General features: G+C 42.6%; 1 protein-coding gene across 2 annotated transcripts; it reads left to right on the top strand.

Annotated features, from left to right (window-relative positions):
* Positions 1-38298: 38298 nt before the first annotated feature.
* LOC128694925 (spliceosome-associated protein CWC27 homolog) lies at positions 38299-141002 on the top strand (the record flags this gene model as incomplete). 2 transcript variants are annotated; one of them, XM_053785301.2, is given in 7 exon segments in its annotated part: positions 38299-38390; positions 40699-40740; positions 76835-77044; positions 97322-97522; positions 105437-105576; positions 126771-126944; positions 140935-141002. In XM_053785301.2, coding segments are annotated over 6 exon segments (835 nt in total), but the record flags the coding sequence as incomplete, so codon positions are not given.
* Positions 141003-144179: the final 3177 nt, after the last annotated feature.

Genomic DNA, 144179 nt, shown 5'->3' with positions numbered 1-144179 from the left:
CCTCTGGGTTATTATCCTCTGGGTTAACATCCTATGGGTTATTATCCTCTGGGATATTATCCTCTGGGTTATTATCCTCTGGGTTATTATCCTCTGGGTTATTATCCTCTGGGTTATTATTCTCTGGGTTATTATCCTCTGGGTTATTATTCTCTGGGTTATTATTCTCTGGGTTATTATCCTCTGGGCTATTATCCTCTGGGTTATTATTCTCTGGGTTATTATCCTCTGGGTTATTATCCTCTGGGTTAACATCCTATGGGTTATTATCCTCTGGGTTATTATCCTCTGGGTTATTATCCTCTGGGTTATTATCCTCTGGGTTATTATCCTCTGGGTTATTATCCTCTGGGTTATTATCCTCTGGGTTAATATTCTCTGGGTTAATATTCTCTGGGTTAATATTCTCTGGGTTATTATTCTCTGGGTTATTATTCTCTGGGTTATTATTCTCTGGGCTATTATCCTCTGGGTTATTATCCTCTGGGTTATTATTCTCTGGGTTATTATCCTCTGGGTTATTATCCTCTGGGTTATTATTCTCTGGGTTATTATCCTCTGGGTTATTATCCTCTGGGTTATTATCCTCTGGGTTAATATTCTCTGGGTTATTATCCTCTGGGTTAACATCCTATGGGTTATTATCCTCTGGGTTATTATCCTCTGGGTTATTATCCTGTGGGTTATTATCCTGTGGGTTATTATCCTCTGGGTTAATATCCTCTGGGTTATTATCCTCTGGGTTATTATCCTCTGGGTTAATATTCTCTGGGTTATTATCCTCTGGGTTATTATCCTCTGGGTTAATATTCTCTGGGTTATTATCCTCTGGGTTAACATCGTATGGGTTATTATCCTCTGGGTTATTATCCTCTGGGTTATTATCCTCTGGGTTATTATCCTCTGGGTTATTATCCTCTGGGTTAATATCCTCTGGGTTATTATCCTCTGGGTTATTATCCTCTGGGTTAATATTCTCTGGGTTATTATCCTCTGGGTTATTATCCTCTGGGTTATTATCCTCTGGGTTATTATCCTCTGGGTTAATGTCCTCTGGGTTAATATCCTCTGGGTTAATATTCTCTGGGTTATTATCCTCTGGGTTATTATCCTCTGGGTTATTATCCTCTGGGTTAACATCCTATGGGTTAATATTCTCTGGGTTATTATCCTCTGGGTTAATATCCTCTGGGTTAATATCCTCTGGGTTAATATCCTCTGGGTTATTATCCTCTGGGTTAATATCCTCTGGGTTATTATCCTCTGGGTTAATATTCTCTGGGTTATTATCCTCTGGGTTAATATTCTCTGGGTTATTATCCTCTGGGTTAATATCCTCTGGGTTATTATCCTCTGGGTTATTATCCTCTGGGTTAATATTCTCTGGGTTATTATCCTCTGGGTTAATATCCTCTGGGTTATTATCCTCTGGGTTATTATCCTCTGGGTTATTATCCTCTGGGTTATTATCCTCTGGGTTATTATCCTCTGGGTTATTATCCTCTGGGTTAATATTCTCTGGGTTATTATCCTCTGGGTTAATATTCTCTGGGTTATTATCCTCTGGGTTAATATTCTCTGGGTTATTATCCTCTGGGTTATTATCCTCTGGGTTATTATCCTCTGGGTTAATATCCTCTGGGTTATTATCCTCTGGGTTATTATCCTCTGGGTTATTATCCTCTGGGTTATTATCCTCTGGGTTATTATCCTCTGGGTTATTATCCTCTGGGTTAATATTCTCTGGGTTATTATCCTCTGGGTTAATATTCTCTGGGTTATTATCCTCTGGGTTAATATTCTCTGGGTTATTATCCTCTGGGTTATTATCCTCTGGGTTATTATCCTCTGGGTTAATATTCTCTGGGTTATTATCCTCTGGGTTATTATCCTCTGGGTTATTATCCTCTGGGTTATTATCCTCTGGGTTATTATCCTCTGGGTTATTATCCTCTGGGTTATTATCCTCTGGGTTATTATCCTCTGGGTTAATGTCCTCTGGGTTAATATCCTCTGGGTTAATATTCTCTGGGTTATTATCCTCTGGGTTATTATCCTCTGGGTTATTATCCTCTGGGTTAACATCCTATGGGTTAATATTCTCTGGGTTATTATCCTCTGGGTTAATATCCTCTGGGTTAATATCCTCTGGGTTAATATCCTCTGGGTTATTATCCTCTGGGTTAATATCCTCTGGGTTATTATCCTCTGGGTTAATATTCTCTGGGTTATTATCCTCTGGGTTAATATTCTCTGGGTTATTATCCTCTGGGTTAATATCCTCTGGGTTATTATCCTCTGGGTTATTATCCTCTGGGTTAATATTCTCTGGGTTATTATCCTCTGGGTTAATATCCTCTGGGTTATTATCCTCTGGGTTATTATCCTCTGGGTTATTATCCTCTGGGTTATTATCCTCTGGGTTATTATCCTCTGGGTTATTATCCTCTGGGTTAATATTCTCTGGGTTATTATCCTCTGGGTTAATATTCTCTGGGTTATTATCCTCTGGGTTAATATTCTCTGGGTTATTATCCTCTGGGTTATTATCCTCTGGGTTATTATCCTCTGGGTTAATATCCTCTGGGTTATTATCCTCTGGGTTATTATCCTCTGGGTTATTATCCTCTGGGTTATTATCCTCTGGGTTATTATCCTCTGGGTTATTATCCTCTGGGTTAATATTCTCTGGGTTATTATCCTCTGGGTTAATATTCTCTGGGTTATTATCCTCTGGGTTAATATTCTCTGGGTTATTATCCTCTGGGTTATTATCCTCTGGGTTATTATCCTCTGGGTTAATATTCTCTGGGTTATTATCCTCTGGGTTAATATTCTCTGGGTTATTATCCTCTGGGTTATTATCCTCTGGGTTATTATCCTCTGGGTTAATATTCTCTGGGTTATTATCCTCTGGGTTAATATTCTCTGGGTTATTATCCTCTGGGTTAATATTCTCTGGGTTATTATCCTCTGGGTTATTATCCTCTGGGTTATTATCCTCTGGGTTAATATTCTCTGGGTTATTATCCTCTGGGTTAATATTCTCTGGGTTATTATCCTCTGGGTTAATATTCTCTGGGTTATTATCCTCTGGGTTAATATTCTCTGGGTTATTATCCTCTGGGTTAATATTCTCTGGGTTATTATCCTCTGGGTTAATATCCTCTGGGTTATTATCCTCTCTGGGACTAATCTGAACACAATCTCTCATCTTGTGTGGTGCAGCTGTATAGTTCACACTGTCGAGGTTTTCCATTTGTGGTTACTTCACCTTAATTTAAGATATTGTATTATAATCACCTGTTTTATTAATAGTTTTCAGATACTGATAAACCATTCTTTGGTTTACTCACAATTTAATATTGTGTAATGTGTATGACATTTATATGTGTAGGTGGAGGTAGATGGTTATATTTTGTTTGTCAGGAAACAAGATCATGTTTCCTGATGAGAGTCTTTGTCAGATGATAACCCTCTCAGTGATTAATGAAATGTTGGTCTACCTGTGTTGGGTATCAGTCCTTCAACCACCACTGCTATACAATAGACAACTGTAAGTCATGTGACCTTAATTTACATTTTCAATATTCTGTGCTCTAAGTTTAGTTTTTCATTTCCTGTTCATTACCTTTGTAATTTGTGAGTTCATTACCTTTGTAAATTGTGAATTCATTACCTCTGTAACTTGCTCAGCTATCAAAACTTTGGAGTCCAGTCCCTGGACCAATTATGTACCTCTGTAATCTTTTGACTACCGCCCACGGGATGGGTATGGGGTGCATAATAAACATATTAAACTAAAAAACTTTCCAATAGAAGTAAGCCATTTCCATTACAATGCACTGGAACAAAATTCACCGTCATTGGTGTCATGCACTTGCATTAAGGAGCACTGCGGCAGGCAGGAGACCCCCACAACACATTATCTTAGCACTGTAGGGAATGCTGTGAGGGAGGGTGACGAGAGGGAAACAGCCTCCCACGTAGGTCAGTGTACCTTACAATTTTTGCTCGGTGCACGTCGCTCTGGATATTTATACCATCCAGACAAGGTACAGGTAACACTGGTGAAGCGAGGATGAAAACTAAGTGGAGAAACTACGCCTATTTAAAGTAAACTGGATATAATTGAGATTCTGAAGAGTGGCGCGCGCACGCACTGTAGAGATGGCACGAGTGTTTGGTGTTAGAGAATCAACCCGAGAGTGATAATGTCAGAGGATCTCACTTTCAGAGATCACAACAATGTATCTACCACACCTGCTAGATAAATAATAGGATGGATAATGAGAACCTTCGAAACTAAGGATGCCAAGCCCATGATGATTCTCTTCCAGTCACTTGTTCTCTCTAGGCTGGAATATTGCTGTACGCTAACGGCGCCTTTTAATGCAGGTGAAATTGCTGATCTGGAGAATGTACGAAGAACCTTCACGGCGCACATAAGTACGATACAACTAAATTACTGGGAACAGTTGAAGTTCCTGGACTTGTATTCCTTGGAATGTAGGTGAGAAAGATACATGATATACACCTGGAAAATCCTAGAGGCATTAGTACCAAATTTACACACGAAAATCACTCCCTGACCAGCCTGGTTGTGGCTCGTACGTTGGATTGCGTCCAGCCAGCAGTAACAGCCTGGTTGATCAGGCTCTGATCCACCAGGAGGCCTGGTCACAGACCGGGCCGTGGGGGCGTTGATCCCCGGAACTCTCTCCAGGTAAACTCCAGGTAAAAATTATTATTTCTCATAAATGTCTAACCTGTGACCCAATCAAACTTTATTTTTTAATTACATGACCTAACATAATACTCCATTCTACTGAATGTTCAGCAACACAGTAATGACCACATGACCTGTCTTTGTAATACTCATTTGTGCTAAATTGTTATCTGTTTACAACAATGTTTTTACCACTGAATATATCATTGCTTAGTTAATCTTAAGTTAATTTTAAGCTGCCCATAATGTTCTGCATACAAGTGGCTTTGGCATGTTGCACTGTAATAACTGTATTCCTTTGTACTTCACTGTATCATGTTCAAATTAATAAATAAATAAATAAATAAATTAATAAATAAATTTATTTAATGTCTTTGCAAACATTACATTGAGATTGTGTATAAACAATAGTGGGTTGTAATACAAAGAGAACCTCTGTTACGCCAGGCATTATGGCCGCCAACTTAACATTATTGACTTACAGTCTACTTAATACTAAGGAGTAGTATATCATAGTTGTACAGTAGGAAAGTAATTATTTCATAGTTGTACAGTAGAATATTAATTATAAATGAATCAAAATTTGTATGATTCAAAGATATATTTATATTCTAAAATGCTTTTGTGAAAAACAATGATTCAATTATATTCCTGTCAACAATGGATAAAAGGTTCAATGTGATTGTTGAAGTTATAATGTGGGAGTACATAGGTGAGTAAATGTGTACTGAGTATTTAGCGTTTAGTCTAGGATGATTAAGTGGCTTTTGAGAAGAGTCTTAAACTGGTTTTCAGACTGGGTTACTTTAATATCTTCTGGTAATGAATTCCATATTTTGGGGCCCTCTATGTGCATAGTGTTTTTACACAGTGTGATATGGACACGAGGTATATCAAAAAGAGATCTGTGTCTCGTGTTGTGGTCATGTGTCCTGTTTAGGTTGGTGAGGAGAAGTTTGAGTGGAGGGTTTATATTTGTGTGTATTGTTCTGTGTATGTAGTAGGCACATGAATAAGTATGGATGTTCTTAATGGTGAGCAGATTCAGACTTTTGAAAATTGGTTTAGTATACTGGCGGGAGTGGGGAATTTGTTATCATTCTTACTGCTGCCTTTTGCTGGGTTATTAGGGGTTTTAGGTGATTGGATGTTGTTGATCCCCATGCACAAATTCCATATGTAAGATAAGGGTATATGAGTGAATGGCACAGTGCCAGGAGAGCTGATTGTGGAACGTAGTATCTTATCTTTGATTGTATGCCTACAGTCTTGGAGATTTTCTTGGTGATTTGTTGTATGTGTGTCTGGAACTTAAGGCTACTGTCAAGGTGGATACCTAGGAATTTTCCCTCTGTGAGTCTTGTGACTGATGATCCATTTAGCGTAATGTTAATTGGATCATTTGCAGCTTTGTTTCCAAACTGAATGAAATAGGTTTTATCAGTGTTCAAGGTAAGTTTGTTAGTCATTATCCAGGCAGATATTTTCTGTAATTCAGCATTGACTATGTTTGCTAGTATGACTGTGTTTGGGTGGGAAAATACATATGTAGTGTCGTCTGCAAATAATATGGGCTTGAGTAGCTGTGATGCATTCGGTAGGTCATTGATGTAGATGAGAATATGGGCTCCTGGCAAACCTGAGAATAGCGTTCCGATACCATAATAAGGAATCGTTCAAGACACTGTACACTGTGAGCATCAGGCCCATACTGGTTGCAAAGGTTTGCAACAAGGCTAGTTCCGGAGCTCAGGAGTATGTCCTACGAAGTCGTCAGGAAGTGGAATAGCCTAACAAATGATGTAGTGGAGGCAGGAACCATACATAGCTTTAAGACGAGGTATGACAAAGCTCTGGAAGTAGAGAGAGAGAGGACCTAGTAGCGATCAGTGAAGAGGCGGTGCCAGGAGCTGTGTCTCGACCCCTGCAACCACAATCAGGTGAGTACACTCACACACACACACATCGTGTATGTCAGGCCCACACTGGAAACCCACACTGGGTCAAGCACGTCAAGAAATTAGAAAAAGTGCAAAGGTTTTCGATAAGGTTAGTTCCAGAACTAAAGGGAATGTCCTACGTAGAAAGGTTAGGGGAAATCTGCCTGACGACGCTGGAAGACAGGAGAGTTAGGGGATACATGATGACGACATACAAAATACTTCGTGGAACAGACAAGGGGAAACAGAAACAAGGGGTCACACTTGAAAGTTGAAGACTCAGACGAGTCAAAGGAATGTTAGGAAGCATTTCTTCAGTCATAAAGTAGCCAGGAAGTGGAACAGTCTAGCAAGTGATGTAGTGGAGGCAGGAACCGTACATAACTTTAAGACGAGGCATGATAAAGCTCATGGAGCAGGGAGAGAGAGGACCTAGTAGCATTCAGTGAAGAGGCTGGTCCAGGAGCTGAGTCTCGACCCCTGCAACCACAATTAGGTGAGTACAATTATGTGAGTACACACCACACACACATTCGAGAAGGGCAAAGCTGCTGATTTTGGGTAACTTTAACCAGAAAAAAATCCACTGGGAGAACCTGGAGCCACAAGGGGCCCAGAAACGTGAAGGACTAAGATGATGGAGGTGGTACTGGAAAACCTCATGTACCAGCACGTAAAGGACACTACCTGAGAGAGAGGAGAGGGTGAACCAGCATGACTGGACCCAGTATTCACCTTGAGTAGTGCAGACATTGAGGACATCACATATGAAAGATCCTTCGGGGCCAGTGATGTGGTTCTGAGCATCGAATACATAGTAACCTGGAGTTTACCTGGAGAGAGTTTCGGGGGTCAACGCCCCCGCGGCCCGGTCTGTGACCAGGCCTCCTGGTGGATCAGCGCCTGATCAACCAGGCTGTTGCTGCTGGCTGCACGCAAACCAACGTACGAGCCACAGCCCGGCTGATCAGGAACTGACTTTAGGTGCTTGTCCAGTGCCAGCTTGAAGACTGCCAGGGGTCTGTTGGCAATCCCCCTTATGTGTGCTGGGAGGCAGTTGAACAGTCTCGGGCCCCTGACACTTATTGTATGGTCTCTTAACGTGCTAGTGACACCCCTGCTTTTCATTGGGGGGATGGTGCATCGTCTGCCAAGTCTTTTGCTTTCGTAGTGAGTGATTTTCGTGTGCAAGTTCGGTACTAGTCCCTCTAGGATTTTCCAGGTGTATATAATCATGTATCTCTCCCTCCTGCGTTCCAGGGAATACAGGTTTAGAAACCTCAAGCGCTCTCAGTAATTGAGGTGTTTTATCTCCGTTATGCGCGCCGTGAAAGTTCTCTGTACATTTTCTAGGTCGGCAATTTCACCTGCCTTGAAAGGTGCTGTTAGAGTGCAGCAATATTCCAGCCTAGATAGAACAAGTGACCTGAAGAGTGTCATCATGGGCTTGGCCTCCCTAGTTTTGAAGGTTCTCATTATCCATCCTGTCATTTTTCTAGCAGATGCGATTGATACAATGTTATGGTCCTTGAAGGTGAGATCCTCCGACATTCGGATTTTTAACCCCTTAGGGTTAGCCACCCAGGATAACCCAAGAAAGTCAGTGTGTCATCGAGGACTGTCTAACTTATTTCCATTGGAGTCCTCAATCTTGTCCCCCAGGATGCGACCCACACCAGTCGACTAACACCCAGGTACCCATTTACTGCTAGGTGAACAGGACAACAGGTGCAAGGAAACGTGTCGAAATGTTTCCACCCGCTGGGAATCGAACCCGGGCCCTCCGTATGTGAAGCAGGAGCTTTAGCCACCAGGTCACTGGGCTACACAAGTGGAGAGGGAAGCAGGAAGAGCAGGACGAATGAAGCCAAACTACACGAGAGGGGACAACTCAGGCATGAAGAATTTCCTACACGGGGTTCAGTGGGACAGAGAACTGGCAGGAGAGTCAGGAAATGTGATGATGGAATATGTGACAATGATATGCATGGAAGCTGAGGAGAGGTTTATACCCAAGGGTAATAGAAATAACAAGAAAGCCAGGATGAGTCCTTGGTTCATCGAAAGGTGTCGAGAGGCCTAAACCAAGTGTGCTAGAGAATGGAAGAATTATAGAAGGCAAAGGACCCAGGAGAATAAGGAGAGAAGTCGTACAGCCAGGAATGAATATGAACAGGTAAAAAGGGAGGCCCAATGACAATATGAAAATGACACCGCAGCAAAAGCCAAATCTAACCTGAAGCTGCTGTACAGGCACATCAGGAGGAAAACAACAGTCAAGAACCAGGTAATCAGGCTGACAAAGAAAGGAGGAGAGATCACAAGAAACAGCTGCGAAGTATGTGAGGAACTCAACATGAGATTCAAAGAAGTGTTCACAGAGGAGACAGAAGGGACTCCAGAAAGACAGAGAGGTGGGGTACACCATCAAGTGCAAGACACAATACATACAATCGAAGAAGTGAAGAGGCTTCTAAACAGGCTAGATACCTCAAGGCGATGGGGCTGAATAACATCTCTCCATGGGTTCTGAGAGGGAACAGAGGCGCTGTGTGTACCCCTAACAACAATCTTCAGCACGTCTATAGAAACAGAGCGACTACCTGAGGTATGGAAGACAGCAAATATAGTCCCAATTTAAAAAAAAAAAAGAGACAGACACAAACCACTAAACCCCCAACATCTTGCTCCTGGAAGATTTCAACCTCAGGCACCTAAAATGGAGGAATATAGCAAATAATGTTGTAGCAGAGATAACACCAGGAGGCAACTCAGATGAAAACTCACACACACACGAACTTTTAAATCTCTGCACCAAATTCAACTTAAACTAACAAGTAATAAAGCCTACAAGATTGGAGAATACACTGGACTTCATCTTCACTAACAATGATGATCTGATACGTAATGTCACCATATCAAAAACAATATACTCAGATCACAATATAATAGAGGTTCAGACATGTATGCTCGGAGCCCCAGACCAACAAAATGTGATCAGTCACTAGGGAGCCTTCACCAAATTCAACTTCAATAACAAGAACATAAAGTAGGACCAAATAAACCAAGTCCTAAATGATATAAACTGGGAAGACAGCCTAAGCAACACAGATCCCAACCTATGTCTAGAACAGATTAACTCTGTGAAACTCAAGGTATGCTCAAGGCATATTCCTTTAAGAAAGAAGATGTAAACTAGAAAGTGAAAGGCACTCCCAATACAGGCGAAGGCAAAGAATAACAGAGCGGCTAAAAGAGGCCAATATATGTGCAATACGTAGGAAGTCACTCGTCAGAGAAATAGCAAACATCGAACTAAAGCTAAAGGAATCTTACAGGAGTCAAGCAACACGGGAAGAACTAAAAGTCGTAAATTAAATTGAAAGAAACTCAAAGTATTTCTTTTCCTATGCCAAATCTAAGTCGATAACAACATTCAGTATTGGGCCCCTACTTAAACAAGATGGGTCCTACACAGATGACGGCAAGGAAATGAGTGAGCTACTCAGACTGAGTAGAAGACCTAAATGAATTTTTCATTAAAGCCACAGAATTTGGTAGACACAAACTTACCTGATATTATCCTGACGCCAAATGACTTCGAAAAGGCTATAAATGACATGTCCATGCACTCTGCCCCAGACCCAGACTCATGGAACTTCGTGTTCATCAAGAACTGCAAGAAGCCCCTATCGTGTCCTTTTAACATCATATGGAGAGGAAGCATGGACACAGGGGTCTTTCCACAGCTACTAAACCAACAGACATAGCCCCACTCTACAAGGGGAGCAGGAAAGCAATAACAAAGAACTACAGACCAATAACACTAATGTCCATACCATAAAAATCTTTAAAAGGGTCCTAAGAAGCAAGATCGCCACCCACATAGATACTCATCAATTACACACCCCAGGGCAGCATGGGTTTAGAACATGTCGCTCCTGTCTGTCCCAACTACTGGACCACTATGACAAGGTCCTGGATGCTTTAGAAGACAAACAAAATGCAGATATAGTATACACAGATATTGCAAAAGCCTTTGACAAGTGACCATGGTGTAATAGCGCACAAAATGCGTGATAGAAGAATGACAGGAAAAGTTGGTAGATAGATCTATATTTTCCAGGCCCCGTGGCCTGGTGGGTGGCCCCGTGGCCTGGTGGGTGGCCCCGTGGCCTGGTGGGTGGCCCCGTGGCCTGGTGGGTGGCCCCGTGGCCTGGTGGCTAAAGCTCCCGCTTCACACACGGAGGGCCCGGGTTCGATTCCCGGCGGGTGGAAACATTTCGACACGTTTCCTTACACCTGTTGTCCTGTTCACCTAGCAGCAAATAGGTACCTGGGTGTTAGTCGACTGGTGTGGGTCGCATCCTGGGGGACAAGATTAAGGACCCCAATGGAAATAAGTTAGACAGTCCTCGATGACGCACTGACTTTCTTGGGTTATCCTGGGTGGCTAACCCTCCGGGGTTAAAAATCCGAACGAAATCTTATCTTAAATCTTACCTTATCTAATAAACAGAGTAAAGTCTGAGGCGGCTACAGTGAAAAGCTCTGCTTCACAAGGCACAGTACTCGCTCCCATCTTGCTCCTCATCCTCATATCTGACACAGACAGTGATATAAGCCACAGCACCGTGTCTTCCTTGGCAGATGACACCCGAATTTGCATGACAGTGTCTTCCATTGCAGACACTGCAAGACTCCAGGCGGACATCAACCAAATTTTTAAATGGGCTGCAAAAAACAATATGAAATTCAATGATGAGAAATTTCAAATACTCAGATATGGAAAACGGGAGGAAATTGAAACTGCATCGGATTATAAAACAAATTCCAACCACACAATAGAACGAAAAACAAATGCAAAAGACCTGGGAGTGATCATGTCAGAGGATCTCACTGTCAAGGACCATAATATTGTATCAATCGCATCTGCTAGAAAAATGACAGGATGGATAATGAGAACCTTCAAAACTAGAGAGGCCAAGCCCATGATGACACTCTTCAGGTCACTTGTTCTATCTAGGCTGGAATATTGCTGCACACTAACAGTACCTTTCAAGGCAGGTGAAATTGCTGACCTAGAAAATGTACAGAGAACTTTCACGGCGCGCATAACGGAGATAAAACACCTCAATTACTGGGAGCGCTTGAGGTTCCTAAACCTGTATTCCCTGGAATGCAGGCGGGAGAGATACATGATTATATACACCTGGAAGATCCTAGAGGGACTAGTACCGAACTTGCACACGAAAATCACTCACAACGAAAGCAAAAGACTTGGCAGACGATGCAACATCCCCCCAATGAAAAGCAGGGGTGTCACTAGCACGTTAAGAGACAATACAATAAGTGTCAGGGGCCCGAGACTGGTCAGCTGCCTCCCAGCATACATAAGGGGGATTACCAATAGACCCCTGGCAGTCTTCAAGCTGGCACTGGACAAACACCTAAAGTCGGTTCCTGACCAGCCGGGCTGTGGCTCGTACGTTGGATTGCGTGCAGCCAGCAGTAACAGCCTGGATGATCAGGCTCTGATCCACCATGAGGCCTGGTCACAGACCTGGCCGCGGGGACGTTGACCTCCGGAACTCTCCCCAGGTAAACTCCAGGTAAATTGTCTAAAAACATCGTATCTCCCAAACACACCCCGTCATCAGCTAACCAAATGAAATGAAAATCACCTCATTTTCTCTTTTGTATCATGAACACCAAAATACAAATACAAATATTTATTTCCTTGTAAGGCTTACAATGTGTGGCTTACATGTTATAAGATTTAAATTACAAAGATGGCCACTATCATGCCTAGGCGCTTAGGGCAGACTAATACTAATTCTTACGCTATTTTGATATAGGTCATATTTGAGAAGTACATTTGAACATATTATTAGGCACATAATTAGGAACATTGTCAATTAGGTACGTACACAATTAGGTTTAAGATAGTGAGGTAGTCAAATCATTTAATATTAGTACAAATGGCAGATTTAGTAAAGGGAATCGATTCGTCTAACCTATGATATTCTCATCTTGTGTTGGCACTGTATAATACCGGTTACATTGAGGGCGTTCTTCCTACTTCCTGGACCAATAGTCTCATTGTGCCTATCCCTAAGCCCCAACAGCCTGATACATTTAGGCCGATCTCCTTAACTAGTTGTCTTTGTAAAACTTTTGAAAGAATGATGCTTAACAGACTGTACTACAGAATCAGACATCAACTTTCCCCCTACTTCTATGGGTTCATGAAAGGTAAAAGTGTGCACAACTGTATTTCCACCTTTCTCACTGCACACACCTCTACTAGTTTTACCACTTTTCTTGATCTAAAATCTGCATTTGATATCGCGAACAGAACCGTTATACTACATGAACTAGCCAAAATGAATATTGGTGGTATCTTACTCTGCTGGATAATAGGATACCTGTCAAATAGAGTATCCTCTGTCCTTTACCAAGGCTTCAGAAGTGATTCTAAAGAAATGTCTTGAGGTACACCGCAGGGAGTTCTTAGTCTCATGCTATTTAATATTCTTATTAATGCTCTCCTAAATGCTCTACCTGCCTCACCTAAACATATAGCTATAAGCTATGCTGATGATATCATGATACATACAACAGGGCATAAGAAGATGAATACCATTCTTAATGAAGTTCAAGCAATTTGTAATCGACTAGGCCTCATAATATCTTCCTCTAAAACAAAGATATTAACAAGCAAACGACATTCCCCACCCATCTATTTGCAGGGTGAAAACATTAGCTATGTTAAAACTTACAGATATCTTGGTGTAGATGTACCCTTTAACAAATCCACTATACCACAACTAAACAAGAAATGTAAAGATAGGCTAAATGCTCTCAAGCTGTTGCTGGCTATAACCCTAGGCACAGTACTCGCTCCCATTCTATTCCTCATCCTCATTTATGACATAGACAGAGATGTAAGCTATAGCTCCGTGTCTTCCTTCGCGGATGATACCCGGATCACCATGACAATGGCCTCCATCGAAGACACTGCGAGACTCCTGGAGTTTACCTGGAGAGAGTTCCGGGGGTCAACGCCCCCGCGGCCCGGTCTGAGACCAGGCCTCCTGGTGGATCAGAGCCTGATCAACCAGGCTGTTGCTGCTGGCTGCACGCAAGTGAACATCAACCAAATCTTCGAATCAAATCAAATCAAATCAAATCAAAGTTTATTCTCTATAAGGATTACAATGCGGGGTTTACAGATTTTGGTTATTGTGTGGTTTACATGTAATAAAATACTAATTACAGAGGGGGCCTCTAGAACACCTAGCATGGCTAGGCATTTCGGGGAAACTTAGATTAATTCTAACCTTAAGTTGACTAAATACTAAGTGACTAAATACTAAGTTACTAAATACTAGTTTGTGAGTTTAGCAATGTGAATGCTTTTGTTTTGGCACAATACATAGTTTCTATATTGGAGTATCACAGGCCAACTTGTGACTAGTTAGGAATCATTATTTTAAGATTAAGATACGTATTTTTATGCTTATAGTCAAATGGGTGAGTGAGTTTTAGTGTGAACCACCAGGTGGTTTTTATGTAGTTAGTTGACGGGGTGTATCAGGGAGATAAGATGTTTTCTAATGGTAGTTTTGAAGGTGATGAATGTGTCTGCAGTTCTAAAGTTTTCATGTAGGGTGTTCCAGATTTTAGGGCCTTTGACATACATAGAATTTATGTATAGATTTAGTCGGACACGGGGAATGTCGTAGAGATGTTTGTGTCTGGTGTTATGCCTGTGGATCCTGTCACAACTATCAAGAAAGCATTTTAGTTCAAGGTTAATATTGGTATTTAAGGTCCTGTATATGTAGATTGCACAGTATTAAGTGTGGATGTTCTGAACAGGGAGTAAGTTTAGATCTATGAAGAGTGGGGGGGGGGTGTTGCCAGGGATGGGATTTAGTGATTATTCTTACTGCGGCTTTTTGTTGAGTTATTATTGGCTTTAGGTATATTGCTGCAGTTGATCCCCAAGCACAAATAGCATAGGTGAGGTATGGATAAATGAGTGAATGGATTAGATTTTAGATTTTGCCACCGAAGTGGCTAGTTTATTGTGCACCCCATATCCATCCTTTGGACGGTAGCACAAGAGCATATGGATACACAAAAGGCCCAGGAACTAGGCCCCAAAGGGTTAACAGGAATACATATGGATTTATATCTACATATCTATAGTTCACTTATCTGTTACAAGCAAATTTAGGAAATTTGCTTAGTATATCTGGTAAGTTATTTTCATTAAAAAGATATCTTGACATGTCACATAGGTTATTATACTGTCTGTCTCTGTATTCCTCAATAAGTGGACAATTAAGCACATAGTGTTCAAGACAGTGACCATATGCCTGATCACATAATTTACATTTAGTTTGATCATCATCTGTGTGTCTCCCAAACTGCCAGAAGTACTTGTAACCAAGCCTAAGTCTGGCCACTACAACATCAGTCAGTCTGTTCACATTGCAAGTTGCTCCATAAACATACTTATCTACGTTCATGTTATCATAGTGGGTTACAGATCTACTCAGGCTTCTAACTGCATTTCTATAACAATCATTTTCATTATTTACTTCTCTCCTAATATTATTCCTAATGCTAGACACAGTTATACCAAAGTTATATTCTACATTCTCCTTCTCGATACTCTTCTTGGCTAACATATCAACTTTATCATGAGGGAGTAATCCAATGTGTGATGGGATCCATAGCAATTGTACATTAATTCCTTTGTCCCTAATTTTTGAGTATCTATACCTGGCTTCCCCAATGAGCATGTTGTTGGAGTCATTATATGAGTCAAGAGCCTTCAATGATGACATAGAATCAGTAATGATGATAGAGTCAAGCTCAGTGTCATAGGTTAGCTTTAGCGCCATTAGGATTGCAAACAGTTCAGTTTGTAGTGTAGACGCCCAGTTGTTAATTCTTATGCCTAACTCAACAAATTTATTATCGTTCTTAACTAGGGAGGTGGCAACAAGAGCAGATGCAGCCCTGCCAGAAGACTCCTGTTTAGATCCATCAGTGTATATAACTTGTGATAACTTATTACTACCAGCTAGGTGAGAAATTTCTTCTTGAGCAGTTGCTCTAACAAGAGATTTAAGGAAGGGATTACTAGCAATGGGATGTTTGTGTGGGGTATCCGGTAAATGGCACCGATTGTTATAGGCGTCTTAAGTTTTTTTGAGTAAAATTAGCAAAAATGTATCCCCCATATTCATCACTAAAGCACGTGGTGCTAATACAAGATAGTTGGTTAGAGTAATAGACTGCAATACCACCCCCAACTTGGTATGGTCTGCAGTTGTGGATTGCTGTGTATCCTGGTAGAGGGTAGATATCTATTGTGTCCTGCTTAAGCCAGGTCTCAGTAAGAATAATGCAGGAGAAGGGTGTCTTTAGCGACTCAAGGAGTGCCACGAGGTCATCATAGTGTTTGCTTAAGGACCTGATGTTGTAGTTAAGAACTGATAGACTTTTAGCATTGTTTAGGATAGTGCTGGCTTGTGATGCTGTGTAATAAAGGCAGTTACTTTCCAATAGGTTTTGATTGGGTGTCAGATTATGGAGGTTTAGATCAGGGTCAACGTGATCAATCATCTTCTAGGTTTAAATTATGGTTATTTATATCCTGTATTGTGCGTTGAGTTCTAATACTGATATCTGTAGTAGTGGGAAGTTTGGACAAGTATATAGCTAAAGCACTTTGGTCATATAGAGTATAGTCAATAATAAACATAATGAAGTTGATATTGTCTATGTGTTGTGCTAGAATGAGCTAAAGTACAACCAAGTATAAACTAAAAATATAAAAATATAAATTAAAAATAGCACCAGACTCGCACTTGTAATTGCACTAAGGTCTAATATAATGAATTTGGTATTGATCTAGAATGAGCAAAAGTACAACTAGGTTTAATCTAATAATTTAAAAAATACGAGAACTAGAGTATAACTAAATTTAATTTGAATAGGCCACTCAAAACAATATGAAGTTCAACAAGGAGAAATTTCAACTACTCAGATATGGGAAACTTGAAGAGATTAAATATGTGTCAGGGTATACCACAAATTCTAACCATACAATAGAGCGGAAAAGTAATGTGAAGGACTTGGGAGTGATAATGTCAGAGGATCTCGCCTTCAAAGACCACAACAATGTATCTACCTCATCCACTAGGAAAATGATTGGATGGATACCTGGAGTTTACCTGGAGAGGGTTCCGGGGGGCAATGCCCCAGCGGCATTGGTGGATCAGAGCCTGATCAACCAGGCTGTTACTGCTGGCTGCACGGAATCCAACGTATGAGCCACAGCCCGGCTGGTCAGGTACCGACTTTAGGTGCTTGTCCAGTGCCTGCTTGAAGATAGCCAGGGGTATATTGGTAATCCCCCTTATGTATGCTGGGAGGCAGTTGAACAGTCTCGGGCCCCTGACACTTATTGTATTGTCTCTTAACGTGCTAGTGACACCCCTGCTTTTAATTGGGGGGATGTTGCATCGTCTGCCGAGTCTTTTGCTTTCGTTGTGAGTGATTTTCGTGTGCAAGTTCGGTACTAGTCCCTCTAGGATTTTCCAGGTGTGCAGGTTCAGGAACTTCAAGTACTTCCAGTAATTGAGGCGTTTTATCTTCGTTATGTGCACCGTGAAGGTTCTCTGTACATTTTCTAGGTCAGCAATTTCACCTGCCTTGAAAGGTGCTGTTAGTGTGCAGCAATATTCCAGCCTAGGTTGAACAAGTGACCTGAAGAGTGTCATCATGGGCTTGGCATCCCTAGTTTTGAAGGTTCTCATTATCCATCCTGTCATTTTTCTAGCAGATGCGATTGATACAACGTTATGGTCCTTGAGGGTGAGATCGTCCGACATGATCACTCCCAGGTCTTTGACGTTGTTTTTTCGCTCTATTTTGTGGCCGGAATTTGTTTTGTACTCTCATGAAGTTTTAATTTCCTCATGTTTACCATATCGGAGTAATTGAAATTTCTCATCATTGTGGCCCGGTGGCCTGGTGGATAAAGCTCCCGCTTCACACACGGAGGGCCCGGGTTCGATTCCCGGCGGGTGGAAACATTTCGACACGTTTCCTTACACCTGTTGTCCTGTTCACCTAGCAGCAAATAGGTACCTGGGTGTTAGTCGACTGGTGTGGGTCGCATCCTGGGGGACAAGATTAAGGACCCCAATGGAAATAAGTTAGACAGTCCTCGATGATGCACTGACTTTCTTGGGTTATCCTGGGTGGCTAACCCTCCGGGGTTAAAAATCCGAACGAAATCTTATCTTATCTTATCTTAAACTTCATATTGTTTTCTGCAGCCCATTGAAAGATTTGGTTGGTGTGCGCCTGGAGTCTTGCAGTGTCTGCAGTGGAAGACACTGTCATGCAGATTCTGGTGTCATCTGCAAAGGAAGACATGGTGCTGTGGCTGACATCCTTGTCTATGTCAGATATGAGGATAAGAAACAATATGGAAGCGAGTACTGTGCCTTGTGGAACAGAGCTTTTCATTGTAGCTGACTCGGACTTCACTCTGTTGACTACTAGTCTTTGTGTTCTCTTTGTGAGGAAAATATAGACCCATCTACCAACTTTTCTTGTTATTCCTTTAGCACGCATTTTGTGTGCTATTACGCCATGGTCACACTTGTCGAAGGCTTTTGCAAAGTCTGTATATATTACATCTGCATTCTTTTTGTCTTCTAGTGCATATAGGACCTTCTCGTAGTGATCCAGTAGTTGGGACAGACAGGAGCGACCTGCTCTAAACCCATGTTGCCCTGGGTTGTGTAACTGATGGGTATCTAGATGGGTAGCGATCCTGCTTCTTAGGACCCTTTCAAAGATTTTTATGATATGGGATGTTAGTGCTATCGGTCTGTAGTTCTTTGCTATTGCTTTACTGCCCCCTTTGTGGAGTGGGGCTATGTCTGTTGTTGTTAGTAACTGTGGGACGACCCCCGTGTCCATGCTCCCTCTCCATAGGATGGTAAAAGCACGTGACAGGGGCTTCTTGAAGTTCTTGATGAACACGGAGTTCCATGAGTCTGACCCTGGGGAAGAGTGCATGGGCATGTCATTTATCGCCTGTTCGAAGTCATTTTGCGTCAGGATAACATCAGATAGGCTTGTGTTAACCAAATTTTGTGGCTCTCATAAAGAATTCATTTAGATCTTCGACTCTCAGTCTGGTTAGTGGCTTGCTAAAAACTGAGTCATATTGGGACTTGAGTAGCTCACTCATTTCCTTGCTGTCATCTGTGTAGGACCCATTTTGTTTAGGATAATCACAGATAGCACTACAGACCACTACCCTACCTTCCTCTTGACAAACATTAGTAAACCACCACTTGAATACAACAAAGTTTCATTTAGACTCCATGATGAGGCCTCAATAAGGAAGTTCACAGCTGACCTAGAGACTGTTGACTGGCCTACAGAATTCTCCAAGGCCAATGGTATTGATGACTGGACAGACATTTTTCTTAACAAATTACTTAGACTATACAACAAACATTGTCCTATAAAAACGAAACAGATCACAAACAAACGGCTTGGTTGCCCATGGCTAACCAGCACCATTCTGAAATCCGTTGATAAGAAACACCAATATGAAAAGCAATATAGACAGGGCTTAATACACAAAGATATTCTTAAACACTATTCATCAGTTCTCACGAAAGTAATAAAGAAAGCCAAACAACTATACTACTCCAGTAGATTCACTGACACAAGAGGAGATATAAAAAAGAGCTGGAAAACACTCTCTCAGATTCTAGGGACCCATAAACTGAAAAAAACCAAGAATATTGCCCTAACTAAACCTAATGAAACACCACTACATCCCACTGACACAGCTAACAAGATAAACGACTTCTTCTCAACCATAGGTTCTAATCTCGCCAATAAAATCCCACGCACCCATGCTCATGCCGGGGACTACTTAGATGGGAATTTCCCAAATTCCTTCTATCTTGCTCCAACTGAGCCCATGGAAGTCACTTAAAAATAACTCAGGGAATCTGTTTCATGTCCCACCATTATTGTACAAGAGAGCGGCCCATGTCCTCTCGCATGCTATCTCATTACTTTTTAACAAGTCACTAGAAACTAGCACCTTCCCGAAACTACTCAAGATGGCAAGGGTTACACCAATACATAAAGGTGGTGACCCTACAGATTTAAACAACTATAGGCCAATATCAAACTTACCATTGCTATCCAAAATCTTTGAGAAACTCGTGCACAGGAGACTGTATTCATTTATAATGGCACAAAACATACTCAACCCCTGCCAATTTGGATTCAGGAAAAAATAAAAGCACTAACGATGCAATCATAGAAATACTAGATCTGCTTTTCACAGCATTGGAAAATAATGAATATCCACTAGGAATTTTTATTGACCTAAGAAAAGCTTTTGACACAGTAGACCATGGCATCCTTCTCCACAAACTTGACCATTATGGTATAAGAGGCCATGCGCTTGCATATTTCAAATCTTACCTTATTAATATGTATCAGTATGTCACCATTAAAGACACAGCATCAACAACACAGCCACTTGATACTGGAGTTCCGCAGGGAAGTGTCCTTGGTCCCCTGCTCTTCCTCATATACATCAATGATCTTCCAAACGTATCTCAACACCTGAACCCCATTCTCTTTGCTGACGACACGACTTATGTCATCTCTCACCCTAATCTTGCCACCCTCAACACCATTGTTAATGAGGAGCTGATCAAAATATCGACTTGGATGACAGCCAATAAACTTACGCTTAACACTGACAAAACCTACTACATTATGTTTGGTAGCAGAGCAGGAGATGCGCAAATTAACATTAAGATCGACAACACTCTAATTGCCATTCATAATGAGGGCAAATTCCTAGGCCTATACCTCGACAACAACCAGAATTTCAGCACCCATATCCAACACATAACCAAAAAAGTATCCAAAACGGTTGGGATCCTCTCCAAGATACGATACTACGTGCCGCAATTGCCCTTCTCACACTATACCATTCACTTATATATCCATACCTCACCTATGCTATCTGTGCTTGGGGCTCAACTGCAGCAACACACATAAAGCCAATAATAACCCAACAAAAAGCCGCAGTAAGAATAATCACTAAATCCCATCCTTGGCAACACACCCCCCCACTCTTCATAGATCTAAACTTACTCCCTGTTCAGTACATCCACACTTGCTACTGTGCAATCTACATCTACAGGACCTTAAATTCCAATATTAACCTTGACTTAAAACGCTTTCTTGATAGTTGCGACAGAACCCACAGGCACAACACCAGACACAAACATCTCTATGACATTCCCCGTGTCCGACTAAACCTTTACAAAAATTCAATGTATGTCAAAGGCCCTAAAATCTGGAACACCCTACCTGAAAATTCTAAAACTGCAGACACATTCATCACCTTCAAAACTACCATCAGAAAACATCTTATCTCCCTGATACACCCTGTCAACTAATTACACGAATACCACCTGGTGGTTAACACTTACACTCACTCACCCATTTGACCATAAACAGAAATATAAATCTCAATCTCAAAATAATGAATCTTAACTAGTCATAAGTTGGCCTGTGATACTCCAATACTGAAACTATGTATAGTGCGAAAACAAAAGCATTCACATTGTTAAACTCACAAACTAGTATTTAGTCACTTAGCCATAATACCAACTAACCTCATAATTTTGTAATATTTTAAACTTAAGATTTAATTTAAGTCAGCCCGAAATGCCTAGCCATGCTAGGTGTTCTAGTGGTACACTCTGTAATTATTATTTTACTACATGTAAACCACACAATAACCAAATTCTGTAAACTCAGCATTGTAATCCCTATAGAGAATAAATTTTGAATTTGAATTTGAATTGAATTTGAAGAAGGGGCCCAATACTGGATGTTGTTCTCGACTTTGATTTGGCATAAGGAAAGAAATACTTTGGATTTCTTTCGATTTCATTTATGGCTTTTAGTTCTTCTTGCGATTCCTGACACCTATAAGATTCCTTTAGCTTAAGTTTGATGTTTGCTATATCTCTGACCAGTGTCTCCCTACGCATTTCAGATATATTGGCCTCTTTTAGCTGCTCTGTTATTCTTTCCCGTCGCCTGTAAAGGGAGCGCCTATCTCTTTCTATTTTACATCTACTCCTCCTTTTTCTTTGAGGAATAAGCCTTGAGCATACATCGAGTGCCTCCGAGTTAATCTGTTCTAGGCATAAGTTGGGGTCTGTGTTGCTTAGTCTATCTTCGGAGTTTATATCATTTAGGACTTGGTTTACTTGGTCCCACTTTGTATTCTTGTTACTGAAGTTGAATTTGGTGAAGGTTTCCTCGTGACTAATCTTATTTTGTCGGTCTGGGGCTCCACGCATACATGTCTGAACCTCGATTATGTTGTGATCTGAGTATATTGTTTTTGATATGGTGACATTTCGTATCAGATCATCATTGTTAGTGAAGATGAGGTCTAGTTTATTCTCCAGTCTAGAAGGCTCTATTATTTGCTGGTTTAAGTTGAATTTTGTGCAGAGATTTAAAAGTTAGTTTAATATGTTTATTATGCACCCCATACCCATCCTGTGGGCGGTAGTCAAAAGATTACAGAAGTACATAATAGGTCCAGGGACTGGACTCCAAAGTTTTGATAGCTGAGCAAGTTACAGAGGTAATGAATTCACAATTTACAAAGGTAATGAACTCACAATTTACAAAGGTAATGAGCTCCAGGTAGGTCTAGTCACAATCATGACAAGTTACAAAGGTATTTACAGATTACAGAGGTATGTAATGGGTCCAGGGACTGGGCCCCAAAGTTTTGATTAAAAGCTCGTGTGTGTCTGAGTTCTCGTCTGAGCTGCCTCCTGGTGTTATCACTGCAACAACATTATTTGCTATATTCCTCCATTTTAGGTGCCTCATGTTGAAATCCCCCAGGAGCAACATGTTGGGGGCAGGAGCTGGAAGAATTTCCAGACAGTGGTCAATTTTTAACAGCTGTTCCTGGAATTGCTGGGACGTTGCGTCCGAAGGCTTGTAGACTACCACAATGACTAGGTTTTGGTTCTCGATCTTTATTGCTAAAACTTCCACTACATCATTTGAGGCATTAAGCAGTTCTGTGCAAACAAGTGACTGCGATATACAGGCCAACCTCCCCCTTTTGCCTGTTCACTCTGTCACATCTGTATAGGCTGTAACCTGGGATCCATATTTCGTTGTTCAAGTGATCCTTTATGTGGGTCTCAGTGAAAGCCGTGAATATTGCATTTGCCTCTGCAAGCAGTCCACGGATGAAACGTATTTTGTTGTTCGTTGCTGGCTTTAGACCCTGTATATTTGCAAAGAAGAATGTCATCGGACTGATGGTATTGTTGGTACTCGGGGGGGACTTTTTTCCGGCACTGGTATCTGTATCTGTATCTGACAATAAAACATCACTACTCGACAGTGGTTACATTTTAGCACATTTTCAACAATCAGTTTACAGTTTTTATAGCATTAGGGGTATACCTGTACTATACTTGGAGAGGGTTTCGAGGGTCAATGCCCCGAGCCTGATCAACCAGGCTGTTACTGCTGGCCGCACATAACACAGCCCGGCTGGTCAAATACTGACTTGAGATGCCTATCCAGCACCTTCTTGAAGACAGCCAGGCTGATTATATTGTAACATTCTCTTTCAGTGTGTACAAGAAGAATTTCACACTCTTTTGGTCACGAGTTAGTTAGTTTAATATGTTTATTATGCACCCCATACCCATCCTGTGGGCGGTAGTCAAAAGATTACAGAGGTACATAATTGGTCCAGGGACTAGACTCCAAAGTTTTGATAGCTAAGCAAGTTACAGAGGTAATGAATTCACAATTTACAAAGGTAATGAACTCACAATTTACAAAGGTAATAAACTCCAGGTAGGTCTAGTCACAATCATGACAAGTTACAAAGGTATTTACAGATTACAGAGGTACGTAATGGGTCCAGGGACTGGGCCCCAAAGTTTTGATGGCTGAACTAGGTACAATGTAATGAACTCACAAGTTACAAAGGTAATGAATACTGTAAGAATGGTTACTTACGTTTATACATGGCTACAATCATGAACAAATTATAGTGTAATGAGCAATTCACACTTCCACACCCGGTCACAACTGTAATGAGTTATTGGTGCAAATATTGATTGTTGTGTCACATACACACACACACACACATATACAAATTCACACACACACACACACACACACACACACACACACACACACACACACACACACACACACACAGGCCCATACTGGAGTATGCAGCACCAGTTTGGAATCCACACCTAGTCAAGCACGTCAAGAAATTAGAGAAAGTGCAAAGGTTTGCAACAAGACTAGTCCCAGAGCTACGGGGATTGTCCTATGAAGAAAGGTTGAGGGAAATCGGCCTGACGACACTGGAGGCCAGGAGGGTCAGGGGAGACATGATAACGACACATAAAATACTGCGCGGAATAGATGAGGTGGACAAAGACGGGATGTTCCAGAGATGGGACACAGACACAAGAGGTCACAATTGGAAGTTGAAGACTCAGATGAATCAAAGGGATGTTAGGAAGTATTTCTTCAGTCATAGAGTAGTCAGGCCATGGAATAGCCTAGAAGGTGATGTGGTAGAGGCAGGAACCATACATAGTTTTAAGGCGAGGTATGATAGAGCTCATGGGGCAGGGAGAGAGAGGACCTAGTAGCAATCAGCGAAGAGGCGGGGCCAGGAGCTGTGACTCGACCCCTGCAACCACAAATAGGTGAGTACAAATAGGTGAGTACACACACACACACACACACATAAACACACACACACAACACACAACACACGCGCGCTAGTCACGCCTTCCGTGCTCCGGGAATGTAAGTGTTTTTGAGGGCTACCTAAGTGTTCTGCAAGGGTTGCTAAGTGTGTCAGGGTACTGGGACTGGGCTGTAAGAATGTGTGTGTGTGTGTGTGAGTGTGTGTGTGACTCAACAATCAATATTTGCACCAATAACTCATTACAGTTGTGACCGGGTGTGGAAGTGTGAATTGCTCATGGACATAGAAGTGTAACTAAAGACTTTGAATTAGGAACCCCACAGGGAGGTGTGCTCAGTCCCACACTGTTCAATATTCTAATTAATGCATTACTTAATGCTATGCCTAGTCAGCCCCATAATTATGTGATTAGTTTTGCTGATGATATAATGATTCACACCACCGGATTCTCCAACACCCAAAACATTCTTAATCATGTACTAGACTCGTGTCAGGACCTGGGGTTGATAATCTCTACTGATAAAACAAAGATACTCAATAGGCGTCCTCCTCGACAGAGAGGCACAGTTCGTCAAATCCAATTGCATGATGGGTCTCTTCTAGAATATGTAAGCAGATACAGGTATCTAGGCTTTGAGGTTCCACTACTTGGACCTGTTGTAACAAGACTTTGTCGCCAATACAAAGAACGACTAAGAACACTTAGAGTTGTGGCAGGGCTTCACCCCAGGTATGGTGCTAATGTTAAAATTGTGAAAATGATGTATCTTGCTTATATTAGATCATTGGTTGATTATGCTGAGCCACTACTTGCTCTTGTGTCTGACTGGAAGCTTGGAGGGCTGGAAAAACTGCAGAACGAAGCAATGAGGATCATCCTAGGATGCCCTCGTACTGCCAAAATTTTAAATGTGCAAAAAGAACTTGATATTCCAAGCATCAGAGATCGTGTTACTGAAAGAAATATCCTAATTGGGGTTAATATGCTCAGGCAAGCTCATTCAAACCCCTGCACAGAAGCCCTCCAAACTTTCCTCAGCACTGGTGAACACTCCTCCAGATGGATCGAAAAGACTGGAACCGACCTCCGCATGAATCAGATACATGATCTATGTCAAGTAAGGCAACAGCGGCACTTCTCCGCTCCATGGAATATTACCCCATTCCAAACTACCATTCCTCCATTTCCCCCCAAACTACTTCTTAAATCACAAGGAGTATGTTTGCCATACTCCTTGCACTGAAATGCATCTATGTATCAAAGATTGACAGTTTAATTGTAACTGATTCTCTGTCATCCATAAATGCTCTCAACTCATTAAGCATAAATTGTGGCATGCTTGTGTCAGAAGCCAGACACAGGTATGGTAGGATTGTGGACAGTGGAGTCAGAGTGCACAAGCTGTGGATTCCATCTCACATTGGTCTTCAGATGCATGATAGAACTGATAAATTGGCTAAGCTGTATGCTTTCAAAGAGGGAGTAGATTACAATCTTGGCTTGTCAGGTAGTAGTTTGAGAACAATAATACGAAAAGAACTTCAGCTGAATTTTATGGACTTAAGGCTCAGGGAGATTGACACCAGTGAGTCCATCTATCATCATTCTATCATGCAGGAGGAGCCACATGTCTATGGTGCATCCAACAAAATAAGCAGACTCTTGGATGTCACTACCGCCCGGCTCCGGCTGGGTTACAAGTATCTTCGGCAGGTTAAATCACCACCACCAGATGTAGACCAAACGAAATATAAACTTTGCCAGATGGATTATTGTCACACCCGGCGTCATTATGTACTGGAGTGCGATAAAATTAATGAATTTAAAAACAACTCACTCAGAAGTGTTCAAGAAATGGCTAAGTATTTTATCCACAGTGGTATATTACAGACCATTCTGGAGAAATACCCTGACTTTGCTAGCTGTAAATAAAGCATTACCACATATGTGCATGTGTGTGTGTGTGTGTGTGTTTACCTGGAGTTTACCTGGAGAGAGTTCCGGGGGTCAACGCCCCCGCGGCCCGGTCTGTGACCAGGCCTCCTGGTGGATCAGAGCCTGATCAACCAGGCTGTTGCTGCTGGCTGCACACAAACCAACGTACGAGCCACAGCCCGGCTGATCCGGAACTGACTTTAGGTGTTTGTCTAGTGCCAGCTTGAAGACTGCCAGGGGTCTGTTGGTAATCCCCCTTATGTGTGCTGGGAGGCAGTTGAACAGTCTCGGGCCCCTGACACTTATTGTATGGTCTCTTAACGTGCTAGTGACACCCCTGCTTTTCATTGGGGGGATGGTGCATCGTCTGCCAAGTCTTTTGCTTTCGTAGTGAGTGATTTTCGTGTGCAAGTTCGGTACTAGTCCCTCTAGGATTTTCCAGGTGTATATAATCATGTATCTCTCCCTCCTGCGTTCCAAGGAATACAGGTTTAGGAACCTCAAGCGCTCCCAATAATTGAGGTGTTTTATCTCCGTTATGCGCGCCGTGAAAGTTCTCTGTACATTTTCTAGGTCGGCAATTTCACCTGCCTTGAAAGGTGCTGTTAGTGTGCAGCAATATTCCAGCCTAGATAGAACAAGTGACCTGAAGAGTGTCATCATGGGCTTGGCCTCCCTAGTTTTGAAGGTGTGTATGTGTATGAGTGTGTGTGTGTGTGTGTGTGTGTGTGTGTGTGTGTGTGTACTCACCTATTTGTACTCACCTATTTGTGGTTGCAGGGGTCGAGTCCTAGCTCCTGGCCCCGCCTCTTCACCGGTTGCTACTAGACCCTCTCTCTCCCCACTCCATGAGCTTTATCAAACCTCGTCTTAAAACTGTGTATGGTTCCTGCCTCCACTACGTCATTTTCTAGGCTATTCCACTGCCTTACAACTCTATGACTGAAGAAATACTTCCTACTATCTCTCTGACTCATTTGTGTCTTCAACTTCCAATTGTGGCCTCTTGTTTCTGTGTCCCCTCCCTGGAACATCCTGTCCTTGTCCACCTTGTCTATTCCACGCAGTATTTTATATGTCGTTATCATGTCTCCCCTGACCCTCCTGTCCTCCAGTGTCGTCAGGCCGATTTCCCTTAATCTTTCTTCATAGGACATTCCCCTTAGCTCTGGAACTAACCTTGTTGCAAACCTTTGTACTTTCTCTAGTTTCTTGACGTGCTTTATCAAGTGCGGGTTCCAAACAGGTGCTGCATACTCCAGTATGGGCCTGACATACACGGTGTACAGTGTCTTGAATGATTCCTTACTAAGGTGTCGGAATGCTGTTCTCAGGTTTGCCAGGCGCCCATATGCTGCAGCAGTTATCTGATTGATGTGTGCTTCCGGAGACATGCTCGGTGTTATACTCACCCCAAGATCTTTCTCCTTGAGTGAGGTTTGCAGTCTTTGGCCACCTAGCCTATACTCTGTCTGTGGTCTTCTGTGCCCTTCCCCTATCTTCATGACTTTGCATTTGGCAGGATTAAATTCGAGAAGCCATTTGCTGGACCAGGTGTCCAGTCTGTCCAGGTCTCTTTGAAGTCCTGCCTGGTCCTCATCAGATTTAATTCTCCTCATTAACTTCACATCGTCTGTGTGTGTGTGTGTGTGTGTGTGTGTGTGTGTGTGTGCGTGCGTGTGTGTGGGTGTGTGAGGGTGTGTGTGCAGGTGTGTGTGAGGGTGTGTGTGTGTGTGTGTGCGTGTGTGTGTGTGTGTGTGTGCGTGTGTGGGTGTGTGTGTGCGTGTGTGGGTGTGTGTGTGTGTGTGGGTGTGTGTGTGGGTGTGTGTGAGGGTGTGTGTGTGTGTGTGGGTGTGTGTGAGGGTGTGTGTGTGTGTGTGTGTGTGTGTGTGTGTGTGTGTGTGTGTGTGTGTGTGTGTGTGTGTGTGTGTGTGTGTGAGGGTGTGTGTGTGTGTGTGTGTGTGTGTGTGTGTGTGTGTGTGTGTGTGTGTGTGTGTGTACTCACCTATTTGTACTCACCTATTTGTGGTTGCAGGGGTCGAGTCCTAGCTCCTGGCCCCGCCTCTTCACCGGCTGCTACTAGACCCTCTCTCTCCCCGCTCCATGAGCTTTATCAAACCTCGTCTTAAAACTGTGTATGGTTCCTGCCTCCACTACGTCATTTTCTAGGCTATTCCACTGCCTTACAACTCTATGACTGAAGAAATACTTCCTACTATCTCTCTGACTCATTTGTGTCTTCAACTTCCAATTGTGGCCTCTTGTTTCTGTGTCCCCTCCCTGGAACATCCTGTCCTTGTCCACCTTGTCTATTCCACGCAGTATTTTATATGTCGTTATCATGTCTCCCCTGACCCTCCTGTCCTCCAGTGTCGTCAGGCCGATTTCCCTTAATCTTTCTTCATAGGACATTCCCCTTAGCTCTGGAACTAACCTTGTCGCAAACCTTTGTACTTTCTCTAGTTTCTTGACGTGCTTTATCAAGTGCGGGTTCCAAACAGGTGCTGCATACTCCAGTATGGGCCTGACATACACGGTGTACAGTGTCTTGAATGATTCCTTACTAAGGTGTGTGTGTGTGTGTGTGTGTGTGTGTGTGTGTGTGTGTGTGTGTGTGTGTGTGTGTGTGTGTGTGTGTGTGTGTGTGTGTGTGTGAGTATGAGTGTGTGTGCGTGTGTGTGTATGAGTGTGTGTGTGTGTGTGTATGAGTGTGTGTGCGTGTGTGTGTATGAGTTTGTGTATGTGTGTGTGTGTGTGTGTGTGTGTGTGTGTACTCACCTATTTGTACTCACCTATTTGTGGTTGCAGGGGTCGAGTCACAGCTCCTGGCCCCGCCTCTTCGCTGATTGCTACTAGGTCCTCACTCTCCCTGCCCCATGAGCTCTATCATACCTCGCCTTAAAACTATGTATGGTTCCTGCCTCCACCACATCACTTTCTAGGCTATTCCATGGCCTGACTACTCTATGACTGAAGAAATACTTCCTAACATCCCTTTGATTCATCTGAGTCTTCAACTTCCAATTGTGACCTCTTGTGTCTGTGTCCCATCTCTGGAACATCCTGTCTTTGTCCACCTCGTCTATTCCGCGCAGTATTTTATATGTCGTTATCATGTCTCCCCTGACCCTCCTGGCCTCCAGTGTCGTCAGGCCGATTTCCCTCAACCTTTCTTCATAGGACAATCCCCGTAGCTCTGGGACTAGTCTTGTTGCAAACCTTTGCACTTTCTCTAATTTCTTGACGTGCTTGACTAGGTGTGGATTCCAAACTGGTGCTGCATACTCCAGTATGGGCCTGACGTAGATGGTGTACAGAGTCTTAAACGAATCCTTACTGAGGTATCGGAACGCTATCCGTAGGTTTGCCAGGCGCCCGTATGCTGCAGCAGTTATCTGATTGATGTGCGCCTCAGGAGATATGCTCGGTGTTATACTCACCCCCAGATCTTTTTCCTTTAGTGAGGTTTGCAGTCTTTGGCCATCTAAACTATATTGTGTCTGCGGTCTTCTTTGCCCTTCCCCAATCTTCATGACTTTGCATTTGGCAGGGTTAAATTCTAGGAGCCAGTTGCTGGACCAGGCTTGTAGCCTGTCCAGATCTCTTTGTAGTCCTGCCTGATCCTCGTCCGATTCGAATCTTCTCATTAACTTCACATCGTCTGCAAACAAGGACACTTCTGAGTCTATCCCTTCCGTTATGTCGTTCACGTATACCAAGAACAGCACAGGTCCTAGGACTGACCCCTGTGCAGAGTCACTTGTTTGCACAGAACTGCTTAATGCCTCAAATGACGTAGTGGAAGTTTTAGCAGTAAAGGTCGAGAACCAAAACCTAGTCATTGTGGTAGTCTACAAGCCTCCGGATGCAACATCCCAGCAATTCCAGGAACAGCTGTTAAAAATTGACCACTGTCTGGAAAATCTTCCAGCTCCTGCACCCAACATCTTGCTCCTGGGGGATTTCAACTTAAGGCACCTAAAATGGAGGAATATAGCAAATAATATTGTTGCAGTAATAACACCAGGAGGCAGCTCTGATGAAAACTCACACTCACACGAGCTTTTAAATCTCTGCACAAAATTCAATTTAAACCAGCAAATAATAGAGCCTACTAGACTGGAGAATACACTAGACCTCATCTTCACTAACAATGATGATCTGATAAGAAATGTCACCATATCAAAAACAATATACTCAGATCACAACATAATTGAGGTTCAGACATGTATGCGTGGAGCCCCAGACCGACAAAATGAGACTAGTCACGAGGGAGCATTCACCAAATTCAACTTCAATAACAAAAACATAAAGTGGGACCAAGTAAACCAAGTCCTAACCGATATAAGCTGGGAAGATATACTAAGCAACACAGACCCAAACTTATGCCTAGAACAGATTAACTCGGTGGCACTCGATGTATGCACAAGGCTTATTCCTCTAAGAAAAAGGAGGAGTAGATGTAAAATAGAAAGAGACAGGCGCTCCCTTTACAGGCGACGGAAAAGAATAACAGAGCGGCTCAAAGAGGTCAATATATCAGAAATGCGCAGGGAGACACTGGTCAGAGAAATAGCAAGCATCGAACTTAAGCTAAAAGAATCCTTTAGGAGTCAGGAATCGCGGGAAGAACTAAAAGCCATAAATGAAATCGAAAGAAACCCAAAGTATTTCTTCTCCTATGCCAAATCAAAATCGAGAACAACGTCCAGTATTGGGCCCCTACTTAAACAAGATGGGTCCTACACAGATGACAGCAAGGAAATGAGTGAGCTACTCAAGTCCCAATATGACTCAGTTTTTAGCAAGCCGCTAACCAGACTGAGAGTCGAAGATCAAAATGAATTTTTTATGAGAGAGCCACAAAATTTGATTAACACAAGCCTATCCGATGTTATCCTGACGCCAAATGACTTCGAACAGGCGATAAATGACATGCCCATGCACTCTGCCCCAGGGCCAGACTCATGGAACTCTGTGTTCATCAAGAACTGCAAGAAGCCCCTATCACGAGCCTTTTCCATCCTATGGAGAGGGAGCATGGACACGGGGGTCGTCCCTCAGTTACTAAAAACAACAGACATAGCCCCACTCCACAAAGGGGGCAGTAAAGCAACAGCAAAGAACTACAGACCAATAGCACTAACATCCCATATCATAAAAATCTTTGAAAGGGTCCTAAGAAGCAAGATCACCACCCATCTAGAAACCCATCAGTTACACAACCCAGGGCAACATGGGTTTAGAACAGGTCGCTCCTGTCTGTCTCAACTACTGGATCACTACGACAAGGTCCTAAATGCACTAGAAGACAAAAAGAATGCAGATGTAATATATACAGACTTTGCAAAAGCCTTCGACAAGTGTGACCATGGCGTAATAGCGCACAAAATGCGCGCTAAAGGAATAACAGGAAAAGTTGGTCGATGGATCTATAATTTCCTCACTAACAGAACACAGAGAGTAGTCGTCAACAGAGTAAAGTCCGAGGCAGCTACGGTGAAAAGCTCTGTTCCACAAGGCACAGTACTAGCTCCCATCTTGTTCCTCATCCTCATATCCGACATAGACAAGGATGTCAGCCACAGCACCGTGTCTTCCTTTGCAGATGACACCCGAATCTGCATGACAGTGTCTTCCATTGCAGACACTGCAAGGCTCCAGGCGGACATCAACCAAATCTTTCAGTGGGCTGCAGAAAACAATATGAAGTTCAACGATGAGAAATTTCAATTACTCAGATATGGTAAACATGAGGAAATTAAATCTTCATCAGAGTACAAAACAAATTCTGGCCACAAAATAGAGCGAAACACCAACGTCAAAGACCTGGGAGTGATTATGTCGGAGGATCTCACCTTCAAGGACCATAACATTGTATCAATCGCATCTGCTAGAAAAATGACAGGATGGATAATGAGAACCTTCAAAACTAGGGAGGCCAAGCCCATGATGACACTCTTCAGGTCACTTGTTCTATCTAGGCTGGAATATTGCTGCACTCTAACAGCACCTTTCAAGGCAGGTGAAATTGCCGACCTAGAAAATGTACAGAGAACTTTCACGGCGCGCATAACGGAGATAAAACACCTCAATTACTGGGAGCGCTTGAGGTTTCTAAACCTGTATTCCCTGGAACGCAGGAGGGAGAGATACATGATTATATACACCTGGAAAATCCTAGAGGGACTAGTACCGAACTTGCACACGAAAATCACTCACTACGAAAGCAAAAGACTTGGCAGACGATGCACCATCCCCCCAATGAAAAGCAGGGGTGTCACTAGCACGTTAAGAGACCATACAATAAGTGTCAGGGGACCGAGACTGTTCAACTGCCTCCCAGCACACATAAGGGGGATTACCAACAGACCCCTGGCAGTCTTCAAGCTGGCACTGGACAAGCACCTAAAGTCAGTTCCTGATCAGCCGGGCTGTGGCTCGTACGTTGGTTTGCGTGCAGCCAGCAGCAACAGCCTGGTTGATCAGGCGCTGATCCACCAGGAGGCCTGGTCACAGACCGGGCCGCGGGGGGCGTTGACCCCCGAAACTCTCTCCAGGTAAACTCCAGGTGTGGAACCCCACTTGTCACAGGCGCCCACTCTGACACCTCGTCGCGTACCATGACTCGTTGTTTCCTCCCTGTCAGATATTCTCTGATCCATTGCAGTGCCTTTCCTGTTATGTGTGCCTGGTCCTCTAGCTTTTGCAGTAACCTCTTGTGAGGAACTGTGTCGAAAGCCTTCTTGCAGTCCAAAAATACGCAGTCGATCCACCCCTCTCTCTCTTGTCTTACTTCTATCACCTTGTCATAAAACTCTAGTAGGTTTGTGACACAGGATTTTCCTTCCCTGAAACCGTGCTGGTTGTCAATTATACACTTGTTTCTTTCCAGGTGCCCCACCACTCTCCTCCTGATGATCTTCTCCATGACCTTGCATACTATACACGTTATAGATACAGGTCTGTAGTTTAGTGCCTCATGTCTGTCTCCCTTTTTAAAAATTGGGACTACATTTGCCATTTTCCATACCTCAGGGAGTTGCCCAGTTTCAAATGATGTGTTGAAGATCTTTGTTAATGGCTCACACAATATCTCTGCTCCCTCTTTAAGGACCCATGGAGAGATGTTGTCTGGTCCCACCGCCTTTGAGGTGTCAAGTTCGCATAGCAGCTTCTTCACCTCCTCCTTGGTTATATGTACCTCATCCAGCACTTGCTGGTGTGCCCCCCTGTTCTGATTTCTTGGAGTCCTACTGGTTTCCACTGTAAATACCTCTTTAAATCTTGTGTTGAGCTCCTGACATACCTCTCGGTCGTTTCTTGTGAATTCCCCATCACCCTTCCTCAGTCTGATTACCTGGTCCTTGACTGTTGTTTTCCTCCTGATGTGGCTGTACAACGGCTTCGGGTCAGTCTTTACTTTTGATGCTATGTCATTTTCATATTGTCTCTGAGCCTCCCTTCTTATCTGTGCATATTCGTTTCTGGCTCTTCGGCTGATTTCTTTATTTTCCTGAGTACTCTGTCTTCTGTACCTTTTCCATTCTCTATTACACCTAGTTTTTGCCTCCCTACACCTTTGGGTGAACCAAGGACTCGTTCTGTTCTTCCCATTATTTCTGTTTCCCTTGGGAACAAACTTCTCCTCTGCCTCCTTGCATTTTGTTGCTACATAGTCCATCATTTCTTGTACTGGTTTTCCTGTCAGTTCCCTCTCCCACTGAATGTCTTGAAGGAAGTTCCTCATGCCTGAGTAGTTCCCCCTTTTGTAGTTTGGTTTTTCCCAGCCTATTCCTGCTACTCTCTCCACTTGGAGCTCAACTATGTAGTCGAAGCACAGAACCACGTGTGTGTGTATGAATTTGTATGTGTGTGTGTGTGTGTGTGTGAGAGAGAGAGAGAGACTCAGCAATCAACATTTGCACCAATAACTCACTACAGTTGTGACCGGGTGTGGAAGTGTGAATTGCTCATTACTCTAAAATTTGTTCATGATTGCAGCCATGTATAAACGTAAGTAACCATTCTTACAGTATTCATTACCTTTGTAACTTGTGAGTTCATTACCTTTGTAACTTGTGAGTTCATTACCTTGTACCTAGTTCAGCCATCAAAACTTTGGAGCCCAGTCCCTGGACCCATTGTGTACCTCTGTAATCTGTAAATACCCTTGTAACTTGTCATGATTGTGACTAGACCTACCTGGAGTTCATTACCTTTGTAAATTGTGAGTTCATTACCTTTGTAAATTGTGAATTCATTACCTCTGTAACTTGCTCAGCTATCAAAACTTTGAGGCCCAGTCCCTGGACCCATTATGTACCTCTGTAATCTTTTGACTACCGCCCACTGGATGGGTATGGGGTGCATAATAAACATATTAAACTAAACTAACACTATAATTTGTTCATGATTGTAGTCATGTATAAACGAAAGTAACCATTCTTACAGTATTCATTACCTTTGTAACTTGTGAGCTCATTACCTTTGTACCTAGTTCAGCTTTCAAAACTTTGGGGCCCAGTCCCTGGACCCATTACGTACCTCTGTAATCTGTAAATACCTTTGTAACTTGTCATGATTGTGACTAGACCTACCTGGAGTTCATTACCTTTGTAAATTGTGAGTTCATTACCTTTGTAAATTGTGAATTCATTACCTCTGTAACTTGCTCAGCTATCAAAACTTTGAAGTCCAGTCCCTGGACCTATTATGTACTTCTGTAATCTTTTAACTACCGCCCACAGGATGGGTATGGGGTGCATAATAAACATATTAAACTAAACTGCCCCCCAGGAACCCAGCCTGCCGCCCAGGGACCCTGCCGGCCGCCCAGGGACCATGTCTGCCCCCCAGGGGCCCTGCCTGCCTACCATCTTGTGTACATTTTTTTTTGTGTGTGTGTTAATTCATGTCTGCAAAAATAACAAATTCCTACTGTAGCAAGATATAAACATATAAGAAAAAGGAGGATTAGATTAGATTTTGCCACCACAAAAGGCCCAGTTGAAACTGATTAATTTTATGAGCCAAAATATTGATGAGAGTGATTGCCTCTTTACCGAGTATGAATTAGATAATGCATTAACCAAAGGTCGATCAACTGCTCCTGGAGAGGAGGGTATAACCTATGATATTCTCAGAACTCTAAGGCACGTGCCTGATAACCCTTTGTTGGCACTGTATAATCTCAGTTACATTGAGGGCGTTCTTCCTACTTCCTGGACCAATAGTCTCATTGTGCCTATCCCTAAGCCCCAACAGCCTGATACATTTAGGCCGATCTCCTTAACTAGTTGTCTTTGTAAAACTTTTGAAAGAATGATGCTTAACAGACTGTACTACAGAATCAGACATCAACTTTCCCCCTACCTCTATGGGTTCATGAAAGGTAAAAGTGTGCAGAACTGTATTTCCACCTTTCTCACTGCACACACCTCTACTAGTTTTACCACTTTTCTTGATCTAAAATCTGCACTTGATATTGCGAACAGAACCGTTATACTACATGAACTAGCCAAAATGAATATTGGTGGTAGCTTACTCTGCTGGATAATAGGATACCTGTCAAATAGAGTATCCTCTGTCCTTTACCAAGGCTTCAGAAGTGATTCTAAAGAAATGTCTTTAGGTACACCGCAGGGAGGAGTTCTTAGTCCCATGCTATTTAATATTCTGATTAATGCTCTCCTAAATGCTCTACCTGGCTCACCTAAACATATAGCTATAAGCTATGCTGATGATATCATGATCCATACAACAGGGCATAAGAAGATGAATACCATTCTTAATGAAGTTCAAGCAGTTTGTAATCGACTAGGCCTCATAATATCTTCCTCTAAAACAAAGATATTAACAAGCAAACGACATCTCCCACCCATCTATTTGCAGGGTGAAATCATTAGCTACGTTAAAACTTACAGATATCTTGGTGTAGATGTACCCTTTAACAAATCCACTATACCACAACTAAACAAGAAATGTAAAGCTAGGCTAAATGCTCTCAAAGCTGTTGCTGGCTACAATCCCAACTATGGTGCAAATGTGAGAATCGTGAGAATGATGTACATAGCCTATGTTAGGTCCTTAATTGATTATGCTGCTCCCATGTTGATATTAGCTAGAGAAAGTTCTCTCCGACCCTTGGAGTTAATGCAAAATGAAGCTCTCAGGATTATTCTTGGCTGTCCCAGATCTACAAAAGTTCTTAACATGAGGAAGGAGCTTGGTATTTCTAGTATCAGTGATAGGATTGTTGAAATTAACACTGTACTCGGTATTAGAATGTTGAGAAACGAACCAGACACTGTCACAGTGAATCTTACCAAGTGTCTAGAGGTAAATACACACAGATCTAAATGGATTGTGAAAACGTGCAATTGCATTAAGTTTTATAACCTGCATGAACTGTATCACTGTAGGCAACAAGAGCATTTCACCCCTCCATGGAAGATGTGTTCATTTAATATCACATACCTACAAGTCCCTCCCAAGAAGCTCATTGCTAGTAATCCCTTCCTTAAATCTCTTGTTAGAGCAACTGCTCAAGAAGAAATTTCTCACCTAGCTGGTAGTAATAAGTTATCACAAGTTATATACACTGATGGATCTAAACAGGAGTCTTCTGGCAGGGCTGCATCTGCTCTTGTTGCCACCTCCCTAGTTAAGAACGATAATAAATTTGTTGAGTTAGGCATAAGAATTAACAACTGGGCGTCTACACTACAAACTGAACTGTTTGCAATCCTAATGGCGCTAAAGCTAACCTATGACACTGAGCTTGACTCTATCATCATTACTGATTCTATGTCATCATTGAAGGCTCTTGACTCATATAATGACTCCAACAACATGCTCATTGGAGAAGCCAGGTATAGATACTCAAAAATTAGGGACAAAGGAATTAATGTACAATTGCTATGGATCCCATCACACATTGGATTACTCCTTCATGATAAAGTTGATATGTTAGCCAAGAAGAGTACCCAGAAGGAGAATGTAGAATATAACTTTGGTATAACTGTGTCTAGCATCAGGAATAATATTAGGAGAGAAGTAAATAATGAAAATGATTGTTATAGGAATGCAGTTAGAAGGCTGAGTAGATCTATAACCCACTATGATAACATGAACGTAGATAAGTATGTTTATGGAGCAACTTGCAATGTGAACAGACTGACTGATATTGTAGTGGCCAGGCTTAGGCTTGGTAACAAGTACTTCTGGCAGTTTGGGAGACACACAGATGATGATTAAACTAAATGTAAATTATGTGATCAGGCATATGGTCACTGTCTTTAACACTATGTGCTTAATTGTCCACTTATTGAGGAATACAGAGACAGACAGTATAATAACCTGTGTGACATGTCAAGATATCTTATTAATGAAAATAAGATACCAGATATACTAAGCAAATTTCCTAAATTTGCTTGTAACAGATAAGTGAACTATAGATATATAGATATAAATCCATATGTATTCCTGTTAACCCTTTGGGGCCTAGTTCCTAGGCCTTTTGTGTATCCATATGCTCTCGCGCTACCGTCCACAGGATGGATATGGGGTGCACAATAAACTAGCTACTAGCCACTTCGGTGGCAAAATCTAAAATCTAAATCTAAATCGTGACCATCAATGTTAAGTGTAATCATCAGTTGTATGCAGACGACAGTGCTAGTCTCAGACAAAGACCCACCATATATAACTAACGACATATCAGTGGAAGTGTATGTACTTGTACCTAAATAAACTTCCTTCCTATTCCCTTCCAAATTTGGGATACATAATTTTCTGGGACTTCCATGAGGCAGAGTTTAATAAGGGGTGGGGCCTGGTGGCCCTTAACAACCCCAGCAACAACAACAGTCGAGCAGCTACTGTAGCCGCTGCTGTAGTGTTGTATGTAGTGTAGACCAGGTTGAGTACACAACACTAGTGTAGACCAGGCTGAGCTGAGTACACAACACTAGTGTAGACCAGGCTGAGCTGAGTACACAACACTAGTGTAGACCAGGTTGAGTACACAACACTAGTGTAGACCAGGCTGAGCTGAGTACACAACACTAGTGTAGACCAGGTTGAGTACACAACACTAGTGTAGACCAGGCTGGGCTCAGTACACAACATGTAGTGTAGACCAGGCTGAGTACACAACACTAGTGTAGACCAGGCTGACTACATAACACTGTAGTGTAGACCAGGCTGAGTACACAACACTAGTGTAGACCAGGCTGACTACATAACACTGTAGTGTAGACCAGGCTGACTACATAACACTGTAGTGTAGACCAGGCTGAGTACACAACACTAGTGTAGACCAGGCTGAGTACACAACACTAGTGTAGACCAGGCTGAGTACACAACACTAGTGTAGACCAGGCTGAGTACACAACACTGTAGTGTAGACCAGGCTGACTACATAACACTAGTGTAGACCAGGCTTAGTACACAACACTAGTGTAGACCAGGCTGACTACATAACACTGTAGTGTAGACCAGGCTGAGTACACAACACTAGTGTAGACCAGGCTGAGTACACAACACTAGTGTAGACCAGGCTGAGTACACAACACTAGTGTAGACCAGGCTGAGTACACAACACTGTAGTGTAGACCAGGCTGACTACATAACACTAGTGTAGACCAGGCTGAGTACACAACACTAGTGTAGACCAGGCTGAGTACACAACACTAGTGTAGACCAGGCTGACTACATAACACTAGTGTAGACCAGGCTGAGTACACAACACTAGTGTAGACCAGGCTGAGTACACAACACTAGTGTAGACCAGGCTGAGTACACAACTAGTGTAGACCAGGCTGAGTACACAACACTAGTGTAGACCAGGCTGACTACATAACACTAGTGTAGACTAGGCTGAGTACAGAACAATTGTGTAGACAAGGTTAAGTGCACAACAGTGGTTTAGACCAGGTAGAGTATACAACAACACTATTGTGGACGAGGCTGAGTACACAACACCAGTGTAGACAAGGCTGAGTACACATCAACTTAGTGTAAACGAGGCTGAGTACACAACAATAGTGTAGTCCAGGCTGATTACACAACAGTTGTGTAGATCAGGGTGAGGACACAACAGTGCTAGTGTAGACCAGGCTGAGTACACAACACTAGACCAGGCTGAGTACACAACACTAGACCAGCCTGAGTACACAATACTAGACCAGGCTGAGTACACAACACTAGACCAGGCTGAGTACACAAAACTAGATCAGGCTGAGTACACAACACTAGATCAGGCTGAGTACACAACACTAGATCAGGCTGAGCACACAACTCTAGTGTAGACCAGGCTGAGTACACAACACTAGACCAGGCTGAGTACACAACACTAGACCAGGCTGAGTACACAAGACTAGATCAGGCTGAGTACACAACACTAGACCAGGCTGAGCACACAACTCTAGTGTAGACCAGGCTGAGTACACAACACTAGACCAGGCTGAGTACACAACACTAGACCAGGCTGAGTACACAACACTAGATCAGGCTGAGTACACAACACTAGACCAGGCTGAGTACACAACTCTAGTGTAGACCAGGTTGAGTACACAACACTTGACCAGGCTGAGTACATAACACTAGACCAGGCTGAGCGCACAACTCTAGTGTAGACCAGGCTGAGTACACAACACTAGAAGAGGCTGTGTACACAACGCTAGATCAGGCTGAGTACACAACACTAGACCAGGCTGAGTACACAACAGTAGTGTAGACCAGGCTGAGTACACAACAGTAGTGTAGACCAGGCTGAGTACACAACAGTAGTGTAGACAAGGCTGAGTACACAACAGTAGTGTAGACCAGGCTGAGTACACAACAGTAGTGTAGACCAATCTGAGTACACAACAGTAGTGTAGACCAGGCTGAGTGCACAACAGTAGTGTAGACCAGGCTGAGTACACAACAGTAGTGTAGACCAGGCTGAGTACACAACAGTAGTGTAGACCAGGCTGAGTACACAACAGTAGTGTAGACCAGGCTGAGTACACAACAGTAGTGTAGACCAGGCTGAGTACACAACACTAGACCAGGCTGAGTACACAACACTAGACCAGGCTGAGTACACAACAGTAGTGTAGACCAGGCTGAGTACACAACAGTAGTGTAGACCAGGCTGAGTACACAACACTAGACCAGGCTGAGTACACAATAACAGTGATAACTTAACCAGTGTCTACTACAGATGAGTAACATCTACATACAAGAACCATCCACTGAGGGGAAGGTAAGTATTGTTATTGTTTATGTTGTTTAATAAGAACCCCGGCACCTTACTGAGAACCCCAGCACCTTACTGAGAACCCCAGCACCTTACTGAGAACCCCAGCACCTTACTGAGAACCTCAGCACCTTACTGAGAACCCCAGCACCTTACTGAGAACCTCAGCACCTTACTGAGAACCCCAGCACCTTACTGAGAACCTCAGCACCTTACTGAGAACCTCAGCACCTTACTGAGAACCTCAGCACCTTACTGAGAACCCCAGCACCTTACTGAGAACCCCAGCACCTTACAGAGAACTTCAGCACCTTACTGAGAACCCCAGCACCTTACTGAGAACCCCAGCACCTTACTGAGAACCCCAGCACCTTACTGAGAACCTCATCACCTTACTGAAAACCTCAGCACCTTACTGAGAACCCCAGCATCTTACTGAGAACCTCAGCACCTTACTGAGAACCCCAGCACCTTACTGAGAACTTCAGCACCTTACTGAGAACCCCAGCACCTTACTGAGAACCCCAGCACCTTACTGAGAACCCCAGCACCTTACTGAGAACCCCAGCACCTTACTGAGAACCTCATCACCTTACTGAAAACCTCAGCACCTTACTGAGAACCCCAGCATCTTACTGAGAACCTCAGCACCTTACTGAGAACCCCAGCACCTTACTGAGAACTTCAGCACCTTACTGAGAACCCCAGCACCTTACTGAGAACCTCAGCACCTTACTGAGAACCTCAGCACCTTACTGAGAACCTCAGCACCTTACTGAGAACCCCAGCACCTTACTGAGAACTTCAGCACCTTACTGAGAACCCCAGCACCTTACTGAGAACCTCAGCACCTTACTGAGAACCTCAGCACCTTACTGAGAACCCCAGCACCTTACTGAGAACCCCAGCACCTTACTGAGAACCCCAGCACCTTACTGAGAACCCCAGCACCTTACTGAGAACCTCATCACCTTACTGAGAACCTCATCACCTTACTGAAAACCTCATCACCTTACTGAGAACCCCAGCACCTTACTGAGAACCCCAGCACCTTACTGAGAACCTCAGCACCTTACTGAGAACCCCAGCACCTTACTGAGAACCCCAGCACCTTACTGAGAACCTCAGCACCTAACTGAGAACCTCATCACCTTACTGAGAACCCCAGAACCTTACTGAGAACCTCATCACCTTACTGAGAACCTCATCACCTTACTGAGAACCCCAGCACCTTACTGAGAACCCCAGCACCTTACTGAGAACCTCAGCACCTTACTGAGAACCCCAGCACCTTACTGAGAACTTCAGCACCTTACTGAGAACCCCAGCACCTTACTGAGAACCCCAGCACCTTACTGAGAACCTCAGCACCTTACTGAGAACCCCAGCACCTTACTGAGAACCTCAGCACCTTACTGAGAACCTCATCACCTTACTGAGAACCCCAGCACCTTACTGAGAACCTCATCACCTTACTGAGAACCTCATCACCTTACTGAGAACCCCAGCACCTTACTGAGTACCCCAGCACCTTACTGAGAACCTCAGCACCTTACTGAGAACCCCAGCACCTTACTGAGAACTTCAGCACCTTACTGAGAACTCCAGCACCTTGCTGAGAACCCCAGCACCTTACTGAGAACCTCAGCACCTTACTGAGAACCCCAGCACCTTACTGAGAACCTCAGCACCTTACTGAGAACCCCAGCATCTTACTGAGAACCCCAGCACCTTACTGAGAACCCCAGCACCTTACTGAGAACCCCAGCACCTTAGTGAGAACCCCAGCACCTTACTGAGAACCCCAGCAACTTACTGAGAACCGCAGCACCTTACTGAGAACCCCAGCACCTTACTGAGAACCCCAGCATCTTACTGAGAACCCCAGCACCTTACTGAGAACTCCAGCACCTTACTGAGAACCCCAGCACCTTACTGAGAACCCCAGCACCTTACTGAGAACCCCAGCACCTTACTGAAAACCCCAGCACCTTACTGAGAACCCCAGCACCTTACTGAGAACCTCAGCACCTTACTGAGAACCCCAGCACCTTACTGAGAACCCCAGCACCTTACTGAAAACCCCAGCACCTTACTGATAACCCCAGCACCTTACTGAGAACCCCAGCACCTTACTGAGAACCCCAGCACCTTACTGAGAACCCCAGCACCTTATTGAGGACCCCAGCACCTTACTGAGAACCCCAGCACCTTACTGAGAACCCCAGCACCTTACTGAGAACCCCAGCACATTACTGAGAACCTCAGCACCTTACTGAGAACCCCAGCACCTTACTGAGAACCCCAGCACCTTACTGAGAACCCCAGCACCTTACTGAGAACCCCAGCATCTTACTGAGAACCCCAGCACCTTACTGAGAACCCCAGCACCTTACTGAGAACCCCAGCACGTTAGTGAGAACCCTAGCACCTTTTTGAGAACCCCAGCACCTTACTGAGAACCCCAGCACCTTACTGAGAAACCCAGCACCTTACTGAGAACCCCAGCACCTTACTGAGAACCTCAGCACCTTACTGAGAACCACAGCACCTGAGAACCCCAGCACCTTACTGAGAACCTCAGCACCTTACTGAGAACCCCAGCACCTTACTGACAACCCCAGCACCTTACTGAGAACCCCAGCACCTTGCTCAGAACCTCAGCACCTTACTGAGAACCCCAGCACCTTACTGAGAACCAAAGCACCTTACTGAGAACCCCAGCACCTTACTGAGAACCTCAGCACCTTACTGAGAACTCCAGCACCTTACTGAGAACCTCAGCACCTTACTGAGAACCCCAGCACCTTACTGAGAACCTCAGCACCTTACTGAGAACCCCAGCATCTTACTGAGAACCCAGGCACCTTGCTGAGAACCCCAGCACCTTACTGAGAACCCCAGCACCTTACTGAGAACCCCAGCACCTTACTCAGAACCCTAGCACCTTACTGAGAACCCCAGCACCTTACTGAGAACCCCAGCACCTTAATGAGAACCCCAGCACCTTACTGAGAGCCCCAACACCTTACTGAGAACCCCAGCACCTTACTGAGAACCCCAGCATCTTACTGAGAACCCCAGCACCTTACTGAGAACCCCAGCATCTTACTGAGAACCCCAGCACCTTACTGAGAACCCCAGCACCTTACTGAGAACCCCAGCACCTTACTGAGAACCCCAGCACCTTACTGAGAACACCAGCACCTTACTGAGAACCCCAGCATCATACTGAGAACTCCAGCACCTTACTGAGAACCCCAGCATCTTACTGAGAAGCCCAGCACCTTACTGAGAACCCCAGCATCTTACTGAGAACCCCAGCACCTTACTGAGAACCCCAGCACCTTACTACGAACCCCAGCATCATACTGAGAACCCCAGCACCTTACTGAGAACCCCAGCACCTTACTGAGAACCCCAGCACCTTACTGAGAACCCCAGCATCTTACCGAGAACCCCAGCACCTTACTGAGAACCCCAGCACCTTACTGAGAACCCCAGCATCTTACTGAGAACCCCAGCACCTTACTGAGAACCCCAGCACCTTACTGAGAACCCCAGCAATTTACTGAGAACCCCAGTATCTTACTGAGAACCCCAGCACCTTACTGAGAACCCCAGCACCTTACTGAGAACCCCAGCACCTTACTGATAACCCGAGCACCTTTCTGAGAACCCGAGCACCTTACTGAGAACCCCAGCGCCTTACTGAGAACCCCAGCGCCTTACTGAGAACCCCAGCACCTAACTGAGAACCGCAGCACCTTACTGAGAACCCCAGCATCTTTCTGAGAACCCCAGCATCTTTCTGAGAACCCCAGCATCTTTCTGAGAACCCCAGCACCTTACTGAGAACCCCAGCACCTTACTGAGAACCTCAGCACCTTACTGAGAACCCCAGCACCTTACTGAGAACCAAAGCACCTTACTGAGAACCCCAGCACCTTACTGAGAACCTCAGCACCTTACTGAGAACTCCAGCACCTTACTGAGAACCTGAGCACCTAACTGAGAACCCCAGCACCTTACTGAGAACCTCAGCACCTTACTGAGAACCCCAGCATCTTACTGAGAGCCCAGGCACCTTGCTGAGAACCGCAGCACCTTACTGAGAACCCCAGCACCTTACTGAGAACCCCAGCACCTTACTCAGAACCCTAGCACCTTACTGAAAACCCCAGCACCTTACTGAGAACCCCAGCACCTTAATGAGAACCCCAGCACCTTACTGAGAACCCCAGCACCTTACTGAGAACCCCAGCATCTTACTGAGAACCCCAGCACCTTACTGAGAACCCCAGCACCTTACTGAGAACCCCAGCACCGTACTGAGAACCCCAGCACCTTACTGAGAATCCCAGCACCTTACTGAGAACCCCAGCATCATACTGAGAACTCCAGCATCTTACTGAGAACCCCAGCATCTTACTGAGAAGCCCCACCTTACTGAGAACACATCTTACTGAGAACCCCAGCACCTTACTGAGAACCCCAGCACCTTACTACGAACCCCAGCATCATACTGAGAACCCCAGCACCTTACTGAGAACCCCAGCACCTTACTGAGAACCCCAGCACCTTACTGAGAACCCCAGCATCTTACTGAGAACCCCAGCACCTTACTGAGAACCCCAGCACCTTACTGAGAACCCCAGCACCTTACTGAGAACCCCAGCACCTTACTGAGAACCCCAGCATCTTACTGAGAACCCCAACACCTTACTGAGAACCCCATCACCTTACTGAGAACCCCAGCACCTTACTGAGAACCCCAGCACCTTACTGAGAACCCCAGCACCTTACTGAGAACCCCAGCACCTTACTGAGAACCCCAGCACCTTACTGATAACCCGAGCACCTTACTGAGAACCCGAGCACCTTACTGAGAACTCAAGCGCCTTACTGAGAACCCCAGCCCCTTACTGAGAACCCCAGCACCTTACTGAAAACCCCAGCACCTTGCTCAGAACCCCAGCATATTTCTGAGAACCCCAGCATCTTTCTGAGAACCCCAGCATCTTTCTGAGAACCCCAGCACCTTACTGAGAACCCCAGCACCTTACTGAGAACCCCAGCATCTTATTGAGAACCCCAGCATCTTACTGAGAACCCCAGCACCTTACTGAGAACCCCAGCACCTTACTGAGAACCCCAGCACCTTACTGAGAACCCTAGCATTTTCCTGAGAACTTCAGCACCTTACTGAGAACCCCAGCACCTTACTGAGAACCCCAGCACCTTACTGAGAACCCCAGCATCTTACTGAGAACCCCAGCACCTTACTGAGAACCCCAGCACCTTACTGAGAACCCCAGCACGTTACTGAGAACCCCAGCACCTTACTGAGAACCCCAGCAGCTTACTGAGAACCCCAGCACCTTACTGAGAACCCCAGAACCTTACTGAGAACCCCAGCTCCTTACTGAGAACCCCAGCACCTTACTGAGATCCCCAGCACCTTACTGAGAACCCCAGCACCTTATGGAGAACCCCAGCACCTTACTGAGAACCCCAGCACCTTGCTGAGAACTCCAGCACCTTACTGAGAACCACAGCACCTTACTGAGAACCCCAGCATCTTATTGAGAACCCCAGCATCTTATTGAGAACCCCAGCATCTTACTGATAACCACAGCACCTTACTGAGAACCCCAGCACCTTACTGAGAACCCCAGCACCTTACTGAGAACCTCAGAACCTTAATGAGAACCCCAGCACCTTACTGAGAACCCCAGCACCTTACTGAGAACCCCAGCATCGTACTGAGAACCCCAGCATCTTACTGAGAACCCCAACACCTTATTGAAATCCCCAGCATCTTATTGAGAACCCCAGCACCTTACTGATTACCCCAGCACCTTATTGAGAACCCCAGCACCTTAAGGAGAACCCCAGCATCTTACTGAGAACCCGAGCACCTTACTGAGAACCCGAGCACCTTACTGAGAACCCCAGCACCTTACTGAGAACCCCAGCACCTTACTGAGAACCCCAGCACCTTACTGAGAACCCCAGCACCTTACTGAGAACCCCAGCTCATTACTGAGAACCCCAACACCTTACTGAGAACCCCAGCACCTTACTGAGAATCCCAGCACATTACTGAGAAGCCCAGCATCGTACTGAGAGCCCCAGCATCTTACTTAGAACCCCAGCATCTTACTGATAACCCCAGCATCGTACTGAGAATTCCAGCATCTTACTGAGAACCCCAGCATCTTACTGACAACCCCTGCACGTTACTGAGAACCCCAACACCTTTCTGAGAACCCCAGCACCTTACTGAGAACCCCAGCACCTTACTGAGAACCCCAGCATCGTACTGAGAACCCCAGGATCTTACTGAGAACCCCAGCATCTTACTGAGAACCCCAGCATCGTACTGAGAACCCCGGCATCTTACTGAGAACCCCAGCACCTTACTGAGAACCCCAGCATCGTACTGAGAACCCCAGCATCGTACTGAGAACCCCAGCATCGTACTGAGAACCCCAGCATCTTACTGAGAATGCCAGCACCTTACTGAGAACCCCAGCATCTTACTGAGAATTCCAGCATCTGAGAACCCCAGCATCTTACTTAGAACCCCAGCACCTTACTGAGAACCACAGTATCTCACTAAGAACCCCAGCATCTTACTGAGAACCCCAGCACTTTACTGAGAACCCCAACATGTTACTGAGAACCCCAGTATCTTACTGAGAACCCCAGCTCTTTACTGAGAACCCCAGCACTTTACTGAGAAACCCAGCATCGTACTGAGAATTCCAGCATCGTACTGAGAACCCCAGCATCTTACTGAGAACCCCAGTATCTTACTGAGAACCCCAGCACTTTACTGAGAATCTCAGCATCGTACTGAGAACCCCAGCATCTTACTGAGAACCCCAGTATCTTACTGAGAACCCCAGCACCTTACTGAGAACCCCAGCATCTTACTGAGAACCCCAGCATCTTATTGAGAACTCCAGCACCTTACTGAGAACCCCATCACCTTAGTGAGAACCCCTGCACCTTACTGAGAACCCAAGCATCTTATTCAGAACCCCAGCACCTTACTGAGAACCTCATCATCTTACTGAGAACCCCAGCATCTTACTGATAACCCCAGCAGTTTACTGAGAACCCCAACATCTGAGAACCCCAGCACCTTACTGAGAACCCCAGCACCTTACTGAGATCCCCAGCACCTTACTGAAGACCCCACCACCTTACTGAGAACTCCAGCATTTCACTGAGAACCCCAGCATCGTGCTGAGAACCCCAGCATCTTACTGAGAACCCCAGCATCTCACTGAGAACCCCAGCATTGTACTGAGAACCCCAGCATCTTACTGAGAACCCCAGCATCTCACTGAGAACCCCAGCATCGTACTGAAAACCCCAGCATCTTACTGATAACCCCAGCATCGTACTGAGAACCCCAGCACCTTACTGAGAACCCCAGCATCTTACTGAGAACCCCAGCATCTTATTGAGAACCCCAGCAGCTTACTGAGAACCCCAGCATCGTACTGAGAACCCCAGCATCTTACTGAGAACCCCAGCACCTTACTGAGAACCCCAGCATCTTACTGAGAACCCCAGCATCTTATTGAGAACCCCAGCAGCTTACTGAGAACCCCAGCATCGTACTGAGAACCCCAGCATCTTACTGAGAACCCCAGAATCTTACTGAGAACCCCAGCATCTCACTGAGAACCCCAGCATCTTACCGACAACTCCAGAATCTTGCTGAGAACCCCAGCATCTCACTGAGAACCCCAGCATCTTTGTTAGAACCCCAGCATCGTACTGAGAACCCCAGCATCTTACTGAGAACCCCAGCATCTTACTGAGAACCCCAGCATCTTACTGAGATCCCCAGCATCTTACTGAGAACCCCAGCATCTTACTGAGAACCCCAGCATCTTACTGAGAAGCCCAGCGTCTTACTGAGAACAGAAGCATCTTACTGTGAACCCCAGCATCTTTCTGAGAACCCCAGCATCTTATTGAGAACCCCTGCATCTTACTGAGAACCCCAGCACCTTACTGAGAACCCCAGCATCTTACTGAGAACAGAAGCATCTTTCTGAGAACAGAAGCATCTTACTGAGAAAAGGATCTTACTGAGAACCCCAGCATCTTACTGAGAACCCCAGCATCGTACTGAGAATCCCAGCATCTTACCGAGAACCCCAGCATTGTACTGAGAACCCCAGCATCTTTCTGAGAACCCCATCATCTTACTGATAATTCCAGCATCTTACTAAGAACCCCAGCATCTTACTGAGAACCCCAGCATTGTACTGAGAACCCCAGGATCTTTCTGAGAACCTCGGCATCTTACTGAGAACAGAAGCATGTTACTGAGAACCCCAGTATCTTACTGAGAACCCCAGCATCTTACTGGGAACCCCAGCACCTTACTGAGAACCCCAGCATCTTTCTGAGAACCTCGGCATCTTACTGAGAACAGAAGCATCTTACTGAGAACCCCAGCATCTTACTGGGAACCCTAGCACCTTACTGAGAACCCCAGCATCTTACTGAGAACCCCAGCACCTTACCCAAAAGGGTTCTTTCAGGTGTACAATAGTAAGTTTATTGACAAGATTGGCCCACTTAAGAGTAACTCTGGTGAGATCACTAACAGTGATAAGGATATGTGTGAAATTCTAAATACCTGCTTCCTCTCGGTTTTCACCCAGGAAAATACTAGCGATGTTCCTGAAATAATAGATTATGTAGAACAGGATGATAATAAACTATGCACGATTGCAGTAACTAGTGACATGGTTCTCAGATGAATAGAGAAACTAAAATCTAACAAATCCCAGGCCCTGATGAACTGTTTGCAAGGGTGTTAAAGGAATGTATAGAGGAACTTAGCATACCTTTGGCTATTCTTTTTAACATATCACTACAAACTGGCATAGTGCCTGATAAGTGGAAAATGGCAAATGTAATACCTATTTATAAGGCAGGTACAGGTCCTTGGCTTCGAACTATAGACCAATAAGCCTTACCACCATAGTGGGAAAATTTATGGAATCAATAATTGCCAAAGCAATTCGTAGCCATCTTGATAGACACAGATTGATTAATGAATCTCAACATGGTTTTACAAAGGGGCGTTCCTGTCTTACGAATTTACTAACATTTTTCACTAAGGTGTTTGAGGAGGTTGATAATGGTAATGATTATGATATTGTGTATGTGGACTTCAGTAAGGCTTTTGAGAGAATTGCACATCAGAGACTTTTGAGGAAACTTAAGGCACACGTAATAGAAGGAGAAATTTTTTCCTGGGCAGAGGCATGGCTGACAAATAGTCAGCAGAGAGTTTCCATAAATGTGAAGAAACCAGAATGGGGGCACGTCACAAGCGGTGTTCCTCAGGGGTCAGTGTTGGGCCCGTTGTTGTTCACAATTTACATAAACGACATAGATGAGGGAATAAATAGCGACATAAGCAAATTTGCTGATGACACCAAAATAAGCTGTCCAATTCATTCTAATGAGGACACTAGAGCACTCCAGGATGATTTGAATAGACTGATGCAGTGGTCGGAGAAGTGGCAGATGCAGTTTAATATAGACAAATGCAAAGTTCTAAATGTTGGACAGGAAAATAACCATGTGACATATAAACTAAACAATGTAGATCTTAATACTACTGATTGCAAAAAGGATTTAGGAGTTCTGGTAGTAATCTAAAACCAAGACAACAGTGCATTAGTGCTCGCATTAAAGCTAACAGAATTCTTGGCTTCATATCTAGAAGTATAAATAATAGAAGTCTTCAGGTTATTCTTCAACTCTATATATCCTTGGTTAGGCCTCATTTAGATTATGGATATAAATGCTCTGGAAAACATACAGAGGAGGATGACAAAGATGATCCCATGTATCAGAAATCTTCCCTATGAGGATACCTGGAGTTTACCTGGAGAGAGTTCCAGGGGTCAAGGCCCGGTGGCCCGGTCTGTGACCAGGCCTCCTGGTGGATCAGAGCCTGATCAACCAGACTATTGCTGCTGGCTGCACACAAACCAACGTACGAGCCACAGCCCGGCTGGTCAGGAACCAACTTTCGGTGCTTGTCCAGTGCCAGCTTGAAGACTGCCAGGGGTCTGTTGGTAATCCCCCTTATGTATGCTGGGAAGCAGTTGAACAGTCTTGGGCCCCTGACACTTACTGTATTGTCTCTTAACGTGCTAGTGACACCGCTGCTTTTCATTGGGGGGATGTTGCATCGTCTGCCAAGTCTTTTGCTTTCGTTGTGAGTGATTTTCGTTTGCAAGTTCGGTACTAGTCCCTCTAGGATTTTCCAGGTGTGTATAATTATGTGTATCTCCCGCCTGCGTTCCAGGGAATACAGGTTCAGGAACTTCAAGCGCTCCCAGTAATTGAGGTGTTTTATCTCTGTTATGCGTGCTGTGAAGGTTCTCTGTACATTTTCTAGGTCAGCAATTTCACCTGCCTTGAAAGGTGCTGTTAGTGTGCAGCAATATTCCAGCCTAGATAGAACAAGTGACCTGAAGAGTGTCATCATTGGCTTGGCATCCCTAGTTTTGAAGGTTCTCATTATCCATCCTGTCATTTTTCTAGCAGCTGCGATTGATACAATGTTATGGTCCTTGAAGGTGAGATCCTCTGACATGATCACTCTTTGACGTTGGTTTTTCGCTCTACAGTGGACCCCCGCATAACGATTACCTCCGAATGCGACCAATTATGTAAGTGTATTTATGTAAGTGCGTTTGTACGTGTATGTTTGGGGGTCTGAAATGGACTAATCTACTTCACAATATTTCTTATGGGAACAAATTCGGTTAGTACTGGCACCTGAACATACTTCTAGAGTGAAAAAATATCGTTAACCGGGGGTCCACTGTATTTTGTGGCTGGAATTTGTTTTGTACTCTGATGAAGTTTTAATTTCCTCCTGTTTACCATATCTGAGTAATTGAAATTTTTCATCATTGAACTTCATATTGTTTTCTGCAGCCCACTGAAAGATTTGGTTGATGTCCGCCTGGAGCCTTGCAGTGTCTGCAATGGAAGACACTGTCATGCAGATTCGGGTGTCATCTGCAAAGGAAGACATGGTGCTGTGGCTGACATTGTTGTCTATGTCAGATATGAGGATAAGAAACATGATGGGAGCAAGTACTGTGCCTTGTGGAACAGAGCTTTTCACCGTAGCTGCCTTGGACTTTACTCTGTTGACTTCTATAGACTGAGGGCCCTGAATCTACACTCTCTCAAAAGGCGTATAATTATGGGGGATATGATCAAGGTGTATAAATGGAAAACGGGAATAAATAAAGGGGATGTAAATAGCGTGCTGAAAATTTCCTGCCAAGACAAGACTCGCAGCAATGGTTTCAAGTTGGAAAAATTCAGATTCAGGAAGGATATAGGAAAGCACTTTTTATTTATTTATTTATTTATTTATTAATTTGAACATGATACAGAGAAGTACAAAGAATACAATTTTTAAAGTGCAACATGCCAAAATCCCTTGTATGCAGAGCATTATGTGCAGGCTTAAAAATTAACTTAAGATTAACTAAGCAATGATGTATTCAGTGGTACAAAAATTATTGTAAAACAGATAACAATTTAGTACAAATGAGTATTACAAAGACAGGTCATATGGTCATTTACTGTGTTGCTGTGTATTCAGTAGAATGGAGTATTCTGTTAGGTAATGAAGTTAAATAGTAACAAAGTTTGGTTGGGTCACAGGTTGACATTTATGAGATACATATATGAGATACAATTTATGAGATACAATTATTCAGTATTTATTTAGTTGTGGGTGAGTAAGTGATTTTTGAGAAGAGACTTGAATTTATAAACAGACAGTGTTTCTTTTATATTCACAGGTAATGAATTCCAGATTTTAGGGCCTTTTATGTGCATTGAGTTTTTGCATAGCGTGCGATGGACACGAGAAACATCAAAGAGTGATCTGTGCCTTGTGTTATGGTTATGTGTTCTGTTGAGGTTGGTAAGGAGATGTTTGAGGGGAGGGTTTATGTCAGAGTTAAGTGTTCTATGTATGTAGTAGGTGCAGTAATAAGTATGGATGTTTTGTATTGTGAGTAGGTTTAGAGTTTTGAATATTGGTGGAGTGTGCTGTCTGTAGTGGGAATTTGTATCATTCTGACTGCAGCCTTTTGTTGGGTGATTAGTGGTCTGAGATAGTTTATTGTTGTTGAGCCTCATGCACAAATTCCATAGGTGAGATAGGGGTAAATAAGTGAGTGATATAGGGCCAGGAGGGCTGACTGTGGAACATAGTACCATATCTTCGATAGTATGCCTACGGTCTTGGAAATTTTTTGGGAAATTTGTTGTATATGTGTTTGAAATTTGAGTCTATTATCAAGGTGGATTCCTAGGAATTTTCCCTCTGTGAGATTTGTGATAGGTGATCCATTTATCATTATGTTAAGAGACACATCTGCAGCTCTGTTACCAAACTGAATGTAGTAGGTTTTGTCAGTGTTTAGAGTAAGTTTGTTGGTCCTCATCCAGGTTGATATTTTCTGTAATTCGGTATTTACAGTATTGGCTTGCATGACTGGGCTCGGGTGAGAGTAGACGTATGTAGTGTCATCTGCAAATAGTGTGGGTTTGAGTAGTTGTGATGCATTTGGTAGGTCATTTATGTATATGAGAAAGAGAAGAGGGCCTAGGACACTTCCCTGTGGGACACCAACTGTAATTGGCTGTGCGGAAGAGTTTGCCCCATTTGTGTACACATATTGGCTTCTGTTGCTGAGGTATGACTTTAGGTAGTTGAGGGAGTGCCCTCTTATACCATAGTGCGACAATTTTATGTGGAGCAAGTCGTGGTCAACTGTATCGAAAGCTTTACGTAAATCAGTGAAGATCCCCAGTGGGACTTCTTTTTTCTCTATTGCTGTATAAATATGTTCTAGCATGTGGATAATAGCATCATTAGTATTTTTATTAGGCCTGAACCCAAATTGACAGGGGTTGAGTATGTTGTGGGAGATGAGGTAGGAATAGATACGCTTATGGATTAATTTTTCAAAGATTTTAGAGAGAGGGTGTAAGTTAGATATTGGCCTATAGTTATTCAAGTCTGTGTGGTCTCCTCATTTATGGATCAGGGTGACCCTTGCTATTTTGAGAACTGTAGGAAAGGTAGAGGATTCAATGGATTTATTAAAGAGTGTTGCAATGATTGGTGATAGCACCTGTGACACTTTTTTGTATATAATGGGTGGTAAGGTATTTAAATCTCCTGTCTTGTTTTTTAGTTTGTTGATAATAAGGGGGACTTCAGTTGGGTTAGTCGGAGCTAGGAACAGTGTGTTCGGGTAGCTGCCAGTGAGGTAGTCATTGGGTGGGGTATCTGAGCTTGGGATTTTATTGGCAAGGTTTTTTCCTATAGTGGAGAAGAAATCATTGAGTCTGTTTGCTGTTTCAGTAGGTGGGAATTGGGGTTCATCTGGTTTTGTTAATTCAATTTCGCTATTTCGTGTTATCTTTTTTGTTCCTAGTATTTCTGATAGGGTTTTCCAGGTCTTTTTTTTATATCACATCGTAAGTTGGATAATCTGTTCTCATAATACAAGTTTTTAGCCCTTCTTATTAGGCTGGTTAGGATTGACGAGTAACGTTTTGTTTGGTCTCTGGTTATGTGGCTCATTCTGTACTGTTTTTCGTATAGGTGCTTTGTATTTATGGATTTGAGGATACTGGGTGTTAGCCAGGGACTGTTCAGTCTCTTTGCAATCATCTGAACTTCAGCACCCATATCCAACACATAACCAAAAAAGTATCCAAAACGGTTGGGATCCTCTCCAAGATACGATACTACGTGCCGCAAACTGCCCTTCTCACACTATACCATTCACTTATATCCATACCTCACCTATGCTATCTGTGCTTGGGGTTCAACTGCAGCAACACACCTAAAGCCAATAATAACCCAACAAAAAGCCGCAGTAAGAATAATCACTAAATCCCATCCCTGGCAACACACCCCCCACTCTTCATAGATCTAAACTTACTCCCTGTTCAGTACATCCACACTTACTACTGTGCAATCTACATCTACAGGACCTTAAATTCCAATATTAACCTTGACCTAAAACACTTTCTTGATAGTTGTGACAGAACCCACAGGCACAACACCAGACACAAACATCTCTGACATTCCCCGTGTCCGACTAAACCTTTACAAAAATTCAATGTATGTCAAAGGCCCTAAAATCTGGAACACCCTATCTGAAAATTCCAAAACTGCAGACACATTCATCACCTTCAAAACTACCATCAGAAAACATCTTATCTCCCTGATACACCCTGTCAACTAATAATACGAATACCACCTGGTGGTTCACACTTACACTCACTCACCCATTTGACCATAAACAGAAATATCAATCTCAATCTCAAAATAATGAATCTTAACTAGTCATCAGTTGGCCTGTGATACTCCAATACTGAAACTATGTATAGTGCCAAAACAAAAGCATTCACATTGCTAAACTCACAACTAGTATTTAGCCACTTAGCCATAATACCAACTTACCTCATAATTTTGTAACATTTTAAACCTAAGATTTAATTTAAGTCTGCCCGAAATGCCTAGCCATGCTAGGCATTCTAGTGGTACACTCTGTAATTATTATTTTACTACATGTAAACCACACAATAACCAAATTCTGTAAACTCAGCATTGTAATACTTATAGAGAATAAACTTTGAATTTGAATTTGAATTTGAATCTGTTTAGTTTTTTAGGCCAGTGCTTGTTATAGAGGTATTGGGTCTTTTTTAGAAAATTATTAATACATTTGTCAATATCTGTATAGATTTCTAGCTCAGTGTGCCAGTCAATGTTTGTCACTGCTGCTGTGAAGTTATTGATAGCTGACTCATTGTGAAGTCTGAAAGTGACTTTAGTAGTGTCTAGGGGTAATTTGCCAAGGTTTGTTATGAGGAAGGTAGGGTAATGGTCTGTGGTATTATCTGTGATTATGCCTGATCTTAAGGGGGATATGGTGTTGGTCCAAATGTGGTCTGGTAAGGAAACACTAGTCTCTGTAACTCTTGTAGGTTTTGTTACTGTTGGTAGCAACATGCAGTTACTCATAGTGTTTGTGAATTCAGTAACATGTGGGTCTTGATCTTGTAGGAGATTTATGTTGAAGTCAACTGAGAGTAGTAAGTGATCTTTGTTCATGCGTGCATCAGTTATCATACTTCCTAGGTTTTCACTAAAGCGGGTAATGTTTGACTGTGGTACTCTGTAGATTTTTATCATTGTGAGAGGTTTTTGTAGGTATTTGGATTTGAGTTTAGCTATTATATATTCCCCATGTTCATCCCTTGTGCAAGTATTAGTGATACATTCTAGTTGGTCTGAGTAGTATATAGCTGTGCCACCCCCTACAGTTGTGTATGGCTGTGTAACCAGGAATGGCCTAGACATCTGTAGTATCAATCTTTAGCCAGGTTTTGGTGAGAGTAATGATGGACATACTGGCATGCAGGGAATTTAGTAATGCTATGAGGTCATCGTAATGTTTACTTAACCCTTTCAGGGTCCGTCCCATAGATCTACGGCTTTACGTTCACGGTCCAAACCGTAGATCTACGCCATGAGCTCAGCTCACTCTGATAAACTGTGTGGTACATTTGGGCCTAGATATGAGAGAATACATCTATGTGGTATGTGTGCACCACATAAAACAAATCCTGCAGCACACTGTGTATAATGAGAGAGAAAAAACTGAGACCATGATTTTCGATTAAAACAGCAACTTTGCAGTATTTTTTCATGTTTTTTATAGTTGTATTTGCGATTTCTTGGTCTCATTTGATAGAATGGAAGACATATTACAGAAATAGAGATGATTTTGATTGGTTTTAGCAGAGGAAATGGCTTGAAACTGAGCTCAAAGCAGCGGAAATGTTAAATTTTTGCAGATGTTCAAGAGTAAACAAACGACCTCACACGTCTAATACACGTCAGCTGGTGGGTCTAATATACATTCACAAATGTGGTGATGATATTTATACAATTATTACAATATTGCATAACAGTAAATCTTCTATTTTTTGGTGTGAATAAAAATTCATTATGTGAATAAAAAATCAAAATGGAATTTATTTGTAAAGCCTCAAAACATAACTAATGAACAGAGGAAATGTTAGTTTAGTGCCAGGAATGCCTACATTGTTCATTCTGGACCCTATTTTGAAATTGGAATATTTTGAACTTTATGTTAAATTGGCCAAATTACCAATTTCCGATCACTTTATTTTGTAGTTGAAACAGTTGACTTGGCGATTTCTTGTGCTCACTCGATAGAATAGAAGTAATACTAGTGAAATAGCTAAGAATTTGGTCGACTGGAATAATGTAATTGGCCTAAAATGGGAGTCAAAGTCGGCAAAATCGCCGATTCATAAATATCGCTGACACATCAAAATTCACGAGAGCATAATTTCGTCAAATTTCCATCAAATTTCGTACTTTTTGTTTTATTACCTTCAGAAAAAGATTCTCTACCATTTCATAAGAAAAATAACACATTTTTTTTTTTTAAATTCTTGGACACTGGGGCACCACTACAGATTTTGGCCTTGGACCCTGAAGGGGTTAAAAATCTGATATTGTAGTTAAAGACAGTTATGTTGTTGTGGGCTCTGAGAAGTGCCTTTGATTGTTGATTGTTTTGCTGTGTAGTAATTACAGCTACTGTTTGATTCATTTAAGTCATTAGATAAGAGGTTGGTATCAGGATCAATGCTTGTTATCATAAGATTTATAGTGAATCTATAGTTAGAATTAAGTATAAGACAAAGTAAATATTCTAAAGCTGAAAAATAGCACCTGAATTATTTTAACAAATGTAAAAAATATGAGCTAAGGTAGTTCTTTAAAGCTAAAATAAATGAGGCAATATAAAAGGGACTAAAATAATTTGTGGTGAACAAAAAAGTGGTAATCAAATAAATGAATATAATGGCAAAATAATGAGCTTATTACACTTTAGCACCTGAGAATAGCACCTTGATTATTTTAACAATTGTGAATATATGAACTAAGGTTGTTATATAAAGCTAAAATAAAGAAGAAAAAATATAAGGGACTAAATTAAGTAATGGTAAACAAAGTTAAAATGACAGATAGTCTCTATGATATAATATTGATTTGGGAGTAAGATCTGATTTGTTATATATAATAAATTGAGCAATATATTGTACTATAAAAAGTAAAAAAAAAAATAATATGAGGTAGTTGGTACTAGTTAGCAAAAGATAGTTAAGGAAGGGCCTTGAACAATGATATAATTGAAATATACACTAATTGCACACACAATGTAGTCACTAAGAAATGAAAATAATCTTTAAGTAGGACTTATAATATAAACTTATAATACAAACTTATAATATAAAAATACAAATTAAAATTGTACTTGCAATTGCACTAGGGTCTGATATAGGTTGTTAACAAGATCAGGAGTATAACTAGATTTAAATTGACAAAATAAAATTCACAAATTAAAGTACCAAAAGAACACTGGTTTGGTAATAGAGTCGTGGATGAGTGGAACAAACTCCTGAGTACAGTTATTGAGGCTAAAACGTTGTGTAGTTTTAAAAATAGGTTAGATAAATACAGTGGACTCCTGGTTAACGATATTTTTTCATTCCAGAAGTATGTTCAGGTGCCAGTACTGACCGAATTTTTTCCCATAAGGAATACTGTGAAGTAGATTAGTCAATTTCAGACCCCCAAACATACACGTACAAACGCACTTACATAAATACACTTACATAATTGGTCGCATTGGGAGGTGATCGTAAAGCGGGGGTCCACTGTACATGAGTGGGTGTGGGTGGGTGTGAGTTGGACCTGACTAGCTTGTGCTTCTGGGTCTGGTGCTGTGCTCCATCCTTGAGTGAAGATGACCAGAATGGGCAGGTCTTTGAGCTAATCCGGGGGGGAGGGGGACATGGACCTGCTCCGCATTGGTCAGTAGGCCTGTTGCAGTGTTTCTTCTTTCTTATGTTCTTACTGAGAACCCCAGCGTCTTACTGATAACACTAGTATCTTACTGAGAACCCCAGCATCTTACTGAGAACCCCAGCATAATACTGAGAACCCCAGCATCTTACTGAGAACCCCAGCATCATACTGAGAACCCTAGCATCTTACTGAGAACCCCAGCATCTTACTGAGAACCCCAGCATTTTACTGAGAACTCTGGCACCTTACTTAGAACCCCAGCGTCTTACTGAGAACACCAGCATGTTACTGAGAACCCCAGCACTTTTCTGAGAACCCCAGTATCTTACTGAGAACCCCAGCATTTTACTGAGAACTCTGGCACCTTACTTAGAACCCCAGCATCTTACTGAGAACCCCAGCATCTTACTAAGAACCCCAGCATTTTACTGAGAACTCTGGCACCTTACTTAGAACACCAGCATCTTACTGAGAACCCCAGCATCTTACTGAGAACCCCAGCATCTTACTGAGAACTCCAGCATCGTACTGAGAACCCCAGCATCTTACTGAGAACCCCAGAACCTCACCTTACTGAGAACCCCAGCACTGACCTTACTGAGAACCTCAGCACCTCACTGAGAACCCCAGCACCTCACATTACTTAGAACCTCAACACCTGACCCTACTGAGAACCCCAGCACAGACCTTACTGAGAACCTCAGCATTTGACCTTACTGAGAACCCCAGCACTTCACCTTACTAAGAACCCCAGCACCTCACCTTACTGAGAACCCCAGCACTGACCTTACTGAGAACCCCAGCACCTCACCTTACTGAGAATCCCAGCACTGACCTTACTGAGAACCCCAGCACCTCACCTTATTGAGAACCCCAGCACCTCACCTTACTGAGAACCCCAGCACTGACCTTACTGAGAACCCCAGCACCTCACCTTACTGAGAACCCCAGCACCTCTCCTTTCTAAGAACCCCAGCACCTCACCTTACTGAGAACCCCAGCACTGACCTTACTGAGAACCCCTGGTCACAGACTGGGCCGTGGGGGCGTTGACCTCCGGAACTCTCTCCAGGTAAACTCCAGGTAAATATCACTGAGAACCCCAGCACTGACCTTACTGAGAACCCCAGCATCTTACTGAGAACCCCAGCACTGACCTTACCGAGAACCCCAGCACCTCACCTTACTGAGAATCCCAGCACTGACCTTACTGAGAACCCCTACACCTCACCTTACTGAGAACCCCAGCACTGACCTTACTGAGAACCCCAGCACCTCACCTTACTGAGAACCCCAGCACCTCACCTTACTGAGAATCCCAGCACTGACCTTACTGAGAACCCCAGCACCTCACCTTACTGAGAACCCCAGCACTGACCTTATTGAGAACCCCAGCACCTCACCTTACTGAGAAACCCAGCACTGACCTTACTGAGAACGCCAGCACCTCACCTTACTGAGAACCCCAGCACCTCATCATACTGAGAACCCCAGCACCTCACCTTACTGAGAACCCCAGCACTGACCTTACTGAGAACCCCAGCACCTCACCTTACTGAGAACCCCAGCACTGACCTTACTGAGAACCCCAGCACCTCACCTTATGGAGAACCCCAGCACCTCACCTTACTGAGAACCCCAGCACTGACCTTACTGAGAACCCCAGCACCTCCCTGAGAACCCCAGCACCTCACATTACTTAGAACCTCAACACCTGACCCTACTGAGAACCCCAGCACAGACCTTACTGGGAACCTCAGCACCTGACCTTACTGAGAACCCCAGCACTTCACCTTAAGTACCCCAGCACTGACCTTACTGAGAACCCCAGCATCTTACTGAGAACCCCAGCATCTTACTGAGAACCCCAGCACTGAACATTAAAATGGTATAAAATACCGACAGGTTGTTAGGTAAGACACATATGCAACAGTTAGGTATCTTTATTTCGAAACGTTTCACCTACACAGTAGGCTTCTTCAGTCGAGTACAGAAAAGTTGATAGAAGCAGAAGAGACTTGAAGACGATGTAATCAGTCCATCACCCTTGAAGTTTTGAGGTGGTCAGTCCCTCAGTCTGGAGAAGAGCATTGTTTCATAGTCTGTCAGACACTGCAACACAAGGGTATCTTTGTACAGACCTGCAATCAACTTCGACAACCTCTACTAGTGAGAACGGCTGGATTTGAGAGGGACCTGACCTCCCAACATCTGCGTTCTTACTTCTACTAGTGACCTACGTCTCACCTCCTGGCGCTATATAAGGCTCCATCCTGTCACTTCAACTCCATATTGTTTCAGACTATGAAACAATGCTCTTCTCCAGACTGAGGGACTGATCACCTCAAAACTTCAAGGGTGATGGACTGATTACATTGTCTTCAAGTCTCTTCTGCTTGTATCAACTTTTCTGTACTCGACTGAAGAAGCCTACTGTGTAGGCGAAACGTTTCGAAATAAAGATACCTAACTGTTGCATATGTGTCTTACCTAACAACCCCAGCACTGACCTTACTGAGAACCCCAGCACCTCACCTTACTGAGAATCCCAGCACTGACCTTACTGAGAACCCCAGCACCTCACCTTACTGAGAAACCCAGCACCTCATCTTACTGAGAACCACAGCACCTCACCTTACTGAGAATCCCAGCACTGACCTTACTGAGAACCCCAGCATCTTACTGAGAACCCCAGCACCTCACCTTACTGAGAACCCCAGCACTGACCTTACTGAGAACCCCCAGCACCTCACTGAGAACCCCAGCACCTCACATTACTTAGTACCTCAACACCTGACCCTACTGAGAACCCCAGCACAGGCCTTACTGAGAACCTCAGCACTTGACCTTACTGAGAACCCCAGCACTTCACCTTACTAAGAACCCCACCACTGACCTTACTTAGAACCCCAGCATCTTACTGAGAACCCCAGCACTGACCTTACTGAGAACCCCAGCACCTCACCTTACTGAGAAACCCAGCACCTCATCTTACTGAGAACCCCAGCACCTCACCTTACTGAGAACCCCAGCACTGACCTTACTGAGAACCCCAGCATCTTACTGAGAACCCCAGCACCTCACCTTATGGAGAACCCCAGCACCTCACCTTACTGAGAACCCCAGCACCTCACCTTACTGAGAACCCCAGCTCCTCACCTTACTGAGAACCCCAGCACTGACCTTGCTGAGAACCTCAGCATCTCACTGAGAACCCCAGCACCTCACATTACTTAGAACCTCAACACCTGACCCTACTGAGAACCCCAGCACAGACCTTACTGAGAACCTCAGCACCTGACCTTACTGAGAACCCCAGCACCTCACCTTACTGAGAACCCCAGCACAGACCTTACTGAGAACCCCAGCATCTTACTGAGAACCCCAGCACCTCACCTTTCTGAGAACCCCACCATTGACCTTACTGAGAAACCCAGCACCTCACCTTACTGAGAACCCCAGCACCTCACCTTACTGAGAACCCCAGCACTGACCTTACTGAGAACCCCAGCATCTTACTGAGAACCCCAGCACCTCACCTTACTGAGAACCCCAGCATTGACCTTCCTGAGAACCCCAGCACCTCACCTTACTGAGAACCCCAGCATTGACCTTACTGAGAACCCTGGCATTGACCTTACTGAGAACCCCAGCATCTTACTGAGAACCCCAGCATCTCACCTTACTGAGAACCCCAGCACTGGCATTACTGAGAACCCCAGCACCTCACCTTACTAAGAACCCCAGCACTGACCTTACTGAGAACCCCAGCATCTTACTGAGAACCCCAGCACCTCACCTTACTAAGAACCCCAGCACCTCATCTTACTGAGAACCCCAGCATTGACCTTACTGAGAACCCCAGCATCTTACTGAGAACCTCAGCATCTCACTTAGAACCCCAGCACTGACATTACTGAGAACCGCAGCACCTCACCTTACTAAGAACCCCAGCACTGACCTTACTGAGAACCCCAGCATCTTACTGAGAACCCCAGCACCTCACCTTACTGAGAACCCCAGCACTGACCTTACTGAGAGTCCCAGCACCTTACCTTATGGAGAACCCCAGTACCCCACCTTACTGAGAACCCCAGCACTGACCTTACTGAGAACCCCAGCACCTCACATTACTTAGAACCTCAACACCTGACCCTACTGAGAACCCCAGCACAGACCTTACCGAGAACCTCAGCACCTGACCTTATCGTAGGGGTTCTTAAATGGAGATATTGAGGGTTGAAGGTAGACACACTTGTTGGATGGTAACGATATACAGTGGACCCCCGCATAATGATTACCTCCGAATGTGACCAATTATGTAAGTGTATTTATGTAAGTGCGTGTGTACGTGTATGTTTGGGGGTCTGAAATGGACTAATCTACTTCACAATATTTCTTATGGGAACAAATTCGGTCAGTACTGGCACCTGAACATACTTCTGGAGTGAAAAATTATCGTTAACCGGGGGTCCACTGTATTGTCAGACTGTAATGATGGGAGATGGAGCCCGGCCTTGCCTTGTCCTAGCCTGTGTCAAACGCCGACTGAGGCCGAGGTAGCTCGCCTCACACTCACGCTGCATCCCGTGACGTCATACAGTCACAGGCCTAAGGGGTCTTCTATATAAACACATGGATGATACTAATATTCTATACAACACAGGGATCAGCAACTATGCTGACAGCTCGGTCATGTTACGTATGTCGTCTCGACATACTCTACTATCTTATAGGCTGAACAGGCAGGCGGTTCTGGGCTGATTCTATACAATAACAAATTCATATATAACTTAGAACTAATGGATGGTATCATAATGGATGTTAACAAAATGAGTTTTACATAATGGGTGTTAACGTAATCACTTTTAACGTAATGATTTTTAACGTAATGCATTACAAACTATAAGAACAAATCATTGTACAATATGGATGGAATTGATCGATCGATCTGTATTCATGTACTCTATGGATTCTGAGGAAGAATAAATATATATATACAAGGTGAAATTAACAGCAAAGGTATCTGGTGCACTCAGACTATTACTGTCAAATTCTCAGAATACGGAGGGAACGTGAATACGAAAAAAAAAAAAAAAATTGTGAAAAACTAATCAGTTAATAACAAACGGTTGACAATTTACTTCATCTCTGACATATAGTTATACAGACTATGTACATTTAAACCCAATTCTGCGAGGGTGAGGTTTTCATATGCAGAAATGTTATCATCTCTGGGAGGATCGAATTCCTCTGCAATGGCTAACACATGTCTTGACTGAGGGAGATCTGAACGAGTATCTACAAAAGATACTTGTGGGTTTCTCATTACTTGTCGAGTACGCAAGGAGTAACGACATTCAGGTTGGTTATCTGACTGAGTATTTGAGGTAGAGGATACAGAGTCAAGAGGATTTTCAGCATCTGTCACATTAGTCTGAGTAGCAATATCATCATCATCGCATACTAATTTCATATGATCTAAATGCGATTCTTTGTACTTACCAGTATAGTGGACCCCCGCATAACGATATTAATCCATGCATGAGAGCTCATTGTTATGCGAAATTATCGTTATGCGAATGAATTTTCCCCATAAGAAATAATGGAAATCAAATTAATCCGTGCAAGACACCCCAAAGTATGAAAAAAAAACATTTTTACCACATGAAACATTAATTTTAATAAACACAAACTGAAAAAGGCATGCACAATTACATGACACTTACTTTTATTGAAGATCTGGTGATGATTGATGGGATGGGAGGAGGAGAGAGTCTTAGTGTTTAGAAGGGGAATCCCCTTCCATTAAGACTTGAGGTGTCAAGTCCTTTTCTGGGGTTACTTCCCTTCTTCTTTTAATGCCACTAGGACCAGCTTCAGAGTCACTGGACTTCTGTCGCACAACATATCTGTCCATAGTGGCCTGTACCTCTCATTCCTTTATGACTTCCCTAAAGTGTTTCACAACATTGTCAGTGTAATAGTCACCAGCACGGCTTGCAATAGCTGTGTGAGGGTGATTTTCATCCATAAAGGTTTGCACTTTCAGCCACATTGCACAGATTTCCTGAATCTTTGTAGTAGGCAATTTCTTCAATTTCTCTTTCCCCTCCTCCGAACCAGTTTCCTCAGGTCTGGCCTCTTGCTGTTGAAGTTGATCTAGCAGCTCATCAGTGGTTAGTTCTTCATTGTCCTCCTCCACCAACTCTTCCACATCATCCCCACTAACCTCCAACCCCAAGGACTTTCCCAATGCCATAATGGATTCCTCAACTGGCATACTCCTCTCAGGGTTAGCCTCAAACCCTTCAAAATCCCTTTTGTCTACACATTCTGGCCACAGTTTCTTCCAAGCAGAGTTCAAGGTCCTCTTAGTCACTCCCTCCCAAGCCTTACCTATAAGGTTTACACAATTGAGGATATTAAAGTGATCTCTCCAAAAGTCTCTTAGAGTCAGTTGAGTTTCTGAGGTCACTACAAAGCACCTTTCAAACAGAGCTTTTGTGTACAGTTTTTTGAAGTTTGCAATAACCTGCTGGTCCATGGGCTGCAGGAGAGGAGTGGTATTAGGAGGCAAAAACTTCACCTTAATGAATCTCATGTCCGCATAAAGTCGCTCTGCCACGTCTGTAGGATGACCAGGGGCATTGTCTAACACCAGGAGGCACTTAAGTTCTAATTTCTTTTCAGTTAGGTAATCTTTCACATTGGGGGCAAATGCATGGTGTAACCAGTCATAGAAAAAGTCCCTAGTGACCCATGCCTTACTATTTGCCCTCCACAGCACACACAAATTAGCCTTGAGGATATTCTTTTGCCTGAATGCTCTGGGAGTTTCTGAGTGATACACTAATAAAGGCTTCACTTTGCAATCACCACTAGCATTGGAACACATCAACAGAGTAAGCCTGTCTTTCATAGGCTTATGTCCTGGGAGTGCCTTTTCCTCCTGAGTAATGTAGGTCCTGCTTGGCATTTTCTTCCAAAACAGGCCTGTTTCATCACAATTAAACACTTGTTCAGGTTTCAGTCCTTCACTGTCTATGTACTCCTTGAATTCCTGCACATATTTTTCAGCTGCTTTGTGGTCCGAACTGGCAGCCTCACCATGCCTTATCACACTATGTATGCCACTACGCTTCTTAAATATCTCAAACCAACCTTTGCTGGCCTTAAATTCACTCACATCATCACTAGTTGCAGGCATTTTTTTAATTAAATCCTCATGCAACTTCCTAGCCTTTTCACTTATGATCACTTGAGAGATGCTATCTCCTGCTATCTGTTTTTCATTTATCCACACCAATAAGAGTTTCTCAACATCTTCCATCACTTGCGATCTCTGTTTCGAAAACACAGTTAAACCTTTGGCAAGAACAGCTTCCTTGATTGCCTTTTTGTTGCCCACAATAGTAGCGATGGTTGGTTGGGGTTTACTATACAACCTGGCCAGCTCGGAGACACGCACTCCACTTTCATACTTATCAATGATCTCTTTCTTCATCTCTATAGTAATTCTCACCCTTATTCCTGTAGGGTTGGCACTAGAAGCTTTCTTGGGGCCCATGGTCACTTATTTTGCAGATAAAATCACCAAAAACACTGTAATAATACGAAATGTTCCGATTGTATGCTTGGATGTTACCGTGGAGGCTGGCTGGTAAACAATGCCACCGGCGGAACATGTGAGGCTGGCTAAGGCCGCACATTAGACGCGTCTCGGACGAACAGCGTTGAGCGGGTTTTTTAGCGGTATGCGAGGCAAAATCTTAGCGATAAAATGTATCGGTATGCGGATTTAACATTATGTAAGGCCAACGGTATGCGGGGGTCCACTGTACTATTTTCTCTAACCTTATACTTATTACCAGAGATATGTTCTACAACTCGATAAGGTCCGACAAACTTTTGATCGAGCTTAGGCATTGCGGATGTTTTGTTGAAATTTGTCAGCATTACTCTCGAACCTACTTTGACTTTTGATGGCTTAGCACAGCTATTAGTTACTCTAGTAAATTCTGCTGTTGATTTATGAAGACTTTCACGGATTCTTCTAAAAACATTCTGAGCCATGCTGGTACGAGTTGCTACGAAATCATCAGGGTTGTAATTTGGTTTCGGAGTGGAATATAACAACTCATAGGGTAAACGCTTGTCTACACCATACAATGCATAATGTGGAGTATCACCTATGGAAGCATTGTAAGCAGAATTTATGGCACATTGAACATCTGGTATGACTTCATCCCAAGTTTCACTATCGGGGTTGATAGTGGCTCTCAGGACATCAAGTACTTTCTTATTGGTTCGTTCGGCTAACCCATTGCTGGCAGGATGATGAGGAACAATGGTGGATTTAGAGATCTTGTACAAAGTACACAAATTTTCAAGAATCTCATTACAGAATTCACCTCCATTATCTGTTACTAAGGACTTAGGGATGGTATGCCTGCAGATAATGCATTCTTTAAACGCTTTAGCTACTGTCTCTGCAGTCTTATCTGCAATAGGAACTAACTCACAATATCTGGTGAAATGGTCTACCATAACACACAGATGTTTGTTGCCTTGGAGGGAACATTTAAAATTGGTTAACAAGTCAAGGGCAACTCTTTCCCATGGTTCGCTAGTGGTTGGGTACACTTGGATTGGATTAGGACCATTGACATTTCCTTTATGTTGCATACAAACACAACATTTCTTAACATACTCTGAAATGTCAGTTGCCATACGTGGCCAAAAGTATTTCATTCTGGCTTGTTTCACAGAACGATCCATACCAGGGTGTGCAACACCTGGTGCATCATGAACTAGCTGTAGAGCTACGTTCACTAGTGACTGTGGAATTACTAACTGGTAAACTCTTCTACTTGGAGTACCCAACTCAGCTGTTCGATACAGTAATTCTTGGCTCATTACAAAGTCACTAATGGGTGCTGGTGGCTTCACAGTAAGAATAAGATCTTCCTGGAGCAGGAATCGAATCACACCAGACCACATGGGATCTGTTCTTTGGGCATTTTTGACATCCTCAACAGTAAATGGAGGATCTGCAGTAACTACACTAACGTGCCGCGATAAAGCATCTGCGACTACATTTGACTTGCCAGGTAAATGTTCAAAAGTGGGATTAAACTCTTGGATAGTCAAGGTCCATCTGGCTAACCTTCCAGTGGGCTGTTTGTTCTGGAATAAAGGTATCAGTGGTGCATGGTCTGTCAAGACATGAACAGGGTACTGGTAAATAATGTCTCAGAAGTGCTTTAAAGACCATACTATTGCTAAAGCTTCTTGCTCCATTACTGTATAATTACGTTCAGCCTTCGTAAGGACTCGGCTAGCAAATGCAACTGCGTTGTACTTGCCATCAGTCTTCTGAGTTAGTACGGCACCTATGCCAATTGAACTAGCATCAGTTGTCAGATAGAAGGGCTTAGAAAAATCTGGGAATTTCAAAATTGGAGCAGATGTTAGCTTTTCTTTTAGAGTTTGGAATGCTCTTTCTTGACGGAAGGTCCAAACGAAATGAGCATCCTTCTTAAGCAATTCAGTTAGCGGAGCTGCTATTGAAGAAAAATTTGCAATGAAAGATCTGTAGAAACCTGCTAGACCCACAAAGGATCTTACAGCATCAGCAGTTTTGGGAGTTGGAAAATTTAGTACTGCCGTTACTTTACTTTGATCAGTCGTAACCCCTCTAGGAGTGACTACGTAACCAAGAAACTTAATTTCTGATCTGAAAAATTGACATTTGGACAGTTTGATCTTTAAATTGGCTTCTTCAAGCTTGCCAAGTACTATATCAAGTCTTTTTAGGTGTGTATCCACATCTTCGGACATGACGATTACGTCGTCTAAGTACACCATAAGTGCTTTACCTATAAGACCTCTAAAGATGTTGGTCATGAGTCTAGAGAACGTGATAGGTGAGGATCGTAATCCAAAAGCCATTCATAGGAAATGATAATGACCTGTGGGAGTGGAGAATGCAGTTAACTCTTGGCTGTCCTCGTGAAGAGGGACTTGCCAAAACCCTTGTAACAAGTCCAGGGTCGAGAAGACTTTGTTATCTCCGATATTGCGTAAAATGTCACCTAGTACAGGAAGTGGGAAGTGATCTGGAATGGCTTACGCATTTAACTTCCTAAAGTCAATCACCGGGCGCCAAGTGCCGTCCTTCTTAGGCACTAGGATCAAGGGCGCATTCCAGGGTGAATTGCTATGTGCAATAACTCCATCATTGAGCATCTGATTGATCAGTTCCTCTGCGACAGCAACTTGGGAATGAGGCATTCTGTACGCAGGTATATAGATAGGTCTAGTACCAGGTTCAAGTGGAATACGATGGGACAATAAGTTTGTTATACCCATCTTCTCACCTGGTAAGGCAATGGCTTTACGACGTATGTTCAACGGCGTCAACAAGCGCTGGACTTCGTCTGGGAAATCAGTGGGAGCTAAGTCTTTCTCCTGAACTGGTGGGATGGATTGATCCAGTGGAGTGGATGAGGTCTCCACTGTTGAAATAGCACCGACCCACTGGTCAGGTGGCACGTCATCCTGTACTTGAACAGGGTAAGGATAGTGAACTAGGTCAATGAGGTTGGTATTTGCTCTGAGACAAACACTGTGACCCGAAGTGTTAGCAAGGAATAAATGGATCTTACTGTCTCTTACAACGTGTAAGGAAGGTTCAACAAATAAACCCTTGACCTTGCAGGAATCACTGTCAACTAGGACGTTATCACCATCTGGAACATTAGGAACAACAACAGACACTCTAGTGAGAGCACTCGCCACAACAGAGACATCTTTCTGCAGACGGCATGTGACATCAACAAGAGATGGCATTACTAGTTTCAAGTAATTATTTTCCGACAAGGCGTCCCCTGTGGAGAAACTACTACTTGGACTAGCAGACATTGCAGGGATAGGCAGAGCACTCAAAGCAGTCTGAGCGTCCTCGGACACTTGAGGCAATACACTATCTTGCATATCTGAAGGTGTAGGTGGAACACAGATGGGAGTGACAGAGTTACCAGTGCCTGACCGCTTGGGTACGCTACTGGAGAATGCATTGGCTTGTAAGGACTTAATCCGTACATCATACTCTGCAGCAGTATGACAGATTTCTGATCCAAGCTGGTAACCCCAGAATGGAATGATCAAGTCGTCAATTTGGGCATGCCATCGGTACGGGTTGAGCACAATGCGTAAGTCTCGCATGGAAGCAAATCCCAGTAGAAGGTCTCCAGGGAAAGTAATCTGGTCGACAAGAAAAGCAGCAGTAAAGTCTCTGCCTTGGATAGTAAAGGTGAGCGAAGTCTGCCCTCGGACTCGCAGAAGAGAACCAGCTACTCCACTAAGGGAGGTTACAGTAGTTGGTTCAACGAGGAGGACACGTCGTAGCTGCTTCTCTTTAAACAAGCTAGACCTGATGATATTAACTTGCGCACCAGAGTCCATGAACACATGAACGGGCGCATTATGGAAAGAAGCTTGTACTAAAGGACCAATCGTTTCATTAGGAGTTATATGCAAACAGAAAGGTGGGTTGTCATCGGAGAAGGCATTTTCTACCTACTTCATCCCCAAATTCCTCTACGTCAGAGACTTGTGAAGCAGCATCAGCAGCAGGGTTGTCATTCTCAAGGCTGGCTAAGGCTTCATAGGAATTTTGGACTGGGATGGTGTACTTGTTATCACCTACTACTGTCACAACTGGACGAGTAGACTTGGGCGCTCGGATTCCCCGAATTGGAAGAATGAGCCTGGTTCTGGTTAGTTTGTAAACCACGGCGTCTGTTTCCTCTCCTGGCTCTGCGGTTGGAACGGCCACGGAAAGATCTAGAGTACTGCAGGTTGTAGAGAGCATTGCACTCAGATGTGTCATGTCCATGAATTCTATGATAAGTACAGTAGGGAAGATCTGACTGGTACTCATCATCAGTACGACACTTCTTAGGGTGACTGTCATGACAATTAATAGCAATATGGCCACGGTAACCACAATTGTAGCAAGTTCTTTGACTGTGGGTACTGTACATACTACGGGTGCTACGGGAATGATGGCTCTTAACACTAGCTTTGGATGATGGACACGAGTGATTAAAGAGAGAACCCCAGCACTTCACCTTACTAAGAACCCCAGCACTGACCTTACTGAGAACCCCAGCATCTTACTGAGAACCCCAGCACTGACCTTACTGAGAACCCCAGCACCTCACCTTACTGAGAATCCCAGCACTGACCTTACTGAGAACCCCAGCACCTCACCTTACTGAGAAACCCAGCACCTCATCTTACTGAGAACCCCAGCACCTCACCTTACTGAGAACCCCTGCACTGACCTTACTGAGAACCCCTGCATCTTACTGAGAACCCCAGCACCTCACCTTATGGAGAACCCCAGCACCTCACCTTACTGAGAACCCCAGCACTGACCTTGCTGAGAACCTCAGCATCTTATTGAGAACCCCAGCACCTCACTTTACTGAGAACCCCAGCACTGACCTTACTGAGAACCCCAGCACCTCACCTTATGGAGAACCCCAGCACCTCACCTTACTGAGAACCCCAGCACTGACCTTACTGAGAACCCCAGCACCTCACTGAGAACCCCAGCACCTCACTGAGAACCCCAGCACCCCACATTACTTAGAACCTCAACACCTGACCCTACTGAGAACCTCAGCACCTGACCTTACTGAGAACCCCAGCACCTCACCTTACTGAGAACCCCAGCACCTCACCTTACTGAGAACCCCAGCACCTCACCTTACTGAGAACCCCAGCACCTCACCTTACTGAGAACCTCAGCATTGACCTTACTGAGAACCCCAGCACCTCACCTTACTGAGAACCCCAGCACTGACCTTACTGAAAGCCCCAGCATCTTAATGAGAACCCCAGCACCTCACCTTACTGAGAACCCCAGCATTGACCTTACTGAGAACCCCAGCACCTCATCTTACTGAGAACCCCAGCACTGACATTACTGAGAACCCCAGTATCTTACTGAGAACCCCAGCATCTTACTGAGAACCCCAGCACCTCACCTTACTGAGAACCCCAGCACTGACCTTACTGAGAACCCCAGCACCTCACCTTATGGAGAACCCCAGCACCTCACCTTACTGAGAACCCCAGCACTGACCTTACTGAGAGCCCCAGCACCTCACCTTATGGAGAACCCCAGCACCTCACCTTACTGAGAACCCCAGCACTGACCTTGCTGAGAACCTCAGCATCTTACTGAGAACCCCAGCACCTCACCTTACTTAGAACCCCAGCACTGACCTTACTGAGAACCCAAGCACTATAAAATGTATTTTTTGTGAATATTTTTGTGTTTCTCGAATGGATTAATTGTATTTCCATTATTTCTTATGGGAAATATTGCTTCAAATTTCAGACTTTTTGAATTTAGAACTAGCTCCTGGAATGGATTAATTTCGATTTTTGAGGTTCCACTGTAGCTTGTCATTGGGCTCTTCTTCTAGAGTAAACTTGATAGGCGGTTCAGCTTTGTTGAGACTTCCCTGAAGATTCCACACATCAAAATGTTTGGGAGTTATTATGAGGACGTCGTCCACATAACGTAACCAGTTGATGCTGGTGGGGTGATGTTGATGAAGTGTTCAGCTTCCAGGTGCTCCATATACAAGTTAGCTAAGATGGCATAGATAGGGGACCCCATTCCCATACCATAGGATTGTTTGTAGAGCCTTTTATTGAAAAAAAAACCAATCAAAATTAATGCAGAGATCAATCAAATCAACAAAATCTCTGGGAGGTAGAGGAAGGTTAAGGTCCTGATTAATCGACTTTATGTTCTAGAACGTCAATGGCTTGTGTGGTGGGTACTTTAGTGAAGAGAGAAGTCACGTCCAAACTACTTAGTTTCTTGTTTCGGATGGAGAGGTTTTTGATATGGTTGAGAAGGTTGCCTGAATGCTTAAGATGAGTGGGGCTGATGGTCCCTAGAAGGCAGGAAAGATGTTTGGCAAGAACTCCGGCTAGTTTGTGTGGTGCACTGCCTATATCTGATGTGACTGATCTGGGAGGAATATTGTGTTTATGGGTCTTGGGTAAAACCATATATATGTGCTGGTTTAGGGTTGCTGGGTATCAAGTACAGAAGTTTCTTTCCTTCACTAGTGCGTTTAAGTATTTGTTTGGTTTTGTATAGGAAATCTTTGGTTACTACTACTACTACCACTAGTATTACACCTCATTCTAAGCCTATATATACCCTCTGTGTCCATGTATTGTTTGTAATGGCTTGAGAAAGCTCCAGGAGAGCAAAATATTGCCACAATTAAATGTCACATTAGTTTCATTTGTATCCTTTTACTTAACATATTGTAGATGAATGGTTCAGAGAACCGACATGTTGATAAATTAGACACATGTGCAACTCTTGGGTATCTTTATTGAGGAAACGTTTTGCCACACAGTGGCTTCATCAGTCTATACAAAGGAGAATCGTGAAGAACAGGAGGAGAATGAGGTAATCAGTCCCTCAACCTTGAGTCGATGTGGTTAGTCCATCAAGATTTAACATTTTCGCTACTTTGAGCTCAATTTCAAAGTACTTGTCATTGTGAAACCAATCAAAATCATCACTATTTCTGTAATATATCTTCCATTCTATCAAATGAGACCAGGAAATCAAGAATACAACCATAAATATTTTTTTTTATTATTAACACATCGGCCGATTCCCATCAAGACAGGGTGGCCCGAAAAAGAAAAACTTTCACAATCATTCACTCCATCACTGTCTTGCCAGTGCTTTACACTGCAGTTATAAAATTGCAACATTAACACCCCTCCTTCAGAGTGTAGACACTGTACATGTACTTCCCATCTCCAGGACTCAAGTCCGGCCTGCCGGTTTCCCTGAATTTCTTCATAAATGTTACTTTGGTCGCACTCCAACAGCACATCAAGTATTAGAAACCATTTGTCTCCATTCACTCCTATCAAAAACGTTCATGCACGCTTGCTGGAAATCCAAGCCCCTTGCACACAAAACCTCCTTTACCCTCTCCCTCCGACCCTTCGTAGGTGGACCCCTATCCCGCCTTCCTTCCACTACAGATTTATACGCTCTCGAAGTCTTTGTTTTGTTCCATTCTCTCTACATGTCTGAACCACCTCAACAACCCCTCCTCAGCCCTCTGGATAATAGTTTTGGTAATCCCACACCTTCTCCTAATTTCCAAACTACGAATTCTCTGCATTATATTCACACCACACATTGCCCTCAGACACGACATCTCCAATGCCTCCAGCCTTCTCCCTGTTGCAACATTCATCACCCATGCTTCACACCTATACAATAGTGTTGGTACAACTATACTCTCATACATTCCCCTCTTTGCTTCCATTGACAAAGTTCTTTGTCTCTACAGACTCCTAAGTGCACCACTCACCCTTTTTCCCTCATCAATTCTGTGATTCACCTCATCCTTCATAGACCCATCTGCTGACACGTCCACTCCTAAATATCTGAATGCATTCACCTCCTCCATACTCTCTCCCTCCAATCTGATATCCAATCTTTCGTCACTTAATCTTTTTGTTATCCTCATAACCTTACTCTTTCCTATATTCACTTTTAATTTTCTTCTTTTACATACCCTACTGAATTCATCCACCAACCTCTGTAACTTCTCTTCAGAATCTCCCGAAAGCACAGTGCCATCAGCAAAGAGCAACTGTGACAATTCCCACTTTGTGTTTGATTCTTTATCTTTTAACTCCACACCTCTTGCCAAGACCCTCGAATTCACTTCTCTTACAACCCCATCTATAAATATATTGAACAACCACGGTGACATCACACATCTTTGTCTAAGGCCTACTTTTACTGGGAAATAATCTCTCTTTCTCCTACATACTCTACCCTGAGCCTCACTATCCTTGTAAAATCTCTTCACTGCTTCCAGTAACCTATCCACCCTATCGTATGCCTTTCCCAAATCCATAAATGCCACAAAAACCTCTTTACCCTTATCTAAATACTGTTCTCCTATATGTTTCACTGTAAACACCTGGTCTACACACCCCCTACCTTTCCTAAAGCCACCTTGTTCATCTGCTGTCCTACTGTCCATCTCACTCTTAATTCTTTCACTAATAACTCTACCATATACTTTACCAGGTATACTCAACAGACTTATTCCCCTTTAATTTTTGCACTCTCTTTTATCCCCTTTGCCTTTATACTAAGGTGCTATGCATGCTCTCTCCCAATCCCTAGGTTTACCTGGAGTTTACCTGGAGAGAGTTCCGGGGGTCAACGCCCCCACGGCCCGGTCTGTGACCAGGCCTCCTGGTGGATCAGAGCCTGATCAACCAGGCTGTTGCTGCTGGCTGCATGCAAACCAACGTACGAGCCACAGCCCGGCTGATCAGGAACTGACTTTAGGTGCTTGTCCAGTGCCAGCTTGAACACTGCCAGGGGTCTGTTGGTAATCCCCCTTATGTGTGCTGGGAGGCAGTTGAACAGTCTCGGGCCCCTGACACTTATTGTATGGTCTCTTAACGTGCTAGTGACACCCCTGCTTTTCATTGGGGGGATGGTGCATCGTCTGCCAAGTCTTTTGCTTTCGTAGTGAGTGATTTTCGTGTGCAAGTTCGGTACTAGTCCCTCTAGGATTTTCCAGGTGTATATAATCATGTATCTCTCCCTCCTGCGTTCCAGGGAATACAGGTTTAGGAACCTCAAGCGCTCCCAATAATTGAGGTGTTTTATCTCCGTTATGCGCGCCGTGAAAGTTCTCTGTACATTTTCTAGGTCGGCAATTTCACCTGCCTTGAAAGGTGCTGTTAGTGTGCAGCAATATTCCAGCCTAGATTGAACAAGTGACCTGAAAAGTGTCATCATGGGCTTGGCCTCCCTAGTTTTGAAGGTTCTCATTATCCATCCTGTCATTTTTCTAGCAGATGCGATTGATACAATGTTATGGTCCTTGAAGGTGAGATCCTCCGACATGATCCTTACCCTCTTCCATACATTTATTAAATAATAGCACTGACCACTCCAAAACTATATCCCCACCTGCTTTTAACATTTCTATCTTTATCCCATAAATACCATTCGAAAATACATTCAAAAGTCACTGTTTTAAACCAAAAACACAGTCAGAGTTTTTTTTCTCATTATGTACTGTGTGCTTCAGGATATTTTTTATACTGTGCACACTGACCATGCAGACCCATTCTTTCATATGTAGGCCTGCCAGCTTTCTTCCACCAGATTTGAAGGCGCTAGAATTTACATGTATAAGTATGTGACTGACCCTGGTTGCAATGACATACAAGTATGTGACCGACCCTCAGAGGGTTGAGAACCATTGGAGTGTACACACTAACTGTACCCTGGGTTAAAATCCACTGGAGTGTAACACACTAACTGTACCCTGGGTTAGGAACCATTGAATAAATACATGAGTGAGAGGGGTTGGATTTGAGTGGGACGTGCAAATTTTTTGTTGGTGGGATGGATTGTGAAGGACCTGCCAGGTATGGGCCAACAGGCCTGCTGCAGTGCTCCTTCTTTCTCATGTTCTTATCAACTGCACCCTGGGTTAAGAACCACCAGAGTGTAACACGCCAACAGTGAACTAAGAGTGTAATGTAACTTGCTGATCTATCATTTCATTATTGTAATTTTTTCTGCAGCCTCCAGAATGCTTGGTATAGTTAACATCAACACATTATTCTCTTAGTAAGAAATTAACTCTTTTGTTGTGTTGTTATGGTTGTATTTATTTTGAATGTCTGGTAGGAGTCATTATTTCAAATTGAACTGCACTATCATACACATTACTTGATCATGTTACCTCTTAATGATGTAGGCATCAATGCATTATTATTATTATTATTATTATTATTATTATTATTAAAACAAGTAATAATCTCAGTAGTGCCACAACACAGCACTTGAAGATTACTTTATTGCTACCTTAGGGTAGTGGACTTTCAATAAACCTAACTTTATTGTTCTTTATTCACAGAATGTAAATCTGCTGACTAGTTGAGGTTGCATTTTGTGTTTTGTTTCAGGTTCTTCTCGTCACTAGTGCTGGAGACTTGGACGTGGAACTATGGTCCAGAGAGGCACCCAAGGCATGCCGAAATTTTGTGCAGTTGTGTTTGGAAGGCTACTACAATGGCACAATTTTTCACCGAGTCATCCCTGGCTTCATTGTTCAGGGAGGTGATCCATCTGGAACTGGAGAGGGAGGAGAGTCCATATATGGCAAACCATTCCGAGTAAGTGTCTTAAAGTTGCCTCCATTCTTGGCATAGTTATCTGTTGTGCACTGCAGTGAAGGCTTCTTATTCATGCATGGATATCCTAATAAAATTGATTTCATAATATGGTAGGGCCCCGCTTTACGGCGTTTCGCTTTGCGGCATTCCGCTAATATGGTCATTTCAAATTATGACCAAAACTTTCTATATGGCTCCCCCCATCTGACTTTCTAATATGGTCACTGTGCCCCACCCGGTTTGTTTACATTCTGTGCAAGATCCGTAAGCATTATGTCTCTCCATTATGTCTGGAAACTCCAAAATTTCAAGTGCTTTTAAAAGTTATTTCATATTTTATATATACTCTGATAAATACCTGTATATACCCGTACCTAAATAAACTTACACACTGTGCTGGCGTACTGGTAAACATTAAAATCAGTAAGCATGTCTTATGCCTCGAGACATCATATTAGTAATGATAATGATCATCGAGTCTCATTAACCCTTAAACGGTCCAAACGTATATATACGTTCACTTGCGTAGCGCCCCAAATTTTTTAAGAAAAAAAAATCGTTTTTTTTTATAGGAAAAAAGAGCATATGGTTTCCAGGCATCCCCAATTATTTTAATATGGCGCACAGTGAGTGCTCACACCCATTCTCTCATGTCTGGGTGACTCAGGGTTATCGTGGCAATGTTGAATGAATGACAAAGAAAACGTATATATACGTTTGGACCATTTAGGGGTTAAATGTCATATATTATGTTAACCCTTTCAGGGTCCGTCCCGTAGATCTACGGCTTTATGGTGAGTGTCCAAACCGTAGATCTACGCCATGAGCTCAGCTCACTCTGATAAACTGTGAGTGGTACATTTGGGCCTAGATATGAGAGAATACATCTATGTGGTATGTGTGCACCACATGAAACAGATCCTGCAGCACACTGTGTATAATGAGAGAAAAAAACTGAAATCATGATTTTTCGATTAAAACAGCAACTTTGCAGTGTTTTTTCGTATGTTTTTTATAGTTGTATTTGCGATTTCTTGGTCTCATTTGATAGAATGGAAGACATATTACAGAAATAGAGATGATTTTGATTGGTTTTAGCACTGGAAATGGCTTGAAACTGAGCTCAAAGTAGCGGAAATGTTAAATTTTTGCCGATATTCAAGAGTAAACAAACGACCTCACACGTCTAATACACGTCAGCTGGTGGGTCTAATATACATTCACAAATATGGTGATGATATTTATACAATTATTACAGTATTGCATAGCAGTAAATCTTCTATTTTTTGGTGTGAATAAAAATTCATTATGTGAATAAAAAATCAAAATGGAATTTATTTGTAAAGCCTCAAAACATGACTAATGAACAGAGGAAATGTTAGTTTAGTGCCAGGAATGCCTACATTGTTTATTCTGGACCCTATTTTGAAATTGGAATATTTTGAACTTTGTGTTAAATTGGCCAAATTAACAATTTCCGATCACTTTTTTTTTGTAGTTGAAACAGTTGACTTGGCGATTTCTTGTGCTCAATCGATAGAATAGAAGTAATACTAGTGAAATAGCTAAGAATTTGGTTGATTGGAATAATGTAATTGGCCTAAAATGGGAGTCAAAGTCGGCAAAATCGCCGATTCGTAAATATCGCTGACACATCAAAATTCGCGAGAGCATAATTTCGTCAATTTTCCACCAAATTTCGCACTTTTTGTTTTATTACCTTCACAAAAAGATTCTCTACGATTTCATAAGAAAAAATAACAAATTTTTTTTTTGAAAATTCTTGGACACTGGTGCGTGACTCCAGATTTGGGCCTTGGACCCTGAAAGGGTTAATATACATATTTTCATTAATCCATCTATGATAGTTTTTAACTTTCACCATCATTCACTGTCTTGCCAGAAGGGTGCTTTACACTACAATTTTTAAACTGCAACCATAACACCCCTCCTTCAGAGTGCAGGCACTGTACTTCCCATCTCCAGGACTCAAGTCCGGCCTGCCGGTTTCCCTGAATCCCTTCATAAATGTTACTTTGCTTACACTCCAACAGCACATCAAGTATTAAAAACCATTTGTCTCCATTCACTCCTATCAAACACGCTCAAGCATGCCCGCTGGAAGTCCAAGCCCCTCGCACACAAAACCTCCTTTACCCCCTCCCTCCAACCTTTCCTAGGCCGACCCCTACCCCGCCTTCCTTCCACTACAGACTGATACACTCTTGAAGTCATTCTGTTTCGCTCCATTCTCTCTACATGTCCGAACCACCTCAACAACCCTTCCTCAGCCCTGTGGACAACAGTTTTGGCAATCCCGCACCTCCTCCTAACTTACAAACTATGAATTCTCTGCATTATATTCACACCACACATTGCCCTCAGACATGACATCTCCACTGACTCCAGCCTTCTCCTCGCTGCAACATTCATCACCCATGCTTCACACCCATACAGGAGCATTGGTAAAACCATACTCTCATACATTCCCCTCTTTGCTTCCAAGGACAAAGTTCTTGGTCTCCACAGACTCCTAAGTGCAACGCTCACCCTTTTCCCCTCATCAATTCTATGATTCATCTCATCTTTCATAGACCCATCCGCTGACACGTCCACTCCCAAATATCTGAATACATTCACCTCCTCCATACTCTCTCCCTCCAATCTGATATCCAATCTTTCATCACCTAATCTTTTTGTTATCCTCATAACCTTACTCTTTCCTGTATTCACTTTCAATTTTCTTCTTTCACATACCCTACCAAATTCATCCACCAACCTCTGCAACTTCTCTTCAGAATCACCCAAGAGCACAGTGTCATCAGCAAAGAGCAACTGTGACAATGCCCACTTCATGTGTGATTCTTTATCTTTTAACTCCACACCTCTCGCCAAGACCCTCGCGTTTACTTCTCTTACAACCGCATCTATAAATACAGAGGACCCCCGGTTAACGATATTTTTTCATTCCAGAAGTATGTTTAGGTGCCAGTACTGACCGAATTTGTTCCCATAAGGAATATTGTGAAGTAGATTAGTCCATTTCAGACCCCCAAACATACACGTACAAACGCACTTACATCAATACACTTATATAATTGGTCGCATTTGGAGGTGATCGTTAAGCGGGGATCCACTGTATATTGAACAACCACGGTGACATCACACGTCCTTGTCTAAGGCCTAGTTTTACTGGGAAATAATCTCCCTCTTTCCTACATACTCTAACTTGAGCCTCACTATCCTTGTAAAAACTCTTCACTGCTTTCAGTAACCTACCTCCTATACCATACATCTGCAACATCTGCCACATTGCCCCCCTAACCACCCTGTCATACTCCTTTTCCAAATCCATAAATGCCACAAAAACCTCCTTAGCCTTATCTAAATACTGTTCACTTATATGTTTCACTGTAAACACCTGGTCCATACACCCCCTACCTTTCCTAAAGCCTCCTTGTTCATCTGCTATCCTGTTCTCCGTCTTACTCTTAATTCTTTCAATAATAACTCTACCATACACTTTACCAGGTATACTCAACAGACTTATCCTCCTATAATTTTTGCACTCTCTTTTGTCCCCTTTGCCTTTATACAAAGGAACTATGCATGCTCTCTGCCAATCCCTAGGTACCTTACCCACTTCCATACATTTATTAAATAATAGCACCAACCACTCCAGAACTATATCCCCACCTGCTTTTAACATTTCTATCTTTATCCCATCAATCCCAGCTGCCTTACCTCCTTTCATTTTACCTACTGCCTCCCGAACTTCCCCCACACTCACAACTGGCTCTTCCTCACTCCTACAAGATGTCATTCCTCCTTTCCCTATACATGAAATCACAGCTTCCCTATCTTCATCAACATTCAACAATTCCTCAAAATATTCCCTCCATCTTCCCAATACCTCTATCTCTCCATTTAATAACTCTCCTCTCCTATTTTTAACTGACAAATCCATTTGTTCTCTAGGCTTCCTTAACTTGTTAATCTCACTCCAAAACTTTTTCTTATTTTCAACAAAATTTGTTGATAACAACTCACCCACTCTCTCATTTGCTCTCTTTTTACATTGCTTCACCACTCTCTTAACCTCTCACTTTTTCTCCATATACTCTTCCCTCCTTGCATCACTTCTGCTTTGTAAAAACTTCTCATATGCTAACTTTTTCTCCCTTACTACTCTCTTTACATCATCATTCCACCAATTGCTCCTCTTCCCTCCTGCACCCACTTTCCTGGGAAATAATCTCATAAAGACCATATAAAGACCATAAATGCACCCCACAGTAGAATAAACAAACATAAATATGAGATGTGGTAGCCAGACGACTTGCACGAGTGACGCCATATTAGTAATAATAATAATAATAATAATAATAATAATAATCACCGAGTTTCATTAAATGTCGTATATTACGTTAATATACACATTTTCTTTAATCCATCTATGATTTTTTTTTCAAAATTCTATAATAAACACGATACATAACCTTTAAAGATGATAAATACACCCCACAGTAGAATAAATAAACATAAATATGAGATGTGGTAGCCAGACAACTTGTACAAGTGACGGCAAGAATAACACTGTCTCTAGTCCAACATTAGAGAAAATTTGTTACTGGGGGTAACTGTACAAAATTATTCCTTTCGTATGTAAGTAAGTTTATTCAGGTATACACAAATACAGTTACATAGATTATCATTCATAGCAGCATATGTGTAAAGTACCTGGGATAACCCAAAAAAGTCAGAGAGTGACTTATTTCCATTGCCTTCACTCAGAGCATCATTTCTAAAAATGGTGTTACATGAGAATGGGCGTGTTCCTCTTTATTTATTCTACCATATCAGTGTAGAGACAACTTGTACACAATGTAAGTTGTACACAAACCAGGCGTGTACACCTGGTTTGTTTACAAATCTTACGTTTGCCTGGTTTGTTTACAAATCTTACGTTTGCCTGGTTTGTTTACAAATCTTACGTTTGCCTGGTTTGTTTACAAATCTTACGTTTGCCTGGTTTGTTTACAAATCTTACGTTTGCCTGGTTTGTTTACAAATCTTACGTTTGCCTGGTTTGTTTACAAATCTTACGTTTGCCTGGTTTGTTTACAAATCTTACGTTTGCCTGGTTTGTTTACAAATCTTACGTTTGCCTGGTTTGTTTACAAATCTTACGTTTGCCTGGTTTGTTTACAAATCTTACGTTTGCCTGGTTTGTTTACAAATCTTACGTTTGCCTGGTTTGTTTACAAATCTCTCTCTCTCTCTCTCTCTCTCTCTCTCTCTCTCTCTCTCTCTCTCTCTCTCTCTCTATCTCTATCTCTATCTCTATCTCTATCTCTATCTCTATCTCTCTCTATCTCTCTCTATCTCTCTCTATCTCTCTCTATCTCTCTCTATCTCTCTCTCTCTCTCTCTCTCTCTCTCTCTCTCTCTCTCTCTCTCTCTCTCTCTCTCTCTCTCTCTCTATCTCTATCTCTCTCTATCTCTCTCTATCTCTCTCTATCTCTATCTCTCTCTATCTCTCTCTATCTCTCTCTATCTCTCTCTATCTCTCTCTATATCTCTCTATCTCTCTCTCTCTCTCTCTCTCTCTCTCTCTCTCTCTCTCTCTCTCTCTCTCTCTCTCTCTCTCTCTCTCTCTCTCTCTCTCTCTCTCTCTCTCTCTCTCTCTCTCTCTCACACACACACACACACACACACACACACACACACACACATTTTATCTGATTTACTCACCTCTGATTCTACATTAAGAGTACAAATATTTTAAGGTAAGTAATGAGTGAACTGTATATGCATTTTATTGCTCTGGGATGCTTAAATGTCATGGAATACTATGTGTGGGTGGAATGGCCTGGTATGGTAGCCCGGCTGGCTGCCATACATACCACACTTGATTTCTTTCAATAAATACTACATGTCTCACCCTAGATTAAGACTACAAATATTTTAAGGTAAGTTATGAGTGTACTATATGTGTATTTTAGTTTTTTGTTGTTTTTTAATACTTAGTTCTATTGCTAACTTAATATATGTTAGTGTAAACATGTTATCTAGTATTTGTATGAATTTTTTTTTTTTTTCAACAAGTCGGCCGTCTCCCACCAAGGCAGGGTGACCCAAAAAAGAAAGAATATCCCCAAAAAAGAAAATACTTTCATCATCATTCAACACTTTCACGTCACTCGCACATTATCACTGTTTTTGCAGAGGTGCTCAGAATACAACAGTTTAGAAGCATATACGTATAAAGATACACAACATATCCCTCCAAACTGCCAATATCCCAAACCCCTCCTTTAAAGTGCAGGCATTTATAAGTGGAAAAAAAGGGTGTTGCACTTTACAGCCATTTCCGTTTTACAGCGGTAGCCTGGAACCTAACCTGCCATATAAGTGGGGCCCTACTCTTCAGTAAACAACAGCAACAATAATAGCAACAGTTATAGCAATAATAATAATAATAATAATAATAATAATAATAATAATAATAATAATTTTTATTTAGCATGATACATGTTTGTAGAAAGGAGTATAACAATTCGGTATACATGCCGAAAGCCCCATTATATGTAGAGCATTTTGAGAAAACTTAAGACCAATGTAAGATTAATAAGGCAATATCAGTGTAATAACTGTACATATGGTCATTGGGTGAGTTACAATAATTACAAGAAAATTGAATATTCTATTAATTCATGCTATATGGCTTTATTAAGTTTGAAAATGTAAATGAAAATGTTTATTTCCTTGCAAAGTTTACAATATGTGGTTTACATATTATAAAATACAGTGGACCCCCGGTTTACGATCAGCTCCCAATGCGACCAATTATGTAAGTGCGTTTGTATGTGTATGTTTGGGGGTCTGAAATGGACTAATCTAATTCACAATATTCCTTATGGGAACAAATTCGGTCAGTACTGGCACCTGAACATACTTCTGGAATGAAATAATATCGTAAACCAGGGGTCCACTGTAATTACAAAGAAGGCCTCTAGCATGCCTAAGCATTTCGGGCAGACTAATCTTAATTCTTACTCTATATTAACACAGGTTATGGTGCAGTACATTTTAACGTACCTTATTGCATACTAGACAACTAAAGTGATTAATTAGATTTATAATAATCATGTAGTACAAAACATATAGCAATATTACAATTAGTAAATTTAGCAATGGGAATAGTTAATTCTTGGCATGATACACTGTTTCTATTAACCCCTTGACTGTCACAACCCCCAATCCAGAGGTGTCTCCTGGTGTCGCAAAATTTAAAAAAAAAAAAAAAAAAAATTTCTTATGAAATGATAGAGAATCTTTTCCTGATTGTAATGACACCCAAAAAAACGAAATTTGATGGAAAACTGACGGAATTATGCTCTCGCAAAGTTAGCGACCTCGGCGATATTTACAAATCGGCGATTTCGCCCACTTTGAGCCCTATTTTCGGCTAATTCCGTTGTTCCAGTCGACCAAACTCATAGCTATTTCTTTAGAACTCCATTTTTTCGATCGATTGAGTACAAGAAACTGCCCATTTACCGATTTCAACTACCCAATAATGTGGTCAGAAATTTGCAATTTGGCCAATTTCACGAAAATTAAAAAATACGACAATTTCAAAATAAGGTCCAGAATGAACAATGTAGACATTCCTGGCTCTAAAATAACATTTTCTTTGTTCATCAGTCACGTCTCCAGGCTCCTCTGATATTACTCTTGCTTTCTATTTTGAATTTTTATTCAAACAAAAAATAGAAGACTTACTATTATGCAGACTACTGCAATACTGTAATAATTGTATAAATAACATCAACCCATTCATGACTGCATATTAGAATGGCTAGTTGGACATTTATTGGACAATGACATCATTTGTTTACTTTTGAACATCGGCAAAAATCAAACATTTCCCCTATTTTGAGCTCCATTTCCAGGTTCTTTTTATAGTAAAATCAATCAAAATCACCTCTATTTCTATAATATGTTTTCCATTTTATCAAATGAGACCAAGAAAACGAGAATACAACCATAAATACTGTATGAAAATAGACCACAAAGTTGGCATTTTAATAAAAAAAAACAGTTGGAGTTTTTTTTTTCTCATTATGCACTGCGTGTTCCAAGATTTTTTTATATGGTGCACACTGGCCACACAGACCCATTCTCTCACATGTGGGCCTACCAGCTTTCTCCTTCTTGATTTGAAGCCGCTAGAATTTATGAGTATATATACGTCAAACACGGTACCTCGTAAGATGTATATATACTGCCGCGACAGTCAAAGGGTTAAAGCTCCTATATTGGGAGAGTGTCTTATGCAAACTTAGGGCTAACTTGAGATTTATTAGGCAATAGCTATACAGTGGACCCCTGGCTTACGATATTATTTCATTCCAGAAGTATGTTCAGGTGCCATTACTGAACAAATTTGTTCCCATAAGGAATATTGTGAATTAGATTAGTCCATTTCAGACCCCCAAACATACACGTACAAACGCACTTACATAAATACACTTACATAATTGGTCGCATTGGGAGCTGATCGTAAACTGGGGGTCCACTGTATTAGGAATTTTATGTTTACGGTCATTTGGGCGAATGTAAGTGTAAATTAGGGGGGGATAACAGATTTTTTTTTTTTTAACAAGTCAGCCATCTCCCACTGAGGCAGGGTGACCCAAAAAGAAAGAAAATCCCCAAAAAGAAAATACTTTCATCATCATTCAACTCTTTCACTTCACTCACACATAATCACTGTTTTTGCAGAGGTGTTCAGAACACAACAGCTTAGAAGCATATACATATAAAGATACACAACATATCCCTCCAAACTGCCAATATCCCGAACCCTTTCTTTAGAGCGCAGGCATTGTACTTCCCATTCCAAGGACTCAAGTCTGGCTATATAAAAATAACCGGTTTCCCTGAATCCCTTCACTAAATATTACCCTACTCACACTCCAACAGATCGTCAGGTCCCAAATAACATTCATCTCCATTCACTCCTATCGAATACGCTCACGCACGCCTGCTGGAAGTCCAAGCCCCTCACCCACAAAACCTTCCTTACCCCTTTCTTCCAACCTTTTCGAGGATGACCCCTACCCCGTCTTCCTTCCCCTACAGATTTAAATGCTCTCCATATCATTCTACTTTGATCCATTCTCTCTAAGTGACCAAACCACCTCAATAACCCCTCTTCAGCCCACTGACTAATACTTTTATTAACTCCGCACCTTCTCCTAATTTCCTCACTCCGAATTTTCTGCATAATATTTACACCACACATTGCCCTTAGACAGGACATCTCCACTGCCTCCAACTGCCTCCTCACTGCTGCATTCACAACCCAAGCTTCACACCCATATAAGAGTGTTGGTACTACTATACTTTCATACATTCCCTTCTTTGCCTCCATAGATAATGTTTTTTGTCTCCACATATACCTCAATGCACCACTCACCTTTTTTCCCTCATCAATTCTATGATTAACCTCATCCTTCATAAATCCATCCACTGACATGTCAACTCCCAAGTATATCTGGAAACATTCACTTCTTCCATACTCCTCCTTCCCAATTTGATATCCAGTTTTTCTTTAGCTAAATCATTTGATACCCTCATCACCTTACTCTTTTCTATGTTCACTTTCAACTTTCTACCTTTACACACACTCCCAAACTTGTCCACTAACCTTTGCAATTTTTCTTTAGAATCTCCCATAAGCACAGTATCATCAGCAAAAAGTAACTGTGTCAATTCCTATTTTGTATTTGATTCCCCATAATTTAATCCCACCCCTCTCCCGAACACCCTAGCATTTACTTCTTTTACAACCCCATCTATAAATATATTAAACAACCATGGTGACATTACACATCCCTATCTAAGACCTACTTTTATCAGGAAGTAGTCTCCCTCTCTTCTACACACCCTAACCTGAGCCTCACTATCCTCATAAAAACTCTTTACAGCATTTAGTAACCTATTCCATATGCTTGCAACATCTGCCACATTGCTTGCCTATCCACTCTATCATATGCCTTTTCTAAATCCATAAATGCAATAAAAACTTCCCTACCTTCATCTAAATACTGTTCACATATATGCTTCAATGTAAACACTTGATCTACACATCCCCTGCCCACTCTGAAACCTCCCTGCTCATCCACAATCCTACATTCTGTCTTACCTTTAATTCTTTCAATTATAACCCTACCATACACTTTTCCTGGTATACTCAGTAAACTTATTCCTCTATAATTTTTACAGTCTCTTTTGTACCCCTTCCCTTTATATAAAGGGACTATACATGCTCTCCGCCAATCTCTAGGTACCTTCCCCTCTTTCATACAATTATTAAACAAAAATACCAACCACTCCAACACTATATCCCCCCCTGCTTTTAACATTTCTGTCATGATCCCATCAGTTCCAGCTGCTTTACCCCCTTTCATTCTACGTACTGCCTCACGCACCTCCCCCACACTCACATCCTCCTCTTCTTCACTCCTAAAAGATGGTATACCTCCCTGTCCAGTGCATGAAATTACCGCCTTCCTTTCTTCTTCAACATTTAAAAGTTCCTCAAAATATTCTCGCCATCTACCCAAAACCTCCCTCTCCCCATCTACTAACTCCCCTACTCTGTTTTTAACTGAGAAATCCATTTGTTCCCTAGGCTTTCTTAACTTATTTAACTCACTCCAAAATTTTTTCTTATTTTCATTAAAATTTCTTGACAGTGCCTCTCCCACTCTATCATCTGCTCTCCTTTTGCACTCTCTCACCACTCTCTTCACCTTTCTTTTACTCTCCATTTACTCTACTCTTCTTATAACACTTCTGCTTTGTAAAAACCTCTCATAAGCTAACTTTTTCTCTTTTATCACACCCTTTACTTCATCATTCCACCAGTCACTCCTCTTTCCTCCTGCACCCACCCTCCTATAACCACAAACTTCTGCCCCACATTCTAATACTGCATTTTTAAAACTATTCCAACGCTCTTCAACCCCCCTCCCCCCCACTGCTCATACTTGCACCAGTTCACCTTTCTGCCAATAGTTGCTTATATCTCACCCTAACTTCCACCTCCCTTAGTTTATACACTTTCACCTCGAGAGTAAATCTATTTTGTTTTTTAATGGTAGTTTTGAAAATGGTGGTTGAGTCTACAGTTTTAGAGTTTTCAGTCAGGGAGTTCCAGATTTTAGGCCCTTTTATGTACATTGAATGTTTGTAGAGATTTAGCCGGACATGGGAATGTCATGGAGATTTTTGTGTCTGATATTGTGTCTATGGGTCCTGTTGCAACTATCAAGAAAGTGTTTTAGTTCAGGGTTAATATTAGAATTTATGGTTCTGTAAATGTAGGTTGCACAGTAGTAGCTGTGAAATAAATAAATAAATAAATAACTAAATGTTCTGTACAGTAAGTTTAGGTCTTTGAAGAGTGCGAGGTGTGTTGTCTAGCATTGGATTGTGATAATTCTTACTGCAGCTTTTTGTTGGGTTATTGTTGGCTTTAGGTGTGTTGATGCTTTTGATTCCCCGGCACAAATAGCATAGGTGAGGTAGGGATAGATGAGTGAATAGTATAGTGCGAGTTGGGCTGATTGTGGTACGTAGTGACTTATCTTTGAGATGATCCCAGCTGTTTTGGATACTTTTTTTTGTTATGTGTTGGATATAGGTGTTGAATTTCAGGTTGCTGTCAAGGTGCAGACCCAGGAATTTGCTCTCATTATGTTTAGCAAAACGAGTGTTGTCAATCATAATGTTCAGCTGGGCATCACCTGTTCTGCTCCCAAACATAATGTAGAAGGTTTGTTAGTATTAAGTGTAAGTTTATTGGCAGTCATCCAGGTCGATAATTTTACTAGCTCTTCTTCAACAATAAATAGTGTTGAGTGAGGGAAGATTAGGGTGGGAGATGACATAAGTCATGTCATCAGCAAAGAGAACAGTTTTATGTTGTTGTGATACATTATGAAGATCATTAATGTATAAGAGGAAGAGCAGGGGACCAAGGACCCTTTCCTGTGGTACTCCAGTATCCAGTGGTCTTGTTGATGAGGTTGTGTCATTTATAGAGATGTACTGATATCTGTTAGTAAGGTAGGATTTGAAATATATAATGGTCAAGTTTGTGGTCTACTGTATCAAGAGCTTTCCTTAGGGTGATAAAGAGTCTTAATGGATATTCTGCTGTGTAAAGCAGGTCTAGCATTTATAAAATTGTGTCATTTATATGCTTTTCCTGAAGCCAAATTGGTAGGGGTTGAAAATGCTGTGTGCTGTTATAAAGGAGTACAATCTCTTGTGCACGAGCTTCTCGAAGATTTTGGATAGCAACGGTAAGTTTGATATTAGCCTGTAGTTGTTTACTTCTGTGGGGTCACCACCTTTTTGTATTGGTGTAACCCTTGTTAGCTTGAGTAATGTTGGGAAAGTGCTGTTTCTAGTGATTTGTTAAAGAGTAATGAAGTTGTGGGCGAAAGAACATGAGCTGCTCGTTTGTACAATAATGGCGGGACATGAGCCAGATTTCCTGATTTATTTTTAAGTAACTTAATAATCGTGGTGACTTCTGTGGGCTCAGTTGGTGCAAAAAAGGAGAAGGTTTGGAAATTCTCATCTAAGTACAGTGGACCCCCGCTTAACGATCACCTCCAAATGCGACCAATTATGTAAGTGTATTTATGTAAGTGCGTTTGTACGTGTATGTTTGGGGGTCTGAAATGGACTAATCTACTTCACAATATTCCTTATGGGAAAAAATTCAGTCAGTACTGGCACCTGAACATACTACTGGAATGAAAAAAGTTCGTTAACCGGAGGTCCACTGTAATCACTTGGTCGGGCATTGGTACCTGGGATTTGCCGGTGAGATTTGATCCTATGGTTGTGAAAAAGTCATATATCTTGTTAACTGTATCAAAAGGATGTAGTTGTGTTTCATTTGGTTTAGTTAGGACAATATCCCTAGTTTTTTCAGTTTGTGGTGCCCAGAATCTAAGAGTGTCTTCCAGGTCTTTTTTATATCTCTTGTTTTGGTGAATCTATTGGAGTAATACAATTGCTTAACCTTTCTTATTAGTTAGGCGATTACTGATGCATATTGTTTAATAATATCTTTGTTTATTAAGCCCTGTCTACAGTATATTGCTTTTCATTTTGATGTTTCTTATCAATGGATCTTAGTATGCTGTTAGTTAGCCATGGGCAGCCTAGCCATTTATTCATAATCTGTTTCATTTTTATGGGACAATGTTATATAGTCCAGTCATCAATACCATTGGCACTGGAGATTTCTGTAGGCAAGTCAACCATTCCTAGCTCTGTTGTAGAGTTACTTATTGATGCCTCGTCAAAGAGTCTAGAGAGAACTTGTTGTATTCCAGTGGTTATTTACTAATGTTTGTTACAAGGAAGGTCGGGTAGGGGTCAGTTGTGCTGTCTGTGATTATCCCTGATTTAAGAGAAGCTAGTATATTAGTCCATATATGGTCAATTATGGTTGCACTTGTCTCAGCCTGGTTATTGCTGGTATGAGGAGTGTGTTGTTCATATTGTTGATGAAATCAGTTACTGGCTGGTCACATGTTAGGCCAAGGTTAATGTTGAAGTCTCCCGCTAGGAGAAGGTGGTGCCTGTTCATTTGGTTGCTTGTTATTAGTGTCTTTAATTTATCTCTAAAATTTGGGATTTTTGTATGAGGCATTTGGTAAATGGCACCGATTGTTATAGGAGTGTTAAGGTTTTTTACAGTAAAATTTGCAAAAATATATTCATATTCATCACTAAAGCAAGTGATGTTACAGCATAATAGTTCATTAGAGTAATAGATGGCAGTACCACCCCAACTTGGTATGGTCTGCAGTTGTGGATTGCTGTGTATCCTGGCAGTGAGTAGATATCTATTGTGTCCTGCTTAACCCTTTGACTGTTTCGGACGTATATATACGTCATGCGAGCCACCATGTTTGACTTATATATACTCAAAAATTCTAGTGGCTTCAAATCAAGCAGGAGAAAGCTGGTAGGCCCACATGTGAGAGAATGGGTTTGTGTGGTCAGTGTGTACCATATAAAAAAAATCCTGCAGCACGCAGTGCATAATGAGAAAGAAAAAAACTGACCGTGTTTTTGGATTAAAATGCCGAATTTGAGGTGTATTTTCGTATAGTTTTTATGGTTATATTCTCGTTTTCGTAGTCACATTTGGTAGAATGGAAAACATATTATAGAAATAGAAGTCATTTTGATTGGTTTTACTATGAAAAGGACCTTGAAATGGAGCTCAAAGTAGGGGAAATGTTTGATTTTTGCCAGTGTTCTAGAGTAAACTAATGATGTCATTGTCCAATAAATGTCCAACTAGCCATTCTGATATGCAACCATGAATGGGTTGATGTTATTTATACAATTATTACAATATTGCAGTAGTCTGCATAACAGTAAATCTTAATTTTTTGTTTGAATAAAAATTCAAAATAGAAAGCAAGAGTAATTCAGAGGGGCTTGGAGACATGACTGATGGACAAAGAAAATGTTATTTTAGAACAGGAATGTCTGCATTGTTCATTATGGACCCTATTTTGAAATTGGCATATTTTTTTAATTTGCATGAAATTGGCCAAATTGCCAATTTCTGACCACTTTATTGGGTATTTGAAATCGGTAAATGGGCAGTTTCTTGTACTCAATCGATAGAACAAATGGAGTTTTAAAGAAATAGTTATGAGTTTGGTTGATTGGAACAATGGAATTAGCTGAAAATAGGGCTCAAAGTGGGCGAAATCGCTGATTCGTAAATATTGCTGAGGTCGCTAACTTCGTGAGAGCATACTTCTGTAAGTTTTCCATCAAATTTCGTACTTTTGGTGTCATTATCATTGGGAAAAGATTCTCTATCATTTCATAAGAAAAAATAATTTTTTTTTTTTCAAATATTTTGCGACACCAGGAGACACCTCAGGATTTGGGGTTTCGACAGCCAAAGGGTTAAGCCAGGTTTCAGTGAGAATAATACAGGAGAAGGTTGTCTTTAAGGAATCAAGGAGTGCCAGGATGTCATCATAATGTTTACTTAGGGACCTAATATTGTAATTGAGAACTAGTATTATGTTTCTGGCATTACTTAGGACAGTACCGGCTTGTGATGCTGTGTAATAGTATCAATAGGCTGGAGTTTTGGTTTGTTTTGTTTAGTTAGTACTAATTATTACTAGCTCTGTTTGGTTTGTGGTGCCCAGGATCTGAGAGAGTGTCTTCCAGGTCTTTTTTATATCTCCTCTCATTTTGGTAAATCTGTTAGAATAGTATAGTTCCTTGGACCTTTTGACTAATTTGGTGAGGACTAACGTATAGTGTTTGATAAATTCTTTAGTTATTAAGCCCCTTCTATATTGTTTCTCATATTGATGTTTCATATTGATGGATCTTAAGATGTTGTTAGTAAGTCATGGCCAACTTAGTCTTTTATTAGTAATCTGTTTAGTTTTTATTGGACAATGTTTGTTATATAGTTTATGAGTTTTGTTTAGAAATATCTCTAATCTCAATCTTAAAATAATGAATCCTGTGATACTCCAATACTGAAACTATGTATTGTGCCAAAACAAAAGCATTCACATTGCTAAACTCACAAACTAGTATTTAGTCACTTACCCATAATACCCACTTACCTCATAATTTGTAATATTTTAAAATTAAGAATTAAACTGAGTCTGCCCGAAATGCCTAGCCATGCTAGGTGATCTAGTGGTACACTCTGTAATTATTATTTTACTACATGTAAACCACACAATAACCAAATTCTGTAAACTCAGCATTGTAATCCTTATAGAGAATAAATTTTGAATTGATACCATTGGCATTGGAAAATTCTGTAGGCCAGTATTAAATTTGGACTGAATAAGTCATCTTTGTGCCACTTCCACACACTATTGGTAGTGAAGCTGGTGGTTGAACAACAGCTCCTGGTTCATTGTTTACTTATGCTAGTTAAGTGTATTAGTACATCAGACACACAGTCATCACCTGCATAGTGAACCATGATACATTGTGTGCATCCTCGGGGCCTTAGATTTTTTTCAAATGTATGAATAGATTGTAGAAGCCCAACAGAGTTGTGCTGAGGTCAAAAATATTGGCAGGTGGCAGATTTGATGATATGAAAAATTGTGCGCACTGATACATCGGACACAGTTTAAGCGTTAATAACGATTGATGGACTGACCACATCGACTCAAGGTTGAGGGACTGATTACCTCATTCTCCTCCTGTTCTTCAAGTTTCTCCTTTGTATGGACTGATGAAGCCACTGTGTGGCAAAACGTTTCCTCAATAAAGATACCCAAGAGTTGCACATGTGTCTAATTTAACATGTCGGTTCTCAGAACCATTCATCTACAACCGAAATAAAATCAGTTATGATAATAAGGACTGTGTACAGTGTAAAAGTCAGTGATTAAATAACTTATAATGCAAAATAAAGTAAAGAATTAGTTAAGGAAATATAAACATTAGGGCTTGATCAACCAGGCTGTTATTGCTGATTGCACACAAACTGACATATAAACCACAGTAAATATAAACAGTGCAGTGTAAAAAAATCACAATAAAGTAGCTAATGGGATATAAAAAATATAAGAATTTTTCTATAACAATCAGAATGTAAAGATCCAAAGAAACGATAAATAACAAAGAAAGTGAATGATTGGTGATATTAAGTGTACAGTAGTGAGGTAGGAGGAACATTGCACTGTACTTGTAGGAGGAACATTGCACTGTACTTGTAGGAGGAACATTGCACTGTACTTGTAGGAGGAACATTGCACTGTACTTGTAGGAGGAACATTGCACTGTACTTGTAGGAGGAACATTGCACTGTACTTGTAGGAGGAACATTGCACTGTACTTGCATTATATTAGGTAGATACTGTGTAGTATTTGGTATCAGTCAGGTTCATGTCACTAAGGAAGTCTGCTAGCTCACGTTAATCACTTGTTTCATATGTACAATCTGTGCCTGATTTTTTAACTATGATATTGCCACCTTGGTTGAAACCTTGATAAATGTTGACCTCATGTTCACATTTTAGTTTTCAGTAAGAATAATAGAAGACATGGCAGCATTTAAAGAATCAAGGAGTGCTGCTAAGAGGTCATCATAATGCTTACTCAGGGATCTTTAAATTGTAACTGAATACTGCTGTATACTTGGTGGTGCTGAGACCAATTTTTTGTCTGACCTACTGTAGGAGGAATGTCTGTGAACCTAAAACAATACATCACTGAGGGTAATTACTCATGCCAATGGAATGATGCTATCAACACCTACAACACACACAGTGTAACACCTACAATCATTTTAAGAAGTTGGAATCAAGCTTATCATCATGGAATCAAACATAAGCAAATGATGAGGCTTCAAAGTCAGAATTTATTTCCACAATGTAAAAAGAGAGCAAATGAGAGAGTGGGTGAGATGTTATCAACAAATTTTGTTGAAAATAAGAAAAAGTTTTGGAGTGAGATTAACAAGTTAAGGAAGCCTAGAGAACAAATGGATTTGTCAGTTAAAAATAGGAGAGGAGAGTTATTAAATGGAGAGTTAGAGGTATTGGGAAGATGGAGGGAATATTTTGAGGAATTGTTAAATGTTGATGAAGATAGGGAAGCTGTGATTTCGTGTATAGGGCAAGGAGGAATAACATCTTGTAGGAGTGAGGAAGAGCCAGTTGTGAGTGTGGGGGAAGTTCATGAGGCAGTAGGTAAAATGAAAGGGGGTAAGGCAGCTGGGATTGATGGGATAAAGATAGAAATGTTAAAAACAGGTGGGGATATAGTTTTGGAGTGGTTGGTGCAGAGAGAATGCATAGTTCCTTTGTATAAAGGCAAAGGGGACAAAAGAGAGTGCAAAAATTATAGGGGGATAAGTCTGTTGAGTATACCTGGTAAAGTGTATGGTAGAGTTATTATTGAAAGAATTAAGAGTAAGACGGAGAATAGGATAGCAGATGAACAAGGAGGCTTTAGGAAAGGTAGGGGGTGTGTGGACCAGGTGTTTACAGTGAAACATATAAATGAACAGTATTTAGATAAGGCTAAAGAGGTCTTTGTGGCATTTATGGATTTGGAAAAGGCATATGACAGGGTGGATAGGGGGCCAATGTGGCAGATGTTGCAGGTGTATGGTGTAGGAGGTAGGTTACTGACAGCAGTGAAGAGTTTTTACGAGGATAGTGAGGCTCAAGTTAGAGTATGTAGGAAAGAGGGAAATTATTTCTCAGTAAAAGTAGGCCTTAGACAAGGATGTGTGATGTCACCGTGGTTGTTTAATATATTTATAGATGGGGTTGTAAGAGAAGTAAATGCGAGGGTCTTGGCAAGAGGCGTGGAGTTAAAAGATAAAGAATCACACATAAAGTGGGAGTTGTCACAGTTGCTCTTTGCTGATGACACTGTGCTCTTGGGAGATTCTGAAGAGAAGTTGCAGAGATTGGTGGATGAATTTGGTAGGGTATGCAAAAGAAGAAAATTAAAAGTGAATACAGGAAAGAGTAAGGTTATGAGGATAACAGAAAGATTAGGTGATGATAGATTGGATATCAGATTGGAGGGAGAGAGTATGGAGGAGGTGAATGTATTCAGATATTTGGGAGTGGACGTGTCAGCGGATGGGTCTATGAAAGATGAGGTGAATCATAGAATTGATGAGGGGAAAAGGGTGAGTGGTGCACTTAGGAGTCTGTGGAGACAAAGAACTTTGTCCTTGGAGGCAAAGAGGGGAATGTATGAGAGTATAGTTTTACCAACACTCTTATATGGGTGTGAAGCATGGGTGATGAATGTTGCAGCTAGGAGAAGGCTGGAGGCAGTGGAGATGTCATGTCTGAGGGCAATGTGTTGTGTGAATATAATGCAGAGAATTCATAGTTTGGAAGTTAGGAGGAGGTGCGGGATTACCAAAACTGTTGTCCAGAGAGCTCAGGAAGGGTTGTTGAGGTGGTTCAGACATGTAGAGAGAATGGAGCGAAACAGAGTGACTTCAAGAGTGTATCAGTCTGTAGTGGAAGGAAGGCGGGGTAGGGGTCGGCCTAGGAAAGGTTGGGGGGAGGGGGTAAAGGAGGTTTTGTGTGCGAGGGGCTTGGACTTCCAGCAGGCATGCATGAGCGTGTTTGATAGGAGTGAATGGAGACAAATGGTTTTTAATACTTGATGTGCTGTTGGAGTGTGAGCAAAGTAACATTTATGAAGGGATTCAGGGAAACCGGCAGTCCAGACTTGAGTCCTGGAGATGGGAAGTACAGTGCCTGCACTCTGAAGGAGGGGTGTTAATGTTGCAGTTTAAAAACTGTAGTGTAAAGCACCCTTCTGGCAAGACAGTGATGGAGTGAATGATGGTGAAAGTTTTTCCTTTTCGGGCCACTCTGCCTTGGTGGGAATCGGCCAGTGTGATAATAAAAAAAAAAAATAATGATACAATGTTTATACAGAGATGGATGACAGTTGATGGCATACAGAAAGCCCATAGTTATGTAGAACATTTTGGACAAGCTTAGGCCTAACTTAAGACTACAAGGGCAAAAAACATTAGATAAACATGTATTTAAGATCATTAAATATACACAATTATGTATTGATGAATGTAAATGTAAGTTGATTAAATATATTGTACACTACCACTAACACCTTCACTCAAAACATCAAAACACTGGCAGCTTCATAATCTCAAAAATACTGGTCAGACACATTCTTCTTAAGCAGAACACTGCCATTACCTACACTGGTACAGTCCGTGCAACACATAACTCAACCCACTATGTATATGTACTGTGTTTCCTGTTCTCTGTTTTGGATTAATAAAGTTCTTGTTGGGAGAAATGTTTTCTTCTGTAACCTCATTTAAGCTGAATGAAAAATATTTATGCTTCCCATTATTCTTTTGTATTCTTGTTCGTTATACAGTGGACCCCCGGTTAACGATATTTTTTCACTCCAGAAGTGTGTTCAGGTGCCAGTACTGACCGAATTTGTTCCCATAAGAAATATTGTGAAGTAGATTAGTCCATTTCAGACCCCTAAACATACACGTACAAACGCACTTACATAAATACACTTACATAATTGGTCGCATTCGGAGGTAATCGTTATGCGGGGGTCCACTGTATATCATGTACTATAGTACATAATATATTACAAACCAGTTTTCCTAACAGTAGCTTTCTTGCCGCCTCACAGGATGAATTCCATACACGTCTGCGGTTTGTTCGGAGAGGTCTGGTTGCCATGGCAAATGCAACACCACATGATAATGGTTCGCAGTTCTTTTTTACTCTTGGTCCGACCCCAGAGCTACAAAACAAGCACACCATCTTTGGTAAAATCACTGGGAATACGCTTTATAACTTGTCACGGTTTGAAGAAGGAGTTATAGGAAAGGTAAGTCCTCAACTAAATGAAGTTATCATCGTGGTTATTAACCTTAAACTGTCCAAACATAGATCTACATTTGCTCGCGTAGCACTCCGAACATAGATCAATGTTTTATTTTTCATTCCTTCAAATTTGGCACAATAGGCTTGAGTCGCCTAGACATGAAAGAATGGGTCTGTGCACTCCGTGTGTGCGGTATTAGAAAAATCTGGGAGCACTTAGTACCTTGTGGGAGCACCAGTTCAATTGAGCGCCAGCTAGAGCAAAGAGCGTGGCAGATATCAGGGATTCACTGATGCCATGACGCATTAACACTCCCATTTTAAGAGGAAAGTAAAAACATGTTAGATAAATACATGAGTGAATGTGGGTGGGTGTGAGTTGGACCTGACTAGCTTGTGCTACTAGGTCTGATGTCATGCTCCTTCCTTCAGTGGATGTGACCTGACTAGGTGGGTCATTGGTCTAAACTGAGGGAGGGGACATGGACCTGCCTTGCATGGGCCAGCAGGCCTGCTGCAGTGTTCCTTCTTTCTTATGTTCTTATGTATTTGGCAGGCTGGCCGGCTGGCTGTCTTGCTGGCTTGTTTTGGCTGTCTCTCTGTCTATATCTCTATCTATGTATATCTCTGTCTATCTATATCTCTGTCTCACATGTACACATAAGTACAGTTATTATAACTGACTTAAGAAATAGTAATGACACGATTGCAAATAAACCATACCCCCGGCCGGGATTGAACCCGCGGTCATAGAGTCTGGTTTACAGTTATTATACATTGTGTAAATTACCTAAGATAACCCAAAAATTCCAGGCAAAGATAGATAGACAGATAGATAGATAGACAAGTAGATAGAGAGATGGACAAACATGTTTGTGCGTATCAGTGAAAACAAATAAAGCCTGGGTTTCCCAAGCGTCCATTTATCAGATGTCACCTGGCTGTCAACAGTTGTCATAACACCATACTTCAAGCAGTTTCATATACATGTACTCCAGGCAGACAGACAGATAAGCAGAGATAAATAGACAGGCAGACAGACACAGACAGATACATAGACATATAGACAGGCAGGTAGACAGACAGGTAGACACACAGACAGATAGACAGAGAGGTAAGACATGTTTGTGTGTAACAGTGATAACAAATACAGCGAGGGTTAGCTGGAGCAGTCAACAGTATAGGGATGCCTTTCTTAACACCATGCTTCAAGGTATATGCCAGGATATCTAAAACTTTGCTGGGACCTATGACCTATAAATACTTTGTATATATTTCTAGACAATAGTAAATAACCCAGGCAGGTGTAAATGTTCACCTGTCAATGTGATTGTGACTATTTGAGCACTATTTCAGTACCTAATATTAGTGTCAGAACAAAGATTGGCTATGAAATTACAAGAGCTATTATAAATTGTAATTATCAGAACATAAAAAATATTATTTTTTTTTTTATTATCGCACTGGCCAATTCCCACTAAGGCAGGGTGGCCCGAAAAAGAAAAACTTTCACCATCATTCACTCCATCACTGTCTTGCCAGAAGGGTGCTTTACACTACAATTTTTAAACTGCAACATTAACACCCCTCCTTCAGAGTGCAGGCACTGTACTTCCCATCTCCAGGACTCAAGTCCGGCCTGACGGTTCCCTGAATCCCTTCATAAATGTTACTTTGCTCACACTCCAACAGCACGTCAAGTATTAAAAACCATTTGTCTCCATTCACTCCTATCAAACATGCTCACGCATGCCTGCTGGAAGTCCAAGCCCCTCGCACACAAAACCTCCTTTACCCCCTCCCTCCAACCTTTCCTAGGCCTACCCCTACCCCGCCTTCCTTCCACTACAGACTGATACACTCTTGAAGTCATTCTGTTTCGCTCCATTCTCTCTACATGTCCGAACCACCTCAACAACCCTTCCTCAGCCCTCTGGACAACAGTTTTGGTAATCCCGCACCTCCTCCTAACTTCCAAACTACGAATTCTCTGCATTATATTCACACCACACATTGCCCTCAGACATGACATCTCCACTGCCTCCAGCCTCCTCCTCGCTGCAACATTCATCACCCATGCTTCACACCCATATAAGAGCGTTGGTAAAACTATACTCTCATACATTCCCCTCTTTGCCTCCAAGGACAAAGTTCTTTGTCTCCACAGACTCCTAAGTGCACCACTCACCCTTTTCCCCTCATCAATTCTATGATTCACTTCATCTTTCATAGACCCATCCGCTGACACGTCCACTCCCAAATATCTGAATACATTCACCTCCTCCATACTCTCTCCCTCCAATCTGATATCCAATCTTTCATCACCTAATCTTTTTGTTATCCTCATAACCTTACTCAACAGACTTATCCCCCTATAATTTTTGCACTTTCTTTTGTCCCCTTTGCCTTTATACAAAGGAACTATGCATGCTCTCTGCCAATCCCCAGGTACCTTACCCTCTTCCATATATTTATTAAATAATAGCACCAACCACTCCAAAACTATATCCCCACCTGCTTTTAACATTTCTATCTTTATCCCATCAATCCCAGCTGCCTTACCCCCTTTCATTTTACCTACTGCCTCATGAACTTCCCCCACACTCACAACTGGCTCTTCCTCACTCCTACAAGATGTTATTCCTCCTTGCCCTATACACGAAATCACAGCTTCCCTATCTTCATCAACATTCAACAATTCCTCAAAATATTCCCTCCATCTTCCCAATACCTCTAACTCTCCATTTAATAACTCTCCTCTCCTATTTTTAACTGACAAATCCATTTGTTCTCTAGGCTTCCTTAACTTGTTAATCTCACTCCAAAACTTTTTCTTATTTTCAACAAAATTTGTTGATAACATCTCGCCCACTCTCTCATTTGCTCTCTTTTTACATTGCTTCACCACTCTCTTAACCTCTCTTTTTTTCTCGATATTCTCTTCCCTCCTTGCATCACTTCTACTTTGTAACAACTTCTCATATGCTAACTTTTTCTCCCTTACTACTCTCTCTACATCATCATTCCACCAATCGCTCCTCTTCCCTCCCGCACCCACTTTCCTGTAACCACAAACTTCTGCTGAATACTCTAACACTACATTTTTAAACCTACCCCATACCTCTTCGACCCCATTGCCTATGCTCTCATTAGCCCATCTATCCTCCAATAGTTGTTTATATCTTACCCTAACTGCCTCCTCTTTTAGTTTATAAACCTTCACCTCTCTCTTACCTGATGCTTCTATTCTCCTTGTATCCCATCTACCTTTTACTCTCAGTGTAGCTACAACTAAAAAGTGATCTGATATATCTGTGGCCCCTCTATAAACATGTACATCCTGAAGTCTACTAAACAGTCTTTTATCTACCAATACATAATCCAACAAACTACTGTCATTTTGCCGTACATCATATCTTGTATACTTATTTATCCTCTTTTTTTTAAAATATGTATTACCTATAACTAAACCCCTTTCTATACAAAGTTCAATCAAAGGGCTCCCATTATCATTTACACCTGGCACCCCAAACTTACCTACCACACCCTCTCTAAAAGTTTCTCCTACTTTAGCATTCAGGTCCCCTACCACAATTACTCTCTCACTTGGTTGAAAGGTTCCTATACATTCACTTAACATCTCCCAAAATCTCTCTCTCTCTTCTACATTTCTCTCTTCTCCAGGTGCATACATGCTTATTATGACCCACTTTTTGCATCCAACCTTTACTTTTATGCACATAATCCTTGAATTTACACATTCATATTCTCTTTTCTCCTTCCATAACTGATCCTTCAACATTATTACCTACCCCTTAGCTCTAACTCTCTCAGATACTCCAGATTGAATCCCATTTATTTCTTCCCACCGAAACTCCCCTACCCCCTTCAGCTATGTTTCGCTTAGGGCCAGGACATCCAACTTCTTTTCATTCATAACATCAGCAATCATCTGTTTCTTGTCATCCGCACTACATCCACGCACATTCAAACATCCCAGTTTTATAAAGTTTTTCTTCTCTTTTTTAGTAAATGTCTACAGGAGAAGGGGTTACTAGTCCATTGCTTCCGGCATTTTAGTCGCCTCATACGACACGCATGGCTTACGGAGGAAAGATTCTTTTCCACTTCCCCATGGACAATAGAATAATTAAAGAAGAACAAGAACTATCTGTCCAAATGCAGATATACGCTTGCTCGCGTAGCGCTCCATTTTATTTTTCTTTCCATCAGAATTGGGGCGATAGGCCTGAGTCGCCTAGACGTGAGAGAATGGGTCTGTGCACTCACTGTGCACAGTATTAAAAAATCTGGTACCATTTAGTATCTTGTGGGAGCAGCAGTTCAACTGAGCACCAGCTAGAGCAAATAGCATGGTAAACACCAGGGATTCACTGATGTTATGTCGCATTAACACTCCCCTTGTAAGAGGAAAGTAAAAATAAGTTAGATAAATACATTAGTGGGTGTGGGTGGGTGTGTGTGAGTTGGACCTGACTAGCTTGTGCTACTAGGTCTGATGCTGTGCTCCTTCCTTCAGTGGATGTGACCTGACTAGGTGGGTCATTGGTCTAAGCTGGGGGGGTGACATGGACCTGCCTTGCATGGGCCATTAGGCCTGCTGCAGTGTTCTTTATTTCTTATGTTTTTTATGTATTTGGCTGGCTGGCTGGCTGGCTGGCTGGCTGGCTGGCTGGCTGGCTGGCTGGCTGGCTGGGCTGGGCTGGGCTGGGCTGGGCTGGGCTGGGCTGGGCTGGGCTGGGCTGGGCTGGGCTGGGCTGGGCTGGGCTGGGCTGGGCTGGGCTGGGCTTGGCTGGGCTGGGCTTGGCTTGGCTTGGCTTGGCTCTCTTTGTCTACATCTCTGTCTATCTGTCCATATCTCTGTGTCTCTCTCACATGCACACATAAGTACAGTTATTATACACAGTGTAAATTACCTAAGATAACCCAAAAATTCCAGGCAAAGTGCTATCTGTGTTTGTAGATATAAGACATAAATAACCATGATGTAATATGCATTTTTACTTGCTCAGGAATCAGTGAGCGGCTCGTAAACCAACAGTTTTACAGCTGCTCCCTGAGATATAGACAGCAGACAGAAAGACAGACACACACAGGCAGACAGAAAGACAGATAAGTAGAGCTAGACACATATAAGCAGAGCTAGACAGACAGATGGACAGACAGACAGACATGTTTGTGTGTAACAGTGAAAACAAATAAAGCGTCTGTTCCCTGGAGCAGTGCCCATTTATCAAGTATCACTGGGCTGTCAACAGTTTACGGACACTTGTTATAACACCATTCTTCAAGGAGATTCATATATACTCCAGGCAGACAGAAAGGCAGATAAGCAGAGCTAGATAGACAGATAAGCAGAGACAGACAGACAGATAGACAGACAGACAGACAGACAGACAGACAGATAGATTGACAGACAGACAGACAGAAATGTTTGTAATAGTGAAAACAAATAAAGGAGGGTTCCCTGAGTGTCACTGCCTGTCAACAGTTTACTGAAACTTGTTATAACACCGTGCTTCAAGGTATACTCCAGCGTGTCTAAAACATTGCTGGGACCTATAAATACTTTGTATATATATCTAGACAGGCAGGTGAAAATTTTCACCTGTCAGTGTGACTGTGACTTTTTGAGTACTATTTCAGTACCTAACATTAGTGTCAGAACAAAGATTGGCTATTAAATCACAAGAACTATTATAAATTGTAATTATCAGAACATAAAAAATACAGTGGACCCCCGGTTTATGATATTACATATTTCATTCCAGAATTATGTTCAGGTGCCAGTACTGACCGAATTTGTTCCCATAAGGAATATTGTGAATTAGATTAGTTCATTTTAGACCCCAAACATACACATACAAACGCACTTACATAAATACACTTACATAATTGGTCGCATTGGGAGCTGATCATAAACCGGGGGTCCACTTCATATGAATTAAAAATTAAAACGAGAAAAAAAGGTATATTGGCAACACTTCTGCAAGCGGCAGGAGTCAATGTTGCTGTCAGGTGAGCATCCAGTGCCAACTTCACTGGCTTATATCTCGGTAAGTACTGACCCTCAGATTTTTTTTTATCTTATAACATGTAGAAGAATGCGCTCTTCATTAAAAAAAAAAAGATTTTTTTTTTTTTCAAAATATTCAGAGTGCTATGCAAGTGAATATAGATTTATGTTTGGACAGTTTAAGGGTAATAGCAACCCTGCCCTCTTGATACAAATCATATTAATTAACATTTATACTGATGTTCGCATTATCAACAATGTGTTTCAGCATATGTAGTAACCAAATTTGTCCTCTACCTCCGTGTTTCCTATTATAAACGTTGTAGTAAATTGTTACATTAGATCTCAAAATATAATTCATATACTGTACCTTAGTGTCAAAATAAATATTAACCCTTTGACTGTTTCAGGCCCCTCTCTGAAACTGTCATTCTATGTCGCTCAATTTTTGAAAAAAAAAAAAATTATTTTTTCTTATGAAATGATAGAGAATCTTTTCCCGATGGTAATGACACCAAAAGTTCGAAATTTGGTCGAAAACTCGTGGAATTATGCTCCCGCGAAGTTAGCGGTCTCGGCGACATATGCGTATCGGCGATTTCGCCGACTTTGAGCCCTATTTTCAGCCAATTCAATTGTTCCAGTTGACCAAACTCATAGCTATTTCTTTAGAACTCCATTTTATCTATCAGCTGAGTACAAGAAACCTCCCATTTACTAATTTGGACTACCCAATATGGTGGTCAGAAATTGGCAATTTGGCCAATTTCACGCAAAACAAAAAAGATGCCAATTTCAAAATAGGGTCCAGAATAAACAAGGTAGACATTCGTGGCACTAAAATAACATATGCTCTGTTCATTAGTCACATCTCTAGGCCCCTCTTATATTATTATTGCTTTCTATTTTGATTTTTTATTCATACAAAAAAATACAAAATTTACTGTTATGCAGACGACTGCATTATTGTAAAAATGGTATAAATAATATCAGTGCACTAGTGAAAGAATATTAGACTCCCCAGTTGACGTGTATTGGACGTGTGGTGTGATTTATTTACTCTTGAACATTGGTAAAAATCGAACATTTCCGCTACTTTGAGCTCAGTTTCAAGGTCGTTTTCATCGTAAAAGTAATGAAAATCATCTCTATTTCTGTAATATGTTTTCCATTTTATCACCTAAGACCATGAAAACGCGAATACAACAATAAATACTATACGAAAATACACCTCAAAGTCGGCGTTTTATTCCAAAAAAACGATCAGAGTTTTTTTTTTCTCATTACGCAATGTGTGCTGCAGGATTTTTTTTATGTGGTGCACACTGACCACACAGACCCATTCTCTCACATGTGGGCCTACCAGCTTTCTCCCACTTGATTTGAAGCCGCTAGAATTATTGAGTATATATACGTCAGAAACATTGGCTCGTAAGACGTATTTATACGTCGAAAACAGTCAAAGGGTTAAATATGGCAAACTATAACATCCTGGTAAGTTACTGTATTTGTCTCATGGTCTAGTAATTATAAGTTAATTTTAAAACTGACCAAAATATTGTGCATAACAAGGGACTTTCTGGAAAATAGTCTATACTTGTCAGTTACTCCAGTGTCACTTGTTTACTGTTCTCCACTTTATTAGGTTGTTTGTTTTACTGTAGAAAGAGTTTTAGAAATAATAAAAAAAGTGAGTTGCTTCCCCACTTTAAGAACGACAGAGTGTTGAGATGCTGTCACTTGACAGACTGTCATATATGTCATCTGAGAGTGAGTGCTCTTGTAAATGTGGTGCTGTCACATGACAGATTTTCATAAATGTCATCTAAGAGTGAGTGCTTTTGTGAACATGTAGATGAATAAAAAAAGCTTCACTTGCAGGATGACAGACCCGAGTATCCCTTCAAGATCCTCACAACCGAGGTCCTCAACAACCCATTCCCAGATATTGTTCCTCGGTTAAAGATTCAGAATGAAGTACCAAAAGAAGAGAGAAAGGAGAAGAAGAAGAAAGGAACCAAGTAGGTTATATGAAAATGGTGTCAGGTGATTGTTGTAGCATCATAAAAAGACAGTCATTTAATAATTTTCACGATGAATATAATACAGCCTCTCCTCACTTAATGATGGAGTTCCGTTTCTAAGACCACATTTGTAAACAAATTCGTTGCTAAGCAAGGAGCATACTTCAGTGGTAGTGGGTTTGTGTCAGTCATTTTCAATATTGTTTCATGTCACCTTTGCACCATTTATAACATTTTTAGTATATTTTTAAATGTTTATATAGTAGCGTACAGCTAGCCCTCCGCTTTCACGAGTTCCACTTTTGTGAGCTTCAAGCATTCATGAATGGCCAGCCGTCCAATCATATTTGTTATTAAACCATAATATGTACAGTGGACCCCTGCCTTTTGGCGGCCACGACTTTTATGAAATCCGACTTTCGGCAACTTTTTTCGGCAAAATATAGCCTCGCGGTTCATGATTGGCCTTGTGATTTGGCGACCATCTTGTACACGTCCAAGCGGCATCCCAGCGTCAGCGTGCACACAAAGCCAGTTTCCCGCACCATTCGCACTCAGCGTGCTATTGTTTATCAGCGAGTGACCATCACCCCATGGGTTCATGCGATACATTTCATAATAATCCATTGTTTTTTGTGCTTGCAACTGCTAAATAAGCCACCATGGGCCCAAAGAAAGTTTCTAGTGCCAGGCCTTTGGTAAAGACGGAAAGAAACAGAATAGAATTAAAGAAAAAACTTGTAGCAAAGTACCAAAGTGGAGGAGGAAGAGAGAGGGGAGAATGTGCCTTCTTCGGTGATTCAGTGAATCTACGATATGTACGATACTAAAGCAGCAGGTATTGATAAAGGCTATAGTGCTAGCCAGTGACAAAGTGTGGCATTAACAGTGTAGCAAGTAATTTAAGCAATTAAGCAATAGAAAAATGAGACGACAGTAACTCTCCAGTGTTGTTGGAGGTGTAAAGGGCCACTTAACATACGCTGCCCTGCTATCTTCCACCACCCTAAACCTCTGCCAATATCTCCTCCATCAAACTAATTAAACTAACATCTCCAAGGTAAGTGTAAATACAGGTCTCCTTCAACATTCGCATTTTCAACTTTCGCGAGCGTCACACATTCGTGAATTCCTAACCGCCAAATTCTCATCCGCTAAATTCCCAGGCTCCAAATCATATTTAAGTTTCCTGCCACCTGCGAGTCCCTACTACCCTCCGTCTGACCCCCGCAACTGGCAGCCAGCCCTCCCACCACTCAGTGTGGTGAGAGTTTTGTTTGTTCATTATTTGTTATTAACCCTTTCAGGGTTGACAGGCCCTTTCAGAGACTTGTTCTCAGGGTCGCCCAAGTTTCAAAAAAAAAAATAATTTTTTCTTATGAAAAGTTAGAGAATCTTTTCCCGATCATAATGACACCAAAAGTATGAAATTTGATGGAAAACTTACCGAGTTATGCTCTTGCGAAGTTAGCGGTCTCAATGATGTTTACGCATCGGCAATTTTGCCCACTTTAAGCCCTATTTTCGGCCAATTCCACTATACTAGTCAACAAAAATCATAACTATTTCACTAGAACTCCATTTTTTTTATCGAATAAGTACAAGAAACCACCCATTTACCAATTTCAACTATCCAATACAGTGGTCAGAATTTAGCAATTTTGTCAATTTCACACAAATTTCAAAAGATGCTAATTTCCAAATAGGATCCAGAATAAACAAGAAAGACATTCCTGGCACTAAAATGACATTTCCTCTATTCATTAGTCATGTCCCCACGCCCCTTTTACATTCTTTTGCTTTCCACTTTGAATTTTTATTCTCACAAAAAGTAGAAGATTTACTGTTATGCAGACTACTGCATTAGTGTAGAAATGGTATAAATAATATCAGCACACTTGTCAAAGAATATTAGACTCACCAGTTTACGTGTATTGGACGCTTAGCATGATTTGTTTACTTTTGAACTTTGGTAAAAATCGAACATTTCTGCTACTTTGAGCTCAATTTCAAGGTACTTTTCATTGTAAAATCAGTCAAAATCATCTCAATTTCTGTAATATGTCTTCCATTCTATAAAATGAGACCAGGAAAACTAGAATACAACAATAAATACCATACGAAAATACAGTGCAAAGTCAGTTTTAATCCAAAAACACGGTCAAAGTTTTTTTTCTCATTACACACTGTGTGCCGCAGGATTTTTTTTATACTACGCACACTGACCACATAGATCCATTCTTTCATATGTAGTCCTACCAGCTTTCTCTCACTAGATTTGAGGGCGCTAGAATTTAGGCATACTAGTACAGTGGACCCCCGCATAGCGATATTAATCCGTGCAAGAGAGCTCATTGTTATGCGAAATTATCGTTATACGAATGAATTTTCCCCATAAGAAATAATGGAAATCAAATTAATCCATGCAAGACACCCCAAAGTATGAAAAAAAAAATTTTTACCACATGAAATATTAATTTTAATACACACAAATTGAAAAAGGCATGCACAATTACATGACACTTACTTTTATTGAAGATCTGGTGATGATTGATGGGATGGGAGGAGGAGAGAGTGTTAGTGTTTAGAAGGGGAATCCCCTTCCATTAAGACTTGAGGTGTAAAGTCCTTTTCTGGGGTTACTTCCCTTCTTCTTTTAATGCCACTAGGACCAGCTTCAGAGTCACTGGAGTTCTGTCGCACAAGATATCTGTCCATAGTGGCCTGTACCTCTCGTTCCTTTATGACTTCCCTAAAGTGTTTCACAACATTGTCAGTGTAATAGTCACCAGCACGGCTTGCAATAGCTGTGTGAGGGTGATTTTCATCCATGAAGGTTTGCACTTCAAGCCACTTTGCACAGATTTCCTTAATCTTTATAGTAGGCAATTTCTTCAATTTCTCTCTCCCCTCCTTCGAACCAGTTTCCTCAGGTCTGGCCTCTTGCTGTTGAAGTTGATCTATCAGCTCATCAGTGGTTAGTTCTTCATTGTCCTCCTCCACCAACTCTTCCATATCATCCCCACTAACCTCCAACCCCAAGGACTTTCCCAATGCCATAATGGATTCCTCAAGTGGCATAATCATCTCAGGGTTAGCCTCAAACCCTTCAAAATCCCTTTGGTCTACACATTCTGGCCACAGTTTCTTCCAAGCAGAGTTCAAGGTCCTCTTAGTCACTCCCTCCCAAGCCTTACCTATAAGGTTTACACAATTGAGGATATTAAAGTGATCTCTCCAAAAGTCTCTTAGAGTCAGTTGAGTTTCTGAGGTCACTACAAAGCACCTTTCAAACAGAGCTTTTGTGTACAGTTTTTTGAAGTTTGCAATAACCTGCTGGTCCATGGGCTGCAGGAGAGGAGTGGTATTAGGAGGCAAAAACTTCACCTTAATGAATTTCATGTCCCCATAAAGTCGCTCTGCCACGTCTGTAGGATGACCAGGGGCATTGTCTAACACGAGGAGGCACTTAAGTTCTAATTTCTTTTCAGTTAGGTAATCTTTCACATTGGGGGCAAATGCATGGTGTAACCAGTCATAGAAAAAGTCCCTAGTGACCCATGCCTTACTGTTTGCCCTCCACAGCACACACAAATTTTCCTTGAGGACATTCTTTTGCCTGAACGGTCTGGGAGTTTCAGAGTGATACACTAATAAAGGCTTCACTTTGCAATCACCAGTAGCATTGGAACACATCAACAGAGTAAGCCTGTCTTTCATAGGCTTATGTCCTGGGAGTGCCTTTTCCTCCAGAGTAATGTAGGTCCTGCTTGGCATTTTCTTCCAAAACAGGCCTGTTTCATCACAATTAAACACTTGTTCAGGTTTCAGTCCTTCAGTTTCTATGTACTCCTTGAATTCCTGCACATATTTTTCAGCTGCTTTGTGGTCCAAACTGGCAGCCTCACCATGCCTTATCACACTATGTATGCCACTACGCCTCTTAAATCTCTCAAACCAACCTTTGCTGGCCTTAAATTCACTCACATCATCACTAGTTGCAGGCATTTTTTTAATTAAATCCTGATGCAACTTCCTAGCCTTTTCACTTATGATCACTTGAGAGATGCTATCTCCTGCTATCTGTTTCTCATTTATCCACACCAATAAGAGTCTCTCAACATCTTCCATCACTTGCGATCTCTGTTTCGAAAACACAGTTAAACCTTTGGCAAGAACAGCTTCCTTGATTGCATTTTTGTTGCCCACAATAGTAGCGATGGTTGATTGGGGTTTACTATACAACCTGGCCAGCTCCGAGACACGCACTCCACTTTCATACTTATCAATGATATCTTTCTTCATCTCTATAGTAATTCTCACCCTTATTGCTGTAGGGTTGGCACTAGAAGCTTTCTTGGGGCCCATGGTCACTTATTTTGCAGATAAAATCACCAGAAACACTGTAATAATATGAAATGTTCCGATTGTATGCTTGGATGTTACCGCGGAGGCTGGCTGGTAAACAATGCCACCGGCGGAACATGTGAGGCTGGCTAAGGGCGCACATTAGACGCGTCTCGGACGAACAGCGTTGAGCGGGTTTTTTAGCGGTATGCGAGGCAAAATCTTGGCGATAAAATGTAGCGGTATGCGGATTTAACGTTATGTGATGCCAATGGTATGCGGGGGTCCACTGTACGTCAAAAACGCTGGTGCTTAAGCCATACTAGTACGGCCGAAACCCTGAAAGGGTTAAACTACAGTATAAATAATGTCAACCCATTCATGACTGCATATTGGAATGGCCATTTGGTCAGGTATTGGACAGTGACATCATTTGTTTACTCTTGAATACGGCAAAGAATCAACATTTCTGATACTGCTAATAATAATAATAATAATAATAATAATAATAATAATGCTATAGAATTGAAGAAGGAAATTGTACAAAAAATATGAGGGTTGAAGCAGTGGTGGAGGAAGTGATTGAGGCATCGTCAGTGTGGTCTTGTTTATGCTGGAGTGAGCAATAGTCTCTGTGCTCTTTCAAACATTTCACAATAATTCGTTGTTTGGTGCTTGTAGATTGAGTGCAACTGAAATGGTTGAGACAGTGGTTGAGGCAGTGGTAGAGGCAGTGGTTGAGGCAGCGGTTGAGGCAGTGGTAGAAGCAGTGGTTGCAGCAATTGTTGAGGCAGTGGTTGAGGCAATGGTTGAGGCAGTGGTAGAGGCAGTGGTTGAGGTAGTGGTTGCAGCAGTGGTAGAGGCAGTGGTTGAGGCAGTGGTTGAGGCAGTGGTAGAAGCAGTGGTTGCAGCAATGGTTGAGGCAGTGGTTGAGGCAATGGTTGAGGCAGTGGTAGAGGCAGTGGTTGAGGCAGTGGTTGAGGCAGCAGTTGAGGCAGTATTTGAGGCAGTGGTTGAGGCAGTGGTTGAGGCAGTGGTTGAGGCAGTGGTAGAAGCAGTGGTTGCAGCAATGGTTGAGGCAGTGGTTGAGGCAATGGTTGAGGCAGTGGTAGAGGCAGTGGTTGAGGCAGTGGTTGAGGCAGCAGTTGAGGCAGTATTTGAGGCAGTGGTTGAGGCAGTGGTTGAGGCAGTGGTTGAGGCAGTGGTAGAGGCAGTGGTATTTAATAACATCTATGTTATTAATGATAATAATACATATTATTAACATTTTTTATTATTATTATTATTATTATTATTATTATTATTATTATTATTATTATTATTATTATTATTATTATTATTATTATTATTATTAACATGTATGTTATAGTATTACCAATGCTCTTATATGGGTGTGAAGCATGGGTGATGAATGTTGCAGCGAGGAGAAGGCTGGAGGCAGTGGAGATGTCATGTCTGAAGGCAATGTGTGGTGTGAATAGAATGCAGAGAATTTGTAGTTTGGAAGTTAGGAGGAGGTGCGGGATTGCCAAAACTGTTGTCCAGAGGGCTGAGGAAGGGTTGTTGAGGTGGTTCGGACATGTAGAGAGAATGGAGCGAAACAGAATGACTTCAAGAGTGTATCAGTCTGTAGCGGAAGGAAGGCGGGATAGGGGTCGGCCTAAAAAAGGTTGGAGGGAGGGGGTAAAGGAGGTTTTGTGTCCGAGAGACTTGGACTTCCAGCGGGCATGTGTGAGCATGTTTGATAGGAGTGAATGGAGACAAATGGTTTTTAATACTTGATGTGCTGTTGGAGTGTGAGCAGGGTAACATTTATGAAGGGATTCAGGGAAACCGGCAGGCCGGACTTGAGTCCTGGAGATGGGAAGTACAGTGTCTGCACTCTGAAGGAGGGGTGTTAATGTTGCAGTTTAAAAACTGTAGTGTAAAACTCCCTTCTGGCAAGACAGTGATGGAGTGAATGATGGTGAAAGCTTTTCTTTTTCGGGCCACTCTGCCTTGGTGGGAATCGGCCAGTGTGTTAATAAAATAATAAATATGTATGTTATTAAATATCACTGCCTCAACCACTGCCTCAACCTCTGCCTCAACCTCTGCCTCAACCACTGCCTCTACCACTGCCTCTACCACTGCCTCTACCACTGCCTCAACCGCTGCCTCAACTGCTGCCTCAACCACTGCCTCAACCACTGCCTCTACCACTGCCTCTACCACTGCCTCAACCGCTGGCTCTACTGCTGCCTCAACCACTGCAGTTGCACTCAATCTACAAGCACCAAACACCATGAATTATTGTGAAATGTTTGGAAGAACGTGGAGGCTACTGCTCACTCCAGCATAAACAAGACCACACTGACTGACGATGCCTCAACCACTTCCTCCACCACTGCTTCAACCCTTGTATTTTTGTACAATTTCCTTCTTCAGTTCTGTCGTATTATTATTATTAATACGATAGAATTGAAGAAGGAAATTGTACAAAAATACAGGAGTTGAAGCAGTGGTGGAGGAAGTGGTTGAGGCATCGTCAGTCAGTGTGGTCTTGTTTATGCTGGAGTGAGCATTAGCCTCCACCCTCTTCCAAACATTTAACAATAATTCATTGTGTTTGGTGCTTGTAGATTGAGTGCAACTGCTACATAATTAACCATGGGCCCAAAGAAACTTGCTAGTGCCAGCCCTTTGGTAAAGAAATTGAGAAACACGATATAATTGAAGAAAGAAATTGTACCAAAATATGAGCAGTGTGCCACAGTGGTTGAGGCAGTGGTATTTAATGACGTACATGTTATTAAACCATAACATGTATGTATTTAGCACAATATTTTATGATGTTTTCAAGTATTTTATGACTGTTCATGGTTCAACAATTTAAGGAAGCAGTATTGTATTATATTTCCCTACAATATATTGGTCCACCAAACATTCGCGATTTTTCAACATTCGCGAGGCTCTTGACCCCGTAACCATCGCGAATGTTGAGGGAGACCTGTATTTCTTATTTATAAATTAAAGTGTAAATATTTCTTATTTATAAATTATGTACATTCTTTCAGTGTGAGCAGTGTTAGTGGCTTCTTCTACCACCTCCACTACCAATAATATGTATGGCTTCTCTCAGTGGCCCTTATAAACCCAACAACAACACCACCAACACTTACTCCTCATATATGTTATGACATATTTTATTCATTCTAGAGTATATATCATGTTTCTCTGCCATTAATATTGTTTATTATGTCATGTTAGATGAATTGTGATAGATAAATACGCCATAGAGATGATATTAGCCTCATATTGAAGCATAATAACTCGCCTCTCTCTCCCCCTTCCTACCTGTCTGCTGTACACCAACAAGAGTCTTCAGTAAAGGTAAGTGTGATGGCAAATGTTCATTTAACCATTTTATTAGCACTTTATATTCATTTGTCATTGTTTTCTCCATGTAAATCTATATTTAACTCTTTCAGGGTCCAGAGGCCGAATTTCAAAGTGTGCACCAGTGTCCAAGAATTTTCAAAACATAATTTTGTTATTTTTTCTTATGAGATGGTAGAGAACCTTTTTCTGAAGGTAATAAAACAAAATGTACGAAATTTGATGGAAAATTGACGAAATTATGCTCTCGCGAATTTTGATGTGTTGGCGATATTTACGCATCAGCGATTTTGCCGATTTTGACTCCTATTTTAGGGCAATTACAGTATTCCAGTTAACCAAATTCTTAGCTATTTCACTAGTATTACTTCTATTTTATTGATTGAGCACAAGAAATTGCCAAGTAGACTGTTTCAACAACAAAATAAAGTGACTGGAAATTGGTAATTTGGCCAATTTAATGCAAAGTTCAAAATATTCCAATTTCAAAATAGGGTCCAGAATAAACAATGCAGGCATTCCTGGCACTAAACTAACATTTTCTCTGTTCATTAGTTACATTTTCAGGCTTTACAAATGAATTCCATTTTGATTTTTTATTCACATAATGAATTTTTATTCAAACCAAAAAATAGAAGATTTACTGTTAGAGGCAATACTGTAATAATTGTATAAATAATATCACCACATTTATGAATGTATATTAGACCCACCAGCTGTCATGTATTAGACTTGTGAGGTCATTTGTTTACTCTTGAACATTGGCAAAAATTTAACATTTCTGCTACTTTGAGCTCAGTTTCAAGCCATTTCCAGTACTAAAACCAATCAAAATCATCTCTGTTTCTGTAGTATATCTTCCATTCTATCAAATGAGACCAGAAATTACAAATACAACTATAAAAAACATATGAAAAATCACTGCAAAGTTGCTGTTTTAATCGATAATTATGGTCTTATTTTTTTTCTCTCTCGTGCACTGTGTGCTGCAGGATTTGTTTTATGTGGTGCACACATACCACATAGATGTATTCTCTCATATCTAGGCCCAAATTTACTGCTCACAGCTTATCAGAGTGAGCTGAGCTCGTGGCACAGATCTACGGTTTGGACCCTGAACGTAAAGCCGTAGATCTACGGCACGGACCCTGAAAGGGTTAATCTTTAAAAAAATTATTTTTTGTTAATACATTTGGGTGTCTGAAACGGATTAACCCTTTGACTGTTGCAACCCCAAATCCTGAAGTGTCTCCTGGTGTCGAAAAATTAAAAAAAAACAAAAATATGTGGAACTCTTTGAAACATGGTTTCATACACAATGGTGTTTTACACTCCTCACATATAAAACGAGTGTGTCTGCATTTTTGTGGGCGTTTTTTTTTTTTATATGCACAGACGCAACACCTCGTCTGAGCAGTTTTCTTCATAGTATTAGCAGGCAGTTGTGTTAGGTAGTAATCCTAGGTAAATGGTTGTGTGTCATCATTCCTTCATTCCTACCTTCCTTCCTACATTCCTTCCTTCCTTTCCTATCTACCTACCTTCCTTTGTTCCTTACTTCTTTCATTCCTTCCCTACTTTTTTCCTCCCTTTCATCTCATCCTTCCTTCCTTCCTGCCTTCTTTTCTTCCTTCCTTCTGGTTTCTATAATATATATACACACATATAAAGTCACTGGACACTTTCATATAACTGCTATTATCTTCAGCAATCAGCTGTCAAAATGACATTTTGTCTCATTACTCTCTCTCCCTACCGCCTGTCAAAACAATGGGGTCGGATGCTCGCTTCTCTTCCATCCTACTACCTAATTATCTTTCTCCCTCATTCTCTCCCTCATTCTCTCTCATTCTCTCTCTCATTTTCTCTCACTCTCTCATTCTCTCTCTCTCTCATTCTCCTTCATTCTTCTGCTATCCTGGGCATTGCTTTTGGTCACAAACTCCTCAAAACCATGAAATTGATCTTCACTGACACTTCCATCTGTGTCAGAGCATCACTTGGGAAGAGAAAAGCCCCAGATTTGCTGGGGAGTCACATATTTCTTACGGCTAGGCATGCTGAACAAGGACTACTGAAATGGAATTCCCACAATGCACCACTGGCTCCCCAATTTTTTTTATATGGTGCACACTGACCATGGAGACCCATTCTCTCACATGTGGTCCTACCAGCTTTCTCCTACTTGATTTGAAGCCGCTAGAATTTATGCGTATTAATACATCAAACACGGTGGCTTGTAAGACGTATATATATGACCGAAACAGTCAAAGGGTTAATTGGATTTCCATTATTTCTTATGGGGAAAATGGTTTTGCCAATCGTGAATTTTGTCATTCAGTAGACTCTCTGGGACAGATTAATCACGAAACTCGAGGGTCCACTGTATATACAATATTTTATGATGTTTTCATATGTTTTATGATTGTTCGTTAAGGAAGGTTAAGGAAGCAGTATTGTTAGGCTTATTAAATACTATTATTATATTTCCCTTCAATATATTGCACATCAAAACATTCGCGAACGCTACAGCACTGTATTATTATATTTCCCTACATCATATTTGCGCACCCATGAAATCAAATTTTCGTATGGTAGCCTGTGGTCTGGTGGCAAAAGCTCTCACTTCACACTTGATCCCCTACCCTCATGAATGTGGAGGGCCTCCTGTACTGTATATTGTAATAAACAGAATATAGGAAATCAGCTCTAATATACATTATTTAGGTATGCATACTGGTCAGAGAGCCTGTTGTAAGTCCGAGTCGTCGATTTTTGTGTTTAATTCATTCCAGAGCAATCAGCGAAAATGGAAATTGGCAAAAACTGAAACCATTTTCCCCATAAGAAATAATGTAAATCCAATTAATCCGTTCCAGACACCCAGAAGTATTAAAAAATTTTTTTTTTTTTTACCTTAAAGATAGATGTACATGCACAAAAGAATGAATATTCAATATGACACTTACCTTTATTGAAGGCTGTTGTTGATGGATGGAAGACAGGGAGGAGGGAAGAGGGAAGAGAGGTTATTGTTTGAAAGGGGACTCTCCCCTTTCAAACAATAACCTAGGTACCAATAACTCTAGGTACCAAGTCCTTATCTGGGGTCACTTCCCTCCTTTGTTTTGTTTTTTACTGCCACTAGGACCAGTTTGAGAGTCACTGGACCTCTGTCGCACAAAATATCTATCCAGCTAGGTCTGTTTCTGGCGTCTCTTTAAGATTTGCCTAAAATGGGACATGGCATTGTCATTGTAAAAGTCACCAGCACGGATTGCAACAGCTTTCTCAGGGTGATGTTCCTCCACAAACGAATGCACCCTAGTCCACATTTCACAAATCTCCTTAATCTCTGAAGAAGGCACCTTCTTCCATCTCTCTTCCTCCTCCTCTGTAGCAGTTTCCTGAGCTGTGGTCTGTTGCTGTTGCAGATGAAGCTCTTGCAGCTCATCAGTGGTTAGCTCTTGATTGTGGTCCTCCACCAACTCTTCCACATCCTAGCCACTCACATCCAACCCCATGGAATTCCCCAATGCCACAATTGATTGCACAACAGGTGTAGGGTCGACAGGGTCAGCCTCAAACCCTTCAGAATCCTTGTTTTGGACACAATCTGGCCACAGTTTTTCCCAAGCAGAGTTCATTGTCCTGGAAGTCACTCCCTGCCAAGCTTATGCAATGGAAGATATTGAAGTGATTCCTCCAGAACTCTATTAGGGTCAGTTCAGAGTCCGAGGTTATGTCAAAGCACCTCTGCAACATTGCTTTAGTGTACAGTTTTTTGAAGTTTGCAATGAACTTCTTGTCCATGGGCTGGATGAGAGGAGTGGTGTTAAGAGGCAAGAACTTCACTATTACAAAACTGAATTCCTTAGACAATTGGTCTCCCAAGTCTTGAGGATGAGCAGGATCATTGTCCATTAACAGGAGGCACTGGAGTGGCAATTTATTACCAGGTGGTATTTCTTCACATTCGGGCCAAACACTTCATTGAACCATTCTAGGAAAATTTCTCTCGTGACCCATGCCCTACTGTTAGCCTTCCACATCACACACAATTTACTCTTGACGACACTGTTTTTCTTGAACACACTGGGATTTTCAGTGTGATACACCAGTAAAGGCTTCACTTTGAAATCCCCACTAGCATTACCACACAACAAGAGAGTTAGCCTGTCTTTCATAGGCTTGTGTCCTGGGAGTGCCTTTTCCTCCTGCGTGATGTAGGTCCTCTTTGGCTTTTTCTTCCAAAACAGGCCTGTTTTGTCACAATTGAACACTTGTTGGGGTTGGAATTTTTCAGCCTCTACATAAGCTTTGAATTCGAACACAAATTTTTCAGCCGCTTGTTTGTCTGAACTGGCACCCTCACCATGCCTTACAACACTGTGTATGCCACTTTGCTTCTTGAATTTTTCGAACCAGCCTTTGCTGGCTTCTTCCAGGCAGTTTCTTTATGAGATCATCATGCAACTGCCTTGCCTTTTCACAGATTATCGACTGCACAACACTATCTCCTGCTAACTCTTTCTCTTTGCTCCACGCCAACAACAATTTCTCCACTTCTTCAATTGTTTGGGATCTCTGTTTCATTATCGCATTCACCCCTTTCGCAACATCAGCTTCCATGATTTCTTTTCTCTTTGCCATAATGAAGCTTATTGTTGATGGTGCCTTCCTGTACGTCCTGCCGAGTTTGGTAGTGCGTATGCCACTATCATATTTTTGAACGATTTCTTTTTTCATTTCTACGGTGTTCCTCTCTTTCTTTACAAAAGTACTGGCACTAGGAGCTTTCTTTGGGGCCATAGTGGCATATTTAGCAGTCACACACAATAAACAAGTGCCAAAAACAATGGATTATTATGAAATGTTTCGTATGACCTCGCAGGATATTTTCACTTACCGAGAAACAACATAACACTGCCTGAGAATGCATGTGGGAGGCAGCTTTGTTTGCACGCTGGGCACTAGACAGGTTCTGTACCATCGATGAAAATGGAACCAATATTTTGATGAAAAAAGTCGGCGAAAATGGAAATCAGCGATAATGGAGATTGACAAAAAGGGAGGGTCTGCTGTACATTGCTAAGTGAGGAGAGGCTGTAAAGGGAATCAGCTCTGATATACATTATATAGGTATGCATACTTGTCAGAGAGCCCGCCGTAAGTCTGAGTCATCGGTAAATGAGTACATACGTCACTAAGTGAGGAGAGGCTGTACACGTACTGGCATTTTATGAAGGTTTAAACCTTTTACTCTCCAGATGTCTTACCTGAAACTTGTTTACAATGTTTAAAAATTTTCCAAAAATTTAAAAATTATTTTCTTATACACTGGACCCTCAGTTAACGATATTAATCCGTTCCTGAGAGCTTGTCCTTAACTGATTTTATCACTATCCAAATTAATTTTTCCCATAAGAAATAATGGAAATTCAATTAATCCATTTCAGACACCCAAAAGTATTAACAAAAAATATTTTTTTAAAGATTAAATATAGATATACATACAGAAAACAATGACAAATATATATATAAAGCACTAATAAAATGGATAAATGAGCATTTAACATCACACTTACCTTTACTGTTGGTGTATGGAAGACATGTAGGAGGTAAGAGGAAGGCGAGTTTATTATGCTTCAATGTGACGCTAATATCATCTCGACGGCTTATTTATCTATCACAATTCATCTAATATGACATAATAAATAATATTAATAACATAGAAGCATGATATATACAGTAGGGCCCCACTTATTCAATTCCAGGCTACTGCCGGAAAGCAGACTTTGCCGGAAAGCAGAACTCCATTTTTTCCATTTATAAATGCATATAAATACCAGATAACAAGTTTACACTAACATATATTAAGTTAGCAATAGAACTAAGCATTAAAAAGTAAAGTACACACACAGTACACTCATTATTTACCTCAAAATATTTGTAGTCTTAACCCCTTGACTGTCGCAACCCCCAATCCTGTCTCCTGGTGTCGCAAAATGTAAAAAAAAAAAAAAAAAAATTTTCTTATGAAATGATAGAGAATCTTTTTCCGATTGTAATGACACCAAAAAAACGAAATTTGATGGGAAACTGACGGAATTATGCTCTCATGAAGTTAGCGACCTCGGCTATATTTACAAATCTGCGATTTCGTCCACTTTGAGCCCTATTTTCAGCTAATTCCATTATTCCATTCGACCAAACTCATAGCTATTTCTTTAGAATTCTGTTTTTTTCTATCGATTGAGTACAAGAAACTGCCCATTTACCGATTTCAACTTCCCAATAACGTGGTCAGAAATTTGCAATTTGGTCAATTTCACAAAAATTAAAAAATACGACAGTTTCAAAATAAGGTCCAGAATGAACAATGCAGACATTCCTGGCTCTAAAATAACATTTTCTTTGTTCATCAGTCACGTCTCCAGGCCCCTCTGATATTACTCTTGCTTTCTATTTTGAATTTTTATTCAAACAAAAAATAAAAGATTTACTGTTATGCAGACTACTGCATTATTGTAATAGTTGTACAGATAATGTTAACCCATTTATGACTGCATATTAGAATGGCTAGTTGGACATTTATTGGATAATGACATCATTTGTTTACTTTTGAACATTGGCAAAAATCAAACATTTCCCCTACTTTGAGCTCCATTTCCAGGCTCTTTTTATAGTAAAACCAACCAAATCACCTCAATTTCTGTAATGTCTTCCATTCTATAAAATGAGACCAGGAAAACTAGAATACAACAATAAATACCACATGAAAATACAGTGCAAAGTCGCTGTTTTAATCCAAAAACACGGTCAAAGTTTTTTTTCTCATTACGCACTGCGTGCTCCAGGATTTTTTTTATATGGTGCACACTGACCACACAGACCCATTCTCTCACATGTGGGCCTACCAGCTTTCTCCTGCTTGATTTGAAGCCACTAGAATTTATGAGTATACTGTATATATGTCAAACATAGTACCTCGTAAGATGTATATATACGACCAAAACAGTCAAAGGGTTAATGTAGGGTAAAAGGTGAGTAGTATTTACTTAAGAAGTCAGGCGTGGTAGCCCTCCTGGCCACCCCACCCACACATTCTATACTATGATGCTTAACCCTTTCAGGGTTTCGGATGTACTAGTATGGCTTACGCACCAGGGTTTTTGATATACTAGTACGTCTAAATTCTAGTGCCCTCAAATCCAGTGAGAGAAAGCTGGTAGGCCTACATATGAAAGAATGGGTCTATGTGGTCAGTGTGTGTGGTATAAAAAAAATCCTGCAGCACACAGTGCATAATGAGGAAAAAAGCTTTGACTGTGTTTTTGGATTAAAACAGGGATTTTGCACTGCATTTTCGTATGGTATTTATTGTTGTATTCTAGTTTTCCTGGTCTCATTTTATAGAATGGAAGACATATTACAGAAATTGAGATGATTTTGACTGATTTTACAAAGAAAACTACCTTGAAATTGCACTCAAAGTAGCAGAAATGTTCAATTTTTACCAAAGTTCAAAAGTAAACAAATCATGCTAAGCGTCCAATACACATCAACTGGTGAGTCTAATATTCTTTCAGAAGTTCGCTGATAATATTTATACCATTTCTGCACCTATGCGGTAGTCTGCATAACAGTAAATCTTCTATGTTTTTGTGAGAATAAAAATTCAAAGTGGAAAGCAAAAGAATGTAAGAGGGGCATGGGGACGTGACTAATGAACAGAGGAAATGTTATTTTAGTGCCAGGTATGTCTTTCTTGTTTATTCTGGACCCTATTCAGAAATTGGCATCTTTTGAAATTTGTGTGAAATTGGCAAAATTGCTAAATTCTGACCACTGAATTGGATATTTGAAATCGGTAAATGGGTGGTTTCTTGTACTCATTCGATAGAAAAAATGGAGTTCTAGCGAAATAGTTATGATTTTTGTCGACAAGTACACTGGAATTGGCAGAAAATAGGGCTCAAAGTGGGCAAAATCACCGATGCGTAAACATCGCCGAGACCGCAAACTTTGTGAGAGCATAATTCCGTAAGTTTTCCATCAAATTTCATACTTTTGGTGTCATTATGATCGGGAAAAGATTCTCTATCTTTTCATAAGAAAAAATAATTTTTTTTTTTTAAATTTGGGGGACCCTGAGAATAAGTCTCTGAGAGGGCCTGTCAACCCTGAAAGGGTTAACTGAGGGTCCACTGTACTATTTCAGAAAAAAAGATTGGCTATGAAATCACAAGAACTATTATCAATTGCAATTATCAGAACATAAAAAATATATAAACTAAAATAAAAATGAGAAAAAAGGTATATCGGCAACACTTCTGCAAGCACAGGAGTCGATGTTGCCATCAGGTGAGCATCCAGAGCCACCTTCACAGTCTTATATCTCGATAAATACTGACCCTAAAATTTTCTTTTTAACCCTATAACATGTAGAAAAATGTGCTCTTCATTTAAAAAAAAAAATTATTTTTCAAAATATTCGGAGTGCTACATGAGTGAACGTAGAGCAATGTTTGGACAGTTTAAGGGTTACAATATTGTTGCCATGTTTTAGTATTGTTGCCAGGTGGTTAAGAGGTTACATACGGTCCTAATAGCCCTAGTGTAGTGGATAGGCTTTAACCCCTTCAGGGTCCAAGGCCAAAATCTGAAGTGGTGCTCCAGTGTCCAAGAAATTTTGAAAAAAAAAAAAAAAATTATTTTTTCTTACAGAATTAAAGAGCATATTTTTGTGAAGGTAATAAGACAAAAAAAAAATTCTTATCAGTACTTACCGAGATACAGTGCCAGGAAGTTTATCAAAAATGATGTGGTGGCGGCAAAATCGACGAATTCCACATACGCGCATTACATTATTTAGCGATCTTTATAGTTTTTTCTTTTCTTTTCCAATTTTTTTCTATTCCTACTAACATTTGGGGCCCGAGAGACCAATACTGTATATAATGTATATATATAAACTCACTGTATTGAACACAATAACCGCACTTAATTTATTATCATATTATTGTTTACCACTGTTGTTTATTACAATAAACATGCACAAATATTGTATAATACTAATGTTCTATCATATATTTACATATTTACAATCACTGAACATGGTTTTAGAACTGCTGGAGCTTGTGGAGCTCCTTGAAACAAGGCACCATGCACAGAGGCACCTTACATTCCTCACACATAAACCGAGTGTCTTTGTGTCTTTGTTGCCGTCATTTTGTTTGTGCACAGACGATGCATCTCTTCTGAGTAAATTTCTTCTGAGTTGAAGGAAGTTGTATTATGAAATGATCACCTTCCCTCCTCAAACGCTTGGGTATATCCTGAGTAATTCGAGGACCTTGTTGTATAGCAGGTGTTCTTACCTGGTACTTCATTATGAGTTGTCTGACAACAGACAAACAAAATTCACCATACGGTGGTCTGTTGCCAGTCTTTATTTGGTACATATTATATGCATTGAGCATTGAAATGTCCATGAGATGGAAGAAAAGTTTCATGTACCACTTGTAACTCTTACCAACACAGTCAACAAAACCAATCTGCATGTCACATTTGTCAACCAAGCACATGTTTTGTGTATAATCAATCACTGTCACTGGTTTTCGAATATGTTCATTAGTCACTTGATCAACTTTGCCACTGTCTTGCATTTCATTACGGTGAATGGTTGTCAACAATGTGACATCTCGTTTGTCATGCCACCGTAATGCCATGATGTCATTGGCAGTAAACACCTGCACGTCATCACCACGAGCACCTGCGTTGAGCCTGGGCATACGTTTACGATTAGAACGCACTGCGCCACACACATCTGTCTTGTTCACTCGCATGAAATCACTGAGTAATGGGCTTGTGTACCAGTTATCGGTATATAATGTATGCCCCTTACCAAGATAAGGTGCCATCATGTTTCTCACTACGTCACCTGAGATACCCAGTAACATCTTGGTATCTTTCAATGTTTTACTACCCGTGTATACAACAATATCCAACACCAGGCCACTGTCACAATCACAGAGTACAAACAGTTTTATACCAAAGCGTTTCCTCTTGCTCGGTATATACTGCTTGAATGACAGTCTACCTTTGAACAAAATCAAAGACTCGTCAATTACAAGATTCTTGAATGGATAAAAGTATATGCTGAACTTTTGTTTGAGATACATGAAAACATTTCTAATCTTATATAACCTGTCACTTCTGTCAGGCCTGGTTTTGTCAGAGAAGTGCAACATACATAAGAGTAAGATAAACCTGTTCACTGGTATGATTTCACTGAAGACCGGGGTAGAAATTAGCTGAACTGTGGACCAGTATGCTTTTATATTATGCTTATAGACATGAGGCATAAGCATTATTGTTGCAAAAAGCAAATACATTTCTGCAACAGTCATCTCTTTCCACCGGTGTAGTCTTGACTGTGGTGATATGATCGTATTTGCCATGGTGTACTCAAAATACTTATTACTTTCCCTGACAATAGTTTCCATCAATGGCTGGTCAAAGAATAATTCAAAGAATTCCAGTTCATTGGCCGTGGTTCCAAGGGGACAAGTAGGTAGAATTCCACTTTGAGAGTCATCAAAGTGGTGAGGCTTGGGAACAAAATTGGGATTTTGCTGCCAATCCCACATACGGTTTGCTGGTGGATACTGGACATCATAGGCTGGTTGTGCGGGTGGTTGTGGTTGTGGTGGGCTGGTGGCTGACGTTCCACTTTGTCCTTGAACTGACGAGTCAGCAGCGTGTGTCCCACCCTGGGCTGGTGAGTCACGCATGGCGATGCCATTACCATCACCACTAACACCATCCACTGATGCCTGTGGTCTATCCATGCCAAGTGTAGCCACATCATCCTCACTATCACTACCTAAAACTGGTGTAGGGCCACGGGATGTACTCCAGGATGTACTCCTGGATGTACTCCGTCCCCTGGGCACAGCATAGGGTACACTACCCAAGCGCATGTGGCGGCGAACATACCGACGCTTCACTGGTGAATATGATTCCTCACTATCACTACTCGAATGATCGTCGAGCGCAATAAAATCACAATGCACGTCACTATCATCATCATTACTGAAGTCAGAGGCCTGGCCACGCGAAAATATTAGTTTTCTCTTGCGTTGAGGAACAACCGACCGTGAGTCACGAGTGCCCACACCAGAGGTAGAAAGTTGAGGATCGTCAGGGTTTTCTGCACTATTATCGATATCCAGGCCATTTTTTCGGTCACTAACTTATCAAAGCCGTAGAATTCATCTTCATTTCCACTTCCATCAGTGTCAGAACTATCAGATTGGAAGAGGAGAGTCCCAATTTTCCGGGGAGTGAGAGCTGACTTGCGACGAGGCATGGTGAACAAGGGTAACTGAGCCGGCGTTCCCACAATGCTATGCGGGCGCCTAGATTTTTTGTTTATGGCGCACACCCACCATGCAGACCCGTTCTCTCACATGTAGGCTTATGAGCGCTTTCGCGCTAAATTTGACGGCGCTAGAATTTTGGCATAGATCTACGGTTTGGACACTCAACGTGAAGCCGTAGATCTACGGGATGGACCCTGAAAGGGTTAAACCTTATATCAACATGTATTGTTGTATTGAGTGGTGAAAATATTAATTATTAAGAGGTAATACAGTATTGTATCATGCAGTAGTAAAGACATGTAGTGTAAGTACAGAGTAGCACCAGCTGACAAGTGGAAATAAAGATGGTGACAGCTGGAAGGTCTCACCCCTGGCCAGACTTTATTATGTATGTACTCTGAATAAAGCCCGGCCTTGTCTTGAAGACCATAATAAAAGGTGTCCTTACTACTCGTGTCTTTATTTTTAATTAGTTTGTCTATGAAAATTAAAGCTTAGTAGTGAACTGTGTTAGTGTAAGGGAACTACAGTGATCGCTGCTGACAGTGGAAGTACTAACATGATCACTGCTGACAGTGAGAGAGGAGATTCCTTACTCAAGCAGTGAATAATTTTCTTGATGCACTTTCAGAGCACTCTGTGGTATGTTGTGTTCTGTTCTGTATTCTGTTCTGTGTTCTGTTCTGTGGTCTGTTCTGTGATCTGTTGTGGCCTGTTTTGTGTAGTGTTCTGTTCTGTGGTCTGTTCTGTGATATGTTGTGGCCTGTTTTGTGTTCTGTGGTCTGTTCTGGGATCTGTGCTGTGGTCTGTTCTGTGTTGGTTTCTGTGGTGTGTTCTGTGATTCGTTCTGTGGTCTGATCTGTGTATGTTTCTGTGGTCTGTTCCATGGTGGTTTCTGTGTTCTGTTTTGTGTTTCTGCAGTCTGTTCCATGATGGTTTCTGTGATTTCTGAGGTCTGTTTTGTGTTTCTGTGATCTGTGTTAGTTTCTGTGGTTTGTTCTGTGTTAGTTTCTGTGGTCTGTTCTGTGATTTGTTCTGTGGTCTTTTCTGTGCATGTTTCTATGGTCTGTTCCATGATGGTTTCTGTGGTCTGTTTTGTGTTTCTGTGGTTTGTTCCATGGTGGTTTCTGTGGTCTGTTTTGTGTTTGTGTGATCTGTTCCATGATGGTTTCTGTGGTCTGTTTTGTGTTTCTGTGGTTTGTTCCATGGTGGTTTCTGTGGTCTGTTTTGTGTTTCTGTGATATGTTCTGTGTTAGTTTCTGTGGTCTGTTCTGTGATTTGTTCTGTTGTCTGTTCTGTGTTTCTGTGGTCTGTTCTGTGGTTGTTTCTGTGGTCTGTTCCATGTTTCTTTGATCTGTTCCATGTTTCTGTGATCTGTTCTATGTTTCTGTGGTTCTGTGGTGATTTCTGTGGTCTGTTCTGTGGTGGTTTCTTTGGTCTCCAGCTCACTGTGGTGTACTTAATATTGTTTTGTATTTTATTATTTTATTATTTTGTATTTTATTATTTTATTATTTTGTATTTTATTATTTTCTTCACTCTCTTTGTCTACACCTTTTTGTGTTTTCCAGTTTCTTGCCTCCTACTTTTAATGTTTTTACACATTGTTGTTTGCCACTGCCAACAATCAGTGGTTGTTTGCTTTATGTGAGAGCCAGACATACATGTGGAATTCTCTAGTCAACATTTTAGGTGTTTCTTCAAGTCTTCAATGCTTGAAGCATCTCAAATGTGTGGGCAAGATTCTTCAGCCAGTGACTCCATCAAGACAGGTGAGCTCTCATAGGCAGTAATATATTTACAGTAATATATTTACTCTATAAAGCAGTTTTACATTCTCTCATTAACATTTGTAAGGTATTAGTGCCATCAAGCTGTATCAGTGCCATCAAGCTGTATCAGTTCCATCAGGCTGGTTACTAGAGAGCTATTGTGTACTAGCTTTACAGAATCAGGATAATTGAGAGTGATGAGAGTATAAAATATTAAGTCATACTGTGTGTACAGCTGCTTGGTGCATCAGTAGTGTTGTGTATTATATGGAAATATAGAATGGTGCCTTTTAACTGTTTGCAGAAATTTTAAGCTTCTCTCCTTTGGTGATGAAGCTGAGGAGGAGGAGGAGGAGGTCCTTGCTGCTACCAAAAATTTCTCCACTAAAGGCAACTCTGCCCATGACATTGCCATGGACCCGACGCTCTCCGCCAGCACCGGTAGAAGTGCAACTAATGCAACCGATGCGCTTGAAAGGTTAGTTTGTTTTTCTTTCTTATGTGACTCTTACAACCCACTGAAGTTCAACCAAATATATATACAGTGGACCCCCGGTTAACGATATTTTTTCATTCCAGAAGTATGTTCAGGTGCCAGTACTGACCGAATTTGTTCCCATAAGGAATATTGTGAAGTAGATTAGTCCATTTCAGACCCCCAATCATACGTACAAACGCACTTACATAAATACACTTACATAATTGGTCGCATTGGGAGGTGATCGTTAAGTGGGGGTCCACTGTATTCCATGGTTTTTAACCTCAGACTGACTACACATTCCTCAGCATCCCCAACTGCAGTGATACCTCGCATATCTTGCCTGCCATTTTCTGAACCTCACCAATATCAGAACAGGCTTTGGGAAAGGGCAGAATTCTAAAATTATTACCAAAACATCTGAACAGCCGTTCGGATATGGCAGAAGGCTGAGTCAAACTTCACGCACACTGTAGTGTACCGGTTGGCCACTAGGAGCCACGCTCTTTGCCACCCTCTGTGATATCAAGAAGGCTCGTGATAAGATTATAGCCTACACAAGTGAGTTTTCTCCCACCTGAAAAACTGGAAAAAGTACCAAAAAAAAAAAGTGATGACGAAGTCACAGATCATGGAACTTGATCAATGCGTGATGAGGTGGTACCTACAACAACGTGGTAGTGGTATGATGGTTTGTGCTGGCGATGTGCAGGACTGGCTAGAGTGTGACAAAGATGACCCTGGTGTGCAATATTTGATGGATGCAGAGACTGCAAGATCAGTGTTGCACCCAGAACATTCTGAGAGTGACGATGATGATGATCATGACCAATGCCTCCAAGACCAAAAACTTCAGCAGCAAGGGCAGGTGTCGAAACACTTTTGGAGTATTTGGAGCATCCACTGTCCACAGCCTCTCAGATTTCATGAACCACAGTCCAGAGGTCTCTGAAATCTGGGAGGTTGTTATTCGAGCCCAGAGTGTTGGGTCCCACCACCATACAATGTTGGACTCGTTTTTTACACCTACAATGCCATCGCCGATGGCGATATGATTGTATGGATGCACATTTCTTCCCCCTCACGTATCCAGAAACTCTGTGTTTCTGAACTGTTCTCGGCCCATTTTTTTTATTATTTTTTTTTTTTTTATTATTATCACACTGGCCGATTCCCACCAAGGCAGGGTGGCCTGAAAAAGAAAAACTTTCACCATCATTCACTCCATCACTGTCTTGCCAGAAGGGTGCTTTACACTACAGTTTTTAAACTGCAACATTAACACCCCTCCTTCAGAGTGCAGGCACTGTACTTCCCATCTCCAGGACTCAAGTCCGGCCTGCCGGTTTCCCTGAACCCCTTCATAAATGTTACTTTGCTCACACTCCAACAGCACGTCAAGTATTAAAAACCATTTGTCTCCATTCACTCCTATCAAACACGCTCACGCATGCCTGCTGGAAGTCCAAGCCCCTCGCACACAAAACCTCCTTTACCCCCTCCCTCCAACCTTTCCTAGGCCGACCCCTACCTCGCCTTCCTTCCACTACAGACTGATACACACTTGAAGTTATTCTGTTTCGCTCCATTCTCTCCACATGTCCGAACCACCTCAACAACCCTTCCTCAGCCCTCTGGACAACAGTTTTGGTAATCCCGCACCTCCTCCTAACTTCCAAACTACGAATTCTCTGCATTATATTCACACCACACATTGCTCTCAGACATGACATCTCCACTGCCTCCAGCCTTCTCCTCGCTGCAACATTCATCACCCATGCTTCACACCCATATAAGAGCGTTGGTAAAACTATACTCTCATACATTCCCCTCTTTGCCTCCAAGGACAAAGTTCTTTGTCTCCAGAGACTCCTAAGTGCACCACTCACCCTTTTCCCCTCATCAATTCTATGATTCACCTCATCCTTCATAGACCCATCTGCTGACACGTCCACTCCCAAATATCTGAATACATTCACCTCCTCCATACTCTCTCCCTCCAATCTGATATCCAATCTTTCATCACCTAATATTTTTGTTATCCTCATAACCTGACTCTTTCCTGTATTCACTTTTAATTTTCTTCTTTTGCACACCCTACCAAATTCATCCACCAACCTCTGCAACTTCTCTTCAGAATCTCCCAAGAGCACAGTGTCATCAGCAAAGAGCAACTGTGACAACTCCCACTTTATGTGTGATTCTTTATCTTTTAACTCCACGCCTCTTGCCAAGACCCTCGCATTTACTTCTCTTACTACCCCATATAGTTCGGATATGAGAGGTATCACTGTACACACTCCTCAGCATCCCCAACTACACACTCCTCAGCATCCCCAACTACACACTCCTCAGCATCCCCAACTACACACTCCTCAGCATCCCCAACTACACACTCCTCAGCATCCCCAACTACACATTCCTCAGCATCCCCAACTACTTACTCCTCAGCATCCCCAACTACACACTCCTCAGCATCCCCAACTACACACTCCTCAGCATCCCCAACTACACACTCCTCAGCATCCCCAACTACACATTCCTCAGCATCCCCAACTACTTACTCCTCAGCATCCCCAACTACACACTCCTCAGCATCCCCAACTACACACTCCTCAGCATTCCCAACTACACACTCCTCAGCATCCCCAACTACACACTCCTCAGCATCCCCAACTACACACTCCTCAGCATCCCCAACTACACACTCCTCAGCATCCCCAACTACACACTCCTCAGCATCCCCAACTACACACTCCTCAGCATCCCCAACTACACACTCCTCAGCATCCCCAACTACACACTCCTCAGCATCCCCAACTACACACTCCTCAGCATCCCCAACTACACATTCCTCAGCATCCCCAACTACTTACTCCTCAGCATCCCCAACTACACACTCCTCAGCATCCCCAACTACACACTCCTCAGCATCCCCAACTACACACTCCTCAGCATCCCCAACTACACATTCCTCAGCATCCCCAACTACTTACTCCTCAGCATCCCCAACTACACACTCCTCAGCATCCCCAACTACACACTCCTCAGCATCCCCAACTACACACTCCTCAGCATCCCCAACTACACACTCCTCAGCATCCCCAACTACACACTCCTCAGCATCCCCAACTACACACTCCTCAGCATCCCCAACTACACACTCCTCAGCATCCCCAACTACACACTCCTCAGCATCCCCAACTACACACTCCTCAGCATCCCCAACTACACACTCCTCAGCATCCCCAACTACACACTCCTCAGCATCCCCAACTGCACATTCCTCAGCATCCCCAACTACACACTCCTCAGCATCCCCAACTACACACTCCTCAGCATCCCCAACTACACATTCCTCAGCATCCCCAACTACTTACTCCTCAGCATCCCCAACTACACACTCCTCAGCATCCCCAACTGCACATTCCTCAGCATCCCCAACTACACATTCCTCAGCATCCCCAACTACACACTCCTCAGCATCCCAACTACACACTCCTCAGCATCCCCAACTACACACTCCTCAGCATCCCCAACTACACACTCCTCAGCATCCCCAACTGCACATTCCTCAGCATCCCCAACTACACATTCCTCAGCATCCCCAACTACACACTCCTCAGCATCCCCAACTACACACTCCTCAGCATCCCCAACTACACACTCCTCAGCATCCCCAACTGCACATTCCTCAGCATCCCCAACTACACATTCCTCAGCATCCCCAACTACACACTCCTCAGCATCCCCAACTACACACTCCTCAGCATCCCCAACTACACACTCCTCAGCATCCCCAACTACACACTCCTCAGCATCCCCAACTACACACTCCTCAGCATCCCCAACTGCACATTCCTCAGCATCCCCAACTACACATTCCTCAGCATCCCCAACTACACACTCCTCAGCATCCCCAACTACACACTCCTCAGCATCCCCAACTACACACTCCTCAGCATCCCCAACTTCACACTCCTCAGCATCCCCAACTGCACATTCCTCAGCATCCCCAACTACACATTCCTCAGCATCCCCAACTGCACATTCCTCAGCATCCCCAACTACACATTCCTCAGCATCGCTAGCTGCACATTCCTCAGCATCCCCAACTACACATTCCTCAGCATCCCCAACTGCATATTCCTCAGCATCCCCAACTACACACTTCTCAGCATCCCCAACTGCACATTCCTCAGCATCCCCAACTACACACTCCTCAGCATCCCCAACTACACATTCCTCAGCATCCCCAACTACACACTCCTGAGCATCCCCAACTGCACACTCCTCAGCATCCCCAACTACACATTCCTCAGCATCCCCAACTGCACATTCCTCAGCATCCCCAACTACACACTCCTCAGCATCCCCAATTAAACATTCCTCAGCATCCCCAACTGCACATTTCTCAGCATCCCCAACTACACATTGCTCAGCATCCCCAACCACACACTCCTCAGCATCCCCAATCACACACTCCTCAGCATCCCCAACTACACATTCCTCAGCATCCCCAACTACCCACTCCTCAGCATCCCCAACTGCACATTCCTCAGCATCCCCAACTACACACTCATCAGCATCCCCAACTGCACATTCCTCAGCATCCCCAACTACACATTCCTCAGCATCCCCAACTGCACATTCCTCAGCATCCCCAACTACACACTCCTCAGCATCCCCAGCTACACACTCCTCAGCATCCCCAACTACACACTCCTCAGCATCTCCAACTACAGATTCCTCAGCATCTCCAACTACACACTCCTCAGCATCCCCAACTACACACTCCTCAGCATCCCCAACTACACATTCCTCAGCATCCCCAACTACACACTCTTCAGCATCCCCAACTGCACATTCCTCAGCATCCCCAACTACACATTCCTCAGCATCCCCAACTACACACTCCTCAGCATCCCCAACTACACATTCCTCAGCATCCCCAACTACACACTCCTCAGCATCCCCAACTACACACTCCTCAGCATCCCCAACTACACACTCCTCAGCATCCCCAACTGCTCATTCCTCAGCATCCCCAACTACAAATTCCTCAGCATCCCCAACTACACCTCAGCATCCCCAACTACACACTCCTCAGCATCCCCAACTACACACTCCTCAGCATCCCCAACTACACACTCCTCAGCATCCCAAACTACACACTCCTCAGCATCCCCAACTGCACATTCCTCAGCATCCCCAACTACACATTCCTCAGCATCCCCAACTACACACTCCTCAGCATCCCCAACTACACACTCCTCAGCATCCCCAACTACACACTCCTCAGCATCCCCAACTACACACTCCTCAGCATCCCCAACTGCACATTCCTCAGCATCCCCAACTACACATTCCTCAGCATCCCCAACTGCACATTCCTCAGCATCCTCAACTACACATTTCTCAGCATCCCTAGCTGCACATTCCTCAGCATCCCCAACTACACATTCCTCAGCATCCCCAACTGCATATTCTTCAGCATCCCCAACTACACACTCCTCAGCATCCCCAACTGCACATTCCTCAGCATCCCCAACTACACACTCCTCAGCATCCCCAACTACACATTCCTCAGCATCCCCAACTACACACTCCTCAGCATCCCCAACTGCACACTCCTCAGCATCCCCAACTACACATTCCTCAGCATCCCCAACTGCACATTCCTCAGCATCCCCAACTACACACTCCTCAGCATCCCCAATTAAACATTCCTCAGCATCCCCAACTGCACATTCCTCAGCATCCCCAACTACACATTGCTCAGCATCCCCAACCACACACTCCTCAGCATCCCCAACCACACACTCCTCAGCATCCCCAACTACACATTCCTCAGCATCCCCAACTACCCACTCCTCAGCATCCCCAACTGCACATTCCTCAGCATCCCCAACTACACACTCATCAGCATCCCCAACTGCACATTCCTCAGCATCCCCAACTACACATTCCTCAGCATCCCCAACTGCACATTCCTCAGCATCCCCAACTACACACTCCTCAGCATCCCCAGCTACACACTCCTCAGCATCCCCAACTACACCCTCCTCAGCATCTCCAACTACACATTCCTCAGCATCTCCAACTACACACTCCTCAGCATCCCCAACTACACACTCCTCAGCATCCCCAACTACACATTCCTCAGCATCCCCAACTACACACTCTTCAGCATCCCTAACTGTACATTCCTCAGCATCCCCAACTACAGGCGCTCCCTTTACAGGCGACGGAAAAGAATAACAGAGCGGCTAAAAGAGGTCAATATATCTGAAATGCGCAGGGAGACACTGGTCAGAGAAATAGCAAGCATCGAACTTAAGCTAAAAGAATCCTTTAGGAGTCAGGAATCGCGGGAAGAACTAAAAGCCATAAATGAAATCGAAAGAAACCCAAAGTATTTCTTCTCCTATGCCAAATCAAAATCGAGAACAACGTCCAGTATTGGGCCCCTACTTAAACAAGATGGGTCCTACACAGACGACAGCAAGGAAACGAGTGAGCTACTCAAGTCCCAATATGACTCAGTTTTTAGCAAGCCGCTAACCAGACTGAGAGTCGAAGATTAAAACGAATTTTTTATGAGAGAGCCACAAAATTTGATTAACACAAGCCTATCCGATGTTATACTGACGCCAAATGACTTCGAACAGGCGATAAATGACATGCCCATGCACTCTGCCCCAGGGCCAGACTCATGGAACTCTGTGTTCATCAAGAACTGCAAGAAGCCCCTATCACGAGCCTTTTCCATCCTATGGAGAGGGAGCATGGACACAGGGGTCGTCCCTCAGTTACTAAAAACAACAGACATAGCCCCACTCCACAAAGGGGGCAGTAAAGCAACAGCAAAGAACTACAGACCAATAGCACTAACATCCCATATCATAAAAATCTTTGAAAGGGTCCTAAGAAGCAAGATCACCACCCATCTAGAAACCCATCAGTTACACAACCCAGGGCAACATGGGTTTAGAACAGGTCGCTCCTGTCTGTCTCAACTACTGGATCACTACGACAAGGTCCTAAATGCACTAGAAGACAAAAAGAATGCAGATGTAATATATACAGACTTTGCAAAAGCCTTCGACAAGTGTGACCATGGCGTAATAGCGCACAAAATGCGCGCTAAAGGAATAACAGGAAAAGTCGGTCGATGGATCTATAATTTCCTCACTAACAGAACACAGAGAGTAGTCGTCAACAGAGTAAAGTCCGAGGCAGCTACGGTGAAAAGCTCTGTTCCAGAAGGCACAGTACTAGCTCCCATCTTGTTCCTCATCCTCATATCCGACATAGACAAGGATGTCAGCCACAGCACCGTGTCTTCCTTTGCAGATGACACCCGAATCTGCATGACAGTGTCTTCCATTGCAGACACTGCAAGGCTCCAGGCGGACATCAACCAAATCTTTCAGTGGGCTGCAGAAAACAATATGAAGTTCAACGATGAGAAATTTCAATTACTCAGATATGGTAAACATGAGGAACTTAAATCTTCATCAGAGTACAAAACAAATTCTGGCCACAAAATAGAGCGAAACACCAACGTCAAAGACCTGGGAGTGATTATGTTGGAGGATCTCACCTTCAAAGACCATAACATTGTATCAATCGCATCTGCTAGAAAAATGACAGGATGGATAATGAGAACCTTCAAAACTAGGGAGGCCAAGCCCACGATGACACTCTTCAGGTCACTTGTTCTATCTAGGCTGGAATATTGCTGCACTCTAACAGCACCTTTCAAGGCAGGTGAAATTGCCGACCTAGAAAATGTACAGAGAACTTTCACGGCGCGCATAACGGAGATAAAACACCTCAATTACTGGGAGCGCTTGAGGTTTCTAAACCTGTATTCCCTGGAACGCAGGAGGGAAAGATACTTGATTATATACACCTGGAAAATCCTAGAGGGACTAGTACCGAACTTGCACACGAAAATCACTCACTACGAAAGCAAAAGACTTGGCAGACGATGCACCATCCCCCCAATGAAAAGCAGGGGTGTCACTAGCACGTTAAGAGACCATACAATAAGTGTCAGGGGCCCGAGACTGTTCAACTGCCTCCCAGCACACATAAGGGGGATTACCAACAGACCCCTGGCAGTCTTCAAGCTGGCACTGGACAAGCACCTAAAGTCAGTTCGTGATCAGCCGGGCTGTGGCTCGTACGTTGGTTTGCGTGCAGCCAGCAGCAACAGCCTGGTTGATCAGGCGCTGATCCACCAGGAGGCCTGGTCACAGACCGGGCCGCGGGGGCGTTGACCCCCGAAACTCTCTCCAGGTAAACTCCAGGTAAACACACTCATCAGCATCCCCAACTGCACATTCCTCAGCATCCCCAACTACACATTCCTCAGCATCCCCAACTGCACATTCCTCAGCATCCCCAACTACACACTCCTTAGCATCCCCAGCTACACACTCCTCAGTATCCCCAAGTACACACTCCTCAGCATCCCCAACTACACATTCCTCAGCATCCCCAACTACACCATATCAAAAACAATATACTCAGATCACAACATAATTGAGGTTCAGACATGTATGCGTGGAGCCCCAGACCGACAAAATGAGACTAGTCACGAGGGAGCATTCACCAAATTCAACTTCAATAACAAAATCATAAAGTGGGACCAAGTAAACCAAGTCCTAACCGATATAAGCTGGGAAGATACACTAAGCAACACAGACCCCAACTTATGCCTAGAACAGATTAACTCGGTGGCACTCGATGTATGCACAAGGCTTATTCCTCTAAGAAAAAGGAGGAGTAAATGTAAAATAGAAAGAGACAGGCGCTCCCTTTACAGGCGACGGAAAAGAATAACAGAGCGGCTAAAAGAGGTCAATATATCTGAAATGCGTAGGGAGACACTGGTCAGAGAAATAGCAAGCATCAAACTTAAGCTAAAAGAATCCTTTAGGAGTCAGGAATCGCGGGAAGAACTAAAAGCCATAAATGAAATCGAAAGAAACCCAAAGTATTTCTTCTCCTATGCCAAATCAAAATCGAGAACAACGTCCAGTATTGGGCCCCTACTTAAACAAGATGGGTCCTACACAGACGACAGCAAGGAAACGAGTGAGCTACTCAAGTCCCAATATGACTCAGTTTTTAGCAAGCCGCTAACCAGACTGAGAGTCGAAGATCAAAATTAATTTTTTATGAGAGAGCCACAAAATTTGATTAACACAAGCCTATCCGATGTTATCCTGACGCCAAATGACTTCGAACAGGCGATAAATGACATGCTCATGCACTCTGCCCCAGGGCCAGACTCATGGAACTCTGTGTTCATTAAGAACTGCAAGAAGCCCCTATCACGAGCCTTTTCCATCCTATATAGAGGGAGCATGGACACGGGGGTCGTCCCTCAGTTACTAAAAACAACAGACATAGCCCCACTCCACAAAGGGGGCAGTAAAGCAACAGCAAAGAACTACAGACCAATAGCACTAACATCCCATATCATAAAAATCTTTGAAAGGGTCCTAAGAAGCAAGATCACCACCCATCTAGAAACCCATCAGTTACACAACCGAGGGCAACATGGGTTTAGAACAGGTCGCTCCTGTCTGTCTCAACTATTGGATCACTACGACAAGGTCCTAAATGCACTAGAAGACAAAAAGAATGCAGATGTAATATATACAGACTTTGCAAAAGCCTTCGACAAGTGTGACCATGGCGTAATAGCGCACAAAATGCGTGCTAAAGGAATAACAGGAAAAGTCGGTCGATGGATCTATAATTTCCTCACTAACAGAACACAGAGAGTAGTCGTCAACAGAGTAAAGTCCGAGGCAGCTACAGTGAAAAGCGCTGTTCCACAAGGCACAGTACTAGCTCCCATCTTGTTCCTCATCCTCATATCCGACATAGACAAGGATGTCAGCCACAGCACCGTGTCTTCCTTTGCAGATGACACCCGAATCTGCATGACAGTGTCTTCCATTGCAGACACTGCAAGGCTCCAGGCGGACATCAACCAAATCTTTCAGTGGGCTGCAGAAAACAATATGAAGTTCAACGATGAGAAATTTCAATTACTCAGATATGGTAAACATGAGGAAATTAAATCTTCATCAGAGTACAAAACAAATTCTGGCCACAAAATAGAGCGAAACACCAACGTCAAAGACCTGGGAGTGATTATGTCGGAGGATCTCACCTTCAAGGACCATAACATTGTATCAATCGCATCTGCTAGAAAAATGACAGGATGGATAATGAGAACCTTCAAAACTAGGGAGGCTAAGCCCATGATGACACTCTTCAGGTCACTTGTTCTATCTAGGCTGGAATATTGCTGCACTCTAACAGCACCTTTCAAGGCAGGTGAAATTGCCGACCTAGAAAATGTACAGAGAACTTTCACGGCGCGCATAACGGAGATAAAACACCTCAATTACTGGGAGCGCTTGAGGTTTCTAAACCTGTATTCCCTGGAACGCAGGAGGGAGAGATACATGATTATATACACCTGGAAAATCCTAGAGGGACTAGTACCGAACTTGCACACGAAAATCACTCACTACGAAAGCAAAAGACTTGGCAGACGATGCACCATCCCCCCAATGAAAAGCAGGGGTGTCACTAGCACGTTAAGAGACCATACAATAAGTGTCAGGGGCCCGAGACTGTTCAACTGCCTCCCAGCACACATAAGGGGGATTACCAACAGACCCCTGGCAGTCTTCAAGCTGGCACTGGACAAGCACCTAAAGTCAGTTCCTGATCAGCCGGGCTGTGGCTCGTACGTTGGTTTGCGTGCAGCCAGCAGCAACAGCCTGGTTGATCAGGGGCTGATCCACCAGGAGGCCTGGTCACAGACCGGGCCGCGGGGGCGTTGACCCCCGAAACTCTCTCCAGGTAAACTCCAGGTCCAGGTAAACACACTCCTCAGCATCCCCAACTACACACTCCTCAGCATCCCCAACTACACACTCCTCAGCATCCCCAACTACACAGTCCTCAGCATCCCCAACTACACACTCCTCAGCATCTACACACTCCTCAGCATCCCCAACTACACACTCCTCAGCATCTCCAACTACACACTCCTCAGCATCTCCAACTACACATTCCTCGTCATCCCCAACTACACACTCATCAGCATCCCCAACTGCACATTCCTCAGCATCCCCAACTACACATTCCTCAGCATTCCCAACTGCACATTCCTCAGCATCCCCAACTACACATTCCTCAGCATCCCCAACTGCACATTCCTCAGTATCCCCAACTACACATTCCTCAGCATTCCCAACTGCACATTCCTCAGCATCCCCAACTACACATTCCTCATCATCCCCAACTACACACTCCTCATCATCCCCAACTACACATTCCTCAGTATCCCCAACTACACATTCCTCATCATCCCCAACTACACACTCCTCATCATCCCCAACTACACATTCCTCAGTATCCCCAACTACACATTCCTCATCATCCCCAACTACACACTCCTCATCATCCCCAACTACACACTCCTCATCATCCCCAACTACACATTCCTCATCATCCCCAACTACACACTCCTCATCATCCCCACCTACACATTCCTCGTCATCCCAAACTACACATTCCTCGTCATCCCCAACTACACATTCCTCGTCATCCCAAACTATCCAGTCTAACAACTTTTTGCTTCTCCTTCTGCAGTTGCACAAAGGAAATCTCTCTCACTTTATGACAATGTTGCTTTCCAGAAAAACTTTTAAGGTTGTTTTTTTTTAAAATAACAACCACTATGTAAGTAGTCATAATAAAGTGAATTACATTTTATAATAGATTTTAATTATATAACTGAAAACATGTTCCTCTGAAAGAAAGTTGCAAAATTCTCTAGTTTTCTTATTAAAACTGCATTTCTGTGGTTACCTTGTTATCTTGATGACTTGTGAAATATTTGTTCTCCACTCCTCTTATGTCTCTCACTCTAGTATGTTGTTATGGCAGTGTGCACTTCCCTGTATATATTATCATGTGCCTCTCTCTCTCTGCTCTTAACTGGATCAGAATTAGGTATGACAAAGGTTGTTATGACCTGCAGACAGGACTGATTTAACCCTTTCACTGTCGCGGCCGTATATATACGTTTTACGAGGTGCCGTGTTTGACGTATATATACTCATAAATTCTAGCGGCTTCAAATCAAGCAGGAGAAAGCTGGTAGCCCCACATGTGAGAGAATGGGTCTGTGTGGTCAGTGTGCAGCATATAAAAAAAAAACTTGAACACGCAGTGCATAATGAGAAAAAAAATACTCCGACCGTTTTTTTTAATTAAAATGCCGACTTTGTGGTCTATTTTCGTATAGTATTTATGGTTGTATTCTCGTTTTCTTGGTCTCATTTGATAGAATGGAAAACATATTACAGAAATAGAGGTGTTTTTGATTGATTTTACTATAAAAAGAACCTAGAAATGGAGCTCAAAGTAGGGGAAATGTTTGATTTTTACCAATGTTCAAAAGTAAACAAATGATGCCATTGTCCAATAAATGTCCAACTAGCCATTCTAATATGCAGTCATGAATGGGTTGATGTTATTTATACAGTTATTACAGCATTGCAGTAGTCTGCATAATAGTAAGTCTAATATTTTTTGTTTGAATAAAAATTCAAAATAGAAAGCAAGAGTAATATCAGAGGGGCCTGGAGACGTGACTGATGAACAAAGAAAACGTTATTTTAGAGCCAGGAATGTCTGCATTGTTCATTCTGGACCTTATTCTGAAATTGTCATATTTTTTAGTTTTTGTGAAATTGGCCAAATTGCAAATTTCTGACCACATTATTAGGTAGTTGAAATCAGTAAATGGGCAGTTTCTTGTACTCAATCGATAGAAAAAATGAAGTTCTAAAGAAATAGCTATGAGTTTGGGCGACTGGAACAATGAAATTACCCGAAAATAGGGCTCAAAGTGGGCGAAATCGCCGATTTGTAAACAGCGCCGAGGTCGCTAACTTCGCGAGAGCATAATTCCGTCAGTTTTCCATCAAATTTCGTTTTTTTTGGTGTCATTACAATCGGGAAGAGATTCTCTATCATTTCATAAGAAAAATAATTTTTTTTTTTTAAATTTTGCGACACCAGGAGACACCTCAGGATTGGGGGTTGCGACAGTCAAAGGGTTAAGAGGCACATGCATTTTCCTGCCTCCTAATATCATGTTTATTTTTCCACTGTAATCTACCTGGTCCATAATTAGTATTGCTTTGTCTGGTTTGTAAGGTGAAGTCTGAGGTCAGAGCAAAGCTCACACCTCTGTAACACAATTGTCCTCTAAGATTTATTAAGTTATACCATAATTCAGGAAAGATCCTAGACTTCACCTTATGAAACAGACAAAGCAAGTGTGATAATGATTATGGACAAGGTAGATTATAGTGGAAAAATGAACATGTTATTAGAAGATGGAGGAACTTACATGTCTCTTAAGTTCCTGGGAGCTATTAGAAGATGGAGGAACTTACATGTCTCTTAAGTTCCTGGGAGCTATTAGAAGATGGAGGAACTTACATGTCTCTTAAGTTCCTGGGAGCTATTAGAAGATGGAGGAACTTACATGTCTCTTAAGTTCCTGGGAGCTATTAGAAGATGGAGGAACTTACATGTCTCTTAAGTTCCTGGGAGCTATTAGAAGATGGAGGAACTTACATGTCTCTTAAGTTCCTGGGAGCTATTAGAAGATGGAGGAACTTACATGTCTCTTAAGTTCCTGGGAGCTATTTGTTAGGTTATTTATTCCTTAACCCTTTTAACTGTGAAACATTGAAATTCCCATTACTGCTAGCACTCCAGATGTTGACCAGTGCACTGTTTTTCCTGATTTCAAATTTGGCACCAGAGGCCTGATAGGCCTAGACAGTGTAGAATGGGTCTTAACTGCTGAGTCAGTCAACAGTGCACTTCACTGCTAAGTCAGTCAACAGCTTTACATTATACTTGACAGAATAAAGAGGAAGCTACGCCGGGAGGAGTCAATAGAAGCTCTCAAGAGTGAAGTGATGGACTCTGACACTCTCACTGAACAACACATAACCAAGAAACTGTAAGTATTCTGCTGTAATTGTTCTGCTGTACTTTTAATTTACTCTACAACAACTTGGTTGACCAGGCAAACACCAGACCAGCCTGGCCCATGGTTGACTAGGCAAACACCAGACCAGCCTGGTCCATGGTTGACCAGGCAAACACCAGACCAGCCTGGCCCATGGTTGACCAGGCAAACACCAGACCAGCCTGGTCCATGGTTGACCAGGCAAACACCAGACCAGCCTGGCCCATGGTTGACCAGGCAAACACCAGACCAGCCTGGCCCATGGTTGACCAGGCAAACATCAGACCAGTCTGGCCCATGGTTGACCAGGGAAACACCAGACCAGCCTGGCCCATGGTTGACCAGGCAAACACCAGACCAGCCTGGCCCATGGTTGACCAGGCAAACATCAGACCAGCCTGGCCCATGGTTGACCAGGCAAACACCAGACCAGCCTGGCCCATGGTTGACCAGGCAAACACCAGACCAGCCTGGCCCATGGTTGACCAGGCAAGCACCAGACCAGCCTGGCCCATGGTTGACCAGGCAAGCACCAGACCAGCCTGGCCCATGGTTGACCAGGCAAACACCAGACCAGCCTGGCCCATGGTTGACCAGGCAAACACCAGACCAGCCTGGCCCATGGTTGACCAGGCAAGCACCAGACCAGCCTGGCCCATGGTTGACCAGGCAAACACCAGACCATCCTGGTCCATGGTTGACCAGGCAAACACCAGACCAGCCTGGCCCATGGTTGACCAGGGAAACACCAGACCAGCCTGGCCCATGGTTGACCAGGCAAACACCAGACCAGCCTGGTCCATGGTTGACCAGGCAAGCACCAGACCAGCCTGGCCCATGGTTGACCAGGCAAACACCAGACCAGCCTGGCCCATGGTTGACCAGGCAAACATCAGACCAGCCTGGCCCATGGTTGACCAGGCAAACATCAGACCAGCCTGGCCCATGGTTGACCAGGCAAACACCAGACAACCCTGGCCCATGGTTGACGAGGCAAACACCAGACCAGCCTGGCCCATGGTTGACCAGGCAAACACCAGACCAGCCTGGTCCATGGTTGACCAGGCAAACACCAGACCAGCCTGGCTCTTGGTTGACTAGGCAAACACCAGACCAGCCTGGCCCATGGTTGACCAGGCAAACACCAGACAACCCTGGCCCATGGTTGACGAGGCAAACACCAGACCAGCCTGGCCCATGGTTGACCAGGCAAACACCAGACCAGCCTGGTCCATGGTTGACCAGGCAAACACCAGACCAGCCTGGCTCTTGGTTGACCAGGCAAACACCAGACCAGCCTGGCCCATGGTTGACCAGGCAAACACCAGACCAGCCTGGCCCATGGTTGACAAGGCAAACACCAGACCAGCCTGGCCCATGGTTGACCAGGCAAAAACCAGACCATCCTGGTCCATGGTTGACCAGGCAAACACCAGACCAGCCTTGCCCATGGTTGACCAGGAAAACACCAGACCAGCCTGGCCCATGGTTGACCAGGCAAACACCAGACCAGCCTGGTCCATGGTTGACCAGGCAAGCACCAGACCAGCCTGGCCCATGGTTGACCAGGCAAACATCAGACCAGCCTGGCCCATGGTTGACCAGGCAAACATCAGACCAGCCTGGCCCATGGTTGACCAGGCAAACACCAGACCAGCCTGGCCCATGGTTGACCAGGCAAACACCAGACCAGCCTGGTCCATGGTTGACCAGGCAAACACCAGACCAGCCTGGCTCTTGGTTGACCAGGCAAACACCAGACCAGCCTGGCCCATGGTTGACCAGGCAAACACCAGACCAGCCTGGCCCATGGTTGACCAGGCAAACACCAGACCAGCCTGGTCCATGGATGACCAGGCAAACACCAGACCAGTCTGGCTCTTGGTTGACCAGGCAAACATCAGACCAGCCTGGCCCATGGTTGACCAGGCAAACATTAGACCAGCCTGGCCCATGGTTGACCAGGCAAACACCAGACCAGCCTGGCCCATGGTTGACCAGGCAAACACCAGACCAGCCTGGCCCATGGTTGACCAGGCAAACACCAGACCAGCCTGGTCCATGGTTGACCAGGCAAGCACCAGACCAGCCTGGCCCATGGTTGACCAGGCAAACACCAGACCAGCCTGGCCCATGGTTGACCAGGCAAACATCAGACCAGCCTGGCCCATGGTTGACCAGGCAAACACCAGACCAGCCTGGCCCATGGTTGACCAGGCAAACACCAGACCAGCCTGGCCCATGGTTGACCAGGCAAACATCAGACCAGCCTGGCCCATGGTTGACCAGGCAAACACTAGACCAGCCTGGCCCATGGTTGACCAGGCAAACACCAGACCAGCCTGGTCCATGGTTGACCAGGCAAGCACCAGACCAGCCTGGCCCATGGTTGACCAGGCAAACACCAGACCAGCCTGGCCCATGGTTGACCAGGCAAACATCAGACCAGCCTGGCCCTTGGTTGACCAGGCAAACACCAGACCAGCCTGGCCCATGGTTGACCAGGCAAACACCAGACAACCCTGGCCCATGGTTGACCATGCAAACACCAGACCAGCCTGGCCCATGGTTGACCAGGCAAACACCAGACCAGCCTGGTCCATGGTTGACCAGGCAAACACCAGACCAGCCTGGCTCTTGGTTGACCAGGCAAACACCAGACCAGCCTGGCCCATGGTTGACCAGGCAAACACCAGACCAGCCTGGCCCATGGTTGACCAGGCAAACACCAGACCAGCCTGGCCCATGGTTGACCAGGCAAGCACCAGACCAGCCTGGCCCATGGTTGACCAGGCAAACACCAGACCATCCTGGTCCATGGTTGACCAGGCAAACACCAGACCAGCCTGGCCCATGGTTGACCAGGGAAACACTAGACCAGCCTGGCCCATGGTTGACCAGGCAAACACCAGACCAGCCTGGTCCATGGTTGACCAGGCAAGCACCAGACCAGCCTGGCCCATGGTTGACCAGGCAAACACCAGACCAGCCTGGCCCATGGTTGACCAGGCAAACATCAGACCAGCCTGGCCCATGGTTGACCAGGCAAACACCAGACCAGCCTGGCCCATTGTTGACCAGGCAAACACCAGACCAGCCTGGCCCATGGTTGACCAGGCAAATATCAGACCAGTCTG

This window comes from Cherax quadricarinatus, chromosome 45 (assembly GCF_038502225.1).
Source record: "Cherax quadricarinatus isolate ZL_2023a chromosome 45, ASM3850222v1, whole genome shotgun sequence".
NCBI lineage: Eukaryota > Metazoa > Arthropoda > Malacostraca > Decapoda > Parastacidae > Cherax > Cherax quadricarinatus.
The sequence above is the reverse complement of the archived record's forward strand: the minus strand, read 5'-3'. Positions and strand labels throughout refer to the sequence as shown.